This window comes from Leopardus geoffroyi, chromosome A1 (assembly GCF_018350155.1).
Source record: "Leopardus geoffroyi isolate Oge1 chromosome A1, O.geoffroyi_Oge1_pat1.0, whole genome shotgun sequence".
Taxonomy (NCBI): domain Eukaryota; kingdom Metazoa; phylum Chordata; class Mammalia; order Carnivora; family Felidae; genus Leopardus; species Leopardus geoffroyi.
In genome coordinates, this window is record NC_059326.1 from 158,079,022 (window position 1) to 158,223,200 (window position 144,179).

General features: G+C 37.4%; 1 protein-coding gene and 1 long non-coding RNA gene across 3 annotated transcripts; both read right to left on the reverse strand.

The window, feature by feature from the left end:
* Positions 1-20,110: 20,110 nt before the first annotated feature.
* On the reverse strand, positions 20,111-64,724 carry PCSK1 (proprotein convertase subtilisin/kexin type 1). Of its 2 annotated transcripts, none has more exons than XM_045498787.1 (14): positions 64,137-64,724; positions 61,153-61,257; positions 57,503-57,613; positions 55,154-55,300; positions 53,783-53,859; positions 48,247-48,335; positions 45,129-45,301; positions 43,858-44,070; positions 41,249-41,349; positions 31,377-31,610; positions 28,513-28,670; positions 27,034-27,167; positions 25,338-25,499; positions 20,111-23,123 (listed from the first exon to the last, which is right to left on the reverse strand). In XM_045498787.1, the coding sequence occupies exons 1-14, from the start codon at positions 64,314-64,316 to the stop codon at positions 22,746-22,748; spliced, it is 2,262 nt and encodes a 753-aa protein (XP_045354743.1). In that variant the 5' UTR covers positions 64,317-64,724; the 3' UTR covers positions 20,111-22,745. The 2 variants fall into 2 exon arrangements, with proteins under 2 accessions (XP_045354743.1, XP_045354753.1); XM_045498797.1 differs by lacking the exon at positions 64,137-64,724 and adding an exon at positions 63,537-63,717.
* Positions 64,725-122,679: 57,955 nt separating this feature from the next.
* On the reverse strand, positions 122,680-131,485 carry LOC123603548. Its single transcript, XR_006714935.1, has 2 exons — positions 131,337-131,485; positions 122,680-122,748 (listed from the first exon to the last, which is right to left on the reverse strand). It is a non-coding gene; the product is annotated as an uncharacterized LOC123603548 (long non-coding RNA).
* Between the last annotated feature and the right edge of the window lie 12,694 nt (positions 131,486-144,179).

Below are 144,179 nucleotides of genomic sequence, written 5' to 3' on the forward strand. Positions count from 1 at the left end.
TTGCACAATCACAATTGGAGTCAATTCTTCCAGCCTGAAATTGGCTCCTGGTTTCCCCTGGTGACGTTTTCAGACCTTCATTATAAGTGAAGAACCTTGGTAACCATGTCACACATTTTCCTGTGGTCTGAAACACATTTATTTAATGAGACGATGACCTTTATTTATCCACAAAGTGTGACCCCATTAGCTGTTAGCCAAACATACAGAGTGAAGTTGGGACAATGACTTGAAACTGAATCTCAGGATTGAGATGTTTTTCTAAACAGCATCTGGCCAAAATGTACAGGAATTACCTCCATCACTAGGGATTTTGAGAGAAGAGTAGATGTGTTACAACTCTTCAGTTGAGTGTGTATAATAGACTGTATAACTGTTTACTAATAGTGCCCCCTTGTAAAATATTGTACTTATCTGCTCCTTTGAAGTTAGGTTTGGTCATACACCTTGCTTTGGCCAAAGAAATGTAAGGCAGTGACACATGTATCCTTTCCAGGTAGAAGTTTAAGAACCTGTGCGTTTTGGCAGTGCTGCTTTCGCCCTCTCCTTTGGCAACTGGCAATGTAGCCAGTGGCTGCTTTCTCATGCTGGGTCCCTGGGTGAGGACAAAGTGATGTGAAGCAGAGCCTTCAGCTGGCATTTGAGGGAAATGTATTATGACTAAGATACAAACCTTCTTGTTTTAAGCCAATGAGGTTTGGAGCTGGTGCTACAACGTAGTCAACCTATCTTGACTGATAAAGGGTGTATATTTCTATCTGTATTATGTATCTGGAGTCATTTTTAAAAGAAAGAAACACTGTGGGGGGGCAGAGGTAGTGTGGGTGTAACAAGAAAAAAATGGTAGAAAATAGTCTTTAAATTGTCACTGGAAATAGGTGAAAATAGCACACTTGTTCTTTTATGTTTAACTACATATTGCTATAAAACTGATCAAATGTTTTAAGTGCTTAGGGGTAAAGAAGGAGGTGGAGGAATTGGAACTTCAAAATAATAAATGTATAAAGAAATGGAAAGTTCTCCAGATTTCGTAAAAGGATCAAAGCAGAGTGAACAGAAATGCCTCTAACCACAGACCAAAACAACTGTTGGCTGAGTGCTTCCCTAACCTGTCATCTGAGATTAGCCTTGGTCTGTGTTCCCTACATTGCCACTCAAATCTTAGAGGATCATTTCCACACTTGGAATCCTGGAGGGGTCTATCAGACCTGCTCATCACCCATGAGGTACACAAAGTGTGATACCTGAAGACTAGGTAGAAATGAAGAAAGAAGTCTCTTTTTCTCTAAGGGGCTTAAGACTTTATCAGGTTGATAGATGTTTTCTTAGTTAGAAAGGATTTCCTCTGTGTCGCTTTAAGTGTTCTTCAAAGAGAAATGTGGATTAAAAAATTTGATGAGGTACATGTATATATTGCAATATGATTACCACCGTAGCATTAACTAACCCCTCTTATGTCACATAACAATCCTTTCCTTTGTGTGTGTGTGTGTGTGTGTGTGTGTGTGTGTGTGTGTGTGTTAAGAACAATTAAGATCTAGTTCTCTTAACGATTTTGAAGTTTATAATGCAGTACTGGTCACTATAATCATATATAAATGTATCAAGTCAACACATCGTACACCTAAAACTTATACAGTGTTATATGACAATTATATCTCATTTTTTATCCGTTCATTTAATTTTTCTTTTCAATATGTAAAAATACCCATAACACAAAAGTCAAAATCATACAAGTAGATAGACTCAGAGAAGTCTCCTTCCGATCTATACACCTCTACCCACATCTTACCTGTCCCATATATAAAATATTGTATTGGCTTACAATTTTTCCCTTCTGTATTTGTTTCTGCTTAAAGCAAACATATATTCGTAAAATATACATATATATATTTAAATGATCCCTTCTTTCTTTTCTTTCAAGTTTTTTGTTTAAATTTCAGTTAACATACACTATAATATTAGTCAGGTGTAGAATTTAGTTACATCATTTATAAAAAAGTCTGATGAGAGGTTAAAATCAGGGCCTGATTTTAGTGTTATTTTGAAGAAAGTAGCATGAGTTGCTTCATGTGACTCAAATACATTTTTCTTAAATTCCTTTTGGGTGCATGTATGTGTATGTGTGGAGGAGGTCCAAGGAATTAAACCTAATGTCATTGACTAGTAATGTACAAGTCTACTGTTTCCAGGGGGTTGATGAGGCTTATTGAACTGTGTTACATGAGAAATGTGGCCTCCAAAGTTCATTGCAATAGTAGACCTGGTGTTAAACCTTTTCTCCAAGTAGGAAGTATGTGTTTTCACCAACAAGGTTAAAACATCCTTTTTAATGCAATACCTAGAATAGAATTAATTCTTCCTAAAAGAACCAAAATTTAGGTAAGGAGTACTTAGGTTTTTAGACAGGTGTGCAGCCTTACTGTGGCTGTGGCCAGCATTTACTGAAATACAGAAAGAAGCAAACTCTTGCAAATATTGATTAAAAACCTGAATACTCTTCTCTGAGTAAGTACATAAACAAAAACTAAGACTTAGTTTATTACTATCTACAAAAACAGGTAAAGTGACTATACTGTTAAAAGGGATAGAAAGGGAAGTGAAGAAACAAACCCAGATTGTATCTTCAGCCTCACTAGAGCAAAGCTCTGGATTTGTGTGTGTAATCTGCCTACTAACCACATCCACTCAGGTATCTTTTTGTTAATGTTTCTTGATTTCTTGAGAAAGAAAGAGAGCATGAATACGGGAGGGGCAGAGAGAGACCAAGGATCTGAAGCAGGCTCTGCACTGAAACAAAGAGCCTAATGCAAGGCTTTAATTCATGAACCCTGAGATCATGACCTGAAAGAAGTCAAGTCAAATGCTTAACTGACTGAGCCACCCAGGTGCCTCACTTCGATTCAGATATCTTAACAGGCATCCAAACTTATATGTCCCATCTGCATTCTTGATGTGCCCCCTTCTTTAACCTGCTTTCCTGTAGTCTGCCCCATCTCAGGAAACTGAAATTTCATTCTTCCAGCTGCTCAGGCAAAAACTTAGGTGTCAGGTTTGACTCTCCTCATTTTTCCCATATTCTGTATTCCATGCATTGGTACATTTGGTCAGCTTTATTTTAAATCTGTATTCAGAATCTGACAACTTATCATGGCCTCCATTGTTCTCAATCTGGTGGATGCCATCACCATTCCCCTTCTAGATAAAGCAAGAGCCCCTACTCCTCTCCTTCTTCCAAACTTGTTCTTTTAAAGACACGTCTCTGAAAAGCAACCATTAGGAATTTTTAATATTTGTGTTTTAAAATATTTCTAATATTTTTTAAAAAATATATACACAATTTAAAGGTCAAATAATTTCAGGTTGTTACTAAAACAACAGTCCCTTAACATCACCACCCTTCCTCCCATTTACAGCTTCCCAGAGGTGGCCAATTTGATCTCTTTTATCTGATTCATTTGGTAATGATCACATTTCATTAAATGACAATGCCCATGTTTAGATGAGGCAACAAATGTTGCCAGTTACACCAAGACCACCAATGATTGAGACATATCCTAATTATGGAGGTGTTGAAATAAAAGTGGAAAAATAAGGTGACTCAGAATTGAAGAAATGTGGCACTTTCATTCCTTTGAATAATATGCTTTTATATAAATTTACATATATATATATATATATATATATATATATATACACACACACACACATATATATATATATATAGTGTGTGTGTGTGTGTGTGTGTGTGTGTGTGTGTGTGTGTGTATAGTCTTAGGTTTAGGCATTAAACATTGACTTCCACTATGAGAGGTGAAGGTTTATAATGCTTTTATACCCTCTCCCACTGTTCCCCTCATCCACATATAATGCATTTTTTATTATACTAATATCCTATGCTTTCATAGTATGACTGTATAAACATTTTCAGAGCTGGACTATATGATATTCTTTAATTGTATATGTTGTCACTTCCTTTTCTTCCCTTTCTGTTTTTTTTCCTAGAGTTACTAATTATCTTTTTCTTAATTGCTTGAGTTTCTATATAACTATTCTCAAACTCACTCCCCTATGTACAAATCTTAGAAACATTCAGTTCTTCCTTTCAAAGCCTTATGATGCACTCTAGTCAGGAGTGACTGATCTCTAAGCATGCTTCAGAACTGTGAGCTTGGCATTTCTTTTCACCATCTTCCTGGATTCTTGTTCTCTCTCTCAACAACCCCTGTTCCTTGGATCTTACATATTCTTTCTTGATTTATTTCTTTGTATAGAATGTTCATTGTGTTATTTTTATGGGAAAGTTTCAAAGTAATGTTTTGAAAACTTGCTTGTCTAAAAATAATTTAATCTTCCCTACATTTAGTTGCCTGGGTATGAAATTTCAAGCTTGAGAATTTCTCTTAATGTTTAGAAAATATTGCTCCATTTTCCCCCCTAAAATCCAGTATAGCTGCTCTGTGAACCCTGTTTTCTCACTTTTTTGAAAATGCTCATTTCCTTGTGGCTAGAAACTCTGAAACTTTACAATGACTTGTCAGTAGTTCTTTGAATTATTTAATTGATTTCATCTCCCCCTATTCTCCTCCCATATTCTCTTCTCTCTTCTTAAATATTTATTATTTTGTATACTGATCTTGTGGATTGTTGTCTTTTTTGACATATATATTTTATATTTTTTTCTATTTCTTTTTTCATTAAAGTTTATTTATTTTGAGAAAGAGAAAGAGAGAAACAGTGAGGAAGGGGCAGAGAGAGAGAGGGAGACAGAGAACCCCAAGCAGGCTTCTTGCTGTCAGCTCAGAGCCTGACGTGGGACTCCATCTCACGAACAGTGAGATCATGACCTGAGCTGAAATCAAGAGTCCGATGCTTCACTGGCTGAGCCACCCAGGTGCCCCTATTTTTTCTATTTTTGATTTTTCATCTTTGTTTAGTTTTCTATATTTTCTCTTTGACTTATTTCCTAGAAGATTATCATGCAAACTTCTTACTGAATTTTTTTCCTTTTTTAAGGCATACATTTTATTTCTTAAAATTGTCTTATCCAGATGTGTTTTTTAAACATTTAAATATCTGTTTCTTCTCTCAGAACATTGAAACTTGTTGACATTTTTTTCTCCTTATGAAGACTTTGTTTCTTCTAATTACTCTTTCTGCTTTTCAGTTTTCTCTTTGAACCTTGAAATTAATGAATGTCCTCAAATATGTGTCAGTCCTGGATACCTGTTCATATTTAAACTGGACACCAGAAAGCTCTTTTGGAAGCTGTGGGACTGAGCTTCATTCTAATATAACTTGGCTGAGCTATTTTGTTAATGAATACACAACGTGCATCTCTTCAGATCTTTTTTCTTGTAGCAATCATTTTCTTCAGAGAAGGATCTCCTTTTAATCTCCTTTATGATGTCTAGTCACACCACTGTCAGAAATCTGGGAGTAAGGGAAGATAGCTGAGAGTCTCAACTAGTCAACGCACAGTAGGTAAATTTCACTCAATTCCCCTTTTTTCAGTTTGGTACTCCTTCTGTCAAGTGATTGTCTCTTTATCCTGCTTTATTTTCCTTCTTAGCACTGTTTACTGCACCGCCATCATATTTTCAGCTGCTAATTTGTTTATTCTTTGTCTTCTCCAGTTAGAATGTAAGGTCAATGAAAACATGGCTTTATCCCTTTTTGTTCACTCCTGTATCCCCAGTGTCTGATAATGCCTTGTAAATAGAAGGTGATCAATAAAAAAGTATGTGATAAGTTAGGTTAAATCATAGGAAACTTGTGCTATTCAACTGTTTTTTGACCTTCAAAATACAACTTCATATAGTTCAAACTAAATAAAAGAAAATCCAAACAGCTAGGGATTATCATCATTTTCCTAGTGAAATGGAAGTGATTTTAGGAGGTATTGAGTATCTCTTATAGTTTATTTTATAAAAGTAACCTAATAGTGAGGAAACTCAAGCCTAGAGAGCTTAAATGACTTCCCAAGAACAGACTGTGTTAGGCAGTCAGAGAACCAGGACCAGAATCTTGTGTAAACCTGATGATCTGAAGATAAACCTGTATCTATTTTAGTCTATGGTCTCTGTTGGGTGTTTCTGAAGCAAGAGCGAGAAGAAACAAGCAAACACAAATAACAGGGCATTGAATGAAATTGTTTTTATTATCTTGCAGTTTCAGCTAAAGGCTACAAACTTGGGTCAATAGGCAATATGAACCCTCATAAACTGAAAAGAACAACTTGGAAATGCCAAACCTCCCCTCCAGGACCAGCCTTGTTCTTCAACTCACACCCCTACAACTATATCCAGTCTATATATGCTGACTACTGAAATTCATAGGGAGAGGGGCACTGATTCACAGTAATGGGTAGGCCTAGGAACAGAGGGTAATGCTGCTTTGTCTGTGCCATCTCCATATTTGGGTTGAGGATATGGTAGAGTTTGGATTATAAGTGCCCACCCAGATTGCTTCTACTATATGGCAAAACTGTTACTCTAGAGAGGTTTGTTGTCGTGAAACTTTGAGTACATAAATAAAAACCTTCAAGCAAAGTGATAGAAGGAAGCACATATCCCTACTTCTCCCATCGAAGAATGAGAAAGCTTGAGGTACTAAGTTATAGATTTACCTGTTCATAATGTAAATCAAATTGGAGGGCTCTCCACCCATGTAGGACTAAAAGAAACAAAGTTGATGTCCATAATACAGTCACTTACACTTCCAATTCCTGGTATTTATCTTCATATTTAAAGGAAATGTAAAACATTTATTGAGCAGATGGCAATCTACATAAGGCCCATGAAATACACCTGTGTCTCCCAGGCTGCAGGTACAATGAAAACAGCTGTTGACCTGGACCAGCATGTGTTAGTTTTCCATTAGCTCATAGTGTTCACCAGGCCATCTGTAGCTCAGAGCTAAGTAAATGGAGTCATTTTTCCGTGGTTGGCTCATTTCCATAGGTCGTTATGTAGAAAAGCTGATAAAACATGATTGCTTCAAAAGGTAGAGGGGAGAAAACCCTCTGAGATTCTGGCAAAGTTTCCAGGAAGATCATCATTAACAAGGTTGTTCAATAAAATCCCCACTGCCTGTAGATACTTGAATAATCCTGTGGGAGAGGGTAGGTCCACTCAGATTGCTGTCAAATGTCAATGAGGTATGAGTCAGAGGCTTAGCATATTCACTTTTATTTTATTTTCTTATGGTACACTGCTCCTGTCTATCCCTTCTTTTTTCTTTCAGAAATAATTTTTCCAGTAACATCCTGATAGAGTATTCTATAAGGTGACCATATTCTCAGGGTGTGAAATAGCATGTCCCTTCAATTATCTTAAAGAGGCTGTGTCTCTTTCATCTATTGACCTATACTTTCCAGGAAGGAAGGAACCATTTTGAGTATTGGGTCTTTATTGCCTATGATAGCATTTAGCACACAGTAGGTACTCAATAAATACCCTTTGGCTGAGATTATGAATAAATTATATATATGCATTGGGAGTAATTTTGGTCATAAGCCTAAATGGCCAATCTGTATTAGTCTTTTAATAACACAGCAGATATATGGGCTGAAAATATAATAAAAATGAAGATAAGTAGAAAAAATCCTTAAACACAGCAGGATTATACTTGGCTGCCTTTGTTATCACTGCTGTAAATTCCTCTAACTCACTTTCTGATTTTTCCTTTCAAGAAATTGCCCTTGTTTAAGTTTCTTTTTCAATTTTAATTTCAGTGCACACTAAAGAAAGCACCTTCTGCATCATCCTTTTAGAAAATTAACTCCTGGATGTCTCACAAATTTATACTCAATCCCACAAAATAGAACTTCACTGATTTCCTGACAGTCTATGTCTTTACCCAGCTCTTGGGAAACAAGAATGGAGTCACTACATGAGGCTTCCTGTAAGCTTACAGTTATTCTCAGTTCCCCACATCTCTGAAACCCCACTTTGAGCCCATCCTTCTCTTTGTTCTTTATGATCAGTTCCTGAGTTGAACTGCAGTAGTTCTTTGCTCATTGGCTTTGGCATTTCATTTTGAATTTATTTAGTGCAATGTCCAGGCATAGCTAAAAAGGAAATTGTTTGATAATTGGAACATGAACCCTCTCTCTTTTGAGCTAATCCTCAATTTTTGTTTGCTTTCTTTCTAATGAAAAAAATTCTTAACATCTGCTTGAATTCAGGCATGCATATCTTTCCACTATAATACTTTCCATTTGGCAGGCAGGATTGTCTTACAAGGAAAAGCCGAGCACTGTCAGCTGATTACGTTACTTGCCTTTTAAAATTTTGCTTCTCAAAGAGTACTGGATTACAGTGATGATGACCTATGAAAACCAATTAAGGCTTCAGGATCATTTCTACTTGTGATATGGGAATGAGATGGCAGAGAACACTAAGGAACAGTTTATAATGGATAACAGGCTTTTAGGTAAAGCACAGGGTAGGACATGAAATATCTCAGATTCTGTAGCAAGGTGTGTTTTCCTCTGCCAAAATAGGTAGACAAAGGCAGTAGAACTCTCTAATGTCGGTAGATCAACTTAATCTTCTCAGTTTTTGCCAAAAATATTCCATAGAGAGTATAGCTATTTGTCTTTTTCAGGAACAGCAGGTTTTTCTTTCTTACTGAGGTATAGAAAGTTTTTTCTCTCTTACTAAGGATTTCAGAAAATTGTTTAATATACTGGAAGATTTCTGGCCCTGTGGACATTTCCATAGAGAATAGGAACAGCTAGTCCTTTTGAAGACAGACTCGTGAATAACTTCACATTTAAGAAAGGAATTGTAATATTTCAAAGCACAATAGCAGTTTAGTCATCTGTGAGGCTGGTTGTGCTGGACATGGAACATGTGATTTCATATTTATGGAATGAGTTGTTGGAGTCTTCTCATTCTTTGATTCACTGGAGGAAGTACCTTGAGAGATTATTTTCCTATTTTAGTAGTAGGAAGAAGCCTGAATGAGAATTTTCAATCTTTCACGATTCTAGAAAATTTCGACTCTGTGTGTTATCTTCTTGAACTGGTTATTTTTGCTAGAAAGAGTTGATATTTTGTCTAATCAGAGTGTGCTTAGTAGGATTTGCTATTCAATTTATATATTGAATATATCAATATATTCAAGTTGATATATGACTTCAGTAAAACTTTAGTGAAAACAGTAAGACCAGGCACCTCATGTAGAGAACCTATTATACTCCACTAAAAATTGGATAATTGCCAGCTATTCAAATGTACTTGGTGGAAAAAATATGAGTTTCCATGGTACCAAAGCAATGTCTGTCTGAGCCATATGTTTTCCAATCCAAATGCAGATTTTTTTGGATTCAGAATGTTCTCCCCCTATATTTATCTGATTTTTGCTGATATTACAAGTGAGAAAACAGTAGGAAATGTTTAGGACCACATAACACAAATCTATTTCCAGAAAACAAGCCAGTCCTTTTGAAAAGGATATCCTAGAAAAATCTTTTATATGCCTATGGATATTGAATCTACTCTGGAATTTTTGACATAGAGAAGGTATAATGGAAAGAACCATGCACTGAAATAATTTCTGATTTGCCCTTTTCAGGTGAGGAGAATACCAGACAATGAGAATACTGGCCCAAGCCTTCTTTGTGGCTCACCATATTATCTACTTTAATCTGAATAATCTTTGTGTCAGTGAATACAGTAGGCACCCATGGCTGCTCAACATCTTTTGAAAACACTCTTGGTCTTAATAGTTTCCACATTTTGAGTCCTGTCTTGTCAAGATATGATGTACCATGATCAAGTGGTATTCATCCTTGGGATGCAAGGATGATTAAACATATGCAAATCAATAAATATGGTACATCTCACCAATAGACTGAAAGATCAAAAGATCAAAATTAAATGATCTCAATAGATGCAGGAAAAGTTTTTAACAAAATTCAATATCCTTTCATGAAAATAAAAGCCCTCAAATTGAATATAGAAGGACTATACCTCAACATAAGAAAGACCAACTGTAACAAGTCCGCAGCTAACAGCATACTCAGTAGTGAAAGATTGAAAGTTTTTTTGTTTTCTTTTAGGATCAGGAACAAGACAAGGGTGCCCAATCTCACTACTTGTATCAGCATAGTACTGAAAATCCTGGAGTCCTCTCAAAGTATAGTCTATAGACACCTTATAGTCCCCAAACTCTTGACACCCTTTAAGGGTTTCTGCAAAGCCGAAACTATTTCATTGTAATCATGACACTAGTTGCCTTTTTCACTTTGTTTTCATTTGCATTGATGGTCAGCAGGATAGCAAGAATCAAGGCAGTGGCACCAAACTGTACTAGTAGTCATTGCCTGCCTCACTATCACACACTCATAGATTAAAAACAAAACAAAAAACAAACAAACAAAAAAAAACAATGGCACTCAAGAATACCCTGGTGAAGCACTAAAACACTGACCCTTGAATATGTACCTTTTTAATAATTTAGTTGACAAAATGGGAAATCTATATAAAGTACTTTGCTGTATACCAAATTTTCATGGTTGTCTTGAAGAAAAGCAATTGTTTGAACTAACTGGGTTTTAGTTTTAATTTGTTTTCATGGCATACTATTTTTACTTGAAAAACATGACTGACAGACAAACTATGGTTACTCTGGCCTGGATATTTGACAGAAGTTTTCAGGCAAATGAATAAAGCGAGCTTGACTGCTTCTTAATACTTAAAGACTTGTATGAGATTGTTGATGATATTAACTAATGTGTTTTTCAAAAAATATCATAGTGTGAGGAAATGTGTCAACACATGGAATATCTGGATTACTCATGGAATCAATGTTTTCCAAATAACAATGAACAGTGTTATAAAATTATGCGTGGGCAAAACTTCTATTCAAAGTTCAGGATAGACCATCAGATTTTAGTTGAAGAGAGTGCAAAAAGCTTGATAGGATTTTAGAGTCTTTATTATATCTACATTTTAAGAAGCTACTTGTTGAGTCTTGGTGTAGTATCAAACAAGAATATCTACAACTATACTCCTTCCTTTTCCAGTTATGTCTATGTGAGGTTACATTTTCTTAATAAACTTCAATGAAAACATAATTTTATAGTAGGTTGAATGCTGAAGTAGATAACACAAACTTTCTTTTATGAAGCCAGACATTAAAGAGATTTGCAAAAATATAAAACAATGCCATTGTTGTAACTTTTTGTTTTGAAAATATTTATTTTCATAAAAATGTTATGTAAATGTTATTTACATTAATATTCAATGGGCTTGTTATTATAATTTTGGAATTAATAAATAGATTTTTTCCATTTTAATTTTTTCAATAGGTATAACCCACATCAACAAAAATTCTGTGGGATCCTTAATAATATTGAATGTAAAGGGGACTTGATTTCAAAAAACCTTAAAAACTGCTACCCTAATAAATTATTGCTGGGGAATTTTGCATGTGAATACCATGAGGCTATACCAAGCAAGAAATAAATTCAGCAATAGATTAGGATGGCCTTCTGATTTGAATGTAAAATTGGGCGTAATGGCCAATGACAGTCAAATAAATAATTAAGAGAAGTCAAAAAGAAAACCAAAACTTTAAAAGCCTGTTTAATACTTGGTTCATGTGCACAGATGACTGCTGGATTTGGGTGCTGACATGTGACATTGACTGCAGCCCTTGGTCTCCTAGGGAGGCTGTTTGCTTTGCCATGTTACATGCTTGCTTTTCAAATCTCAGATACTCATCATCTGTCTGGCTTCCTTGTATTTAATACATCTGACATATGACTGGTTTCTTTGTCTACCTTATAGTATGTTTTTTCATCAGGGTACTTTGAAATCAGTTTGGGAAATGATCAGCTGACTATAATTTGGTTTTAAGTGCATTTCCTTATTAAAATACTTAGAATTGCAGCATTCTTATGTTATCAGTTGAAGCACTGAATCCTATTATGTAAAGTTGGTTAAAACAATATAGTCTAACATAGTTAAGTCTATTATTACTTAATGTAAAACTTAAAAACAGAAGAGGGAAAAGGTTATACAAGATCTTGATAACTAAGCAGCTGGATGAAAATAGCCAGAGAAAGAAAAGAAAGATATTTTCCTGCTGCTTTTCTGATGTCAGTGTTTCCCTTTGTGAGCTTTAAATTTCTATTCCCATTTCTTCTCTCCCTGGGACTTTGGATTCTCACCTAGAGTTTCATATAACTTAAGGATGCAATCAATATAGAGAAGTTACCTGTATGTACTTGGATGCATCTTCACCATTTACTTGACCTTGATCAAGTGACTTCAGCTCTTTGTACTCCACTTCCCTCTCTGTAAAATGAGGATAAGTGGATCTACATCACTGAATGAAGATTAAGTGAAACAACACATGAGCCATGCTTGGCATTCTGCCTGCCACCCATTGAGTCCTCCATGAATATCAGCTTGACTGTTCTCTACTTTTACTCCTTGGCAATTTCATTTCAAATATACATTAAATGGATGGGAAAATAAACTCAATTAGAGAATTCAACAAACTCATATTAAACTATTATATACCAGGCATTGTGCTAGGTCTTCAGATACAGAGACGGATAAAAACAATGTCCATGAGGGGGGAGGCTATGTCCATGTAGCAGATTATTCTATTTCTGGTCTCTGTCAGAGCACTTGACATACAGTAGATGTTTAATAAATATGTGCCAATGAGCAAACAACTAACCTTATGAAGTAAGTGTAATTGCTCTCACCATTTTATAGATGAATAAACTGAGACTTGGAAAGGAAGAGTCATTCAGTATCACCCAGGTAGTAAGTCACAGAATCAGAATTGAAATCACCTCGGCTTGGCTCACCTTGGAGCCAGTACCTATGCTGCATCTCTAGGAAGGGATCACTAACACTAGCTATCCATGCTGCTTGGGAAGCGTGAATCTGGCTCCCGAGTTTCTCATCTTCAAAGCATAACATTGCCCTGTAGATACACCAAATGCTCAATATAACATTGCCTAAGTATTGACGGAGTATCCACCTCTTCTTTAAGACATTATTTTAATATTTGAGGATATAACAGTTAACATGAGAGATGTCAGTGGAAATCACATTCCATCCACAGGGACAGACCCTAAACAATTAGATATGTAATCAGCCTTGTGATGAATGTTATATGGGAGCATTTGGCAGAGGTTCTGACTTAATCTGGCACACTGGTCAGGAAGGCTTCCCCAGTAAAGGGATTTGTAAATTGAGTTCTGAATGGGAAATAGAAAAGAATTAACTAGAAAAGGTATGGAGAAAGAGCATTTCTTGCAGAATAGTTTGTCCCCAAGACTCATTTGGGACATTGCAGTAAAAGAAAAAAGCCAAAGAGTGAATTAGGCAGCAAAATAGGCATGAAGCTACAGAGGAAGGTTAGAGCTAAAACTTCTAGGGATTTCAAGCCAGGCTAATTTTGGTCTTTTCCTGAGTACAGTGGTTTTTACTTATTTATTTATTTTTTTAAATTTTTTTTTTTCAACGTTTATTTATTTTTGGGACAGAGAGAGACAGAGCATGAACGGGGGAGGGGCAGAGAGAGAGGGAGACACAGAATCTGAAGCAGGCTCCAGGCTCTGAGCCATCAGCCCAGAGCCCGACGCGGGGCTCGAACTCACGGACCGCGAGATCGTGACCTGGCTGAAGTTGGACGCTTAACCGACTGCGCCACCCAGGCGCCCCAGTATAGTGGTTTTTAAAGAAGAGAGTGATGTGATAGGACACAGTGTAGAAACATCACAGTATGAAAGTGAGAACTTTGTTGAGAGAAGATGGTAGTGTGGACCAGGATAGTGACATTGGTGATGGAGACAAGTGGGTAGATTAAAACTAGAGTTTATATACTTGGTGACTTAGATTAGGAAGATGAAGAGGAGGCAGATCCAGGTGTTATGAGACCTGAAGCTTATGGAACTAGGGAGCTCCTCCAGAAATCGATTTACTACATAAGGGAAGGTGTCTGGATATCTGGTTAGATCCAGGACAATGAGGTCTGGATGAAGAAGAGAGACTTCCTTCTTTGCATCTCTTTTTAAAAAGGAGCAATACTTCTTCTAGAATCTTCCCCAGCACTCACTCTCAAATGTAGGAAATTAGGTACAAAAATAGATAACTACTTTCTAATTCAGAGACTCTCTGTGAAACATTTTAGGTAAATTCATTATCATCTGCAAGTCAAGAAGGAAAGTCATATGTATGAACTACTAACATGTTGTAACTATTGTCCAAAAAGATATTTTGAAATACTAATTTATGCTCAGACATAGAGATAAACTGAGCTTAATTGGGACAGTGGCCACTCTATCTAGTATGGACACGAGTGACTGGTAGATTCCCTCTTTTTCCCCACATCTCAGTAGTCTTCCCTCAAAAAGATGGGTTCCAGCTATCCTCCTGTATTGGTTGATAGACTCTGACTCATTTCTTTGCCAACAGTTGGCACCTGTTTTCTGTCAGCTGACTGGCACTGCAGCACTTTGCACTGAGGGAGGAGAAGGCATGAGCTGTAAGCTTTCAGTAAAGATCAGGCACGAGGTGATCATAAGCCTAACTTCTGATAAAACCCAGAATCGAGTTGGGAAATGATTAACTGGAGAGAGCTGGAAAATAATGCCTCCCCAGAAAAAAAGATTCTGTTTGGAGAAATTCATCCACATCTTGAACAGTCACAATTCATACTAGTATACTAAAAGGACATCTGGAAAATATAATGAAGAAATGTGAAAATAACAATTTTTAAGTCAGTGTTTTACAAATGTATGTGACTAGGGAATCCTTTTTCAATACACACACTCACACATACACACATGCATACCCCACTGATCAATATGTTAAAGAACATACTTTGGGGGGAAAAAGGGCAAATTGGAATCAGCACAGAAAGACCAAGGAATGGGAAGAGAAATAAAATGGTTCAACATAGTAGAAACTCAGACTTTGTGCCCAGAATGCAATGTCCCAATTCTCAATATGGTTTGGCAGCTCTGGGTCTGTATAAATTCATATGAGGTTGATTTTTTATTCAAAGGATGTCTGAGCTGTCGAGCTGCCCTATTGCTCCCCTAAGAAGAGTTTGGGTTTATTTCAAGATGGGTCACAGAGTGATGACTGACAAGGACAACTCCTTCTATCACTTTTAAATTTATTAGAGTTTCCAAAATTTGAAGGAAAGAAGCAATATAAAATCTATCCAGTTGTTTCTGGAAGCATGAGATTGCCTTTTAAGGCATCAACTTAAAAAAATATTTTTTTAAACAATTTAGATTTAAAGTTAAAAAGTGAAACAGTTTGGCATAGTGAAAATACAGGGTCAGACCGATCAGTTTTAAAATCCTGGCCTAGTTGTGTGACTTTGGGCAGGTGACATAACCTCTCTGAATCCCAGTTTCAAGAGATTCAAGTAAAAATATTTCAGTTGCAGAATAATGCAAACTTTAGAAATAATATATCCTATTCTCATGAATTAACTCATCCCTCTGAAAACATAGGATATATGTATTTAATATATTGTAGTAATGTAGTAATAATAAAAGCTATTTCTCATTTCAAATAGAGAAAAGTCAGTAGTATAAGATACACAGTACTCATTTGATTTTCATACTATAAATATCTTTTAAAATGTTAAGTCACCTTTTCATCTTGCTAATATTAGGTATATAACCTGGATTCTGGAATAACTGCTAGATTAAAATTTCAACTCCACCCCTTAGTATCTGTGTGATCTTGAACAAACTACATCACCTCTCACTGCCTCAACTTTCTCTCTACAAAATAAGGACAATTATTTATCTTCTATTTGTTTTATAATTCTAAGAGAGTGCAGTTAGAAAATGTACTCACTGTACTGTGAATATAGTTAAGGACTCATTGATTTTCATTTTTGTTAATATCAGTACTTCTCAATGATTTTTAAATTTTTATATTCGAAAACTAGTACTCCAACTGATACACAAAAGAAGATTGGGCATAAGACAAAATTAAACAAATGATTTCCTTTTCCTGATACCTCCTTTCTCTTGTCACTTCTGGCTTTCCGTGGCCCCTCATGACTACTCTTTTAGTCTCAACTGTCACTTTGAGAACTCCCTTGTTATTGCAGTCTGGTCTACATTGACTACAATTAAATGGTTTTCATTGTGACCTTAGGAGCAGAAAGTTCACATTGGAATGGCAGTTCCCCAGGCAACACCATCTTGACCAGTGACAATTTATGGTATTCCTCTCTTTTTCATGGATTCTAATGTTGTCTTCTTTATTGAATTTATAGATAAGAGCTACAAATTTGAATCTATTTGGCTCTAAAGTCCATTTTCTTTTCATGACACCACAATACTAATAAGAGCAGTAGTCTCACTAATAATAAAAATGAACATTTATTGAACATTTACTAGTACAGCAACTGCACTAAATTATCTGCCTTATTTTACTTAATCCTAATACCAAGCCTGTATGTGGTAGACTTCATTGTTATAGATGAAATAAGGCCTAAAGATGTGAAATAACCTGCTCAAAGGCACACACGTAGGAGATGGTAGAACCAGGATTCAGCTTGACTTGTGGCTGACTGCAGAGCCCACACCCCTAGCCACTTTGTGTTGTTACATTGTCAGACTTTTTTTTTTTTTTTTTTTTTTTTGCCCTTTAATGATTGGAACAACATCATTTACGGCAACTAATTGATAAGCTTAAGGCTTATGGCTTTTTGCTTTGTGTAAGTGCAAATCACATCATAACAAAGTGGCAGCATATTTGGGGCCATTCATGCATGTTTAGTAGATACAGAATGACTGGAGCCAGGGAGTGAATGTTCAGATAAACAAAATGATCTTGACCCACCTGTGAGAACTCTGTGGTAAAAGATAATGTCTTACATGTGGGTTTTCTTCATTCTGGTTCCCTCTGACATGAGAACTTGAAAAAGCCCATGAATTTCTTTCACTGCAAGTCCCTCTTAAAAATTTCAGCTCAAAAATTGTACTATCCAAGAAACATTCCAAAATAAACTTCCAAACAAACTGGCACACTACTGTGGAACATCCAATTGACACTCATTGCTGTAAACTGAAAATTGTGCATGAAATAGGGAGAACACTAGACCCTCTCTAAGTACAAGTTTTGGGCTGGGCCCTGGTGGTATCCGGACAAGGAGAAATGATGATACAAGAAGTAACTGTAAAGGATTTAAGGCAAAGCCTAGAGGTTATTTTGCTCACTTCTAAACATCATCTAGATGTTTAGAACTCTAGATGCTTAGTCACTGGGACTCCTAGGGACAGGGATAAAGGAACCAAAGGTAGAAGGGAACAATCACGACCACGCTGCAGGAACAAATCTGGGAATGTTTCCCCTGCCTTCTTCCATGAATAAGAACTCCTTCTGAACTTATGTCCCCCTCCCCAGGTAAATATTCACGAAGATACTTACAATATGGGCTTAGGTGGAAGTGGTGGGTATGTGGGTATAGAGGAGAGTAAAAGTGCTTTGTGGAGTTCCAGAAATAACACACATGTGGAAATAATGTGTGGAAATAACACACATTGTAGAAGTTGGGCATAGAAACCAGGAAAGTGATTTCTGCTTCTCTCTACATGCCTTAAGAATGGTAGACACAAAAATTATAGTCACTTCCTTGTCCTACATTGAGGATAGAGTGATGCTTTCATAATATCTATGTGTAGCAATGGACAGGCAATATAAACTGTTTGTATAAATACAGATTGCAAGCCAAAACTCAGGTGAGTAAAAATTACTTCTTTTTTTTTTTTGTAACAGAACTGTGTTCTATTAAGAGTTCCCTTTCTAATAAATAGTGTGAACTTGATGTAAGCCAATCAAGTTTTCTTCTCTTGTCCTAGGGTTGCATCTAACTTTGGAGAGAAGATAATATTAAGTATTGAGGCACTGGATTGGGTAGGGATGGGGGAGTAAGGGGAGCCTACGTGTCTGTTCTGAATTATCTTCTGCCAATGCCGTTATCAGCTGAAACATCAGTTCTAGTCTTTGGGAAGCCCTGAGCTGATCAGTATTATTCCATGCTACTCTCAAGTATGTGTGAGTCACTTCTGCTCTCCATTATTACCTGCAAAATAAATTACCTGTACAAAAGTCATTCATGATCTCAGCTCTGATTTCAGGAGGAACTAAGCTGAGACTTACCTTTAAAAATGAAACTTTCAAAGCTTGGGCAAGGCCTTTTTCAGCTATGGAATCAGCATTGAGAGGTGTATGATTTAATACTGCCTCTTTTTTTTTTTTTTTTTTTTTTTTTTTTTTTTTTTTTTGTGCTCTAGGCTCAAGAAGGCACAATTTGAAAGGGATGGCACTGATAGCGGAATGAATAAATGGAATTTTTATTGTATTAGTCAGTTTTGTTGCACGTAAGGCTGCATAACAAACTATCTCAGGACTCAATTGCTTACAAGTATTTATTCTCATTCTCCTAACTGCCATGGTAACAGTTCAGCTTCTTTAGGTAGTCCTCATCTGGTCAGCTCTGTTTCATGCTATGAGTTGGCTCGATTTGGATCCAGAATGTAGATCTGCTCCATATATATTTGTTCTGGAAACAGGTTGAAGAGGCAGTAGTTCCCTGGGGCACACTCTTCTCATTGCACTAGATGACCGAAAAGCAAAAGCCAGGCCAAATTGTATAAGCACGCTGAAGGTCTTTGCTTGTATCATGTCCACTGGCCAAAACAAATCACAGGGTTAAGCTTAACATAGATGACCCAGGAAACTACCCTTGGCCCACAGGGGCAAGAGGATGAAGCAACACACATGGCAGAAGTTTGGCATAGAAACCAAGAAAGTGATTTCTGCTTCCCTCCACATGCCTTGAGAATGCTGGACCAAAAACTGTCGTCATCATCATCATCATGTGTATTAGTACTGTAGCCTTACAAAATTATGAGGCAGTTAGGAAAACATTACTCTTCTTTCTTAGGGATTGAAATTGTATTTAAGAATTAATGTTTATCTCAGTGTGTATTTGGATTTGGATTTGGATTTGTAGCCTATACATGGCTAATCTAATAGTTACCAAATGAGCATTCAAAAGTAACCAGAGAGCTATCTTCAGCCCTCCTGGTGGGTAAACTTTAAAGATTGCTGGACTTTGAGGACAAAAGCCAGTTAGAACAGTTCTTCTGGAATTCTGGAAAAATTATTTTGAATCAATATTTGTAACTCAGAAGAAAGGAATGGAGTCTGGGGGAAAACCAACTCCTGGAAAGAAGACAGATTCTGAAGTGGCTGGGTGGCCATTCCAGGGATGGACGTTTGAAGCAAGAGAGGAATGTGGGCCTGAAGATGGGAGATTAAACTTGGAAGTTGGAAACTTCGGATAAGTGGCCTCTGGCGGAGGGGGGCGGTGGTTAATGTGGAGCTACTGTATCTGGCCTATAAAAAAGTCATTTTTGATGAAGTGTTGAAGTCCTTTCTCTCACACATAGTAAGTCCCTTTGGTTTCTGCTTTGCTTTTTTTCCTCAAAACTTCAGTGAAGACTCAGTCAAATAACTTGGGATGTTGTCAAAACAAGTAAGAGAGGTACCTGGGTGGCTCAGTCGGTTGGGTGTCCGACTTCGGCTCAGGTCATGATCTCACTGCTCATGGGTTTGAGCCGCGACGGGCTCTGTGCTGACAGCTCAGAAACTGGAGCCTGCTTCGGATTCTGTGACCCTCTCTGCCCCTCCAATGCTCGTGCTCTGTCTCTCTCTGTATCTCAAAAATGAGTAAGTGTTAAAAAAATTTTTTTAATGAAAAAATAGTAAGAAACTGAGCTATGAAGGAAAATGAAACATACCTGTTGAAGTAAATTCTTAAATTGACTTTGAGAAAGTCCATTTGTCTCAAAAGGAATTAGCTTTTTTTTTCTAAAAGGAATAATCTTCTTAATGTACATCTTCAATTTTTCTTTTTTATAGTTCATTTTAGAAACATAGAGAAGGAGATTTTGTTTTTGTTGGAAACATGAGCTTTTTTTCCTTTTTAACTTAGTGAGAAACCATTTATTCTTCAGATGTATAAGCATATTTTACATATTCTGGTTAATACAAGTGTATAATTTGGGAGTTCCCTTAAAAATGCTAAGACCACGCATGTTGAACACATTGTATTAGGCTATTAGACAAATGTCACTTTTAATATCATAACACATACATATTATACGTTTATTTTCACTGACAGAGGAACATGCCTTTCAAAAATATTTTATTGGATGAAACTTTCTTATTCTCAGGAAAGTTTTGGTTCTTTAATATAATTTATTATGCTTTTTAAAATTCTGATAAAAGCATTGGTACATTATAAATACTTGTAAAGAAAATATAGTTTAAAATTCTGAGGGAAATATTATATAAGTTTCCTCTTTTACGTTTTCACAAAAATCCACAGGTACTAAGAAAGACTGACAAAAATATTCTATGTCTGAACAATATATTCCAGGTTGGAAACATTCAAACATGACTTTATTTAAATATTAAAGCTTCTCTAGAGTGAACCTTTGGCTACAATCCAATGAGTGGGTTGGGGGTTTCAAACAGGAAAAGATATTATTAGAAGGATTAAAAAAAAAAAAGCTTAATACAATTAGCATGAGAGTAGGAAAGGGGAAAGGATGAGGTTTTGTTTATGACTATGTATTGGCCTCTCTGGGCCTTAGCTTTGTTTTTTAGTTGAAAACTTATCTAATAACTCGTTGGTCCTTTTTGGCTTTAATACTTTTTGATCTACTTCAATTTTCAAAGTCTGTCCAATACTCTATATTGAACAACATGTGAAACTTCCAAGGATAGTGTGATACTGGAGTTCTTTTAGGAGAACATCCTTGAAGCATCATGGTGATTGTTCTGCACATACTTTTATTCTGCACAAATGCAAACTGTAGACGAGGAGGTGAAACATCGTCTTATTCACTACACTTCAAACCATAGCAAGTGACAGACTCTAGTGTTCTCTTCCCAGTCTAGTTCAATGTAGTTAACCTCCTGGTCCAGTTCATGTGTGACATTGTGAAGTTCAAACTTTAAGAAAGAATTACAAACAGCAGACTCAGTGGGAGAATGCCTGCATCGTAGGTGACTGGAGCTTTTGTGAGCACATAGAGAATGGGAATCCAGAGGTTGTCCATTAATGAGTTAGTGTAAATGAGAATCCAGGGAAGGTGAGATTAAATGAATATGTCGAACTGGATTTCAGAGGTACTTTCAGGGGTCTAAAATATCATTTCCCCTCACCTATAAATTAACTAGATCATGGCAAGTTCTCATTATGATTGATTATCACACAGATCCTACCTGGAAGAAGTAGAGGATTTTTTTTTTCCTTAATGCATTTATACTTTATGTAAGTTAGTTTAGTGCAGCAGTGGGAAAAATCAAATGCTTTTTGGGTGTTGACCAGTAAGGTAGCCACTTTAAGCAACATGGAGCAGGGCACCTCAGGGACCTGGTACTCAAATCTATCTGGGCAGCTGCTGTTCAGCTCTAGCCAACTGTTGCCAGGAAGGGAAATGCGTCTGAGAATCAAGATTTATGTGAAATTTCATATTTTTAATAACCACTCATATGTTTAAATCATTTGATGTGCCAAAGGAAATCTACCTGAGGGACAAATGTGGCCCATGGACTGCCAGCTTGTGGCCTCTTGAGCTGAATATTGGAAGCAATTTGGTAAGATTTTGGATACTATCAGCTGTAAGACTGGGGAAGAGCCTTTAGTGGCAAGGAATGAACACTCAGTTTTAAGGATCCAGAAAAACCTGTTCTAATGAATACAATTTAAAAACAAACAAAACCTACCTTTGGCTCTCCCCATTATAAATATTTTCCTATTTACATTGGTTCCTGGTGTTATGAGTGGTTTCCTGTGATTATTGTGAAAAAATATGACAAGGGATTTGCCAAATCCCGAGTGTAAGTTTATTCTAAGTAGTATAATTACTTCTCTCAGTATTCAGATTGTGGCCGAGGAAGGAGATAGGTAATGAAAATATAAGGGGAAATAGGGAAAGGCCAGAGCACACACCTTTAAGTCCTAGTCACCTTTAGGTCCACAGAGGCCTCTGCGTAGCACACCAAACAAAGAAAAATGTTCTAAAACTGCTCAAACCAGATAACACAAATTTTGAGAATTGTTTCTGGATCTAAATTACTCAGTTTCTCTCCCAAATGACGAAATCGCCATTTCCTGAATGAGTCGTACTTTGGGGTACAAAAGCCAAGGGTATGGGTCTAATCGGGAACTCTTTCATTAGAAACTTTCCAAACCTATCTATGGCATCACAGTTCAAAGAACCGTGTGGCAAAGACAAGGGACAAGTTGTAGGAACAGTTTTCTTCCCTCTCATTCTTTGCAGATTTGCTTCTTCAAATTAATATGTTACCCAGGCGATGGCATTTCTTTTGAGAAATGAAATCGTGGCTCAAGGAGGCATTCTAATGTGGTATGAGGACCACAAATGAAATGAACTGTGGCTCCAGAAAGAACAAAGCATCTTACTTGTGCAAGCAGGGAATATGTGTTTTGAAAGAGTCATTATCAATTCAGAAAGTTGGATTTTCTACTTGAGCTCATCCCTTTCAAACGCCCAGTCGGGCGAGCAAAAGCAAAAGTACCACAAAGGATGTCTTAAGCATAAGAATCAATGGCAAAAACAACCACTTCAGACACAGGCAAAATCTAAGGGGAAGGAAGAAGCATGAATATTTCCAACTCAGGACTCCACACTTATTTTAATTTTCTTCCCTCAGAATGTCCACCAGAGCTTGCAACAGCCGGTCATCTCTGTGCTTATAAGGTTTCGTGTTATAGAAAACATCAACATAGTCGTTATATAGACTGTCCTCGGACTCTTTAAGCTGGGAAGGCTTGTTCAACTTTTCCAGGGCTTCATAGAAAGTTTCATAAGGGATGTTGAGCTTTGCACTTGGAGGCTTCTTTGGTGATTGCTTTGGGGGTGAGTTTTTGTTGAAAGCACTTTGAAGGAGTCTCAGCATCGCCTCGGATGGGGCTACCTTTGCCAGCTCATTCCTACTGTCCCCTGTACTGTCGCCACTAGGGCTTTTTGACACGAGGGGGTTCTTTTCCGGGTTCTCTTGTGTGGGCTGCTCCTAAAACATAGAACGCCACCGACAAAAGGAAGAAGATTCATTATTTAGAACCTGGCAAGCCAGCTGCAACACATGTCCACTGCACACTTTTTAAGAAACCCTTTGAGAAGCAGAGACAGCATGAGGCTTAGAGACATACTAACTTGGGCTTCAGTCCTCATTTTTGCATTTACTCATGTTCTCCTGGCACCTGTTTAATTTCCCTGAACTTCACTTGTAAAATGAGAACAAGAGTCTTTCATTTCTGGTGGTTCTGAAGACTGAATGGGATCATGTATATGTTTTCATACCTTATTGGCCTGCTGTACTTGTCAGCCTTCTATAGTAGAATTCATTTTAGGGAATTTAATAATTTTAGATTCCTTAATTTTAATTTTAATTCTAATGAAAGAAAATATTTTTTAAAATAATACAGTTTCATCCTATGGAAAGTAAACAGTTTACCATTCCCACTGCCTTTCCTCCCTGCCCATGTTTTGGGAAGAAATTGATATTAAAATATTTAATAACTCATACAGAAGACACCAGCAATGCTTCGTGTGAATGAAGTTTCCTGGAGGCCCCTTGTTCTGTCATCAGCTACCCTTTTAGCCACTGAGTTTGTTTTGTTTTGTTCTATTTCATTTCATTTTATTTAATTTTTTATTTTTTTTTTTATTTTGAGGGGGGTGGTTACAGAGAGAGAGGGAGTGAGAGAATCCCAAGCAGGTTCCAAGGTGTTAGCACAGAGTCCAACGCAGGGCTCTATCCTACGAACCTTGGATCATGACCTGAGTGGAAAGCAAGAGTGGAAAGCTCAGTTTGTTAACTGAGCCACCCATGTGCCCCTCAGCCCCTGAGTTTTATAAAGGGGTCTTGGGAGAGACCAGGGTGATAAGCCACATGGGGTGGAACTGGAGATATCAGAGAAGCAGCTCTTTGTCAACCAGTGTGGAAGTAACTCAACTTTTTAACAACTGTAGGGTCTGATTCATACCCCTTAAGGAATCTTGGAGGGAGAAATACCCATAAAGTCAACTTGCCTCTGGGACTGAAGAAAAGGCCTCTGGGGTGGGGGCCCCCAGGGGGCGGGGGTAAGCTGCTTTGCAGAATGTAAATGGAACCAGAATCTGAGCTGAGGACTTCATACAACCAGTTTATAAGTTTCTTAAATAATTACATCTTTATATCTCCCAAAATACCCATCACTGAGCCAGACTTCATGAAAGGTCATTCTGGAAATTCTGATTACCTACCTACTACATCTGAGGCACTGTGCTAGATGCTGGGGGATTAAGAGATAAACAAAATGTGGTGTCTGCCCACTGTCTGATAAGAGAGAAGCCAGCAGCTTCAGTAGGCTGAGTCTCAGTAGGAACAGGAATGACTGACTAGCTATCCTATGAAATTTTCTCAGAGAAATTGAGACTGTGATTCAGTGGCTTCCCTTAGAGCTGCCAAAAAAGTGTCAGTTAAGGAATTAGTAAAGAGAAGCCTACAGGATTTGGTCACTTGAGTCTTGGTTTTCTTTCTGGAAAATGGACATGCTAAATGTCTGTCTTCTCTAGGTTACAGGGATTATTGGTTAAATGAGACAATGTAAAAAATACTTGAAAAGTATGTGTGATACAGACATTAGGCATATGTGATCATGCATAAAGATAGCTCTTTTTTTAGGGGTGCCTAGGTGGCTCATTCAGTTAAGTGTCCAACATTGGCTCAAATCATGATCTTGCAGTTCGTGGGTTCCAGCCCTGCGTTGGGCTTTGTGCTGACAGCTCAGAGCCTGGATCCTGCTTTGGATTCTGTGTCTCCCTCTATCTCTGCCCCTGCCCTGTTCATACTCACTCACTCAATGACTCTCTCTGTATATATATCAAAAATAAATAAGCTTTAATTTTTTTAATTTTTAAAAAGATAGCTCTCTTTATAATTTGATATGTCATACATTTTGATACATGTAAGTTGATATGTTATAAATTCTCATGTTAGAGAATTTCATACCTTTGAATTCATCAACTTTAATCTCTAAATTCTGGACAAAAGAATAAACTTAAATAATATGAGGGTTTTATTTAATGGCAAACAGTTTGGCACTCTCACTCCCTTTTCTCCCCACTCACGTTTGACTTTCTCTCTGTCTGAAAATTAGATATAGCTCTACTCACTACATTGTCTACTACAGTTCAAAGAAGGATGTGCCAAGAATGCTCAAGAGAACAGAGCCACACAGACCTCCCCCGGATCCACCATCTTCTCCACCCCTCTTCTGTCATTCTGAACGGTGTTGTAGGATGTGTACACACGAGGCTGTTTCATGTGTTCTGGCTGAGAAGAGGTCCCATGAAAAATCAACTTCCAGTTGACAATTCTTCCTTCATTTTGCATTCTTCCAGACTACAGATAAGCATACACATAAGTTTAGGGTGTATTCTGAGAAATTTCAAACTCCTTAAAAGTATCTGTAAAATCTATTAAAAATTCTGTACATGCCATGTGTAGAGCACTATGTACAAAGAAGTAAATCATTGGATTCACTGTTGTCATGAAAATGGACAGTTTATAGGTTCGAGGATTTAAAGACTGATTATTTGCTTCATTTAATTAAAAAAGCAAAACTCTTTATATGAATGTTCTTTTCTATTCTGTTCTTGGAAAGTTGACTGTACTTTCCGTAAATAGAATTATATTTAGTAATTATCAGCTTGTAGAAACATTCCAATGGAGAAAAAGCCTCTTTGGAGTATTATAAATAGACTTCAGTATTAATCAGCACTTAAAAACTGTAGATTTATGGGAAGAGTAATAATTTTCAGAGGCTCAACAGTTATGCCAAAAATAATGTGCTGAAATCTAAAAATATCTAAAAAGAATATGAAAGTGTAGGCTCAGATTTTACAGACTTGATATAAAATAGTCTTATCTTAGTAAACAGATTTTTCTTAGTTTTTTAAAGATGAAATTGAGTTAAAGAACGGAGGGCAAGTTCAAGAATAGAACTACTTCCTAAGAACATTTTCTTGCTCTCCCTATGAGAGCAGGAATTTTTACAGATTCTGGTTCTAAATCATAATTTTTGCAGTCTGTAGGAGAAAGCTATTCTCAGAGAGAAGAATGTAACAATGACTATAGAATTTGTCTTAATTTAATGGAAATCCTTAGGAATTTAAAATAATTTCTTTTAAAAGAGTTATCTAGACTTTGAAATCCGATGCTGCTGAACAGTTCTATCTTGGGAGAACTCAGACCTGAAACACTGTTTGTATATGTGCTCAACCTGTAGAAAATGCTGGAGAAATGATGCAAAAGTAGATAATTCAGCTGTATTTAGCTTTTTGCTCAGACACTCCTTACTCTATTTTTGTTATCATGAGTTACAATTTTAGAAAGATATCAAAGAGTGTTAGTAAACAGAGTGAAAGAGAAGTGAGAAATGCTTTTCAGTTTGTTTCATAACTGAAGCAAAACAAAACAAAAAAGTCATATTAAATAAGATTTCTTGTGTAACAAGTCAATAGCCACTATAGTAAGAAGTGGTAAGAGTTTCTTCATGTGACCCCAGCAGAATGTCATAGCAAGGCTGGTATAGCATTTAACTGTGTTTGTAAATAGAGGTAATTCTGGTGTCTGAGTAGGTCATATGGCTGGCTGCATTCTGACATTGGAACACTTGGATTTGTCACGTAGTCTGTAACATTATTAATACATCTTTTTTTTCTTTATTATGGTATGGCTTATTTATTTAATTATTTAGTCAGTCAGTCTATAAAGCCAAGTGGGCAGGGATTGAAACATTACACCTTTTCCTTACTTTTACTAGAGAGTGACCTGAATGCCTTAGGACCTTGATTAATGATGATACCAATCTTAAAAGTACTTGAAAATGTTTAAAAGTGAGCCTGTGTTTCTATATCTTTTCATTCATACTTACCATATCCGTAATTCGCAAGGTCCAGGTGCCTATGGGATTCTCTCCCCATGTGTGAACAGACATGAAGTCCCAATTCTTGAAACCATTAGGAGATGTATCCCGTTCTCTTTCAGCCAACAGTACAGTGCTGGTGCCTATTTTCAAGGGACAAATACAAATTAATGAATGTTCTAAATGTACTGAGAGTAGGATACACTTTAGCAACTAATAAATGAAAATGAAAACTGGGAGAGAGTTGCCCTCCTAATTTTCCCTTTTTTGTATAAGATCAGGATAGAAACATTATAAAAAAAAAATGTTTTTACCCATAGAAATTAGCATATTGCCTGGCATATAATAAGTTCTCAGTAAATATTTTGGTAAAATAATAATGAGTATATTGATTAAGGTTTTTTTTTTTTTGTTTTGTTTTGTTTGAATAAGGAGAACTCATAGAACTACATTTACAAACTATGGATTCAGAGACCTAAAATACATTTTAGTGGAACTATCATTTTGAAATTTAAGAGGAAGTCTTGAAAATTTATTTGGTGCCTGTGCCTATAATCTAGTGTAGGCATAAAAAAATAAAGCTATATTAATTTCATAATGTCTTGTCATCTAAAAACTAGTAGTGGGATTTAACTCTAAAATTTCAAATCCAAGTTCTCTGTAGATCTAGATGAAAGGGTCAAGTGATCTGTAGGGCCATCAATGAGAAAGCATTCCACTCATATTCATGCCAACTCCAAGATAGCTAGAAAGCATGACTCCAAATCAACAGTGTCTATAGTCCAAACCTCTAAGAAGTTTATATCCTGGAAGGAGTTGACAGAGGGAGCTCATCTTTCCTCATAACTCACCTATAGAAATTGAATTTAGTCTAGTGAATCCTACTAAAAAATGAAAGAGTATTAGGATAGCATTTCCTGGTTGGATTAAAGTTTATGGTTTACAACCTCTTCCCTATCTATGATCTCATCTGAGTTAGTACTTTCTCAGGAAAGGGCAATTGCCTGTACATTCTATCATACGGACTTTGCAATGCCATCATGGAATATTTGTTAGTCTTCTCAATATTCTTTCATGGGTCACAAGTCCTAGTTTTTTGGTTGATTCCTTATATGTGTCTGATATATTTGTCAGCTTTATTAATTATTAGAGTAACTTTCACTAATATGTTGCCTAAGAGAAATGAATGATAGATCAGTGACCTGGGAAAATGAGCACAGTTTGAAAATGTGTAACTCCATAAAGTTTTATTAATTGGTATTATTTGAATAGACCTCATTCTCTGCTTATCTAAGAACCAGTAGGAATGAGTTGGCAGAGTTCTGATGCCAAAAAAATTAAAAAATAAGCATATTTTCTTAAGTCCTGAAAACATCTATTGGGAAACTCAGCCCTATAAAAAATCATTGATTTAAAATCATTCAATATACTCTTTAAAATTTAACTAAATTATTTAGAATAAATTTTTGAAGTTTTTAAAAAGTTTACCAGCAGCAGAAGTGAGTGTAACATGAAGGTCTCCTCTTCGGGAATATTCAATAGTTGCTTCAAATTGCACATGTTCCAGGGACTTGATGGCATTTTCTTGTTCTTCACAAGCTCTTGTTGGAATTTCAATGATAACTTCTCCATTACCTTTCAGGGCTCTAAATACATTTTGAACAAAATCACTGGATAAAGTACATCTCTTCTTCTTTGTATTTTATGCAAATACATACACATCAGTCTTGACTAGATACTCAGCTAAGCTTGTTGTCTCTCCCTGTTATGAGTAGAACAAAATTCAGGAGTAGCTAGAAATAATGTGTAGAAAATGGTAAGGTTTTTACAGAAATGTAAAAAAATTCTACAATTTTTATGCATCATAAGGCCACAAATAGCTAAAGTAACCCTGAGAAAGAACAAAGCTGAAGGCATTCCACTTCCTCATTTCAAAATATATTTCAAAACTATAGTAATGAAAATAGTATGGTACTGGCATAAAGACAGACATATAGACCAGTATAACAGAATAGAGAACTTAGAAATAAACCCAAGATTATATGGTCAACTGATCTTCAACAAGGATGCCAAGAATAGTCAATGGGGAAAGAGCAGTCTGTTCAGCAAAGTGTGCTGGGAGAACTGGATATCCATAGGCAAAGTAATAAAATTCGACCCATATCTAACATCATACACAAAAATCAACTCCAAATGGAGTAAACACCATAAGACGTAAGTCTGGAAGAAAACATAGGAAGAAACTTCATGACATTGGTCTTGGCAGTGATTTAATGGTTATGACACCTAAAGCACAGGCAACCAAAACAAAAGTAAGCAAGTGGGAATACATCAAGCTAAAAATCTTCCGCATAGCAAAGGGAACCATCAACGAAATGAAAATACAACCTAAAAAATGGGAGAAAATATTGCAAACCGTATATCTGATAAAGGGTTAACCTATAAAAATATAAGGAAACTCCTACAGCTCAATAACCAAAAAAATAATAATAATAATTAATAACCTGATTAAAAAGTGAGCCAAGTATTTATATAGATATTTTTCGAAAAAGACCTATAAATGACCAGCAGGCATATGAAAAAAATTTCACCTTTGCTAATCATCAGGAAAATGCAAATCCAGACACCTGTCAGGATGGCTGTTAACAAAAAAGCAAAAGACAACAAGTATTGAAGAAGGTGTGGAGAAATGTGAACCCTTGCATGATTGGTGGGAATACAAATGGTGCAGTCACTATGGAAAACAGCATAAAGTTTTCTCAAAACATTAAAAATAGAACTACCAAATGATCCAGCAATCCCACTTCTGGATATTTATCCACAATAACTGAAAACAGGATCTTGAAGAGATCTCATGTTCTTTTTAGCACAATTCCTAATAACCAAGATGTGGAAACAACCTAGATGTCTATCAATAGATGGAAGGTTAAATAAAATGTGGTAAAACACATATAATCTTTAAAAAGAAAAGATATTCTGCTATATGCAACAATATGGATAAGCACTGAAGATATTATGGTAAGCAAAATAAACAAGTCACAGAGAAATAAATACTGCATAAAATTCTACTTAAATGAAGTATCTAAAATAGTCAAATTCATAGATTCAAAAAGTGGAATTGTGGTTGCCTGGGGCTAGGGGAAAATGGAGTTGCTAATCAATGGGCATGTAAGTTACACAAGATGCATAAGTTCTAGAGATCAGTTGTGCAACAATTGTACTTAGAATCAACAATAATGTATTGTATACTTAAAAGTTAAAGAGGGTAGGTCTCATGGTAAGAGTTCTTACTATAATAAAACAAAATAGAAAAGAAAAGAAAAAATTTGGTGAGGAACAGAGATACAAGAATATAGTGCTATTTGCTGTGGAATAGAATTTAGGCAGGTTTGCCTTGGACCCATCAAAAAGTGGTCCATTACTGAAATGGGCCCTCTTAAGAAATGATATTATCTCCATAATGAATGTTCCCCAAGGCTCCCACTCTCAGATTTTTTTTCTGTGAGTGGGTCTTTTTTTTTTTTAGTTCTGAAATGTTTGATTTACTTATTTTTTAAAGTTTATTTTTGAGAGAGAGAGCACGAGTGAATGAAGGGCAGAGAGAGAGGGAAAGAGAGAGAATCCCACACAGGCTACACGGAGCCTGAAGCAGGGCTCAAGCTCACCCGGAAGTGGGGCTAGAACTCACCTGGTGTGGGACTCGAACTCACAGCCCGTGAGATCATGACCTGGCCTCAAGTCAGATGCTTAACTGACTGAGCTACCCAGCCACCCCAATGAGCTGATCTTTAATATAATCATGGTTTCCTTGAAAGAATCAACAAAATAGTTATACCAGATTCTGCTTCTCTGACCAGATCTGGTAGGCTGGATGTGTCCTTATGTAAAAGCAGCATGGTAAACGATCATTCATGGAAAAAAAAAAAATCATGAATCACATAGGACTATAGTGTGAAGAGAGGCTCTTCTGGAAATGGGTTTTGGATAATATTGGTTGGTAAGTATTACATATAATCAATTCTAAGAATCATTTTTAAAAAATACTTTAACATCTTTGACTTTGGGATTAATCTTAAAACTAATAGCTAGTAATAGTTTAATTGGCAATGAGTTTTCTTAGTGATGTATAAAACAATGAATATAGATAGGCTAGGAAAGGAAAATGGAAATATGCTAAGTTGACTTGATTTCCGATTTTCCGATGATTCCCATGGGCCCACAGGCAACTATGGCAAATGTTCTCTCCATCTACTTCAGAGGGTAGGTGAGAAAAAAATTAGGCAGAGTGACAAACATCATAATCAAATAGTGCCATGGGCACACATTTGTTTAAAATTCCTGCAGATACTTACCTGGGCTCAAATTCATTGTCCTTTACAACACACTCTTTCTTCTCAGGCACACTGGTCCAGGTCCTGGGATCAGCTAAATCCACCAGAGCTTTGGCATTTAGCAACCCAAATCCAAATCGACTATTCACCATCAAGCCTGCTCCATTCTTTTTCCATCCAGGGTTATTGGCCAGTGGGTCATACTCAGAGGTCCAGACAACCAAGTGCTGCATGTCTCGCCATGTAAGATTTGGACTGGAGGGGAAATGACCCAAAATATTTTTCAGGGACAAAAAATGATGTATCCTTGAAAAAGTAAAACAAGTATCTTCTTGTTTTACTTGTAAGTAAAACAAGTAAAAAAAGTAAAAACAAGCATCTTCTATTTATAGATAATGAAGTCCTTTTTGCAACTATACTTTTATTGTTGTATTTCTTTTGGTGTATCTTTTCATTTGGAATTTAAAATACAGTACTGAAAGTTTCTCTCCATACCATATAAATTAAGCTCCTATTATAAGTAAAATTTGGGTTTCAATATTGTAGAAATATGTAATTTTGTCCCCAATTTTTACTGGAACAAAAATTTTAAATGACAAAACTTCCTTTGTGTCTCTGTTTTCTGCTGTCTATTCACAGCCTTGGCACTTTCCACATTATGCACTCACAGATGAGGCTTTGACTTCCTTCTTAGGAAGACTCAGATTTTAAAGACATAGCTTGGCTCCATAGTCTTAAATATCTTGCCTCTTTTCTTTATATATCAATGTTAAGAATACACTTATCTTGATGAGCACTGAGTCAAATATGGGTTTGTTGATTCACTATATTTTACACCTGGAACTCATCTAACACTGTATGTTAACTACACTGGAATTAAAATTTAAAACAAATTGTCAAACTCTTAGCTACTTGACATCACTCTTGCAAGACACTATGCTGAATACTGTGGAGATATCAAAGGAGGTGATTCTTATCTTTAAGTACACAATCCAGCAAAAGAACTAAGCTTTTCTATAACTGTAATGTACCTGTTGAATACTTTATTCATGACATCATGTGTTATAGGAATTTAGAGAAGGAAGAGCTCTGGGGATGGAAAGATCTAGGAAAGCTTTGCTAGGAGGAAATATTTTATTTGAACTTTGAAGTTTGGGTAGAATGTCAAGAAGTGAAGAGATAGAAAAGGGATGAGGCAACAGAACAAAACCTACAAGGGTGAAAGTATAGGATGTGACCAGAATACAGTGAGGTGTTGGTTTTCTGGAGCAGGGAAGAGGTGATAGGGTACTGAGCTGGATGGTGAGGACCTTGGATGCCAGGAAAAGGAGCTTATGCTTTATCCCTTGGGCAACCGAGAATCAAGGATTTTTGAGCAAGGAAACGGCATAATTAGAAGTCTTGATAAGATTAATTTATCAGCAATATAAAGATACATCAGAGATACTTGGGATTTTTGGGTCTATTATAATAAACATGCAGCCTTCCCAGATCTTTCTATTTAAAATTTCAATTCTCCTCACATGCTCCTGAACTCCCTTATCCTTCTTCCCCACCCCCCTTTAATAGTACTCTTCTTTTTTTTTTTTTTTTCAACGTTTATTTATTTTTGGGACAGAGAGAGACAGAGCATGAACGGAGAAGGGACAGAGAGAGAGGGAGACACAGAATCGGAAACAGGCTCCAGGCTCTGAGCCATCAGCCCAGAGCCTGACGCGGGGCTCGAACTCACGGACCGCGAGATCGTGACCTGGCTGAAGTCGGACGCTTAACCGACTGCGCCACCCAGGCGCCCCAGTACTCTTCTAACATACTGTGTAATTCATTTGTTTTGTATATTATTAATGTCTGTCTCCCCTGCTATAGCTATGTAGGAAGGGTTGACATTTTTATCTATCTAGTTCTCTGATGTATGCCATTCAGAAGAATGCCAGGCACAGGCGATATTCTGAGTTAAATATTTGTTGGTTGGATGACTGAATGTGCCTAAGTATTAAGTAGCCCTAATAATTTTTAAACTTGTGGCATTTTGTCATTAGATTCTTTTAGGATCTGAAGCTTTTCCTTAGCTTTGATACCTGCATTGTTTCTATCAAGCCAATCAAGCATTATTTAATAAATAAATACCCGAGAGTTTTGTCCTCAAATTTTATATCTTAGCACTAGGTTGTGAAACAACCATCAGGGGAATCTGGCTTAATTTGCTCTTTTTCCTCAGAGCCCAAAATGTACTGGTTAAACAGTCCCCTGGTGACAAGAAAGAGGCAACACACATCCTTAAACACTGAAGAGTCTGGTTCTTGGTTAAAATTCCACATGTGATTTTCAGGTTTCTTTAGAGGCATGACAAAGGCTCTACCTGGCAGGCTCTATGGAGAAACTTCCCTCCCCACACCAGCCTAGATGTGGTCTCTAAAAGGAGTTGCCATCAAGGACTCAGGCCCCTACCTGGTTAGGTATATTTACTTTACCACCCCTTTTGCCTTCATTCATAGGTCTCCATCTGAGGCCAAGGGTAGAGGTCTTCTTCAGACCTCTGGACTCTACCCAAGGCCTCCTTATGGGGAGAAAGGAGGACACCTTAAGATACTTCTGCCCATTCTGACTCAGTACCCAGTACCATACTCTCAGACTTCATTCCTGCCCCACCTCCACCCCAGTCAATAAAACCAGCAGGGCCTTATGTTTGGGCTCCCTCAACAGTGACATGACTCCCCATGTCTGTGCTACTTTACCTGCCATTCAACTGGCACACTTTTCCATGGAGGAAAATGGAATAGGAGGAGTTAGCATTTTTTTTTCTGATTTTAGACTCTTGTTTAAAACATTGTAGTAAGCAGTTAAAGGCTTAACTCTTTCATTTTGTATTTATTGCTTTAATCTGCTATTCTGACACCTGGCAGCTTAGTTCTCTCTCTCATCTCAGCTCCTGACAAACATAACACCTAACTCTAGTGAATGACTGATGGAGTGCTTAGAAAGACTCCAGTTCATTGATTCTTATGGGCCCCAGACTGCTTGCATCATAGTTACCCGTTACACTTGTGAATAGTGAAAATTCCTGAATTCCACCTAAACCTATTGAATCAAAATATCTGAGGGTAGGACATGATTTTGATATTTATATTTCAAAAAACTGTCTAGTTAATTCTATGTCATAGCTAAAATAATAGGGACTGGAAGAAAGCATACAAGCATATAACCAATTAAGACAATTGAAAGTCTTTTCAAATCATGGGGTTGGAATAGGGAGTAATAGAAAGCACATCAAACCATATTTTATACCAAAAAGACCTGTGCTGTCTCAAGCAAGTCACCTCATTTCCCTGAGCCTGAGGTGACTCATCTGTAAGATGAGAGGGTTGAGTATGATAATCTCCAGAATTCTTTCCTATTCATACCTCCTATCTGCCCAGTATCATAAATACCTTATTTAGGTAGTGTTTCCAAGTTGGCCAACCCACACTAAGGAATATTAATTGACTAATTAACTAATAAAAATTAATTATCTTAGCAGAAATGGCTATTTTCTCAGTATAGGAACCAATTCCGTTCTATTAAGCATTTTATTGAAATTCTTTCTTCCTTCCAGTTTTTTTTTAAGCTTATATATTTATTTTGAGACAGAGAAACAGATAGACCAGGGGAGGGACAGAGAGAGAGAGAGAGGGAGAAAATCCCAAACAGGCTCTGCATTGTCAGTGCAGAGCCAGACTCAGGGCTTGATCTCACAAACCATGAGATCATGACCTGAGCTGATATCAGAGTTGGATGCCCAATGGACTGAGCCATCCAAGCACCCTCCTTCCAGTTTTTGAAAGGAAATTTTAGGTAAAAGCTTCTAATCTTTGTGGTCAGTGGGAAACACATCAATTTCTCATTTGGACCATCAGTGCGAGCAGGTGTGTATATGGAGGTTGGGGTGAGGAAGTGTACTAAGGAGATATAAGGCAGGGTTATGAAATCAAACATAAAGCATAGACTTTCTGTAGCAGGTAATTTATTTTCTATTTAGGTGCAGGCTTTATTTTTTAAAAAAATTTAACCTAATCTTTGCAAAAGATTCAGGGGAACTTCACTGTCATGCAGTTAGGAAAATTAAGCTTGTTTTCCTAAAGGCTTATTCTCCATTTATGTGATCGCATTTCATAAATGAAAAGAAACTGCTAACAATAGTGCATCTCATTCCTGACAGCCTTCCTTTGTTAATTAGTGCTCAACAGCATCCACAATAATTAAATTTTTAAAAACTGCATTAGGTTGCTAATCAAGGATATGTTTATAGAAAATAAGGAGTATGGAATTAAACATTGAAATTAAGCATTGCTTCTAATTAGTGTAGGTAAAGTAATCTAGAGACAAAATTCTAAAGTGAAAAATCTTACAGGCTACCTGGTTCAGCCTCTAATCACATGTAAGTAAACCTAGATATTAAAGATTTTCTAACCTGGACACTTTCTAACATTTCACAACCCACTGAGTCAAGGATTTTTTTGATGTGTTTTAACCAAAAGTTCCATTGCAGCATCGAAATCGAATCCTATTTCCCTTTCTCTAGCCTTTAATGAAAACAGATTAGTTCATCTGGATGTTTAATACCTCCACAGGTGTAAAGGGAGTCAGTGTTTTACTTCAGAATTTTTGTTCTTTATTAAAAATTATTGTGATTCCTCTGCTCTCTCCTCAGAATAACTGAGGCTATGCCAATTAAGTACCCTATTGAGCATCTTTACAACCATACCTAGATGAGATTGTAGGAAAATGCAATTGTAAAGTAACTCTTTACAGAAGTTGTTTCTTGAAATTTAAAGTACTCCCAGCACTAACACTAGCTGGGATCCTTGTTAAAAACGGGGATTCCCAGGCCAAATACCAGATATTTTTGAATCTGAGCACTGGCATTAGAACTTGGGAATCTGCCTATTAAATAAAGCCCAAAGGATTATGCTGCTGTTCAAGAAACACTCTTCTAGGAAAGAAAAATATTCCTCTACACATATTTGAGCCAATACCTATTCTTTCTCCTCCGTTCTCCTCTTCCCATTCCCTGGCATTCCAGCTATGTCATGTTTAATGTTTAATGTAGTATAATAGGTAATCCTCTTGTGACAAGGAGTCTTTTATGATAAACTCACGAGCACATGAGTTATGACAGTCCTTTATCAGCATCAGTCTTCTTAACACCTCTTTCTTTGAGGGTCTGATGGACTGCCATCCAGCATTTCCTCTCCCTTGCAGGCCTGTGGGAGGCAGTGTAGTATATAGTAGCAGATAGCACAGGATTTGTGGTCAGACAGATCTGAATTTGAATCTGCTTTTGGGATCTTGGTTACATTTCTCAACCTCTCTAAGCCTCAAGTTCTTCTTTTATAAAATGCAAGTAATAATTTCTTTTTCAGAAGGCTGTTGTAAGGGCTAGAATTAGTAGTGTATACAAAGAGGTTAGCACAGTGTCCAGCTCATAGTAAGAACCTGACAAATACTGAAGGTTATTCTTGATAAATTTAGCCCACAGTTGTTCTCCATAGTTGTTCCTTGAGGAGTGACCCTTGGTTAAATGATTTATCCCAATCTTGATTGTCTAGAGGCACTTTTAGAAATTCTGCCATTCAACAAAAACAGACACACAGACCAATGGAATAGAATAGAAACACCAGAACTAGACCGACAAAAGTATGGCCAACTAATCTTTGACAAAGCAGGAAAGAACATCCAATGGAAAAAAGACAGTCTCTTTAACAAATGGTGCTGGGAGAACTGGACAGCAACATGCAGAACAATGAAACTAGACCACTTTCTTACAGCATTCACAAAAACAAACTCAAAATGGATAAAGGACCTGAATGTGAGACAGGAAACCATCAAAACCCTAGAGGAGAAAGCAGGGAAAGACCTCTCTGACCTCAGCCGCAGCAATTTCTTACTTGACACATCCCCAAAGGCAAGGGAATTAAAAGCAAAAATGAACTATTGGGACCTCATGAAGATAAAAAGCTTCTGCACAGCAAAGGAAACAACCAACAAAACTAAAAGGCAACCAATGGAATGGGAAAAGATATTTGCAAATGACATATCAGTCAAAGGGCTAGTATCCAAAATCTATAAAGAGCTCAACAAACTCCCACCCGAGAAACAAATAATCCAGTGAAGAAATGGGCAGAAAACATTAATAGACACTTCTCTAAAGAAGACATCCAGATGGCCAACAGGCACATGAAAAGATGCTCAATGTCACTTCTCATCAGGGTAATACAAATCAAAACCACACTCAGATACTACATCACTCCAGTCAGAGTGGCCAAAATGAACAAATCAGGAGACTATAGATGCTGGAGAGGATGTGGAGAAACGGGAACCCTCTTGCACTGTTGATGGGAATGCAAATTGGTGCAGCCGCTCTGGAAAACAGTGTGGAGGTTCCTCAAAAAGCAAAAATAGACATACCCTATAACCCAGCAGTAGCACTGGTAGGAATTTACCCAAGGGATACAGGAGTACTGATGCATAGGGGCACTTGTACCCCAATGTTTATAGCAGCACTCTCAACAATAGCTAAATTATGGAAAGAGCCTAAATGTCCATTAACTGACAAATGGATAAAGAAATTGTGGTCTATATATACAATGGAATACTACGTGGCAATGAGAAAGAATGAAATATGGCCTTTTGTAACAACGTGGATGGAACTGGAGAGTGTTATGCTAAGTGAAATAAGCCATACAGAGGACAGATACCATGTTTTCACTCTTATGTGGATCCTGAGAAACTTAGCGGAAGGCCATGGGGGAGGGGAAGGAAAAAAAAAATGGTTAGAGAGGGAGGGAGCCAAAACATAAGAGACTCCTAAAAACTGAGAACAAACTGAGGGTTTATGGGGGGTGGGAGGGGTGGGTGGGTGATGGGTATTGAGGAGGGCACCTGTTGGGATGAGCACTGGGTGTTGTATGGAAACTATTTGACAATAAATTTCATATTAAAAAAAAAAGAAATTCTGCCATTCAGAGTTTCTGAAATAATCATCTTGGTGTAGACAATTGAATAGAGTTCAGAAACCTGTCTATTTGAGAACAGATGTCTCACTAATTTCCATGTACTTTGTCAGGACGTATATAAAATGTAAGCTAGAGTATGTCTATCTTATTGACGATTGAATCAAAATGAAAGGAATTAAATTCTTATTATATGCACCATGGATTCCTAGTATCTCTTATATTATGAACGGTGTGAGAAGCTCATGGAACCCACAAACCATTCCTTCAGAAAAGTGCCATACACATACTCATAAGCAATTCTGCATCTAGTTTCAATGAAGTTCATGAACTGCTGGTAACTCATTTATGTTATTTCATAGCAACCCATGAAGCTTCTGCTTTAAAAATATTCTATTAAAAATTAACTGAAGTTAATGAGGCTAGATCATTCTTAGATCATTTTCTTCTTGCACAGAAAAAAGTTTGAAATTTTAGAAATCAGAGGTTATAATTTTAATTTTCAGTTCTTACATGAAATTAATATTATATCTGTTCATTGAGATAGGTGTTTCTACTATACTGGTCACTAGACAAGGATGGGTTAGGCCTGGATGCTTCTATTTACATGCATCTGATAAGTGTTGGGTAGAAAAGACTTAAAATTTTAAGGATAATTTTTTTATAGCTTCCTGGAACTAACAGCTTATATTCTCAAATCACAACTATCATCAGCCTATTTCACCATCTGTGTGAAACAGCTTGCTTTCATTTGACCTTATTTTCTTCGACTCTGGATGTTCCACCACCAACTTCAGTAATTTGTGTTAGACGATACCTTCAATTTTCAAAAAGGAAGAAATTTGGAAAAAAAAAAAAAAAAAAGATCTAACCCTTCCCTTTTAGAGATAGTAAATTGAGCCCTCAACTGGAGATTAACTTGCCTAAGGTAGGGATATGCCTAGAACTTGAAGCCATGTGTTCCTTGAACTTTTGAGTGCTTAGATTATTTTTCCTTGAATTTGGGTTGGATCTGCTGATGCGAGTCTGACCTTGTGTTCATAGACTCTGCCTTCTGTCCATTCCTCTCCTGTTACAAGTGAACTCAGATTCTCAATGCAGCTCTTCTGCTGGGCCCCAGAGCTTCAAGTTTCCCTGTTTCTGACTGAGCCCCTGAATTTTCTCTTCCCTTACCAGACATCTTCCCAGTCCCTCCAACTAGGTAAATTCTTGTGCAAAACTTCCTAGGCCTGTCTTGCTCAGCCACTGTGGCCATCTCATTGCTGAGATACCACGACGAAACCACAACTTCACAGGTGGCCCCAGGGCTCCTGGATCTACGTTGGACTTTCCAGAACAAATACTTAGCAACTTCAGAGTTTTTCCAGCCATGGCACAGGCCAAGGTGTTCTATTTTTCTGCTATTATGAACCTCGTCTACTGAATATGATGTGAGGGGAATGCTTTGTTCTTTCTCTAGAGAATACAGATGTTCTTCTATGATAACCTTCTTATTAGGAAGGATAACAGTAACTTGCAAATTTAACCACCTCCTCTATCATGCAACCAGAGCACCTGACTTAATATTGAAAGTTTTCTTGCCAGTAGAAAGCAGAAACAAGGACAGATAAAAAGCTGTAGATACACAGTGTGCAACAGTTAGATTTTTTCCTCTGTATTAAGAGTTGTACTATTGGGTAACCAATATGAGGAAAAAAATAATGCCAAATCCTTTTTTAACATCATACACTAAAATTCCAGGGGAATTTAGAATTTAGATATGGCAAAGGAATCATAATAAAAGACATATAAATAAATGTTAATCTAACTTGAGGTCGTAAATATTTTTCTGAGCATGAAAGCAAAGGAAAAAGTCTTAAAGATACTGACAAATATAGGTGTATATATACTCATTTCATTGCAATAAAAATTACATATAAGTAAAATTAAAAGGTAAATGTCAAGCTAACCAAGCATTAATAGCTTTTCTAAACTAAGGTCATAAAACAAAATCAAGGTCATAAACAAGCAATCACAGGTGATAAATGGCCAAAGAATATAAGATATTGAGCTTCATCACTAGTGAAATAAAAGCATATAAAGTTGAGATACCATTTTGCCCTATTAAAATAGCAAACATTTTAAAAGATAATAAAAGTAACTTTGGTAAGGAAACTCGCACTTGGACACAGTATTGACAGTAATGTAAAATGATATGGTCTTTCTAGATAGTAAGTTGTCAGTATGTAGCCAAATCATTAAAACATGCATGCCCTTTGACCCAGAAATTCCAATCAGGGGTGTTTATCCTGAGGAAATTATCAGAGATAACAACCAATATTTATGGACAAGAGTGTGTATCTAAACATGATTAGATGACTTTAATATAATTCGCATTTATATAATGGGATACTACAAACAGATAATTCTGTTTTTAATTTTCATGTTTCCTGATATGTTAGATCAGCTCTAGGATTGGTTTATATAATCTAAAAAAAGAGGGATGTTTTATAAGCTTATTGTTCCTAATACTGCCCACAGGAAATTATCTGGACAAAGTCTTTCCTGGTGGGAACAAACAGAAGTGAGAAGGCCTTGCAGCTAAGTGGGAGAAAAATTGGGAGGAAAGCATGAATTTTTAAAGGTCAAAGAACATTGATTTAGCCATGAGAAAGTGCTCTTAATATATTATAGGGTAGATTTTAAAAATTACAAAATTACGTGTATACTAAGTTCCCAATTTTGTAAGATAAGTGTGTGTGTGTGTGTGTGTGTGTTAAATCTACATGGAGATGTTAACAGGAAGAGGACTTATATTTTAATAGTTTTCTAAGTTTCCTACTGTAAGCATAATTGAGAAAGCAATATATGTTATTAAAAAGAAGGAGAGGCAATAAAGGTGATTAGAAGTTTTCTGGGCCTTACTTGGCTTCCAGCGCCAGAGCGAAGATGCCAGCAGCCAGGGGTGCTGAGGCTGAGGTGCCCGTGTGGGTCTCTGTGCAGTCATTGTGCAGGTCGGCACTGGTCTGGGTGGCATCCGGAAGGGAAGAAATGCAGGAGAGCATGTGAGGAGTGTTCTCCATCCCTGGGGGTTAACCATACCTAAGGCTGCATCTGCTACGATCAGGAAACTCAGCTGATTCGATTCCCTACTTCCTCTGTTAAACCATAGGCGGATGTTTGCCATCTGCTGATATTTTAGTTCACTCTCCTCTATATACAACTTGTGTATAATTCTGGCATCAAGATGCCTTTTCTGGGGATGAAGTACTCCCACTATGAATATTTTCTGAGATTCCCAAACGAAATACTGTCTGTAAAGAGGGGACAGTTTCAAAATCACTGTGAATCATGCTGGCCCATTAATCATCAGGTCCATTGTGTTTAGTCTGGCATATTTAGAAATTCTGCTTCATGCAAAATTCCCATTTGCCTTCAAATTGACATCTGACTGTCTCTTCAGCACAAGGATGTAGAGCCATTCTGATTTTGGCCACTTGAACTACTTGCACAAATTTGCTTAGTATGTATGTAGTGTGCACTCCCTGTTGATATCATCTGATGGCCATGAGTTAGTGTCCATATTTGCACTATGATGAAAATGGTGTTTTTCAAATAAATGAAAGGTGTGTCAGATTCTGATCTGGTTACAAATTGTAAAACTGCTACTCAGTAGATGTGTCCCATGGGCACACGGTTTCCCCATGTGGTTTCCCCATCTGTAGAATGAGGTTGACATTTCCTGACTCATATTCTGAGGATGAAATGAGATCCTGTCTGTGAAAGCATTCTTACACAATATTACTGCACGTAAGGAATTACCCAGGCTAATTTTATCTTAATGAAGAGGTTGCCAAGACTGAAGGGAAGAAACCAAAAAGACTTCCAATCAGTCTGCCTTAAGGACCACAGCATTGCTGGTTGAGCAAGTAGTCGGGCCAAAGGATTACTAACAAGACACCCACCCAGGCTCCTGCGCTATCGTTTTTAGCTAGAGATTTCAATGTGTGGGAGGGAGGTGTAAAAAAATAATTTGTTCTATTATCACCTCCTTTGGCTTCCCACTTTGAGTCGCTGAATTTCTCAAGTTATGGTGGCTCTGCTCCTTAGAGGGCTGCGGAAGCAAGGTTGTCCTTTTTCCCTATTGACGCAAGTAAGCCCCCAGAGATGACTGTGCTGAGGAAAAGGTTTGCGTAAGACAAAGGCTATGTTATTGCAACCATCTCAAATAGAATCCACCAGCTGTCTCTCCTATGGCTGATTTACCTAAGGAGAGAACTTTACAAAGATGGAAACTCTTCCTCCTACTTCACAGCATAATAGCTCAAATGAGGGACAGTCTATGAAATGGTGACTGAAATGTGTAACAGGCCACTTTCTGAAAAGCAACTTTAGATACCCCTAGGGACAACAATAGTCAGGGACTCTGAATATAAGTGGGAGACATGTCTGCTATGCCTCTTTCAAAGGCTATAAAATATGCCTGTCATAAAGATTTTCTGGGTAGAATATCACCATCTATTATTTGAGTAATTGAATATAAGGGCATGAGAGGGAGGCCAATGTTTCAAGTTGAGGCTAGAGGTTTACTGTCTAAACTAGAGTAAGTTGGAGAAGCAGGCAGAGTTCCAGAATAGTGATCCTGTATGGAAAAGAGAACTAGCAATTTTTTTTGAGACGCGATTAATATGAATCTTACACACATTCCAGTGTCTAATTATCATGGGGTTCACCTACAATCTAATTGAATCATGACCTATTATTTCATAGAGATTAGAATTTAGATACTTTAGCTAGATGGTTCTTTCTGTATCAGGAGTTAAAATTTGGGACCATACAGTTTAAAATTAAAAGTACTTCCCTTTGTTTGCAAAGCCCCCGAATGGCCCTTCATCACTGTGCCCTTGAAGGGAAATCTAATAATTGCCCTTGGCAGTCTGACTCATGGAAGTGAAGGCACAGCCAAGTGTGGGCTGGAGATGCTCTCTGAGCATATAACCTTCCTGAGCTGTTTATTCAGATGCTGAGAAGTTCATCTCGGGGGAAATTTAGACCATTATTTTCCTGCAGGTTATCCATTCATAGGAAACATAGCTATTGTATGTTCTGTATTTTTATCATCTGCTAAAGGGCATGTTAGACCATATCCCTGCTATTAAAGGATCAATAAGTACAAGGGCGGTGAAGCCCCTACAACCCTGTAATCTCCTTTAAGGCTGTTCTTAGGGAGGCATCACACAAGCAGAATAGATATTTTGATTCTTGGCTGTATGTAATGACAACTTAGTGGCTTCCCAGGGCTGGGTTTAAAGATGACAGAGAGGCAACATCATCTTGGCAGAGGCATCATTATCCTTGAGAGGGAAAACTCCCCAATAGATGCCAGCCTTTCAGGTGAGCAAAGTGTGAATCTCCCCAGCTGAGTCATCAAGCTTAAGCCAAGCAATTTTACCAAAGGTACTGACCAAAGGATCTTGTTGAATGCAAGCCCTGCTCCCCTACCTAAGCAGAGGAGTTAGACAAAAGCAACATACGATTCGCTGGTCGGTGTAGTCGCCACTGCTGTACGAGGTGGCCAGGGTGGAGGAGCACTTCTCAGCATACCAGGGAGACAGGCCTTGCTGGGAGGCACTGCTGATGGAGATGGTGTAGATGCTGTCTGTGTAGCCGTCACAATCACAGTTATCTCCCTGACGTCCCCCGTTCCCAGAAGCCCAGACGAAGATGGAGCCCTTTCCTTGTCTTCCCTAAAAGAAAAGCCAGACTATATCACATCTATCATCTGTTGGGATCACTGTCACATCCCCATAAAATCCCCAACAAATACATGCATGAAGTTCCCAGAGACATTTATTTGGAGTCTGTTTCAATGACAGGTGCTCCAGCATCCGTGCTGGAATTCTCACAAGACTTCATATTACAAGCCATTGGGCCATGGCTCTGCTAGTCCTCCTTCATCTGGGCCCTCTCTGGGATGAGTCAGTGAGTGCTTTTTCTTTCTTTCTTTCTTTCTTTCTTTCTTTCTTTCTTTCTTTCTTTCTTTCTTTCTTTCTTTCTTTCTTTCTTTTCCTTATTGTAAGGATTCACAATCTGGCCTTTAGCACTCGCTTGTATTCTCTCACTCTTTCCTTGGCTTATGTTGCTGCGTTTGAATCTTTGAACTTCCTCTCTTTCTGCTTAAATCTTCTGGCTGACTGATAGAATGACAAAATCAGACATTATTCAGATCTGTTTTGCAGCTGCATTAAAAGGGACTCTTCAGTTGAATGAAACTCGTCAAGGCTACTCTTTCTATGACTTCTCAATTTGTGCTCTCCAAAGTTTCTACTTTTGTTTTATCCTGTGCAGAACAAGGCCTTAGAATCCTGGTAAGAATGCGGTAAATGGGGCAACACAATCAAGGCACAAGTATGTACCAGGCACATACAAAAGAGGAAGTAGCATGTAGCTATATTTAAGGATGTGTCTCTAGAGATTTGAAAGAAGTCTGGGTAGTAGTTTACCTAGTGTAAAAATCTTAAAGCAGCAGAAAAATGAGAAAGGACATATTCATAGTATTTTTTAAGTAAATACTCTAAGAGTAATGAATCTCTATTGAATGTCAGACCCAATTAGGGAAAACTCCCTTAACCCTTAAGTTCCATCCCTCTGAAGAATGATTTGGCTCTCTAAATGCATTTCAAATTGTAAGCAACAATAAGAAATTCAAAGCCATTTCTTTTGATATAAACTAAGTGTTCTTCCCTTTCCTTCATATACAAATGGCCAGGTTTCATTTCAGGTAGATCTATATTAAGTATCTCACCTGCTTAACACCAAATTCAAAAGCCTTCTGGGCTAGTCGGCCAGGCCCTTCCACAGTTTTCCCATCATCATTAGGGCCCCAGCTGGCACTGTAAATATCCACATGTCCAGGATTGAATCCAATTGAACTGGCTTCAATAGCATCAGTCACAATGCCATCCAGCATTCTTATGCCTAAACAGAAAGTCAAACAAAAAACACATAAGTGGATGTCAGCATGAACATGTAGAATGGCATAGTGGTCTTAATATTCATTTTATAAAAGACTCACAAAAGAGTTTAAAAGAAGGTAACCACTGCATGTCTCAGGTGCCCATGACCAGGCTACTATGAGCACAGAAGGAAGATACAAGTCACAGTGTCCATAAACTTTGTTATCTTCCCTTTGGAAATAACTATATGCACTAAGAAGTGGCCATGATTGTTATTGATTACAAAATACCTCCCCTCCATTCACTACCTCAATAACCTGAAAATGACAGGATAGTTTTCAGAAGGAGCCAACAAACAGCCCTACCTTGACATGTCTGTTCATGACTATACCACAAATAACTGTTGCCCATCCTGTGCTGTATGAAGGATTTTGTATGGAACACTGTGCAGCTTGAAAAGATCTACCCACAATAGGAAACTAACAAATAGGGAAAGAACTCTTGTTTCTAAGCACTGATTAAAAATAACCCAGAGGCCATTCTTTTATATGTTTGCTAAGAAATATTTTCAAGGAACATGCTTCCTTTTCTTCTAAATAATCTCAAGGATGAAATCATTGCCATGGATTTTGCTCCTAAGGGGGAATCATTTTTCATCAGGGGAAGGCAGACATGGTAGTTCTTTGTGCTTTCTAACAGGCTGTCACGCATTATCAGACTCATGTATTCAAGAGCCAGGAAGGCAAAAGCAATTGAGACAAATACGAGCAGCTACCTGGTTATTCCTGGCTTCGGGCTGATAATGTAGTTAACTGCACAGCCTTAGATTTGTACCCCATTATTCACTATGGAGCATAGGTAAAAGAATATGTAATTAACATAATTAGCTAAAGTCACATTGATTAAAACAAAGTTATTTGAAAATTTATTTTGGAAAAAGAAAAATCCCAGCTGTACTTACTAGCTTTGTGATCTTGTGCAAGCCACTCAACCTCTTGTGCCTCAGTTGTTTTTTTTTTTTTTTTTTTCAGTTTTAAAATGGGGATGATAACAGATAGCAGCTTACATGCATTGAGGATGTACTATACGCAGATAACATTCTACAGGCCTTGAACATATGGACTCTCTTCTATCCTTTTGACAACCATTTAAGGTAGATGCTATAATTTTCCCAATTTTATAGGTGGACTGTAAGAGGCACAATGGCTTGCTCAGGATCATACAACTTGATATTGGGGAGCTGAGACCTGAATCCCAGAAATTTGGCACCTAAAATCAACCTGTTAACTAACAGAATACACAACCTACAATGTATTATAGGATCAGTGATGGACATACAGTAAGTCCCTAATAAATGAAAAGTATTATTAAAAAATGCATTTGGGACTAGATCACCAAAGGGTGGAATAATGAAAAAAAATCTCAGTAGACTTGCAATCGGAAGTCTTGTGTTTTGGTTCTACACTGCCACAAATAGCTGTTACCTTGAGAAACTTGTTTCTGATTACTCCTCAATAAAATGAAGGGATCAGAAAATTCTCTCACAAACTATAGGTAGATAGTACATCATCTTAAAAAATGAATTCTTTCTCTAAGTGATTACCTAATTTGTGCCCCTGTCTTCATTTTCTTTAAATTAACATGGCACTTAAAAAGGAAAAAAAAAATCCCATGGCCTTTGACTATGCTAGTATCAAAGAAATCAGGAATGATGCAAAATTTAATAGTATGCTGTATTAGTGATTCATTATCCATGCCAGGATGTGTATTTATTTGATTTCTAAACAGGAAATCATAATCAAATTCAAGGCATCCTCAGGTCGAGTTTAAAGCAGTTTTACTATCATTGGCATGTTCTACAGTTTTGACCTTTTTTTTATAGCAGTTTTAGAAAACAAACTAAACTCAAAGTTTGTAACCTGCGAAAGACCAAGGTAAGGACAGTGAAAAGAGGAGAGAGAATGTGAGCCAGTGTAGGTCTACTGCCCACCCTTCTTCACAGGGATATGGACCTCACCAATGAGTTCTCTTGCCTTCTCACTGGGTTCAACCAACAGGCAGGAGAATGGGGGGTGGGAGGAGAATGGGCAACTCATTCCCTGGGACACTCCTTGCCTAGAAGAAGCTCTGTTGTAACTCAGGGCTACAGCTCCTGTACAGTAGTTCTCTCCTATGGCCACAGCTTTCTCTCTACAGTTGCCACTGACCTCTCCTTTCCCATGCTCCTTTAGGCCCAAAGGTCATCACATCTGCTCTCATTTATTAGCCCTTGTTGGCTTCCCTTATCTCTTTTTTTTCAAGTTTTTATTTTAATTCCTATTAGTTATATTGTATATTATAATATACACAATATAATATAATGTATATTGTAATATACAATATATTATTGTATATTAAGTGTATAATATAATAATGGCTTCCTTTAAGTCTTACAAATAATTCCTTTATTAAACTGCCCCGATGGAACTTACTGTATATTTCCCAATAGAGGCACTGACTGAAACAGCTAGGGACTCTAAATCCGTGCTGTCAAAGACAACCTTTGGCTTCTTCATATAACAAGCATGTATTCATTTATTTTTTTAAGACTGTTATTTGCTATGAAATGAAGAACTACAGAATTGAGAGGCAGGGAAAGTCTTTTCCTAAATTTACCTCCTCCTTCTGTTCCTTTAGCAAGTACTCAATAACAAACCCTTGTAAATTAGCACACAGAGAAAATTAGATTTGGTTCAAAAGCTTTTCAACATTTCCATTTTTCTCCCCACAAAGATGTACAGGCTGTATTCGGCTATCATTTTTTAGGAATCCAGATCCATTGATTTGTTTGCAAATCCTGCAGCACATTCTACATGGAATCCATTTCTTCTTCTGGTTGTTGAGAGCCCCCCTTCCCACCTCATTTACACCAAGTGACGCAAGAGTCAAATTGAAGTGCAGAACTGCAGGAGCAACCCTCTGCTTTACCTCCGACTTTGGAATTGTATGCAACTCCGACCCCACACTTGTGATTATTTGCTTGCATGGCAATTTCTCCTGCACATCTGGTCCCATGTCTGAAGATTAAAAAATAGATATTATAAAACATAAGTGAGGGCAAACTGTTGTTTGCACACGAATCCATGGTACATGGTCATATTAACTTTTTCGTCAACCTTTGTTGCTGGTCTCCTTCCCATCAGTATTTGTTGAAGTGCAGGTATCAGATGAAAGGGTACTGGAGTTGAAGTATGTGATTCAAATTCCAGCTTCTGCCACTGACTAGTGGTGTGACCTTAGGTAAGTCATTTGTCCTCAAGAGTATTGTTGCAAACATGTGAGATATTGCATGTATAGCACTTAGAATAGTGGCTGGTATAATATAAGAATTCAGGAAGTGTTAGCTATGGATACTATCGTGAGCAATTCTGACACTTTTAGAATCATGGTTTCTATTCCATACTTTTTGGTGAAGTAGCTCCTCACTCCATCCCTAGTGACCTCCTTGGATTAGGTTATTCTGACCAGTCCTAGTAGGGTAAGTAGAACAGAATTCTCCTCTTAAGCCCTCTTCCCTTCCTCTAACCATATACTACCAAACTAAAGCAACTGAGGGTTTTCTGGTACCAAGAGGAGTTTGAGATTTTAATAGGACACTCCAGGCTAATTGGGAAACCAGGGTTCTCCTGTAACTCTGATTGGGGCTGGAAGCCTGAAGAAGACTGGTTTTGTAATCAGGCAAAGAGGGTAATTTATGATTTCAGAGTACTTGGAGGGAAATGTCAATCTCTAAAACAGAGCAGATTCTAGCATTAAAACATCAATTCTGAAAATGTGGGGATAATAATCGTCCTTTCCCACCATGACCCTGACCTCAGGAGGGTCAATAAGTCAAGAGAACTTTAATGTGAATTTATTTCACGACGTTACTGCATTTTGGAAGCAGCGTAAAGGCTGTTGATACTTTGAAGGAGCTAACAGAAAAGAGGGGAAAAGTTAGCTCTGAGCAACTCTGTCAACCAGCTACTTTTAGACACTATTATAGTAGACATCTATTTTGCTCAGCATGGAATATAAAAATTTGAAATTGACTATCCAAAATAATTCTCTTTCATGTATCTTTTATTCTAAAGTACCAAAGATCATTTCTTGCTCTCCTTTTACTAAATGATATTTCTGCTTCTTCATGTTAATACTGGATAGGAATCCTAAGTCAGAACAATATAATTATCTTTTTTTTTTAACTTTTATTTATTTTTGAGACAGAGAGAGACAGAATGTGAGGTGGGAAGGTGCAGAGAGAGGGAGACGAGAGGGAGACACTGAATATAAAGCAAGCTCTAGGCTCTGAGCTGTCAGCACAGAGCCCAACTTGGGGCTCAAACTCACAAACTGTGAGATCATGACCTGAGCCAAAGTCCCACACTTAACCGACTGAGCCACCCCGGTGCCCCTGTAGTTATCTTTAATTCGAGGTCTTTCCTAATGTAGCAGATATCTGCCACTTTTTTTTTTTTTCCTAGCATTTTGTCCTTTTTGGGAAGGAGCTCTCCCTCACTCCTTTTGATTCTCTCATGAGGCTCCTCTTCCCAGACAGCTTTCAAAGATTGTTGTACATTCCAGGGAAGAGAATTCTAGTCTTTCTCTAAATTCTTCAGCTTTAAGTTCCATGTGAGCCATGTGGAGCTTGCCGCCAGGCAAGATTTCTTTTACTTTTTGAGAATGAAGCTAATTGGAGGCAAGAGACGAAGAGATGGAGACAGTGATTGAAGTCCTGACAGCATATTATTTGAGCTCCCAGATCTTGGAATGCCTGAAGCTAGACCATCCCTTGAGTAATTTTTTTTTTTTTTAATGCCCATTTTACTTAATCTTTGAGTTAAGATTCCCTCACTTGCAACTGAAAGTGTCCTGATCAACCACCCATGCTCTGAGAAATGTGTGCACACTGAACACATAAAAGGAAGCTTATGCTTTGATGGATTAACCTCTTTGCTTTTGTAGGAGGAGAAACTGAGTTGTCACCTTCTGACAAGTGTGTTCCTATAAGTCCACCACCTGTGTTTCCATTTACACAGAATGGGAACTAAGGCCAGGATAGCAAAGTCTCTCGCCTGAGCCAATAGAATCCAATTGTTGGCAAATATTCCCAGCACAGCACCTCTGTCCTAAAAATGATACACTGTGACACCACCTATTATTTCTCTCTCCTTGTGTACTGAACATTATTTTCTTGAAAGGTCCAGTAGGATCATGGTACAAAAAAGGGTAGATGTTTTTCCCTCCTCTTGCCCTCACTTCCCACCTCCACACTTTTAGAAAAAGGGAAGGCTTTATCAAAGTGGTACTATGTCATTCTTTGTAGACCTGCAGCTTTTTTTCTTTCCTTAAATTAGGCTCTGAGATAAAAGAACCTTTTATTATCTTAGAACAATGGTAGTAACTGGCGTTTAAACAAATTGATTTTTAAAAAATTATTCCACAAGATAGTTTAAAGACTAATATTATACTGGTTAAAACATCCTTGTCACACATGTTATTTAACTAGAAAAATAATCTGTAATTGGTATTGAAATTCTGAATATAGATTCATGGCAGCTTAATAGTAAGAGTTACCTGTACTTTTGGGATTTTATTATTTAGTGATTCCTCTTTTGATTTGCAGAGGAGAATTCAAATGCAGCTTCTATTAATCTCATTTACATAGTAATAAAGAAGAGCAGCAACACAGATAGTTTAGAGAGATAATGCCCTTGGAATTGGGAGATAATAGGTCTCTAAAGGCTATAAAGTCCAAGGCAAAATGGAGCCATTCATTTTCTAAAACTAAGGGATTTATTTCTGACAACATGCTAGAAGGGTAACTCTATTTTTTATTATACCTCTTGATAAATGATAGGGATGCTACCTTTTTGGTTGATAGTCAAGAGGACCCTGAGAGATAGTTACTTATTGTGTCATTTTCAAAGAGCAGATCCTGAATTGGCTCAGAAAATTGACTTGTCTCTGCTTCTGCTCCTCTTGGATATTATTCTTGTCATGTTGATTTCTTACTGGAAGGAGGTCTTAGTTGCTAAATGAGAAAACTTCATCGTCATCATCATCATCAAAACAAACACAACTTTTTCTATGTACCAGATATTATACAAGCCAATTACCTATATAAACCCATTTAAACACCATAATAACCCAACAAAGTAGATACTATTATTATCCCTTTTTAATAGATGATAAAACTGAGGCACAAAAGAAGTTAAGTAATTTGTTCAAGGCCATCCAACTACTAAGTGGCAGATCTAATATTTAATCTAAATCCAGCTGCAAAGCCTATGCTCTTAACTGTTTGGCTATGTCACACTAACTCTATGCTGTGTGGGAGGTCCATGGCAGGCTATGCTCTAGAAACTCATGGGTTTTTAGGCATAAAATAATTACCATCATATGGGCAACTTCTTTGAAGGCTTTGGACCTCCATGAATTAGGGGAAATGTGGCTATTATAAATGCTGGATATGAGACTCCTCCTTTGTAGGGGAGGGGAAAGGGCAATCTGAGTTCCCTCTTCTCATGAGTAGAGAAACTCTAGAGAATATCATTTCACCAAGTATTCAGCTATCATGCAGCCACTACACAACTTATCATCCATATTGGATCATGGGGCCAGACCTAGAGTATGCTGCCTAGGAAGAAGGCTGACACTTCCAGCTAACAGTCTCCTCAGCTGCACCCATATGGCTGAGAGAAGATTTCTCTTTTGGTCTTGACCAAGGGGGTGGAAGGAGAGTTGTCATTTTTACTTCATTCTAAGAAGGGTGCCCCTTTCTTCCAAGAAGCTATTGTTCATTTCCTCAGGAAGTTCCTTTCAGGAGAGTGGAGAGCAAGTGCATTATCACCCATTTGGGGAGATAAAAGTGCAAAATAGAGGCAGAGAGAGGTAAGTGATTTCCTAAAGGTCACTTTCTATACTGATAATTGGCAAAGCAATGACCACCAGCCAGGCCAATATTACAAGATCATGCTCCAAAAGAGCACATATTTCTCCTGGCCCTGTACTGTCCTGGCTCAGAAATATAGCTCCAAGTTTGTCTGGGGTCCCTGCCATAAGTTCCTGAGATATCTCACTTTCTTCCGAGGGCACCCATTGTGGTTCCTGTTGTATTGAGATGGGAATATTTTAACTTTTCAGCATTATTTGCAGTTAGCGCCTTTAAGAAATAAACCCTGGAAGTAAATGGTACTGAAAGAAGCAATATCTTGGAACCTTCCCCAAGTTTCCCCTTTTCTCCAAGGAGGAAATATACACCCAGAAGTTGAGGCCAAGTCCATGAGCCTCAGCTCTCTTCCTGGTGTTTGTTGAACTTCTGGAAAGGGGATCATCCAAAGAAAAACTTTAGATCAACATTACTGCACCAGCCACATAGGAATTTTGAGTGAGAATAAGAGCTAAAGAAAGAGGGAAAGAGGGAGAAAGAGAGCAAGTGAGAGAGAGCTCAATTGACCCAAGTTGGGTAATAGTCCGAAAGAAAGAAAGCCATACAGAGAGAAAAAAGAACCACTTTATGTAGCATCTTTCCATCCCATTTGTAGCAACAAGCCCTGATTTTGCCTTGGCTTTGATCTATTTTGGTGCAAGTCTCTTCTCCGTGGAGCAAATGAAGAAGAAAGTGTGAAAGTTTTCCTGAAGTTATGAAGATAACATGTGCAAAGATGAGTTCTCACATGGGCATGGACATTTGAGGCCATGTGGCTAGAGGGTGTAGTTTCTTTGCAGCTAGGAAAGAAGGTTAGAAAGTCTCCTGGCTCTGGGTTTTATCTGGCCTCTTGCTTTGGCAGGTCTGGCTCTTGGACTCCCTCATCACATTGTGACTGCTACAGAGAATTATTTTAGGAGTCAGAAGGTAACTGTCTTTCTCTTCCCTTTAGCTTTAGAATCTGCAGCATAAACTCTGGGAAAGGTTACTGACTAGTCCAATGCCCCAGAAAACGTGTTGGATTTGAGAGCCAGGCCTCAGAGTGTATTTCTGTGGTCTGATATCTGGCTTTTGTTGTCTGATATGCTTTTCTGAGGGAACTGACGAGCATGGCTGTGGCCACTAAAAGAAGTCATGGGGAATTGTTATCTTTGTCTTCTATTTTTATTTTCACAACTAACATCAAACATGTTGCAAATAGTAAAGCATTCATTGATGGGGTTAGGGAGGGTGGGCTGGAGGATTTTACTCTTTATGACCCAAACATTCTTTCTAAAGCCATAACTATTCAGTGCCATTTGAGGGGAGCATTTTGCAACATAAGAAGAAAGTTTAATTGAACTATGGTCCTGTAAGCCAAAAGAAATATAAAAATAGAAGCATTGGTTTCTGTTTTAAAAGGAACAAAATATTATGATATGGATTGGTACGCATGAAAACTTTTCTGAGAGCTGAAATACAGTTCATATTTATTGTATAATTTTCTCAAATGAGATAAAAGCATTTTAAAGTACTTCCTCCCCCCACCCCCACCCCCAATCCGCATTTACTCACTTGTTCTCATTTGTGGGATCATAACGGGGAAATGGATCATGGTCATTATCGTTAAAATCATAACTAGCCTCTGGATCCTAAAGAGAATCAAAAATAATCCTGTAGCATCATTAAAAAAAGTTAACACCGCCCAAGCCTTCTACCTCTACCCCTTCCATCCTGGCTGATAGCTCAAATTCTGCATTTCAGAATTTCTGACCCAGTTTCTGATCATTCATTATACCCATAAACTAGGCAGAGATGATATACACAGAAGAATGAGCAAGCATACAATTAGCACTGAATGTCACCAAACCTATAGCTCATTAAGCTCATAGTATATTACAACCAGAAGAAATCAGAGTTAACTTATTTCAACTGCCTCATTTTTTAAGTGAGAACACTGAGACCCAGAGAAGTTGAATGACAACTAAGCTATAGAGCTAGTTATCAACACTTGGATACTCATCTTTCTTATGATTACAGGTACAAATAGGTGACCATGGGGTGGAGCTCAGGTCCACAGTGACCTCTTCAGACTTCCCAATTACACTAAGCATCTAACTTAAATAAAGTGTGCTTGAAATTTAAGGCATGCTTCTAGGTCTCACCTCCTTTTCCAATGAGATTACTACACTTAAACATCTCCCATATAGGAATTCTACTACCACTATAGCCTCTTCTCTACACTTTCCATATCTTTTAATAATTCCTACTTTCTACTAATCTTTTTCTTCCTTTCTTTTCCTTTAATTTTCCTTTGCTCTTTAGCTCGAGAATTTTGAATGAATGGAAAGGGTGAGAGAAACACATGTGACAATTTTAAAGATGAAACACTGATCTAAAGACCTAAGATATCACTTAGAACTTAACAATTAAGTAAATAGTTTTCATTTACTTATTTTCCATTTAAGATAAACTTTTCTCTTCTCTGAGAGCCATGTTTGCATTATTTGAATTTGCATGGAAGGAATCACATTCACATAATTGTACAATGTTAGAGATATTCACCCTTAAAGGATGTGAGTGAGGAAGAAGACTGTGAAAAATGATCTAAGGCATTATTCTTTATTTGATTGCTTTAATGCCCTAGATACTGAGTGATATAGAGTCTGAATGGCTTTTAATAATTTAATTTGTATAGGTGCCTTCCCCTTCCCCAGCACACAAGCTTTTGTACAATCCTTGGCTCCACTGAATTCTTTAAGTGCCTACTCATACAAAAAAAAGTTCATATGTACTGGCAGGAGGGTGAGGGAAATAGCAAAACCTTGGCCCATAATTCCTAGGGCCAGTATCCGAGAAGTCTTCCACTTGAGGAAAGGAAAGCCTTAACTATGTGTCTGTGTAGACAGCTCCCTAAGTTGCAGTCATGGGAGGGCCCAGACTCACATAATTGGCATAGATGTCTGTGTGATTCCACTCCAAACCATCATCCAGTACTGTGATAACAACTCCTTTGCCTGTGATGCCTTTTTGCCAAACAGGTATCACATGGAGATCCAGCTTGGGCAGGGCTGCAGTCATCCTAGTATCTTGCTGGTAAAGAAAAACAAAGAATTGGTAAAATCATGATTTGCTTACTGCAAAATGAAAACTGAAGCTCTAGTCCGAAGACCCATCTTTCTTTTTCCTAGGGTCACTCTACTTTTAGAAAGAATGCAATTAGGAGAAATAAAAAAATAAAGTTGATGGTAGGGCAAAGTGAATCATCAGAGTTCTGTTCTTTTCCCAATTGTTCTAATGGAAAAATCATTCGAAAGGATGAATCACCCTGTGCCCCTTCTCACTGAGCTACATGGCTTCTAAGAAGTTGATCCCTAAGTTTCATTCATTTATAATGATATGCTCAGGTTTTTTATCTACCAAAGTTTTATGTGATGTCCCATATTTCCATCTCTCCCCAAATCCTGAGTTTCCCTTGCCACACTGAACCTACTTTACATTGTTTGGTTGACAGTTATTCACGGATGTTTTAATAACTTTTCGGAAAGAAAAAGCAGAACCTGGAATGCCCAGGAGGCTGCTGTCTCACCAGGACTTGCAATTTAATTGCCTCTTTCCAAGTATGAGTGATTTAGAGGGTAAGTATCTATGAGAGGAGATGTGGAGTTTTCTTTTTTCAGATAAATTTTCTGATAGTTACAGTGTATGGGACTATAAGGGAGAACAGCTGGACAGCAAGGGAAAAGAGATATGAGCTCGGGAAAGCATATAAGGGAGATGTTTTAGAAAAGTGCCAGGTTTCTGGTGAAGGGGACAGTAAAAAATTTATAAATAATAACAGTCAAAAAATGTCTGAATGAACTGTGCCCTGGCTGATGCTCCTCAGAAAGAAGTAGGGGAAAACTCTTACTAGGCCAATACAAAGCTGAATCACAGGAGGTTGGAACTACAGATAGATTTTTGGACAAAGCCAGAGAAGAAGACCTCTGTGTCAATTGCAAGAACAGTCATACGGTGTGGTCGTTAAGAGTATGGCCTCTGGAGCCATGAATTATGGCCCCACCACTGGTAACCATATGATTTTGGCAAATTACTCAACTTGCCCTTGTCTCTGTTTCTTCATCTGCTAAATGGGTATAAGCATCGTATCTACAATATAATGTGAGAATTAAAGGAGTGAATTCATGTCAAACACTTAGGATAGTATTTGGCATAGTCAATACACAAATGTTAATGAGTTTCTTTCACTGCAATCAGCAAGTACTACCTAGGTTAAGAGAATGTCAAGAAGAATTGATCCCTTCTCCCATCTTTTATGCAAAAAGGATGTGTAACCTTAGCTTATGGTTGTCACGAAAACTTATATTTTATAATACTCTCAACAAAAGAACACTTCTATCAATATGTATGACTGCCATAGAGTCTTAATATTAAAACAGAAGGGAGAATATTCTGCAGGTAAGAAAGAACACTTAAAATTTCTCTATGCAACACTCACATACCAATGAAGATTTGATATCTTTTTTTTTTTTTTTAATTTTTTTTTTCAACGTTTTTATTTATTTTTGGGACAGAGAGAGACAGAGCATGAACGGGGGAGGGGCAGAGAGAGAGGGAGACACAGAATCGGAAACAGGCTCCAGGCTCTGAGCCATCAGCCCAGAGCCTGACGCGGGACTCGAACTCCCGGACCGCGAGATCGTGACCTGGCTGAAGTCGGACGCTTAACCAACTGCGCCACCCAGGTGCCCCAAGATTTGGTATCTTAAAAGCAAAACAGTTTATAAGTCTATACATCTGCATGTAGATGTCTTTTGTCTCCTTGTATTCTTTCCTTTAGCTTAGCTCAGAAATTCTCACTTGTTAGCATGTAAGAATTGCCACTCAGGACCATGTATAATGAATCATGTTCACTCTACCTTTTGGATGATTTAAAGGTTCTCAAGAGTAACTTTGACCAAATGTGATTTTTGCCACGATTACTGTTTTTGAACCCTTAACTTGCAAGACACAATTCTGCATTTACTCCAGATAAGCTTAAGAGAAGAAAGTAGCAACCTTTCTTCTCTTTCATAGCAGCTTTCAAAGATCATAGCTTTCATAGCAGCTAAATATCTGTGTTTCAGACACTTTCACCTAGTAAAACGGGAGATCCAGATGATGGAAGTTCCCATCAGCCCTAATTTCCAGGTAACATAGCCTTCTGATGAATTCTCCATCATTAAAAAAATCTATTGTGCAGATTTAATAAAATAAGTATACCAGGTCCTATACAGTCTTTTTGGAAGTACTTACCAAGTACCACTGCTGATTCCACATTGGATCATTGAAGAGATTTAGTGCTGAGTCTCTTAGAACTGAACGCTTACTTCTCTCTTTTTCATATTGTTGTTCAGCCCATATCACCTACAAGGAGTTAAAATAAATATTCATAGCAAGAAAATCAGCACTCAGATACCCACCTTTGTGTAACCATCTTCCCTTTAACTAGTTACAGTACCCTCCCCGTCAGAGGTGAGGCAGCTCTAAAATGTTTTCATTTGACTACAGATAACACTGGCAGCTCAGTGAGAAGACGGTATTGCCCACTGGGCAGTAAACTGTACCTTTAGGGGGAGGAGAAGGAGTCAGTGAAGTGATGATTCCCTCAAATTATTTACGCTGTGATTCCAGTGGAAGTAAAAGTTCAGACTGCTTTCATCAGCAAATGGACCATAATACCCATTTTTTATTGAGGTCTCAGAGTTTTGTAGCTGAAAATTTGTCCATTTTCATGGAATGAGTCAACAGGCTAAGAGATTCCAGCGACTGCTGTTAAGGTGCTCTTACAGCTTAATTTCTCTTTCTTTACATGCAAAAGGTAGAAGTTGCAAATGTTATGCATGACAAGGAAGGTGCTTTGTCTTTGCAAATCTGAAACTCTGGCTCCCCTGTGCTTCTGCCTCCTGCTTAAGAGTATTTAATATGAGAAACAGATCCAGGGTGATGAATGAGTACTACTGACCATGCACACTTACCATTAATTTAGTCTCATGTATTATGCATAGAGATTTGACAATACAAAAATTACCTTTCCCACATTTATGGCATAATCCTGTTATACTTGAGACCCTGAGGGAGAGGGACTGCCTTATGGTTATATTCATTATGAAGTAATACCATGCTCCTATTTCTCTGGGCAACATGACTGTTTCCTACCCAAAACATTCTCTCTGTCATACACATGATGATAGTCCAGTGTCTGGTGGGATGTTTTTAATGTGAGAACAATCTGACACGAGTAAGAATCAAAAATAAAAACTAAACCATAATTTGCAGCTAAGGAATAAAACTATCCACTAAGACTGTCCTGAATTTGTAATTAGAAAAATCTACTGCAAACCTATAATAAATATTGGGAGGTACTTGAAAGCTAGAAATTAGTCACTGTGATTTATTTTTAAAGAGTCTGTATGTTCAAGCTTAATTGTTTTGGTTTAAAATACCTCAATGCTTGGAATATACTGCCTGTCATCTGAGTTGGTCTTTGGAAGCTGGCTGCTAGGGAACAAGTACTAGTCTTTGATGAAGAGAGTCACTTACAGTTGGAAATTTCATTAAAAGACTTGTAACGATAGCCTATTGCTGCATTACAGAGGGCTAATTTGAAAGAATATTATCCTCCATCAAAAAGAAGGCAATAAAATGAAAATCAAAAGCAATTTTTTAAAAAAATGGAATATAAGAAGAGGTACTCTGCCATCTGATCAGATAAACATCCAATTGTTGGAAACAGTGTTATGATTAATGTCATTAACTCCAAATCCCATATTAATCTCTGTAAGAACAGCACAAATGGAATAGAAGAAATTGGTGGTGTCTTTCTATTATGTACATAATAGGTAGCATGTACTTAATTATAAATAATCCTTTTGATATGGGAAGAGCATTAAGATCATCTAGTCCAACTTTCCACTACTGGCTTCTATGGGTTCTAGGATTTTTCCTAAAATAAAGTTATTCTGTGGATAATTTTTCATAATATTATATACACTCCCTTTTTTCTGAAGTTATATTGCAGACTAAATTCTTAGCTTTTCTTCATTATTCCTGAGATATTCCCCTTCAAATCAACTATTAAACAATATCTAAAGAATAGAACTGGGCTATCTGTTCACTTTAGTGAGACACTTGCAGTAATAATAACAGGTATGCTCCACTCTGTCCAATTTTCTTCTGTGAATATGAGAAGGGAATTAGTTTGACTTCTTGTGCATTAATGTCAGGCATGCATTTAGGCAGACAAGGAAATCTCTTTCTTGCTATGCCCAAGGACTAAGCTTAGCCAGAGTCTTGGAAGTTGTCCTACTTTACAGAGCCCATACAATGAGTCATCTGCTCTGGGATGGCAAAAGGAAGACTTCACTGGACAAGAACCTTTTCAAATAATGTTGAGCCTTTGAATTGGTCTCACACATCTAGCCATTAACCTTAGTAAAGGCTAGCCTTAGGTGCATAGGAGCTGTGGGTCGCTATACAATGTACTCATACAGCATTCTTTGCCCAGGTGTGGTTGCTGGTAACCCAGGCCCAGTCATTCCTTACCCTCATAATTTGTCTTTTTATTCTTCCTTTGAAAATTCTATCAGTTTCAGAACAAATAAAATAGCAAATTATTTCACAGGGTTTATAAATTCCATGTACTTTCAACAGTTCTATCACCTTTCTGTACTTATATTTTCTTTCTAGCAAGTTGAAAGGATGTATTCTCTCTCACAAAGCTTCCATAATTCTCTAGAGTGTCCTAGACAACAGATATCATAATAACAGAAAACAGGCCAGCCAGGTTACATTTCTACCAGTATGGCACATTCTTGAGAAAATGCAACACTGTATGCAAATTTCGATGCTCCTGATACAGTCAACATTTCTTTTTTTTTTTTTTTAATTTTTTTTTCAACGTTTATTTATTTTTGGGACAGAGAGAGACAGAGCATGAACGGGGGAGGGTCAGAGAGAGGGAGACACAGAATCGGAAACAGGCTCCAGGCCCTGAGCCATCAGCCCAGAGCCCGACGCGGGGCTCGAACTCACGGACCGCGAGATCGTGACCTGGCTGAAGTCGGACGCTTAACCGACTGCGCCACCCAGGCGCCCCTACAGTCAACATTTCTATTGATATGTTTGCTGACCTTGAAAACAGACTTCAAAAATCATTAGGTACATTAGGTATACATTCAAATCATCCTCACACTATTTACCTAGACTCATTCTAGACATTTCCTGCTCTTGCCTAATCATTGAATATATATACAAACCAGGATAAAAAGAAATCAAATGCTTTCAGTGAAACAATATAATACTTGTGGAAACATTTGGCTCATGAAGGCATGGATTTAAAGTGCCCTCATAAACACTAGTTCTCCATATAATGAAATCAAAGACATGGCAGAATGTGTTTTCAGTTATTCTGAAATGTTATTAAAATCAACGATCATGTATTACATTTCTTTGGCATCCCCACATTGGATATCAAAGTGCTTGGTACATAATAGGCATATAATAACAGGTTGTTAATTGATTGTATTGGCAAACATTTTTATTAGAGCTGCCATCTAATTTTCACCATTCATTTTCATACTCTTAGACTAGATTTGTGAGTTAGTGTTTTAAACATATTATATATATTAAATGTAATTAAATTGAATAAATTAAAATTAAATATGATTTAATATATTAATATATCAAATATATATAGTACATAAATTTTATTTAACTCAGTCTATCCAATCCAGTTTTAATAATGTGCAATCATAACCCTATGGAAACAACAAGAAGCACTACAGATAAATATTTGTGATCACAATAAAAAATATTCATATTTGCAAAGTGCTTTTTGCTCTTGTCGGAAATCATTAAACAGGTAAGTCAGGTTACCAGTTTGAAGACAAATGCACAACACTTACACGATCATCATCAGATAATCTCTTAGTAATATGAAAAGCACTCCTTCGAGACCTTCGGGGATGGTTTTTATGTTTGAATAAGTAGTGATTTTCAAGTGATCCAATCTATGAAAGAAAAATAAAATAAAAATTCACTTTCCAAAATAAGTACATATGGGTTAGCTTGTAACCCAAGTAACTTAGAGACAGGCAATTTTTATTAAGCTCATTCAGTGTGCTTGAAGTTAACTTTTTTTTTTTTTTCTTTATGAGGAAAACACTGATAGAAGCCTTCCCTCTCTTGTCATTGTGTTGAGTGAGAGGAGCTCACAATATTATCGCTTGAGCTCATAGTATATTTGGGCACTGGTGATACTTCTTTTTCACAGATTTCCGAGGAACTATACTTGTTTTGGTGTGAGACAATATTGTGTAGATAGACATTTCTTTTAAAAAAAATACCCATTTTATCAAATTTATCCTGTCAGAGAAGAATAATTTGTGGAAATCTGGTAAACCCTTTGAGTACTATATATGGTCAGTGTTACATCCAGCTAAAATGATTTGTTGTTGTTGTAAAATATAGCTATTGAATCTATAGCCATAATTGTTATAAGCTACTAGTGGAGACTATTTGACTTTACACTAGTTCAAGGCTTTCCATATATGGAGTTGGGAAGAGGGAAGAGTAGCCATAAAAAAAGACCACCAATGTTTAGCTCTTTTTCTGCTATCAACTGGTTTTGCTTCTGGTCACCTCTTTAATTCTAGCTTTATCCTGAGACCTTCAGGAGCTTAGGATAGTGATGCTAAATTACTGTAAACAAAGGGAGAAATAAACAGAATCAAGAAAGCACTGTCTTTCACAAAGAATTATTATTTTTTTAAATGTTTGTTAGTAATACCATTTTATCTGGAAGTGGCTAGAGAAAATATACCATATGCAAATCATATGTAAATGTAGATTTTTTCCCCCCTCTATTTCTTAAAGCTTCTTGTGACTATTCCATCCTTTCTTTGGAGATCCTACCAAGAATGCTGATTTGTTGTTGTTTGGTTTTGGGATTTATAATTTTGAAAGCAATTCCCATAATGAATGGTCCAGGTTAGGATGTATGTATGGAGCTAACAGTGAGTAAAGAAAAAAGGGATTTTTTTTTTTTTTTACTCTTACCCAATCTCTTTCCACATAGTTACCAGTGCTCTTTAACTGCCCAGAGGATATAGGATTAAGTCCCCAGCTACCCCCCATAGGATGCACAAGATTTCCATAATGTCCACAGTAACTACCAGTACAATTCCACCTACTGCTTGCACTCTGTGTTAAGACGCCAACAATTCCCTGCAGTTTCTTCTAAGCTGCTTGATTTGTATCTTCTTGGTTTGCCACAATCTGGTTTCTATGCCTTGAGTGCCTCTCCAATCTCAACATGTTCTCCTGGCAACTTTTGAGTCTTCCTAAACTCTGTTCAAAAATGTTTCCTCCACTGGGCAGTCATTTTTTTCACTCCTCCCCAATTCCCTTCCATCTTCAATCCCTCCATCAACAAATGTTAAGAATCCAGGTGCAACTTCTCCATCAGTTACATGCAGTTCCAAATATTTGTTCCTAAACAGTCTCCTCTAGATTCTTGATTCTTTGAAAGTTTCTTTTCCTATTATTCCTCAGCCCCTAACATGGAGCCTGGCACAGAACAGAGTCTGGGCAAAAGCAAAAAGTCTTGGTCTGCTACTAGGACATGGAGAAGTCAATCTGCGTATTGACTTTTCTGCTGGGCACTTTAAAGACAATATAGCTCATAAAATTGGAGAATGAAGCCTCTGGCAAGGACAGTCGTATTCCTCAGCAGATTTGATCTATGGATTCGCCAACGCCTACACCGATTACGATTACTCATCCGTGACTTCAGCGGCCTCTCTAAAACCACCTCCAGAAAAAAAAAAAAAAAAAAAAAACAAAAACGCGCCAAAATGTTTTACAACTCCCTCCTCCCCCGCTTTGAAAGCACACTTCCAAGGCAAGGGGAGAGGGCTTGATTCTAAACCAAAGAAAATGAAAGTTGAGATTAGAAATCACGCTCCCTGGGATTCCCCGGAAATCCCACACCTAAACTGTCACTCTCCTAATGCTTTACGCCCTACCCTTCCCCCCAGCTATCTATTAAACCAGCTTTCACTTGGACAGGCAAGTTTTTATCACAGGCTGAAATCCTCAGGGAAGCTATTAAGCATTTGGCCGAGGAACAAGAAAAAAAGATAACCTTTCCTCACAGTCATTTTGGCAGCTTGACCCTTCAGGGAGACTGACCCAGCAAAGTTGTGAAGCTCGGACTTTACAAGTTCCCCGTGAAGACTCGGACCTCCCAGTAGAGGCGCGGAGAGTTGGTCCCCTGTCTTTCACCTACCTCTTCTTCCACCGGCTCCCCAGGCTATTCCGCAGGCCCCCAGGCTCTAGGTCTCGAGTCTCTGCCTCAGGCGTTCTCCCAACTCCCTGAGCGTGCCTGAAAGGCTGCCGGCGGATATCACCACGCTTGCTTGACCCCATGCATCAGGACTTGGATCTGATGCTGCCATATTGAAAAAAAGGAAACAGCCGGATCCTGACGCAGAGACCAGCTGAGTCCCAGGGGGCTAGAGCAGTAAGCCTCTCCCGGGGGCGCTTGGTCGGTAAGAGCCCGCGTGCATCTCAAGTTCGGTGAACAAGTGTGGAGGGATTTGTCTCCCAAACCACGCGGGAATGGATTTAAATGCCAAAGCGGACGGCAGCAAGAATAGGCTCTACCCAGCTGCAGCGGCTTCGTTCTGCCTGGCTGCTTCCAGCCCAAACAATAAATAATGCAAGCCTTCTTTCTCCAAGCGCGCCAGGGGCGAGAGCTGCAGAAGCTCCGGCTCTTTGCCAATGGGTTCAGGAGAGTGCGACTTGGGGCTCCCACTTGGGAGATCGCGCTTCAGTCCCGCCAGTCCCCTTGGGCCCTAGAAAGTTTCTGGAAAGTGCAAACTCTTACCTGACCCAAAAGGTCATAGCCCAGCTCCTCGGCTATGGCTGAAGCTGCCTCCGGTCCCCCGGGGATCTCCGCTGCCCATTCATTCACAAACTGCCTCTTAGCTTTTACACTGTTCAATGCATACCAAGCGCAAAAGAGAGCGAAAGCAGTACACTGCAGAGTCCAGGCTCTTCGCTCCATGGCTCACACACTCGCTCTCACACAAGTCGAAGGAGACGAGGAAAAGAAGCAAGACAAGAAGCAAGAAAGAAGAAAAGCCAGAAAGACTCGCCCTTTTCACCCTCGGACTCTAGACCACTTCTCGCTCGGGGTTGCTCTGCTAGGAGATAGGAGGCGCGCGAGTAGAGGCTGGGCGGTGGCGAGCGCTCTTTGGTCTCCAGGCTGAGTGGAGCCCCAGCCCTTCCTAGCCGGAATGGAAATGAGTGTTTACACGTCAAATCGACGAAAGCCATCTCTTGACGTCAGATCTACCTGGACTAAGATCTGGATGGTATTCCCGGCGGGGTGGAGAAGCGGCTAAAATAAGCAGCGAAGGATTAAGAAAAGGAAGGAACCGTTTGCTGGGATCAGTTAAGTCGGCTCCCTGACTGACTGTAAATTCTGTAGCTATGAGAAACACCTTCACTTCTCAAAGAGAAGTGCCCCCATTTAAATGTAACTACTAAGAACCAAAGGCTGGGAGTTAAGCACACTTTCCCTCCCTTCTGTCCGTTTTCTTTATATTTACTTAATTATCTCATGGGTTGGGAGGAGGGCAAGGGGTGGATTCTTATAATAGCCCTCTGGACATCAGCACTTGGTAGGAAGAACAGCAGTCTTAAATCCGAAATTGGACAGAGGCTGGTAGAGCAGAAAGGAGAAAAGCTCCTATTGCCCAGATTCTGATTTAAATTGCCTAAGAAAATGAGCATGTCTGGGAGACATTGTTAAAGCTAATACTTTTAAAAAATATTTTTTTAACCATTGAAACCACCTTAAAAAGCAAGTTTACTTCCTCCTCGCCTCTGTTTCTCAACTCAGTAAAACAATATCTAGAACTCTAGAATTCTATCCCAGATATTGCAAAGCCTAGCATCACCCCTTTTTTACTGTGCTTATCTGAAAATGATTAGTGACGTGATTTTTTAACAGAAAATTATTTCATTTATCCATCAACAAGGGGGTCTAGGAACCCAAAACCTGTTGTGTTAACTCAGGAAGAGAAAAAGCAGGTTTATTAACTCTGAACTTTCCCTTTTTCTTCAATAGAGGTCTTCACTTTGGTGTTGAACTGAAGCTGTGCCATTATTTTTCCATAAAATGCACAGTGTCACTTTGTGGAAGAATGTTTTTTTTCCTGGAAAGAGAAAAAGCAAAAGTCTAAATGACCCCCTTGCACCCCACCCCACCTCCTATCCCCCGGAAATGAATTCAGTCTACCGTAGCTGAGCCTATTTTGATACTGAGGGCTTGAGCTGGCTGGAAATGACCCGGTGTGTAGTATTCAGCACCAAGGAATGGACAGCGCCACACGCGTCTGTGGTCAGTGCTACCCTTCCTTTAGAGCTTCAAAAACTGCTGTCGTTTTGTAACTAGCCAGGATCAAGCTATTTCTCATTTCATCTGTATCTTTCTCCTCTTTTAAATAGAACAATAGGAAATTGACTGCAGGGGGGAAGCGTGGTTAGGTTCATGATCGTGACTACTTGTGTCGAGCTCCGGGAAGCTTGTTGAACTCAACCCAAAAGTAAAATTGTGGAGGATTAAAAGTCTTGTCTGAGAAAGGTTTTTCTTCTCTTTTCTTCTATTTTTTTCTTTTCCGTTCTTTCTTTCGTGGGTTTTTTTTTTTTTTTTTTTTTTTTTTTTTTTTTTTTTTTTAGCTCCCAACCACCGGGGGGCGCAGCTTATTATGGAGAAAGAAGAAAAGGGATAAGATTGGAAAGAAGGCATAGGAGATTGAGGAAAAAGGAAGTGAGAGATACTCTATACAGAAAGCAAATGAGACTTGGTGGAGGATGAGACTGAGTAGTGCTAATTCTTCATTTACTCATGTTTGCAAAAATGTAGACTAGGTTGATAATTTCTTTAAACATAAAGCTTCTCAACAAAAATGCCAAATGCCAAGGTTAATAAGCCATGTGATCCAGTTAAGTGTACAATAATAATGTGTAACCCTCACACAAGATTTGTGGAATGGGCTCAGATTAATAGCTCTTCTACCTGTTCTGTAAATTCACATGTGTGAGTGTTGATGGCTGGGTAAGCTTTCTTTTTTTTCCCCCTTCATATCTCAGCCTGAGTGGCCTCAAGCTCTCTAGGGTGTTTCATTTTCACAGCAGACAGATGCTAACCGTGTGCTAGTAAGGCAAAAGAAACCCCTGGCACATATTCAATAAAGGTAGGTATGGTTAGAACAGGAACATATTTGCCCCTTTCTTATTATTGATCTAGTAAATCAGAGTGTTGGCAGTGAGTGTCTAATTAATGAGGCATTTGTCTTAAATGGAGCACTGTACAGATCTGAAGTAAACATTTGATGATATACTTAATACGGTAAATTAAATTCTCACAGCAAAAACAGAACATCCCCATCCAAACTGTGTGTGTGTGTGTGTGTGTGTGTGTGTGTATATATAATCAGTAATTTATTTTGAAATTGTGTCACTTTATCTCATGGACCTTATTTGCCACAATTTCTGGGATGCAGAAGAAATGAATGTTTGCCAAAGCTAAACATGCAAATAGATGCAGAATTCATCTTTGTCATATCAAGTGCTAACCCAATTCGGCTATGTGCATCATGGTAATAACCTCCAGGCCTATCAATGTTGTATTTTATACCATGAATTAAAAGACCAAATTATCTCCCTTAAGTTGGTTTTAATAGCATTTGATTCATCTTATTAATTTATGTAGAAAACAGGATAATTCAGAAACTAAAGAAAACTATGTGTCTATTATGAATTATCAAGTGAGTGTTATGCCTTTCATGACTGCTCCCAACTGCCTGCTGATATGGTTAATCATTTATTAACTTTTCTTGGACAGTAATAAAGCAAGGCTAGTATAAGCAGGAAGTAAAAATATACTCAGAACCATAGTCACCATATCTCTTCAGTCTTAGAGAACAAATTTTTAATGTGTTTTTTTTACTGTGAAATAAAATATGTACACTAAAGTGCACAAAACAATGTGCTCTATGACTTATCAAAAGTGAACACTGTGTAACCATTCAGGTCAAGAAAAAGAACATTGCTAGCTCTTCAAAACAATATCCCAGTATTTTTAAGGGGCATAGAAGGAGTAAGGAAATAACTTAGGTTTAACATTTTTCCGTTGTTATGCAAACTTACTTGTTTCCTTTGAGTAACAGTAACTGTATATTAAGATAAGTATGCAATTAATTTGTTTGCAATTAAAGTAGAAAATATTTGGTAACAGAACATATTGTGGAAGTAAATCTACCTATTGCAGTGTTTCCCGACATAGAAAATAGCAACATTTATACGGAGTACTGGAGTACACTAAAGAAATTTGGGGGCATATGTATGGGACACAGTAAAGAGATTCATTACATTGTCTTTATATGATACAATTTTGATGAGAAAATAAATTAGAATATTTGAGGAAGGACATTAAAATTGAATGTAGATAAGTTTAAATTTAGAAATATAAATATACTTCCATTGATATTACTTTTTGTTTCAGTTTTTGTGCTTGAAAACTTATATATCATTTCTAATCAAAACATTTTAACAGTGATCTTTTCAAGTTTATATATAGCTGCTGTCTATAAAAAATTTTACTTGCACAAGTAGAGAATAAAAATTTTGAAGCAACTTTTATAGCTATTAAAATTTTTTCAACATTTTATTTATTTTTTTCAACACTTTATTTTAAATATAGCAACTCTTCCATTTATTTCTTTTCCAAATTTACCCTTGGAATTTCATGAGGGTGCTATAGATTGAAATTTTACCTTAATTTATATGTCAAGTATTGAAAAATTAATATTGAAGTTCTAAATTAGAAAATATATGTCCTTTAGAGATGTTACTATGCACCTACATTACGACAAATTGATAAAAGTATTTAATGTATGGGAAAACGCCTAAAGATACACCTAACAAGAACTCTTAACTTTCTTTCTCATTATCTGTCCTCCTGTGGCCAAATTTTGGTAGGTATGCTATGCTAATTAATCACTCCTTCAGCAAATCCACAGATCCCTTTTTCATGATGAAAAGGGACATGCTTGCAGCAAGTTGCTAACATAGATATTAAGGTGATAGACTCATAGCTAGGTTGAGCTCACAGCCTTGAGACCAGACCAATGAGTGCTAATTATGATTGCCTAAATGCCAATCCAGTTGGGTCTTGTTCTCAGAAGCCCAGGACAGAGCTCTTTTCCCTGACCTTCCCAAAAGTTGAGAAGACCAAATATCCTGAGGGACATCTGTAATGCCACCATTTGGAAAGTTCTGATCTATAGAAATGGAGGCAAGAAAATAATGGAGCAAAGACTGTACACTGGAAGGCTATGAGATGGATGAATAATTATGAAGGACTTTTGTTGAAGAAAGTAGACAAACACTTAAAGTCTTGACTTTAATACAGAATTGAATTATTAACATTGAAGAAATAAGTGCTATTGATTCCAATTCTTAAAAATGATGGGTCATTTATAGTAAAAGTAGATAATTAAATACAGTCATATATAAGTGTTTATTAACAATTTTTCTTTCTTTAGAGTAGGTTCTTTTAAAATATGCATTTACTGGGTGAGTTTTGGAATATCCCTGGTTCCATTTCCAAACATGCTTTTGCTTCCTTTATACTCTCAACCACTGAAACTTTCATATGGAAAGCCCAAGATAGAACTGCTTTCTAGGTTCCAGAAGTGTATTTTCTATGAGAATGGTAGTAGTGAAAAGTGATCTTAAAAGTTATCTAGTTCCTTGGTTCTCAGAGTGTGGTCCATATATTAGCATGATAGGCATTGCTTTGGAGCTTGTGAGAAATTCAGTTTCTCAGCCTCCATCCCAGAACTATTGAATGAGAATCTGAATTTTTAATAAGTCCCTGGTGACTCACATGCAATTCAAGTTTGAAAAGCATTGATCTAGTTAACCACCTTCCCACTCCAAATACATGATATTCCTTGGGAATATTCCTGTCAAGAGTTAGGTAATTCATGGTCTCCCAAAACAGTCCTTTCTTTAGTTTGGATTGGCTCAAATGGTTACAGAGTCCTTCCTTATAATGACATAAATCTTCTCACATTACCTACTTCCAGTCAAGCATGCTAATTTTGCCCTATAGCACCACACTGATAAGTCTCAATCTCTTTCATATGTGACAGCTCTTCAGACTTTGAAGACAGATTATTATGTCTTGCCTAATATTTTTCTACTCTCAGTTAAACATCCTCAGTCTTTTTTTTTTTTTAATGATTTTGCACCCTGGTTGGTCTTATCTGAATCTTTTTACATATACTTTTTAAAAATATGGCATGTAAAATGAAATGTAGTATTTTTGGCTAAACCTGTGCTGATTAGGGCAAGAATTTCACCTCTTTTTGGAAGCTATTCTTCTGCCACAATAGCCTAAGATTGAGTTAGCTTTATTTTTTTCTTATTGAACTTATAGTCCACTAGAATCTTTATTTGTTGTCACATGTGCTACTAAGTCACATTTTCCCCCAGACTGGTACAGTTTTTATGTTTTTGTTATCTGTGTGTTTGGAGGCAGGGGTCTAAGTATAAGACTAATTTCAGCCTCTCAAGATATTGTGAATCTTGACTTTACCATCCAGTTATTCTCTCCTAGATTTATGCTATACATAAATGTAGTCAGTTTTCTACTGGTATCTTCATTCAGGCTATTAATAAAAAGATTTGCAAAGACAGGACAGAAGATAGAGCCACCAGAAACTTCCCTAAAAGTTGATTGACTTAATAATTATTATACATTAGAAACAGTTACTAATTGGGGCAGCTAGGTGGCTCAATTGGTTAAGTGTCCAACTTTGGCTCAGGTCATGATCTCAAGGTTTGTGGGTTCAAGCCCCTCATCGGGCTCTGTGCTGACAGCTCGGAGCCTGGAGCTTGTTTCAGATTATGTGTCTCCCTCTCTCTCTCTGCCCCTCCCCTGCTCACATTCTGTCTCTCAAAAATAAATAAACATTAAATTTTTTTAAAAGAAAAAGTTAATAGTTTATCTTACTGATGACTGTTCAAAAGGATAGCAGAAAGACCTTGCCACATGACATGCTGAAGTCCAGATATTTAGTGACTGTAGGACTAACTCTCATTGGCATTAGTATGACTTACTCTATGTAATGCTGGGTGCCAGTGATCAATATTTATATTGCAAGTAGTAGAAACCAAAATTTTAATAATTTATTATGAAATTAATGGTAATCCACTGATCTAGTTCATGTAATTTTCTTCTTTTTATTCTTGAAAGAGAATTTTTTTATCATATCCAGTCTTTGAGTACTGATCCTTGTTCTGCTTTCTAATATTCCTCAGTGATCTCTGGCACTGGGTTCAGGTGCCTCCTTTTTAGAATGAATTCATTCTTGAATTGAAATTTACCCATATTACCTGTCTCCTCCTCTTGAATCAGCCCCAAGTGGTAATGGTATAAACAGTATCATCTGATACATATAATATTTTCATCTATCAAAACAAAAGTCATCTTGTATAAATCAAAATTACTTTGGTTTCAAAAGACCAAGAGGTGTATCATACTTGAATCTAGCTTAAGCAAGAAAAAAGAAATGTATTGGCTTATGTAATTGAAGCATGAAAAAACAGCTGGCCAAGGACATTGAACCCAGAGACTTAAATAGCATTAGTGAGTGTCTCCTTATCTTTCACTTTTCCATTCTCTCTCTCTCTCTCTCTCTCTCTCTCTCTCTCTCTCTGTTTCTCCCTCTCTCTCTCTCTCATGCTTTCCCTCTCCCTCTCTCTCCCTCCTCACTTCTCAGTTGCTGTATCTTTGCAGCTTTCATTTCTAAGGCTCTTCTACTGGGTGAATATGTAACTATTGTCACTTCTGGGATCAGGAGCTCTCCAGTTCATAATTCAAAGAGAAGAAGAGGATCTCTTTTCCATGCTCAATATGTAAATCCCAGAGAAGAACTCTAGGTTCTAGGCGTGGTCAATATGTTCACTTTGGACCAATCACTTTAGCCAAGAAGTTTTAATATTGTGATTGGCCATATGTAGGTCATGTGGCCAAGCTCACTCTTGAAAGTTGGGAGGATGGCATTAGTTGCACTGAACTTGAAGACACATCATTATTTCACGGAATAATTCCCCAAAGAAGGGGCAGGGTGGAGGTCCCTATAATAATGGAATAAAAGTGTTTAGAAACATGAACGACAATCACTATGCAAGTAAAGAACAGACAATGTAAATCCTTATTTTTCCATCCTGAATATTATCCCTTCTATAGTTCATGCATTTAAGCATCATTCAAAAATTTTAAAGTAAATCTCAATTTGAATTAATTTAGATAAAATAATATAAATATAATAGACTTAAATTCTTTAAATTTATTTAAAGTAGACAGGGTTATGAAAAAATTTTTTTCTCACTTTTAATTTGACACAATTTTAGGTTTATAGAAAGTTGCAAAAATAGTACACATAGATCTTATATATCTTTTCTTAAGCTTCCTCAAAGGTTTCCATCTTACCTTTAGTACACTTAGCTAAACAAGGACATTAATATTGATAGAATACTATTAACTAATCTTTATCTTTCTTCAAGTTTTCTCATTATTAGATTGGAGTTATGCCTTTTTTTAGCAATAAGTGATGTTATGCTCATTCTCCCTGCCCTGTATCAGAAGGTATAGATATCCATATGGCTAATTACTAGTGATGCTACCTCTTTTTATTTTTTTAAAGCTCATTTATTTTGAGCGAGAGAGAAAGGGAGAGACAGTGTGAGTGAGGGGCAAAGAGAGGGAGAGAGAGAATCCCAAGCAGGCTCCCTGATGCCAGTGCAGAGCCCAACACAGGACTCAATCTCAGGAACCATGAGACCATGACCTGAGCCAAAATTAAGAGTTGGACACTTAACCAACTGAGCCACCCAGGTGCCCCATAGTGATGCTATCTCTGATTATTTGATCAAGATGGCATTGGCCAGGTTATTTTCCACTATCAAATTACTATTTGAGAAAGAATATTTCAGTGCAAAAATAGTTGGTGAAGTCATGATGAGAAGAACCACAGTATATGAATTTCCAAATTTATATTTTTTAGATAAAATGAATGTAATTTAACTTCCATAGATATTTGGGTTTATGACCCTAACTACTTATTATTCTACATGTCAGGAGATTGCTTTTCAGTCTTGCTGATTGTATTTCTTGCCTGTCATATTTGGGATCAAGATTGGCCCACTCCTTTAACCACAATTAGAAACAATTGTTTGAGGGCTGCTTTTTCTGCCTATTTACAACAGCATCAGTGCAATCCTTCAAGACTGAAATTTGTTTAAACAATAAGCAGATTAATTCCAACATTCACTGGAGGGAGAGGAGAAGTAAAGTCGGGTTCAGTCCATTGTTTTTATTCCTCAGTGGCCTTGCTAGAAAGAAAGCCTAAAGATGAGCAATCCCACAGCTGGTGGGGGGAGTTCAGTTGCTTCCCACCCCAGCACAGACAACTAAGTTCCCAGCTGATCATATCTGCTCTCCCCTTCTGGGCCTCTTTGTGTACCACCTACCAGAAAGAGAAAACTAATCCCTGAATGCAGAATTGGTTAAAGAATTCTAAGTTAGTTTCTGATAAACTCAGGAGATGTCTCATAAAAATATGGAAAATATGAGTTTGAATTCCTTTGGAAGAGGAATCCCCAACATTCTTAAAGTGTCAATTTCTGCAGATATGTTTACCTTCCACTTTTTCTTCTTATGGTTGAGTTCAGGTATCCTTAATTCTATCGAAAGTGGGAAAACAAAACACAGTGGAGGGAACCAAGTGTTTGAAGACAATATTCTCTTAAACCTGACTTACTCCATTCAGTTATTGTATCTTTCTATTTACTCTGAACATTTGTGTTTGCATCCCTTTTCCCAGAACCACCTGCAGACTCTTTCCTATACTGTTCGGTCTTGGCCCTGCTGTATACATAGCTCTTTAGACATAGCAAGAAAGAGGCAAAGACCAGTGGGTTCAATATCTTAAGCAAACATGAATTAGCCAGGTCTGGGTTGTTAGTTCTCAGGGAGAAACTAACAGGTGGCAAGAGTTGGTTCCTAGCCCATGAACTTAGGAAAGGTGTATCTTGTGTGTGTGTGTTGGGGTTGGGGGGCTATGGTGTGAGGGATGTTAGCAAGGCAAAGAGGTCAATTTAAAGCTATTTATGTTCTTCTGACTCTCCAGTTCAGACTTCTGAGAGATTTAGGGTGGGCTCCATACCTGTGCATGAGGAAATGTGGTGGTTAGGCATTGGGAAAGCTGGTGAAGGGGGGGGGCGGTGGATAGGCATGAGAAATGCTTTGTAGGGTACAGTAATGGTGATCCACTTTATCTTTTTCCTGTGCTCTGTTGTGGGGCATAGCAGAAGCAGTGGCTTTACTTTTATTTGCAAGATTAGTTGAAAGTTGACTGGAAAATTGGCATCATTTGACAAACTGGGCCCCAACTCTAGATGAACACTATTTCAAAAAAAAAAAAAAAGCACAGAATTAAGAACAGATTCTGGAGCCAGATTTACTGGGTTTGAATCCTAGTTCTGCCACTTATAGCTGTGGATGTTTGTACACGTTTTTGACCTTTCGTTGCTTTAGTTTCCTCATTTATAAAATAGGGCTGTAATAGTAACTTTCTTGATGCAGTTATTATATATAACATTCCTATAATATTTTCTCGTGCAAATAAATAACAGTTATTTTTACTGAGAAAAAGAGCACCCTGAAAACACCTATTTGTAATATAAGTGTTTTTCAAATGGGGAGGAGGATGTGGGGTTGTGGAAGCACATTGAATAGGGAGGTGATTTCAGCTTAAAACTGCCTAGCTCTGGCAGTCACTTCTAACATCTCTCTCCTCTTTACCTGCTCACTAGTTTCCAATATGCTCCCCTTCCTCTTTTAGTTTTTTCCATCATAGTCTTGCATATTCTCAGTTGATTTTTCTCATAAGCCTGCCGAGAGAAGCAGGACAGATTTGATTAGCTCCAGTTCACTGAAATGCAAAAGAGTGAAGTAATTTACCCACAGCTCACAGCGCCAACTTCGGGTAACAGATCCTTCCTCTTGGAACATTTGGCATTTGATTTCATGGTGGAAGATAAACAGTGACTGAGTTAAAGGTAATGGAAGGACCTAGAGAGTTGCTCCTTCTAAACACATTCTCTAAAAATGGCACATTACAAAAAATAAGATACTATGTTGACTCAATATTGTCAAGTACCTGGAAATGTATTGTGTGACAGCATGAGTCAGTGTGTCCAACAGCCAGCATCAAGAGCGGTCATCAGATTTTGAGGCACAAAAGGGGGAACCTTTTTAAAAACTGTACTTACCCCTTCACCTCATCCTCCTGATATTAGAGCCAGCCTGTGATTCTGTGTGATTGAATAGTAACACAGTTACCTCATTTTTATTTCCTAACATCATGTGGGAAGGTCTAGATCCTGCTCACATGAGCCATGATTACAGAAGTATAACAGTAACAGGCATTTATATGGTACATTATACTTTTCACAAAGATTTCACATCTACTGGATTCTCACTCCATAATTTTTCCCACTCTCATTTCGCAGACAAATACCGGAAGTCTCAGGCAGGGAGGCTACCAGCGTTTACATAATTAACCTGACAGCTAAAGCTAGAGAAGTCAGGTCCATAGTGCTTCTATGTCTATTTGCATGGAATAGTTTGAGGTTTAATAGTTTGAGCAGCTGAGGGTGTGAGTCCTCTCTGTCCCTTACTAGCAATGTTAATTAGCATAATTCAGTTACCCTGAAGCTTCAGCATGCTCCTCTCTGCAATTGGGGAAATACTACTAACTACCGTTTATGAGAACTGAAAGCGGCTAGATCATGTAAATCACTAAGAACAGGGTTTGGCACACAGTAAGTGCTCAGTAGAGGCTAACTGTTATGATTACTGGTCTGTCTTCTTCTGTCAGTTTATTGGCTTTGCATCAAAGAGAACTGCCCATTTTCTGAGATTAATCCCAGAAGCACTATGTCCCTGGATTTATATTATCTTAAAATATTATTGCCCTTTGTTGCTTTGGAAGATGAAGCTTAATAGCTTCCTTGGCATTAGTACCCAGTCTATTGTTGGCTAATAATTTTCAAACAGTTTATAATGCATTAAATTCACCTGGGCAGCATGTTTAAAATGCCAATTCCTAAGCATCCCTCCTTCCATTATGATTTTGAGATACTGTGGAGCCTAGGAATCTGCAGACTTTTAACAAACGTATCCTGAAAGGTCATGAGACACATGTGAAAGACCCTTACCTGGAGTTGGCCCATACATACCCTCGCAACCGACTCCTCCTTTTTTCTTTGTAATTGGCATGTCATCATAACCTCTTTTCTTTTTTCTTTTCTTCTCTTCTCTTTGCTTCTCCTTCCTTCCTTCCTTCCTTTCTTCCTTCCTTCCTTCCTTCCTTCCTTCCTTCCTTCCTTCCTTCCTTCCTTCCTTTCTTCCATTCTTAGCATTTCAAATAGACTGCCTGAGGTTATTTTCCACTATTAGGATAGCTCTATTATTATCTCTTTAGAGAAAATGCCACTGAACCTGGGGGAAAAATACAGAGTAATTACTCAAAGAAAAAAAAATATGTATAAATTCCCCGGAACCAATTAGAAAGACAATCATTAGGCTGAAGTGATCATTTGCTCACACATCACTATAGGGTTCTAACCCTACAATGAGGAAAATAGCCCATGTTTGTTTCCAGGGCTTATTAATGTTAGACCCAAATTTGGTCTGCCCTGACAGTGACTTTCAAAGTCTTCCCTGTAAAGATGCATAACTAGATGAAGATCATTATTCATACAACCCAACAGAAAACTTACATATATTAATCTTTTGCTTCAAGACAACCAGTGACTCCAAGAAAGACATTAGTTCCCACTTCCCACCCAAACCCCCAAACCTTATTGTAGCTAAGCACTGGGAAACTAGTGGAGAGACAACTGCCAAATGTGAAACCACTTAAACTAACAAAGTATGATCACCTATTTGGGTGTTATATCTATAGTTTCAAAAAAAAAATGTAGATACCTGGCAATAACTGGCTTTTGAAGAAATATAAATAGACAATCCAAAGCACAGGCTTCAAAGTGTTTTTTTAGCTTAAATTATAGATTTGATTATCAATGATGGTTGTCAATTCTTAATGCACATTAGTATCATTTGAGTAGCTTTTAAACAGCACTGATGCCACACCCTAAGATTAATATTCAATTGGTGTGGCACAGAGCATGCTAGGTGATTCTACTGAGCACCAAGGCATGACTGTGAATATATATAATCAGATTTACTTGAAAATTGCCTGCTCTCTGCACTCCTCTGCAAGGTTTAGACATTGATAAAAACTAGAAGTAAAATAAAGCAGAGAATTTTGAGAACATTTTAGTCTCAGTTCCTGCATATTTTAGGAAAAGTGAAATATTAGGTCTAGAATTTCTTCCTGGTTGTCTCAGTTCTCCATTTTATTTTGCTAGAATATACTCAATCTTGTCGAAATACTCTTAGCACCTAATAACACATAGAACCTCACAAATATTCCAAATTAATCTAAGCAATATAAGGAATGAAGGTAAAAAAATATGAAGTCTGTTGGTTAATAATTTCTCTTGGCTGAATCACAGTAGTCATAGGAGAAGTCACAGGAGTTGAGAGTTTATTCACCCCACCTCACCCTTTTTGGAGCTTGTAAAGATTAGCTAGGGAGATTTATATAAAGAAGGTATGTTTCGCCCTTGTCTGTATTTCTGGTTTTGTCCTTTTAAGTCCTCATCAAAAATAGGTGCATTGAGATCATGATTTGTCTGTAAGCCTTATATAACATGTTTTTCATTGTTGTTGCCAGGCATAAAGTTTATTTAATTTAGAAAGATCTCTTGGGGTGCCTGGATGGCTCAGTGGATTGAGTGTCCGACTTCGGCTCAGGTCATGATCTCATGGTTCATGGGTTTGAGCCCCACATCGGGCTCTGTACTGACAGCTCAGAGTCTGAAGCCTGCTTCAGATTCTGTGTCTCCCTCTCTCTCTGCCCCTCCCCTGCTCATGCTCTGTCTCTCTCTTGCTCTCTCTCTCAATAATAAACATGAAAAAAACAGAGAAAGATCTCTAATAGAGTTCTGGTACTTGCTTTTCCATATTTTTAAAGACCTTTTGTAAACTACATTCTTTCCTGATTTTATCTCATGATGCAAAATCTGCTGGTTTATATAATTAACATTTTTTTCTTTCTATATTTTCACCAAATCATTATCTCTTATTTATATTCCTTCTTCTTTTTGCTGTCACTTCCGGGAAACTTTTCTTAATTTATATTCCCTTCCTCCCACTGACTTTTATTTTCATTTTTGCCATCATATTGTTTATTTCCAAGAGATCTTTTTTGTTTTAGGAATATTTGTTTTTATTTGTCCCTGTCATTTTCTTATGGTTCCAGTTTTCTTCATGTCTTTGGGAATATTCACACCAGGTTTTTGGGTGTTTTTTGTTTGTTTTTAAGTTTTTCTCCCTTTCTGCAGCCCACCAAGTTATTTTTTTTTTTTCTTTTTGATTTCAGCTCCGTCTATCATTCCTCTGATCTCTGGTGATTCTTGGTTGCTCAACCTTGTTTAAGAATAAGGCAAGGAAAGGCTAATTAGAAGTGATTATTTCAATAAGGACTGACGTTGGCAAGATTTGATGTAGGATGGTCTAGCCTAATACTTAAGTAGAGAAAATTTGAATGTCAGAATCTTTAAGTTTTTCCTCTTGAGTCAGTCAGATCCTACAGAGAACCCTTGCTAACCTTCAGTGTGGAGGGAGAAGGTTTGCCTGTCAGAGGAAAAAGAACCCTGGAAAACTCAGCATTCATTATGCCTAACTTAGTTCTATATGAAACCTCCATCTTTAACTGTGCCTGTGTCCCTGATGAATCTGTTTTACTCTTCATGGGGAAGAAACCTTCTGTCTTTGGCTAGGGTTGCAAATAAGTGGTTTCCTGGCAGTGAACCAGGGGTCTGGTTGCTTATAAAACGGACTTTCAAGTAATCCTTTTCATTTTAGCATCTCTTTTTGTTCCAGCTTCCAACTAAAGTTAAACTGTTATAGATGTAAGTTTTTATGTATAACCTATGTCACCACAAAGCAAAAACCTATAGTAAACACACAAAATATAAGGAAAAAGGAACATAAATATACCATTAAAGAAAGTCATCAAAGCATAAAGGAAGAGAACAAGAGAAAAAGAAAGAAACAGAGAGGAACTAGGAACTTCAAAAACAGCCAGTAAACAATTAACAAAATGGCAATAAGTACCTATCTATCATAAATTGCTTTAAGTGTAAATGGGACTAAATTAGCCAATTTAAAGGTACACAGTGGCTGAATGGATTTTTTAAAAAGATCTATCTCTATGCTGCCTACAAAAGACTAACTTCAGATGTAAGGACACATACAGACTGAACGTAAAGGGAGTAAAAAAGATAATCCACGCAAGTGGAAACCAAAAGAAAGCTGAAGTAGCTATACTTACATCAGATAAAATAGACTTTAAAACAAAGGCAGTAATAAGAGACAAATATGGGTGTTACATAATGATAAAGGGGTCAGTCCAACAGGAGGCTATAACATGTGTAAATATTCATGCATCCAACATAGGAACACCTAAATATATAAAGAAATATTAACAGATTTAGAGGGAGAAATAAAAACAGAAATACAATAATAGAGGATTTTAATATCCCACTGACATCAATAGATAGATTATCCAAACAGATAATCAACAAGGAAACATCAGCCTTAAATGACACTCTAGACCAGATGGACTTAATAGATATATGCAGAACATTACACCCAAAAGCAACAGAACATTCTTCTGAAGTGCACATGGAGCATTTTTCAGGATAGATCACAAAACAGGAAAGGGCACAAAACAAATCTTAATAATTTTAAGAGGATTGAAATCCTATCAAGCATCTTTTCTGACCATAAATGTATGAAATTAGAAATTAATTATATGAACAAAACTGGAAAATTCACAAATATGTGGAGATTAAACAGCATGTTACTAAAAAAACAGTGGGTCAAAGAAGAAACCATAAGAGAAGTAAAAACTACCTTTATGGAAGTATAAAAATAGAAATAGAACATACGAAAATTTGTGCAATGCAGCAAAAGGTAGTTCTAAGGCGCAAGTTTGTAGCAATAAAAGCCCACCTTAAGAAACAGCAAACATCTGGGGCGCCTGGGTGGCGCAGTCGGTTAAGCGTCCGACTTCAGCCAGGTCACGATCTCCTGGTCAGTGAGTTCGAGCCCCGCGTCGGGCTCTGGGCTGATGGCTCGGAGCCTGGAGCCTGTTTCCAATTCTGTGTCTCCCTCTCTCTCTGCCCCTCCCCCGTTCATGCTCTGTCTCTCTCTGTCCCAGAAATAAATAAACGTTGAAAAAAAAAAATTAAAAAAAAAAAAAAAACAGCAAACATCTCAAAAAAAAAAAAAAAAAACAACTTTATACCTAAAGGAACAAGAAAAAGGAAAAAAAAAACAAAGTTCAAAATTAGTAGGGGGAAAGAAATAAATAAATCAGAGTAGAAACAAATGGAGACTAAAAAAATATAGAAGAAATCAATGAAACTAAGAGCTGGTTTGTTGAAAAGATAAATAAAATTGATAAATCTTTAATCAGATTCATCAAGAAAAATGGCTCCAATAGATAAATTCCTGAAAACATATACACTTCTAAGACTAAATCAATGAAATAGAAAATCTGAACAGACTGATTACTGATAAGGAGATTGAATCAGTAATCAAAGACCTCGTAAGAAAAAAAGTTCAGGACCAGATGACTTCACTGGTGAATTCTATAACACATTCAAAGAATAATTAATATCAATATTACTTGTATTCTTCCAAAAAAATAGAATTAGAATAGGAGGGAACTCTTTCAAACTCATTTTATGAGGACAGTATTATCTTGGTACCAAAACCAGACAAGGACATCATAAAAAAAGAAAATTACTGGTGAATATCCATGCTGAATAGATATAAAAATCCTCCACAAAATATTAGCAAACAAAATTTAATAATAAAATGATTATACATAATGATCAAGCGAGATTTATTCCAGTGATGCAACTTTTGAAAATCAGTCAATGTGTTATACCATATTAACAACATCAAGGATAAACATCATATGATCATCTCAACATGCAGAAAAGGCATTTGACAAAATTCAGCATCCATTTATGATACAATCTCTCAACAAAGTGTGTATATAGAGAAGTCACCTCAACGTAAAATTTTTAAAAAGCCATATATGACAAACCCACAGCTAACATCCTTCTTAATGATGAAAAGCTGAAAGCATTTCCTCTAAGATCAGGAACACAAGAATAGCCACTCTCATCACTTTTATTCAACATGGTATTTAAAGTCCTAGCCAGAGCAATTATGTGAGGAAAAAAAAAATTCTAGATGCAGAAAATAATAATAATAATAATAATTGCAATAGAAAATCCTAAAGACTCCATATAAAAACTCTTAGGACTAATAAATGAATTCAGTAAAGTTGATACCAAATCAATACACAAAAATCTGTTGCATTTCTGTAGACAGACCAATAATAAATTATTGGAAGGAGAAATAAAGAAAACAATTCCACTTAATCTGCATCAAAAAGAATAAAATACTTGAGAATAAATTTAAGCAAGAAGGTCAAAGAACTGTCTATTGAAAACTACAAGACATCAATGAAAGAAACTGAAGAAGACCTAATACATGGAAAGATATTCCATGCTCATGGATTGAAAGAATCAATATTGTTGAAATGTTCATACTATCCAAAGCAATCAACAGATTCAGTGCAATCCCTATCAAATTTCCAGTGCAATTTTTCAAAGAAATTGAATAATCCTAAAATTTTTATGCAACAATAAAAAAATCCAAATAGTCATAGGAATCTTAAGAAAGAAAAAGTTGAAAACATCACACATCCTGATTTCACACTATATTACAAAGCTATAGTGGTTAAAACAGTATGGTATTGAAATAAAGCAGATTCTTTATACTGGATACTAACCCTTTATCCAGAGGGTTATTCATAGATTAATGAAACAGAATAGAGAGTACAAGAATAAACCCATACATACAGGGTCAATTAATTTACAACTCCGGATATAATTTACAACTCAAGAATATACAATGGAAGGATAGTCTCTTTAATAAATGGTGTTGGAAAAACTGAACAGCCACAAGCAAAAGAATGACACTTGGCCACTGTCTTATACCATACACAAAAATTAGTTCAGAATGGATTATAGAATTCTCCCTTCTGCTTATAAAGTTTTTTCATTCTGTACAGTTCCTAAGAACTCTTTTCTCTCTGTTAGATGGAATGCTACTCAATTCATGAATCATTGGATAAAGCCAATACAATCTTAAAAAAAAAAGGATTAAAGACTTGAAACCTGAAACCCTAAAATTTCTAGACAAAAACATAGGCAATAAGCTCATTGACATAGGTCTTGGTGAAGATTTTTTGAATCTGACACCAAAAACAAAAGCAACATAAACAAAAATAAATAAGCGAGACTGTGTCTTACTAAAAATCTTGTGTATAACAAAGGAAACCATTAACAGAATGAAAAGGTAACCTACAGAATGGGAGAAGATATTTGCAAATCATATATCATGAGCTAATATCCAAAATATATAAAGAACTAATTCAATAGCAAAAACAAACAGCACAACAACGAAAAACAATCTGATTTAAAAAATGGGCAAAAGATCTAAAAAGACACTTTTCCAACCTGTGTGAGGAGGTATCTCATCATGGTTTTGATTTGTATTTTGGTGATGATGAGTGATGTTGAGCATCTTTTCATGTGTCTGTTATCCATCTAGATGTCTTCTTTGGAAAAGTCTATTCATGTCTTCCTCCCATTTCTTAATTGTGTTATTTTTTGGGTGTTGAGTTTGTGAATTCTTTATACATTTTGGATGCTAACCCTTTATCCAATATGTTGTTTACAAATATCTTTTCCTATTCTGTAGGCTACCTTTCAATTTTGTTGATTGTTTCCTTCACTGTGCAGAAGTTTTTTTATCTTGATGAAATCCCAATAGTTCATGTTTCCTTTTGTTTCCCTTGCCTTCAGCAACATGTCTAGAAAGAAGTTGCTCTAGCCAAGGTCAAAGAGGTTGTTGCCTCTGTTTTCTTCTAGGATTCTGATGGTTCCCTGTCTCACATTTAGACCTTTCATCCCTTTTGAATTTATTTTTGTGTATAGTGTAAGAAAGTGGTCCTGTTTCATTCTTCTGCATGTCACTGTCCAGTTTTCCCAACACCATTTGTTGAAGAGACTTTTTTCCATTGGATAATATATCCTTCTTTGTCAAAGATGACTTGAACATACAGAGGTCAGTGGCAGATGGGCTAGATGGGTGATGGGTGTTAAGGAGGGCACTTGTGATGAGCACTGGGTATTGAATGTGAGTGATGAATCACTGAATTCTACTCCTGAAACCAATATTGCACTATATATTAACTAAAATTTAAATTTAAAAAAAATTAAAAAAGATTTTTCCAAAGAAGACATACAGATGGCCAACAGGTATATGAAGGTTGCTCAGCATCATTAATCATTAGGGAAATATAAATTAAAACTTCAATGAGAGATCACCTTACACCTGTTAGGATGGCTATTATCAAACAGACAAGAAATAACAAGTGTTGGCAAGAATGTGGAAAAAAGGGAACCCTCATGCACTGTTCATTGGAATATAAATAGGTGCAGCCACTATGGAAATTTCATTAAAAAATTAAATATGGAACCATATGATCTAGCATTTCCACTTCTGGATATTTATGCAAGGAAAATTAAAATGCTAACTTGAAAAAAAAAATATATATATACACCCATGCTTGTTGTAGCATTATTTGCAGTAGCCGAGATATGGAAATAGTGTAAGTGCCCAACGGTGGATGAATGGATAAAGAAATTGTGGTATATATAAAGTAGAATATTATTTAGCCATAAAAAGGAATTAAATCTTGCCATTTGTGACCACATGGATGGATCTTGAGGGCATTGTACTAAGAGAAAAAAAAATCAGACAAAGACAAATACAGTATAACCTCTCTTATATGTGGAATCTAAAAACAAAGCAAACAGTAACAAAAAGTAAGTTCATAGATACAGAAAACAAATTGGTGGTTGGCAGAGGTAGGGGTGGAGGGTGAGAGAAATGGGTGAGAGGGGTCAAAAGGTAAAAAGGAAAAATAAATAAATAAATTTGCTGCACTGCTGAGCAATAAAACAAAACAAAACAAAGAGCATCTTACACTGAATGTTTGACATGTGTGAAAGCAATGGATTCTCAGTTGTGTAAGAACACATATACATCCATCTTGAATAAAAAGTGAGAAAAAGAGCCTGGCTTATCCACTATTGCGACTATATAAAACAAGTGTCGTCAAATAAACATGGAATAGTTACATTCACAACGATTGGATCAGAGATCTGAGGTGAATATGGAGGTGAAGCAAGTGGAACAATAAAGGTTCAGTCAATGTGTGGTTCCTTGAGTCTGAGGTAATTTCAGCACCCATGCTGGCTGCGTCTTCTCCCTGCAACCTGACGCGTCTGTTGGGCTCTTCATTTACTTTGCTTTTCCCTTATTGGCAGGAACTGGCTTTCTTTTAAAGTTGTTCTTTAAAAAAAAAGTTCCATTTTCTTAGGTCTGCTAAACTATTTGCTTTTCTGCTTCCACAATTTTCTTGTTACTGCTTCTAATACTGTTCTCCCCATTTCATGAGTTTATGCTGTAAAGAAATCCTTTCACTGTAGTTTTTGAGAAGTTTTGGGAGGAAGTAAGTGTAAGCACATATATTTAGTCAGCTAACTTTACTTGGGGGTATAATAGTCAAACAAGTAGGCACAGTCTAAATGACTCCCAATATTTGATTAAATAAACCTTAGGGCACTCATATAATAGAAAACTTTTCAATCATTAAAAACTATGCAATTGAGTACTTACTGACGTGAAAACATATTGGTTTCCATGTGGAAAGTGACAGGCTAATAACATTAATAATAGTAGCTAACAAAGCACTGTCTCTGTCCTCACCATTCTGCTAAAGTATTCTAATGAAGCTCTCCATGTAATCTCTCTCTTTCACACACAAAATTCTATAAGGAAGCTACTATTTTTATCCATTTATAGATGAGGAAACTGAGGCTCAGAGAGATTAAGAAATTTCCTCATGGTCACAATGTCTTCGGCACATATTTGAAGAGACTATAACTGAGTTCAAAAATGACAGAAACAGAGCTTACAGGCACCAATGAGTTCTATTCACAAGCTTATATCAAGAATCAAAACAATAGGAGAACAATATTGACAAGGATGCTTCTGATCAAACATAGCCTCTGGTGTTCTTCTCCTTCCCCCATGGACAAGGCAGTGGTCAGTGGCTTGAGAAGGTGAGAAATCTGACAAGTCCAAGAGGCTCAAGGCAAAGAGTAGTCAGGCTTGTTTTCTTTTCTACTTTTCAGGCTGTTTCATTGCCCAGAAACATATTATTCTATCATGTAGGGTGAAAATTCTACAATTTAGCAGTCCTAATGTCTGGTTTTGTCTAGGTTCTGGATCCAAAGATGTTTTTTGTGAAACACTTATGTGATTTACTTTACACCTAAATTATGGGAATCTTCTATTTATATGCATTTAATGGCTCTCCATAAGCAGGTCTGGCCATAGCCTATTGTACAGAATTAATAAGCAAGGTTTATGGTCATTCTGGTGCATGTTGACTGAGTAACAGACCTGGACAGAGACCTGGACAGACCTGGATATTACCTGGAATAATGCCTGATTCCCATTTGAGAATTCAGGGTGGTAGCAACCTTGCATATGTGTTTCACAGGACAGTGGCAAGGGAGGAATAAAATAAAATGAACCAAGGGGCGCCTGGGTGGCGCAGTCGGTTAAGCGTCCGACTTCAGCCAGGTCACGATCTCGCGGTCCGTGAGTTCGAGCCCCGCGTCGGGCTCTGGGCTGATGGCTCAGAGCCTGGAGCCTGTTTCCGATTCTGTGTCTCCCTCTCTCTCTGCCCCTCCCCCGTTCATGCTCTGTCTCTCTCTGTCCCAAAAATAAAATAAACGTTGAAAAAAAAAATTAAAAAAAAAAAAAATGAACCAAGGCATTAGAAAACATGAGATAACTGTTTGAGTTTCTCTCAGATTTCCATTAATATGGTGGTGACAGCTGAAAGTGTGCAGCCCAAGGGGGCTTGGAAGTGGCTGAAAACACCAGTGGACTCTAAGAAGCTGAGAGCCCCTATCCTTTGAGATTCTAATTAAATGTTGTCCATTGTGTGGTGAGATCCCATACCCTTTCCAAGCTCTCCAAAAAATATTCAGCAAGAAGTGGAGCCCTGCTCTACTAGAGCAACACATTCCTACATCAGTGGTTTTCAAACATTTTAAGTGGTAGAGATGTTATTTTAGATGGCACTCTTACATCAAAAAAAAAAAAAAAAAGATTAAAAAGGAACTGCGACCTTTCTGACTATGTAGAGATGAGGGACAAGGAATCAGCTCAGGGCATCTATCTCGAATATTTTCATGGAGTCAGAGTGCCTTTATAGAGAAAGCCATTTTGAAAACTACTGCTCTACTTATTGCCACATTGGATGTGTTACAGAAAATATATTAACTGGTGTATGGGCTATAAATCTTAAAGTCGTCAGTTTAACTTCCAATGGAACAGGAAATTTGTGCACAAAGTGTTTCTAATTATTTCCCTTGGGCTTTTGACTTTATCTAAGTCCTAGCTTTACTGGATTTAAAGGAGAAGTGAAAGCAAGTAACTAGATATTTTACTCTGGCCTATGCAGACCATCCTGCCACCTGTCCAAAAAGCAACTGGCTATATTTTACTCATTCATTCATTCATTCATTCATTCTTCAACGAATGTTTATTATGCTTTAATCAAGTGCCAAGAACTACTCTAGCTGGTATGGAAACTGTTTCCATGTCCTGTATTGACTGTTACATCTTTACATGAATTCTTGGAACCATAGATGCTTCTGCTTCTTGATGCCTTTTCAGATCAGAATAAGCTATGAATGTTTGGATGTGTTTCTGTCAGTGCTCAAACTCTTGAAGTTCTTGATGGATTTGGTCCCATCCAGCAGGATCAACCCAGAAAGTCTCAATATCTAGAGCTTGCTCCACTTATTACATTCACATGAAGGAGGACTCTGGTCTAAGACACAGGAACACAAAGATCATATCATTGATCAGAAACGGTAGGCCAAGAGAGACCTTCAAAAGCTTTCTATTTGTCGCTTATTTGGATCATATGCCACTTAAAAAAAATGCAACTATTCCCCAGACCCAGACTCTTTAGATAAATTGTGAAGAAAAACAGTACCTTTAAAAATATCTCATGTCTTATTTGTATCAAGTTATATACATAGTTAGATCAACTACTTCTGCTTTACTTATCATGAAAAGCAACAGTCCTTTTCCCTCCTCGGTCTGTCTACCATTTCCATGTCCTCCAGGACAACCCTTTCTACTTTCTTAGCTTTTAGTATTTTACCTTCATTTTGTTTCCGTATCTCTAAATAATATTTTCTTTTTTATTAATGTTTTTTCAGTTTGAAGCATTATGTGGCCTAAAAACATCTAGCTCTCTAAACACCATTACACTCTAGCCATACACAGTAACTTCCGTCTTTTCATATAATTATGTAACAGTCCTATCTAACATATACTCGTGATTAGTTTGCATGGTTAGACTACGTAAAGTTTATTTACCCCTGAGGCATATTATCCACTATGATCTTTTCCTCCTTATACACTTTGTCGTGTGTCTTCTTTGCCTAGTTTTCTGTATATTTATCAGCATTTCATCTCTAAGTTCTCCTCTTGCTATGTTCAAATACTCCATTGAATCCATCAATCTTATCTCCCTGGGGACATTCTCCCAGAGCCTTCTAGCCTCACCTGTCTGGACAGGATTTTGTCCTTCATACTTGGAGCACTTTTGGGTACCTTCATCATCATCACAGATTCTCTTCACCACCCTCTTGAGCTGGAACCACTTTTCTGGATCCTGTATCTTCTGCCCTCTTGGTATTTTCTCTTGTTTTTATAGAGCACTTTTTAAAGTAGAGTCTTTAAAAAGGGCACATATCTGAATATACCTTAAATCTACCCTCACATTTGGGAATTTAGTTCCATATAAAATTAACTTTAGGAAAAATAATTTTTCTTGGAATATTATAAACTGTTTCAATGTCTTTCAGCTGCCACAAGTCTTTCTGAGAAGTTCAAAGTTATCATGATTCCTATTTTCTTTATTTTCTTTCTGGAACCCTTATTATTATTATTTTAATTATCCCCAGTGTTCTAAAATTTCACTGTGATGTACCTCAGTGCCGGTCTATTTTCACTCATTGTGCCGGACATTTAGTATGTCTTTCAATCTGGAAACCCTTGTCCTTCAGGAAATCTGAAGGACAGACCAGAAACTCATTTCCTTGCCATTGGTATTATTCGTTCTCTTCTCTGGAACTTCTTTTATTTAGATATCTGGACCTCCTGGATTGGTCATTCTTATGGGCAGGGGTTATTTCATATTCATATTTTTTTTCTGCAAGAGATCAAATAGAAATAGCAACTTAGAACTGCTTTAAATTAAGTTCTTTTTAAAATGATTTAATCTTTATTTTTTATTAAAGTATTGTTAACGTACAGGGTTATGTTAGTTTCAGGGGCACAATATGATTTGACAATTCTATACATTACTCAGGCTCATCACAAGTGTATTCTTAATCCCCTTTATCTATTTTTTCCATCCCTCCACCCACCTCATATTTATATTTTTATCTCTCTGAGTCCCAGATATTTTATCTTTAGCAGTTGCTCGGTCAATAATGTTGAATCAGACTAAATTGAGTGAGTTTATATTAAGAAAATTCTGTCCTCCTGGGATTCCCTCCTTCTATACCATCTCTACTTACTGACATTCTGTCCATTCTCTAAAATCTGACCTGTCTCCTTTCCTCTGATTCTTCCACTCTATCCCTGCAGTGCTCTAATGCATCTACCACCTGCCTCTTTGGCATATATTTAATTGCTTATATGAATTCTATGTAATTTTAGATTGTAAACCCCTGGAAGGTAGGAAATTGGTCTTAAGCATCTTTGTGTACTACCTACCACCCACATATTACCTCCAATAATCTAAACCAGTGCCTACCACTACCCGGTTCTTAATAAATGTCTACTTGAATGAGTGAATGAATAAAAGAAAGTAAGGAAATTGACGTCTTCTTAAAAGTCGTGTCACAGAAACTCCAAGTAGCTAAGTTCATGTTCCAATGAGCAACATGAGCCTCAATGGTATAATGGAAAAAAACAAACAAACAGGTATAAGCTGTTTATTTCAGCTAAGGAAGGGTGAATACAGAAAAATAGGACCATAAGGTATGATGAAAAATAGATCCTCAAAGACTGTTTCTGAATCTCAAAACACAGCAGAAACAGCTCTTTTAAAAAGCCAGCTGAATACTTTTTTTTCTGTTAATTTTTGCTGCAATGTATATATATTAATCCAATTTTGAATCCGATTGGCATTGACTCAGTTATTAATTGTACTTAAGGAAAATTTATAGGCAATAAGATTAATAATTAGTCGACAAGATTATTTTCCAGGTTAACTTTATTTTGCCACTATTTGTATGTGGTGAAACTTACCAGAGTACTTCTAAAGAGGATTGTCAGTAAAGGAAACTGTGAATTTCATTTCTATGTCAGGGAATAAAATTTCTTTATAAAATGAAGAATAGAACAATGTAAAAACGAAAATGATCCTGGGTATATCATAATAATGTATCAGTGTAGCTACAGGAGATATTTTGAACATCACCACAAAGCACTGGGTGAGATCCAAGTGTGTGTTTTCTATTGACCATGACAGTCTGAGCAATGTTTAGCTGAGGTCTGCACGTGTAATTGTTTCCAAAGGGTGCATGGGGTATGATTCATTGATCTTTCAGGTAGCCTGACTCAATAAAAAGTTTTGGCATATTGACATAATCAGAAGAAATGTTTTGGCATCAAGTAAAAACCTTGAATCTAAAAATAATTCTTCAATATGCAGAAATATCCTTGAAATAAGGATGAGCAAGTGGTGTTTCTATTGCTCCACAATAGAGCTGTATCTATGCTACAAAAGAAAAGAGAATTTCAGAAATTATTCAGATGAATCAAGACAAAAACAAGCCAATACAAACTGGCCCTGGTTAGTTCTAATGAGTAGGTTTTTAAATCTGGAATGCCTGCATAATTTCCTCAACATTTTTCTCTAATCTGTATCCATACAAATAATTTTTTGACTTTGTCTAATTCTCCGTATGCAATTTTTTTTTTAATTTCTCAACTGTAATATGGCATAAGGCCTCAGGTAGCCTATTTATGTGTTGCCTTCAAAAATAGCTCCAAATTACTGAGACCCTGCTATGTGATGGCCTTATTGTATACATAACCTTATTAATCCTGAGAACATTCCCAGGAGAAAGGTATTTATTAGACCCACATTACAGACAAGGAAACAGAGTCAGAAAAATGAAATAACCTTGCCAAGGTCTGAATCTAGTGAGTTCCTAAGCTTAGATTTGAACCTAGATTTATTAAAGTTAGTTCCCCTTTAAAAATGCTGTATTGCGGGGCGCCTGGGTGGAGCAGTCGGTTAAGCGTCCGACTTCAGCCAGGTCACGATCTCGCGGTCCGTGAGTTTGAGCCCCGCGTCAGGCTCTGGGCTGATGGCTCAGAGCCTGGAGCCTGTTTCCGATTCTGTGTCTCCCTCTCTCTCTGCCCCTTCCCCGTTCATGCTCTGTCTCTCTCTGTCCCAAAAATAAATAAACGTTGAAAAAAAAATTAAAAAAAATGCTGTATTGCTACTTTTATGTACTTATGTATAGCACGAAAGAGATGTTGGTCATTCACTGTTAGTAGACCCAATGCCATGAGTTTATTGTCTAGGAGTTCTGCCATCCCACTGTGCCTGAATCTTTGTAATCAAAAGAAACAATTTTGCAGATGTCTGCCAAAGGCAGGGATACAGTTGTGGTTGTAGACATCAAGTTGCCAATTATGAAGCGTCTGTGTTGAACTCAGCTCTGTGCTGAGCTTAATGGACCCACAAAACACTGGAAGATCCAGTCTCCTTCTTTGATAAACTAAACAGACATTGTTTCTATGAAAATTTTTCCTGGGGCCCCTGGGTGGCTCAGTCGGCTGAGCATCCAACTTCAGCTCAGGTTATAATCTCACGGTTTGTGAGTTCGAGCCCCGCGTCGGGCTCTGTGCTGACAGCTCAGAGCCTGGATAGAGCCTGTTTTGGATTCTGTGTCTCCCTCTCTCTCTGCCCCTCCCCTGCTCACACTCTGTCTCTCCCTGTCTCTCAAAAATAAGTAAACATAAAAATTTTTTTAAATTAAAATAAAAAGAAAATTTTTCCTACTTCTCAAGCATTTCACCAGTGGCCATTGAAATGATTTTAGGTGGTTACCCTGCATTAGCTAATACTGAATTTCGAAGAGAGATGTATTCCTTTTTCTTTCCTTCAATAACCATCAAGAAGAATGGCTCAGTTTGGTGCTAGTATGCTTTTAAAATTCCTGCTAATCTCTTTTGTCAATGAAGTCAAAGTAGGTATTTGGCTCAGAGGCTTTGGCAAGCAAGAGACCATTTATTTTATTGGTATCCTCTATTTATGAAAACTGATGCTAACTTTCTGTTTATAAAGTGATATAAACTGCCCTTTCTAAATGAATTTAGGCTAAAAAGTGAGTCACTGAAATGAAGTTAATAAAAAAAATCTAATAATACAGACATAAGGCAACAATACATGTTAAGCAATAATACCAGGATATGGCAAGAAAGCTAACCCTGAAAAATCTAAAGAGAAGAGGCAGGGTCTTGGGCAGGTCATTATGTAGCATGCCATGGACTAGGCTCTGCCTCAGCTCAATTGCAGGGAAAAACTGTCTCCAACTCCTTCTGTAAAAAATTACAGAAAATTCTGTAAAAAATGTCTGTAAAAAACAGAAGTGGAAAATTCCTTCTTATAGAAGAGAAGTTGTACATTTAACAAGTACTCATGGGGCGCCTGGGTGGCTCAGTCAGTTAAACCTCTGACTTCAGCTCAGGTCATGATCTCACAGTTCGTGAGGTCGAGCCTCACATCAAGATCTGTGCTGCCAGCTCAGAGCCTGGAGCCTGCTTCAGATTCTGTGTCTCCCTCTCTCTCTCTCTCTGCCTCTCCCCTGCTCATGCTCTGTCTCTCTCTCTGTCTCTCAAAAATAAATATATGTTATAAAAATAAAAGTACTCATTTGAGCCTCATTCTCAGTAATTAGGCACTATCACAAATAGAGTGACCAGTAAGTCACTTTCATTGTAGGCAAACTATAAATAATCTCTGGAAATAAGATCAAGTTGTTTGTAAAAAGATACAGATAACAAACCTTGATATCATGGGTTCTAGCAATTAAAAGAGTTTCATTTGCAGAAATATAACCAGAATAAACACATAATATTACCTGCTACTTAGTTGCGGCAACTAAAGAGCATCTTGCCTTCTATACAAACCTTCTCCTTAGGATGCAAATACAGGCAACTTAATGATTGCCTTCCTGCCCAACATCAGCCAAGAATACGTGCTCCACATAAAGCAAACATCCCACATCCAAAGCTTAGTGATTTCATCCCATTATCTGGCTTTAAACATCCTCTATGTGCTAACACTCCTATGTCTGCTTTGTGAGGATGGGGTTTTTGTTTCTGTGCTGAAACATGTGGTAAGTAGTCCTGCACATTTGCAGATTGAATTAATGAAGACTGCCATTTAAGCTCTGCATTTTATGTAATCATTCCAGAAAGAAATCCTTCTGTAATGTTTTTCACTGTTCCCCGCTTTCTCTATAGCATGGCTCAACTTTAACCTCCATGTGTCAGAGGTGTCACTATGGAAAATAAATACAAAAAGAATAGTTATAAAGCACGCTGACCTCCTTGGATAATAGTGAGCCTCACAAAGCTGTTTCCCTGTACCGAATGGCCCCCGGTTGATAAACCTTCCAAACTCTTGCCACTACTTTTTCCATTTTCCTTTCTCTACCATTGTTGCAAGACTGTCAATTATCATTATTGTTCATTGTCAAAGTACCCGATTTTAGCAGCTTCCTTAAAAAATTCTGGGATGGCTGCTTCTGTATCATCAGGCTTATTAGAATTCAGAGATATGTATATATACATACAAGTATATGTAAATGTATATATATATATTTCCCCTGGTTGGAATTGAGTGCTCTGGAGAGGCAGAAGGAAGATTTCTTTTCTTTTTTTTTAAATTTATTTATTTATGCTGAGAGAGAGCAAGAGAGAGCAGAGGAGGGGCAGAGGGAGAAAGTGACAGAATCCCAAGCAGGCTATGCTCTCTCAGTGAGAAGCCCTATTCAGGGCTTGAACTCGAACTCATGAACCATGAGATCATGATGTGGGCCAAAATTCAAGAGTAGGATGCTCAACCAACTGAGCCACCTGGGTGCCCTGGAACCTTTCCTATATGATTAGTGGGGTACTACATGAGCTTAATACAGAGGCTTTGTGATATCCATTTTAGCTGCTGAGAGGCATTTTCTTTACCTTTGTATTCCAAGTGAGCAGTCTAGTAGAAGTTTCCAGATAAATAACCTCTAAATAAGTGGGGGTGCTGGTGTAAATAATAAATAAATACAGCCTAATAATATTTAAAATTCATTCATTTTTCACAATTTGAATTTAATCCTCAGTCAAGTTATTTTCTAAGGTAGAATCTCTTTTACCCAAATACATCATTTCAGGGATAATGGGGTCTTCATGTTCTAATCTCCATGAGTTCTGCTAATTCATTTCATTTTGTCATAGTTAATTCTTTCAATTAAAAGTTTTGATTCTTATTAAAATAAAAATCCATGTTCACCAAAAAAGGTAATGTGTTAAATCCTATCAGTGAGTTTAGCCTAATCCAAAACATTCCAAATCCTTTCCTGAAAGCAAGGTTTGATCATTTTTATGGACCTATTACATGTCAAGTGGCCCTTCACATGGTGCTGAAAATAAAACAAAAACTCTTCCCATAACCCATGACATCCTGCAAGATTCAACTGGCTGCTTCTCTTCTAATCTTCTCATGCTCTCTCCTCTGGTTCAGAATCGCCTCTTGGCCTCCTTTTATTACTGCCTCAAAAGAGCCAAATTCCTTTGCACCTCAGTCTTGATTTTCCCTTAGCTCACGGACATCTGCTCCCTGGCTTTTCACATTACTAGGTTGTCACCTCTTCAGAGGAGCCTCTTTTGAATATCTTATTTAAATTGGATCTTCTTGGGGGCACCTGGGTGACTCAGTCAGTTAAGTGCCCAACTCTTGATTTGGGCTCAGGTCATGATCTCACTGTCATGAGACTGAGCCCTGCATCAGGCTCTGTGTTTAGTGTGGAGCCTGCTTGGGATTCTCTCTCTGCCCTTCCCCCACTTGCGTGTATGTGTGGGTGCATACATGCACACTCACTCTCTTGTAAATAAATAAATTAAATACATAAATACATATCTTCCTTCCATATATCCTCTCTTGTTGAAAATTCATTTTCTTCATAGCTCTTACCATAGTTGTAATTATTTATTTGTTGAGTTATTTTTTTCTCTCTTTTCCCTTATACTTAAAGTTCTGTGATAGCAAATTATCTATTTAGAGACCATCATAACTCCATTATTTGGCAAAGTAGGCTGTAAACAAATGTTAATGGATGAAAGGATGGGCCACTGGGCTCCCGAAGGCTGAGGAAAGGGAGGTTTTGTGGGGAAAACACTGAATATAGAGAAAGAGCTCACTCTGAAGATCCAGTTGACAATAAAAATTCCCTCTGGGTCCAAAATAGAGAGCGCAAATGAGTGAATACAGCAGGAATATGATTACAGAAAGGAATTTCCCCTCATTCTAAGTGTTTGGAGGATACCATGAAGTAGTGAGAAAGCTGATGACTTGGAAAAAGATGACTTCATCTCACTAAAGATGATGGATGGGACTTAGCTAACCCAATATTTGCCATGAGAGTATAAGAGGCTAATAAAGCCAGAACTCGATTTTTTTCAAGAGAAGCTAGAAATATAACATTTCAAGTGAATTATATTAATTTTTTTTAGTTTATTTTGAAAGAGAGCGGGGCAGAGACAGAAGGAGAGAGAGAACCCCAAGCAGGCTCTGTGCTGCCAGCTTGGAGCTCAATGCTGGACTTGGTCCCATGACCATGAGATCATGACCTGAGCCAAAATCAAGAGTTGGATGGAAGCTTAGCCAACTGAGCCACCCAGGCTCCCCTGGATTCTACCGAAATCAATGCTGGCAACTGAATCAGAAACTTTAAAACTTTATAGGGGCCAGTTTCTAGTGAGCTAAACATACCTGTTTGAACTGCTATTCTCACAAAAATTGTCATTCTCTTTGTAGGTTTCCTACAGGCAAAATCTCTTAAAAGTATGCAGTGATCCCTAATAACTCCCTAAAACTCACTGCCATCACTTGGAAATCTAAGTGGTTTAAAATTCAACTTTTCCAAGACAATCAAGACCATTGTTCTGAGTTCTGTCTTCCAAATCCATGTCAGTTACAAAATATTTCTTTAATATACCTAACTCAGTCATTAGAAACTTGAGTGCCTAGATAGGCAGCTATAATTTTTCTCTCTGCTAGGTTATAACTTGTGCAGCTTACAGTTGTATTTTATTTATTTTTTTAAATGTTTATTTTTCAGAGAGACAGAGACAGAGAGAGCATGCACAGGGGTGGGGGCAGAGAGAGAGGGAGACACAGAATCCGAAGCAGGCTCCAGGCTCTGAGCTGTTGGCTGAGAGCCTGATGTGGGACTCGAACCACGAACCATGAGATCATGAGCTGAGCCAAAGTTGGCTGCTTAACCAACTGAGCCACCCAGGCGTCCCTTACAGTTGCATTTTAAAACTTATTACATTTTATCCTTTTTATATTACTGATTTTGCTCTGGAAAATTGATTTAAGATTTACATGAAAGGAAATTGTCAGGATAAGTCTTGTTCCTTATTTTCATGGGGTTTATGGCTTGTGCAGTCTATTGTCAGTATACTATGGTCCAAGGGCCAAATCTGCTCAGTCAGCTATTTTTATACAGCCTGAGAGCTAAGAATGGTCATTACATTTTTAAATAGTTGAAGCATTCAAAGAATAATAATATTTTGTGACACACAAAAATTTTATGAAATTCAAATTTTAGTGACCATAAATAAAATTTTATTGGAATGCAGCCACACTCATTTTTCGTTGTGTTGTCTATGGCTGCTTTTGTACAATAATAACAGAGTTGAACAGTTGCAAAATATACCGTATGGTATACAAAGCCTAAGATATTTACTGTTGGCCCTTTACAGAAATTTAGATCTAGAGAAGTAATTACTAGACTTCGGGATTTCATGGACCAGTAAAATTAAAGAGGTAGAGAGGAGAGTAAACAAACACAGAGCTGCCAACTTTTAGTGTACTGCCAATAAAGACCCTTAAACAAATGTTGTCATCACCAGAATTTAATAAGAGAAGGTATATTATAGCAGAAAGAAATAATAATGGACATATTCTCAGAATAAAGGGAATATTGTGTGCTTAAAAGCATGGGTCTTGACAGATACCATATGGTTTCACTCTTATGTGGATCCTGAGAAACTTAACAGAAACCCATGGGAGAGGGGAAGGAAAAAAAAAAGAAGTTAGAGTGGGAGAGAGCCAAAGCATAAGAGACTCTTAAAAACTGAGAACAAACTGAAGGTTGATGGGGGTGGGAGGGAGGGGAGGGAGGGTGATGGGTATTGAGGAGGGCATCTTTTGGGATGAGCACTGGGTGTTGTATGGAAACCAATTTGACAATAAACTTCATATGTTGAAAAAAAAAAAAGCATGGGGCTTTAGAGTTAAACCTAACTAGTTTGAATATAGGGTCCACTTTTCTCTACATGTCATGAAAATTTTCAGATTGATCCTTTTTTTTTTTTGTATTATTTTAAATAAACCAACAAGTCCTAGGTTATCCCATTTTCCCATTTTTTTCTTTACCCAGCTCACACTCCTGGATCTCACCCTACTAAGAATGACTGTTATATGGGAATGCATCTGTTTTTTGTCTTTTATTATTGATCACCTTTATTTATGCATCCCAAGTACCAAATTAGTTTTAATACCCTTGAAGATGGAGACTACAATTTGTACTTTTTTTTTTTTTTTTACCATTTTAGCATCTAATGTGATACTAATATAGTTAGGGTTCCTGTATTATATAGAATTAGTCCCCTGGATAGAGAGTTCTCCTGGCTCCCACATTGTATCTTCTGCCTTATCCACAGAAAATACTGAGTCTGAGAAACAAAATCATTAGTCTTTTCTACCTTTCAGAAATAAATGGTTGCTTTCCAGAGCTAATTAGGATGGTCCAGTGTTGGCAATACAAACATGACAGAATGTCTCTTTATAATCTCTTTTTGTATAATTCATTTCTCTTATAGTCATATATAATATGATATAGATCACAAGTTCAAGAGCATTTTGCCTTTTGTCCATGTGGCACAAAGTCAAGTAAGGTCCCTATTAGAATGGGTACCTGACTTTAAAAACCTGTGATCATCTAGAAATAATATTAAGAGGAAACTTAATATAGTAGCTGAAATATATAATTTGCTGGCTTAGAGAAAAAAATGGACCATAATGGCTCTTAAAAAAAATTAAGTAATTACAGGATTCAGCTGCTTGAGCTTTGATTCAGCATAGGACCAACAAGCCCCTAGGACTCCTGTGGAGTTTTCTCACTGCCTCTCAGCTGGAGCTAACCCTTCAAAGTAATTAAGAAATAATTTCATAGTAGCCACACATGTAGGCAATCAGATCCAATATAGGAAACACCTGTTTTTACTTCAATTCTGGCTTGCTTTCTAATAGGGCATATTTGCCTTGGGACATTGTGTTTGCTTGTGTAATTGTGCATAGAGCATTTTCAGATTTCACCACAGATGGATCCTGAAAGCAGTTCTGAGTGAGTGTGTCTCGGTAAGCAAGACCCAAAAAGCCCTCCTGCTCTTCTGTACAAGCAGACGTAAGCAGAATGAGGCCTTGCCCTACTCTCTGCCCACACCATGCAGGGCAAACAGGAAGCAGTTGGTGAACAGCTTGGGTCTTTCCAGGCTTAGCAACCAGGTTTTTATTTGGTTTACAACTCCCGACCCATCCAACCAAAAACAGTGGAAAATATGCAGGTCAACAGCCAGACAGTGATAAATGCTGACAAGTAGTCCCATTGTCATCGAAGTAGAAGAGGCTCTGATCCAGTGGCAGGATATGCCTCAAGTGTGTGGAGTTTCAGTATTATGCATATTAGCTGCACCCTGATAGGTGTGTTCATGAACCAGCCCAGAAGAAGGATGTTCTGATAGTCACAAAAGAACAGAAAGAGTTGAGGACATGGAGAACATAGAGACAGAGAAAAGAATTGCAAGGAGAATATGGATTGAGGAGATTCCAAAGTCCAAAAAACCAGGTCAGAATAAAAAGTGACATTCATTAGCTTTGTTTATACATATGAATGGAAATGACGTGGAGAACAGGGGCAATGGAATGGAAAAAGTCATGCTCGCAAGAAGTAGGTTGATATTTATGATAAGAGTATTTTAGGCTTGAATTATCTCTCATTTTCTTCAATTTTATGCTTTGTTTTGGGTGGACAGAAATATAGGAAAATATTAACAATATTCATGACTTGTGCATAAATTAAGTGCTTAGACATAATGTGTTAGATACTAGTTTTACTGAGGTATAATTTACATACTGTAAAATTTACCCTTTTTAAGCGTACAATATAGTGGGGCTCTTTTGTATATTACCAGAGTTGTGCACCTATCACTACTACCTAGTTTTAGAAGATTCCATCACTGCTCCCCTCAAAAAGTCTATGCCCATTAGCAGTTTCCCCTCCTCCAGACTCTTCAAGTCCTAATCAGCTCTCTGTCTTTCTGGCTTTGCCTGTGGTGGACATTGCATACACATGGAATCATAGAATATGTGGTTTTTTGTGTGTAGCTTCTTTTACTTAGTAGGATGTTTTCAAAATTTGTCTGTGTAGTAGCATATAACATTACTTCACTCCTTATGCCTAAATAATATCCCACTGTATGGGTATCTCACATTTTGTTTATTCATCAGTTGATAGACATTTGGATTGTTTCCATTTTTGGAAATTATGAATAATGCTACCATGAACACTTGTGTGAAAGTTTTTGTATGGATGTACATTTTCAATTATCTTGGGTATGTAGGAGTGGAATTGTTGGATCCTATGGTCACTGTATGTTTAACTTTTTGATAAACTACCAGGAATTGTTTTCCAAAACAACTGCCTGATTTTCCATTCCCTCCAGGGAATGAGGGTTTCAATTTCTTTGTATCCTCTCCAATGCTTGTTATTATCCACCTTTTTGGTTATAGCCTTCTTACTAAGTGGTCAGTTGTAATGATTCTGAGTAGGCCTCCAAACTACCACAGGTGAAATGGGGCTGGGTATTTCATCTGGTTTTAACATCTGATTCATATTATTTTAGAATTGTAGACCAAATTAATTAAATTAAGAATGTACATTTGATTCTAATTTAGGGCTGATTTTACCCTGTCAGTGGGTATCACTTAATGTGGGTCATGTTTTAATAATTATCATGGGCATAATATATGTGTGCTTTTTAATTGCTTTTAAATTTTATTTAAATCCAATTGAATTAACATATAGTGTAATAATGATTTCAGGAGTAGAATTAGTGATTCATCACATATATAACACCCAGTGCTCATCCCAACAAATGCCCTTCTAAATGCCTATTGTCCACTTAGCACATCTCTCCACCCAACACCCCTGCAGCAACCCTCAGTTTGTTCTCTGTAGTCAAGAGTCTCTTATGGTTTATTCACAAAGTCAAGTTTTGGGTTAAGTACTGATGTAAACCAAGTGATTAAGCTGATACCCACATTGAAGTAGATGAGCCCTCTGTTTGCAGGGACCTGATTGGCTGTAACTGCTTGTTAACCAAACAGAATAGCACAGGTGCACAACCCTAGTAATGGCTGCCAAGGCTTTTCCCTAATGGAGGTACATTGAGGCAGTACAGTATGAGGTATTGAAAAGAGGTCTGGCCTAGCAATCAAGGGATTTGGATTTCAGTCCTGTAATGAACTGTACCCAATCTTGTTCCCCAGCACTGACTCTTTCCTACCGGGTTGGATATGACGTCTCTTTGCTTACTATAGTCTCCCTGTACTTATACAGAGTGCACTTAAAAGTTTTAACATTATTGCTTCCTTAACTGACTGCTTTTGGTCTCTCATCTGTAAGCCCTGTGAGGTCGAGGAATCCCTTCTGGTTTGTCTTCCATTTCATTGTCACTGCTTTATCCCAGTGCCTGACATGAAGTAACTGGTTATTAAATATTATGAAGATCTCGTACACATCGACGAACTACAACTTCAACTTAACATTAATATCAAGTGTTATTTACCTAAATGGTACCTCCCTTTAGAGATTAAATGTTCTTATTTGTAAAATAGAAATTGGGGGTATTAGTAGTATGTACCTCGTTGTGTTTTTATGAGGATTAAATTAAATATAAGTTTAGACACTTCAGTTGGTGTCTAAACTTCAGTTGGCACACAATAATCAATTATTAAATATGCTTCACTATCATTATTTTGATTTTCAGTCTCCAATACCATTTTCTCAATGAAAATTAGAAAATTAGAAACTGCTCAGGTGGTTAAGTGTCCGACTCTTGATTTCAGCTCAGGTCATGATCTCATGGTTGGTGTGTTCAAGCCCCAGGTCAGGCTCTGTGCTGATAGTGTGTAGCCTACTTGACATTCTCCCTCTCTCTCTGTCCCACCCCTGTGTGCACCTTCTCTGCCTCTCTCAAAAATAAATAAATAAACTTTAAAAAAAAAAAGGCCTGAATAAGGGTCTCATTAAAATGCCTCCCATTTCTAATATTCTTATATGACATTTGCTAGTATGATAATCCATATGCATGGTGCTTATGAATATTCCATTTCTGGAGCAGGTGATATGGTGTTGACATGTGTATGTAGGAGCTTGATAACAATAAAAATTCCTGATTTCATTTATGGAGACAAAATTACATATGACAACTGTTGTTTTTCTCCACAGCATTTGTGGTTTGAAACTCAGCTTTATTTTTCTCTTGTACATTGATGATGTACAGTGAAATATTAAGGTGGGTTTAGGAAAGTTTCAGAAAATGTCAAGTGTCCTTTGTGGTGATATCAAATCCTGTGGGTTGTTGCTTTTTGATTTAGAAAAGGTCATAATCATGGACCATTTCAAATCTTCAAAGTAACTTTACGAGTATTCTGCTTCTCTGGGGGAACTACATTATAGAAAATACACTAGCCCTAACTGGTTTTCTAACTATGCTCTGCAACTCCAAACCTGAATTCCTAATATTATCCAGGAGGAAAGTGCAATATTAATTCCTACTTTTCCGAAAATATTTTCTTGAAAATAATAAACCTCTATTTAGGGAAAATGGCTATTACTCAGATTCAATCCATTTATACCACTATTAATTTATGTTAAAGGACTATCTAATTGGCTTTGTCAGTCATATTTGGATTAATGAAGTATAGATGATTCATACCCCAATCAAATCCCATGGGTAAATTTAACTCCCCTCAAGCTATCTTTGTGTTTCTACTTCTTATTCCATCTTCTCTACCTAAGACTAAACTCTCCATGTCTCTTCTCTTTTATCTTTCTTGGTTTGACCTTGTACAATCTTTTGACTTTTATTTCATCTCCATTACCTTTTCTTTTTCCAAACCACTTGCCTCTTTTTAAAAAATTTTATCATCCGTACATAAAAGAGAGATTTTAGTAAAAGTCCTAATTTTTACATAGTTTATTCTTACAAGATAATTTCACTACACTGAAGATTTCTGTAGCTAATTCCACAAAGGTCAAGGAGCATTTAGCCCAAATGCCACTGAGCAAATCACATATTACATGGCTTTGAGCCATTTGCAATCCAAATACTTAATACCCATGAATAAACCTTGGTTGGAATTACAGAATGACAGAATGTGGGAACCTTTTTTTAATCCCCTGTTCAAATATCCCTTTTAATGTGACATGTAACTCAGTAGAAATTATTCCAAAATAAAGTGAATAAACCTAAGTGAATAGGTTAATGTATATTGTAAGCCCTCATATAGTCATTACATAGGTTAAGAAACGAAACATTGCCAAGTATAGATTTATAGGAATTTTGACATTTGGTATGTCTGAACATTTGTGTCTTCCAACTCCCGTTCATGTCCTAATCCCCAAAGGTGATGGTATTACTAGGTGGACCTTTGGGAGGTGATTAGGTCGTGAGAGTGGAGCTCTCATGAATAGATTAGTGTTCTTATGAAAGATACCACAGAAGTCCCCAGCCCCCCCTTCCCTTCTATGAGGATACAAGTAGTCCACAACCCAGAAGAGGGCCCTCACCCAACCATGTTGGCACATTCATCTCTGACTTGAGTCCCCAGAATTGTAGGAAATAGATTTGTTGTTTATAAGCTCTTCGGTCTGTGGTATTCCATTACAGCACCCCAAATGAACTAAGACGACATTCATTAGAGTGAGTCTTCCCAGCTTGTTCTTCAGAAAGGGCTTAGTTATTCACCTATTTTTGCTGCATTTACATTTAGAAAGAGATTTACACATCCTAGAAAACTCCTGCTGGGATTTTCATGAGGATTGCATTGTACTTATAGATTAATATGGAGAACAAAATATATTTATCAACTATTTCTTTAGGTCTTAATTTTTTTCATAAAGTTTTATGATGGTCTCTGCAGAAGTCTGGCATATGCTTTGGCAGATTTATTTCTAGGTACTCGATCTTATAAAGATTATCTCATAAAATTTTATAAATATATGTGCTAAAGTTTTGGGCATACTTTAAGGGATGTTTTTGCCTAGGTATTTGATATTTTATAATATTATAAATGCTTTCTCTATTTAAATTTTACTCTTTTTATATCTTGTCATTTAGAAAGTAAATTGATTTGTATGTATTGATTTTCTATCCTGCAAACTTGTTCATCTGTCTTTTTAGTTCTAAGAATGTAACTATAGATTCCTTTAGTTGGTTTTTGTTTGTTTGTTTGTTTTCGTTGATTTCTAGTTTCATACCATTGTGGTGAGAAAAGATGCTTGGTATAATTTTAACCTTCTTAAATTTATCGAGACTTGTTTTGTGGCCTAACGTGATTTATCTTGGAGAGTGTTTCATGTGCACTTGAAAAGAATGTGTATTCTGTTGGTTTTGAATGGAATGTTCTGTATATATCTGTTAGGTCCATCTGGTCTAATGTGTCATTCAAAGCCACTGTTTCCTTGTTGGTTTTCTGTCTGGATGATTTATTCATTGATGTAAGTGGGGTGTTAAAATCTCCTGTTACTGTATTAACTGTCAGTTTCTCCCTTTATGTCTGTTGATTGCTTTAGACTTCTTTAATTTACAAAACCATATATTTATAAATAATAATCTTTGTTCTTCCTTTTTAATCCTTATAATACTTTTCTTAACATACAACACCATCTAGGACTTCCAGTGCAATGTGAAATAGAAGTCTTGATGCCAGACATCCTCTCTTGAAAGAGAAACTTCCAATATCTTTACCATTAAGCATAACATATGGTATAAGCATTTATAGATAATCTTTGTCCAATTAAGGACATTTTCTTTTTTCCTCAGTTTGCTAAGGGATTTTGTCTTTTAATCATGATGGATATTGAATTTTGTCAAGGTCTAGGTACTCAATGTTACCGGAATCTCATTACTTCTAGAATTTGTTAGTTAACAGTGCTAGAAAATAAGGGTACAAACATACATATACATGTATCTGTATCTCGATATCCACCTGTGTGTGTGTGTGTGTGTGTGTGTGCACGCCCGTGAGTTTATAACTGATACCTCCTCCAATTCCAATCCAACACCACAAGGTTTATCCTAGCCTTCCCATTTCCCTACTTTACAATTCCTTTCTCCAAGAAGAGAAACCCAGATCTCATTATACAGAATATATTTATGTATTTCTCGGTCCTAAAATACATATACTTTCAGTTCTAAACCATAATCCTGAGAAAAACAAATTTTTTAACTAAAGTACTATATTTGTATAGTCTTTAGCCTTAGAATTATTATGAAAATATTGTTTTACAGTTTCTTAGGTCCCTTTTCTCCCACCCCATTTCATTGTGACTATGTTGTTGATTTGTTTTGCAGTTGGATATATTTTTTATGTTTGTATATTCCACTTGGAGTTGTTTCACAGTGTAGATGAATTTTATTTTATTTTTAAATTAAATTAAAATAAATTAATAGTTGTGAAATATTACCATGGTTCAAAAGTCAGAACTTTATGAAAGGGTACACTCAGAGCAATGTCACTCTGATCATCCCTCTTTGCTGTTGCAATTCTCCCACCTTTCCATACCATTCCCATGCACCTTTTTTAGGTAACCTATCTCATTATTTTTTTTTCCCTTCCTATATTTTTTTGGATAGATGAACAGATAAGGATATTTTATCTTCTATCTCATTTCTCTTACAGATAGCATAGTATAGATACTCTTGCATTTTGCTTTTTTACATTCAGTGTCATATCCTAGAAATCATTCCTTATCAGTTCATAAATAACTTTCTCACTCTTTTTATTACTGCTGCATAGTACTCCATGATTTATTTAACCACTCTACATTTTATAGAGATTTATAATGTCTCTAATATTTTTCAATGCAAACATTGTGACAATGACTAGCCTTGTACATGTGTGCTTTTGTGTGGTTAGAGCTGAAAATTCCTAATGTAGGATCACTTGGTCAAAGGTAAATGCATATGTAATTTTGTTAGAAATTGCTAGCTTCTTCTAGAATGGTTGTACCAGTTTACATTTGCATCAGCAATGTATAAGACAGTTTCCCTATAGCCTCGCTGAACCAGTGTGTTGTCATACATTCTAATAGTTGCTGATCTGATAGGTAAGAGATATTACCTCAGTGTTTTAATTTGTATTTATCTAATTGTTAATAATTTTGAACATCTTTTGATATGCTTCAGGACTATTTTACATTCTTTTATTTTCTGTAAACTGTCTTTTATGTTTTCCCATTTTCCTATTGTTTTTTTAAATTTTTTATCCTTCACATTTTAAGAATTCTTGGTGTATTAGGGACTTTAGTCTTTGGTTTGTGATATATGTTGAAAATATTTTCTCTTAGGGATGTCTGGGTGGCTCAGTTGATTAGTTGGTTAAGTGTCTGACTCTTGATTTCAGATCAGGTCATGATGTCACATTTAGTGAGATCAAGCCCCATGTTGGGCTCTGCTCTGACTGTGTACATCCCACTTAAGATTCTCGATCTCTATCTCTCTCTCTCTCTCTCTCTCTCTTTGCCTCTCGCAGGCACATGAACTTGCATACTCTCTCTCAAAATAAATAAACATTAAAAAAAGAAAATATTTTCATTTCATGTATCGTTTCTCTTTTAACTTTGATTATGGTGTGTAGGTTTTTTTTTTTTTTTGCCTCACACAAGTATTTGTTGTTGTTTTCAAATTTATTAATCACTTCTTTTATTCCCTCTAAATATTAAGATATAGTTAGAAATACTTCTCTTACAATGAGATTAAAGGGAGATTCATTCATATTTTTCTTCTAGTATTTGTATAGATTCATTTTTTTACATTAGGTCTTTCATTTTCCTAGAGTACACTCCTGTGTGCCGATCAAATTTTACATTTTTCCAAATCATTGCTGATTTTCTCAGCACCATTTATTTATAAGTCCATCTTTCTAATGCATTAGTGTCTGAGGCTCTGTGTCCTCTTTGGTAAAATGTAGATAATCTCTCTTTCAAATCCTGGTATACAATTTAAATGATGTAACCTATACACTCTGGTGGGCACTTAATAAATGCTATTTCCCTTCCTATTAAACAATTACTATCTGTTGACTTAGAGTATCTAGATGAACCTGCATCTGTCTAGAGCAGCAGTTTTCAAATAGTAATATTCATAAAAATCACCTGGAATGCTGGCCAAAATGCACATTAGTTGGCCCTGTCCTTTAGATATTCTAATTCAGTGGGTCTGGTGTGGCTTAGGAACCTGCATTATATCCAGTCCGCATTATACCCAGATTTTGAGACCAAATTCTGAAAAGCATTAGCCTGAGGGGTGTGTCTATCCCATCCATTCCCATGGTGGTGATTACAAATATGCAAAATTATCCACCAGCTAGGTTAATAAATCCCTATATTCATAAAACTATTTTAAATCAGTTACAGAGCAATTTTTCTGTGATAAGAATACTGAAGATTTCAAAAGTAAAAGTGTGATTAGAATTGATTTTAGTTCACTTAATTTTTGAGACAGATCATGAAGAAAATTAGGAATGCAGATATAAAGCAGGCAATTGTGTTGTGTGTTTAGTGACTCTTGGTATGTTAGTATGCTGTCCATATCGAAACATCCTCCTTTAGAATCTGACAACATGGAGGAGAAAGATGTATTTTTGTATTGGCATTTCAAAGCTAATTAGAGAAAATAAAAGATAAAGAGGATCTCTTCTAGAGCAGATGCCTTTTTTTAGTTCCAGCTATGCTAAAAATAATATGCTTGACTTACACATGATAGTAATAATAATAATAATAATAATAATAATAATAATAACAATAATAATGTGCTTGACTTACACATGAACTTAAATTTTATTCCAGAAAATCTCTCCCCAGCTACTTAATTCAATAAAGAGATTGATGCTAAAAGCACATTTACTGTTTAGAACCCATTACAGAAGAATGCTGTCTCTATGTCTCTTACTCCAATACTGATATATGCAGCGGATGACAGAGAGACCATAGCTGTGATTCATTTACGAGTATCGTGTCTAAAAGTAATTTTTGTGGCAGCTCAACCACTGAGTGATTTCAGATTTCTAAATAGATGGTAAAGTACATCAGCGTGATTAAATGCACTCCCACAAGAACAAGTGTTTGTTCTCAATATCATCATGTAGCCTGTACAACTCTAATTTGAGAGTCTAGATGTTCAAAAACACCTGTCACAGTACATTGTACATGATTATGTTTTGTGTGGTGGGATGATGTGTGACAAGCTGAGTCTCTTGACTGAAAAGTAAAATATGAAGTGGCCTCCTTCTTCCAATAAGAATTCAACTGCCAAAGTGATTTTTTTCTATTATCAAATAATTTTTAAAGGTTAGGTACCAACTTTGCATATTTAGAAAACTTGGTCATTTTATTCCAGTTGGATAATTTCTGATATAGGTGACTTTGAGGATTCAAATGTAAATTGAGATGAGAACCTCCCTATCTCATTCTAATGGAGCAAATATAATGGTTTGAGAATACCATACAGGAAACCAATTTGACAATAAATTTCATATTAAAAAAAATAAAGTAGAAATCCTCTTAGGGTTCTTTCTACACAAAACAAAACAAAGCAAAACCAAAAAAGAAAAAAAACCATACAAATAATACACACGTATGTATATACATATGATTTACATCAGGTCCTATTTTCTACTTTGGCAATCATATTGTAGTCTCTTGAAAAATATCTCTGTGAAGGATCATATCTCACATGATAGAAAGGGAGATGAGGGTAAACAAATATATGTATTTTATGTTTGTAGAAATTTTTCAAGGAAGATAATGTTTAAGTAACTTTAACATTATTAAAAAGAAGGTGTGAATTAAAATGAAAAACACAAGTATCAGTCTTTTATGAATCTATCTTCTTGTTCTATTTCATTATACCAAGTCTGTATCATTATATCTCAGGCTTCTTTAGCATGGCCTTCTTTGGCAGGACCCCAAATTCCATACCATGTCCAGCGTTCCACCCATATCCCACTTCCCAAAGGAGAAAAAAACTAGGTGAAGAGAAGGAAGTGTTATCATGTAAGTAAATACACATATACATGCACACACACATGCACATCACAGACACACAGATAGAGAGAGGGGCACTCTGATTTTAGAAATGGTAAAATCATACTGAACCCACATAAATAGACATGTACAGTCTAGTCCTTACAGAAATTATGGGTCATAGGTCAAAAATAGTGTTCATGCCCATACACATTACCATGCACTATATATGGCTTTTACCATACTACCACAATAAATAGATAATAAGGTAGCTAAAATAATAATAAGATAGAATGGAAAGACCAAATGAGCAACATATAAAAATGAAGTCTATTTTAACACAATATTATATCAATATCTGAGTTCTGGCATTGAAATTATGTAAATAAATGAAATAGTCAAAATCTACCACATTTTGTAGCATAATGTGTCATCTGGTCTTCAGAGTAGGATACCAAATTTAAGTGCCCAGTATGCTCTCTTAACACTAATTTATTTTGCAAGTATCAAACTTAAATAACTCTAATAGCTCACCATTAATTTAATCATAAATAGCTTTAAGTCCTAAGTGAAAATAAGAGTCTTTGGATTTGCATTTCCCTTCATATAAGAACCAAGAAGGGTCTTGCATTTTGAGAGAGTTGTGAAGTATATTGGTAGCCTATGTCCTTGGAGCTTACTTTAAGAGCCATTAGTTACATGCCCAAAGGAAAACTGCATACTTTTTAAAATAGCCATAAATTAATGCATGCATATGTCACAAATTGTTTGTCTAGACAGTTTTACACTGTAAGATCTTAGATTCAGTGCCCAGTATCACTGGGTAGGCTGACCTCAGGGCCTTTTCATACAAAAAAACATTATGAAGTTGAGAAGGGCTTTTGGGTCATCTAGAGAGAATTTTCCTTCCAATAACCCTGCAGCTGGATTAAACACACTCGGAGGTCTTTGTAATTGTATTAGGACCCTACAGTTACAGTAACTCTAAGTGACTTGACTGATGTCACAGCCGAATTGAAGACAGGTCAAATTGGCACCATTCTGTCACTTCCAAATACCAAATCAGTAATTCCCAGAATCATATTCCTCAGATATCAGCTGACGGAGAATAGAATATTTGCCAAAATATTTAGCAGGAAATTCACACTGAAACCACACCTCACTTTAAACCTAAGGTGAGATTGCCATAATATCCCAGATTTCCTCAGTCTCCAGCCAAAATTGTGATCTATTTCCTGTTTTTGCAAATGAGTTACCATACAGAAAATAATCTTGCTTTAAGTGGCTGAAAAGAGACCTCATATATGGCCAGAGGAGCTGGTATAACAGGAACTGAGGTGTCTGACATGTTGATATAAAAATGCCTGCTCTACATAGACTGGAGAATTTAGGATTGTCACAGGCAGTGAAATTTTATTAATCTGGAAAACAGATTGGCTACACAGCATCTGTTTCCAGTAAATTCCTGACTCTCACCAAATTTTAGAGCTGGATTGATTGAGATCAAGGGAGCACTTTAAGTTAACCTTTCAAATTGACTGTGCGTGTGTAATTTGTATTTGCATATTAGAGTGGTTAAGTCTTTAAATTTAGCTTTTTTTCTACTGTTTCTCAGAAGTTTAGCTAAGGACACGTTCAACCCTATACCAGCTTTATTCTCAATAAACTATCCTCAGCTATTATTTTACTCGTCTGCAATATCTTCCAACCTCTAATGGAGAATAAAATTCTTTGCTTCATTGATGTGCACTCAGAATTTTTAGAGACTCTGATTAAGGCAGGAGAATGTCTTTAACTCTTCCCCTTGTTTTAGCAGTCTGTTAGGTCTACCAATGAAGCTTACACAGCACCCCTTATCAAAAGGGTCTGCCACTAGTATGTTCTTTCAACATGGAAAGAAGAAAGAGCTGCCAATAAGTGGAATGAGTTGTTTATATGAGTTCTAAAGAAGAGATACACATAACTGCAGAACTGCTAGAAAATTCAATATTATGACTAGATCCAATCTAGAAGGATAGCAGATATAAGGGAACCTGCCTCAATTCTTCCCTCCCCTGTGTACAGAAGACATCTTTAATCCATCACAGCTTTCTTTGCATTGCCAGCTCTATGGAGACAGGGATTGATTGATTGATTGATTGATTGATTGATTGATTTTGCTCTTTTGTGTGTGGTGGATTTCTAGGACCCAGAATATTACCTGATGTATTCACATAATATAAATTCTATAAATAAGTGTTGAATAAATGGAATGAATGACTCAGATGCAGCTTCAGAATTTTATGCAACACAACACTCTAGACCTTCAAGATGAAATCTATTTACTATCCTTGGATTCTGGATTCTTGCATACTGTGTCTGTATGCTAGGACCCAGAATATGGAATCAGCAAATTGCTAGCTCACAAAGCAGATATCTCTGGTATCTCTTCTGGTTCTAATCTACCCCACATGATGACTCTAGAGAAATACTAAGGTTGGTGATTCTAATATAAGAGGGCATGTTGCAAATATAAACAACTCAGATCTGGTCACTATGAGACTGCCATAATAAACTACCACCAACTGCATCTGGCCTGAAACAATAGAAGTGTATACTATCTCATATCTGGAGACTATATATCTGAAATCAAGATGTCTGCAGTACCATACTATCTCTGAAGGCTCTAATAGAGAATGCTTCCTTGCTTCTTTCAGCTTTTGGAGGCACCAGGTATCCCTTGGCTCGTAACAGCATAACTCCAATCTCTGCTTCCATCATCACAGGCCTCCTTCCCTGCCTGTGTCTTTGTGTCCAAGTCTCCCTCTCCATTCTCTTATACAGTCACTAGTCATTGGATTTAGGGCCTGCCCAAATCTTAACTTGATTATATCTACAAAAATCCTATTTCCAAATAAGGTCACATTCACAGGTACCAGGGGTCATGATTAGAACATGACTTTTTAGGAACACAATTCAACCCACTCTAGTCACTGTCTTCTTGGAGCTTACAACTAAGAGTAAAGATACAGATAAGTAGATAGAAAACTACAACTAGATGATGTGTTTTCATAAAGGAAGCAAAAGGCCAAATTGCCTAAGGCGCTCCAAATTGCACTCAATAGCACATAACAGAAATATGACAGCAGTGGCTTAACTAAATAGAGATTTATTCATAATATATAAGACATTGGAAGTAGGCAATTCACATCTGGTGCAACTGCTCATGAAGTCATTGAGAACCCAGATTCACTCTGGTTTCTTTCTCTTCCAGTGTGGCTCTTGTTCTCATGGCTACATAATGTCTGCTTCAATGCCAGATGTCAGGTCTTCATTACAGGTAAAAAGGGAAGGAGAAGGGAAAGAAGCATTTGTGAACTGAGACTGACCGTTTATATTCTGGAGGCCCCACCTGGGAGACTTCTACTTATAATTCTTTGGCCAGGACTGAATCACATAGCCATTCATAGTTTCAGAGAGTCTAAGGAGGTGACTAGTACTAACTGGGAACACACTGGTCTTTGCAAAATTGGAGTTTTGTTAGTGATGTACAAGTGAGTAGATTTTGAAAAAACAAAACAAAACAAAACAAAACCTGTCCCTATGATAGAGAAATGCCAAAATGGAGACTCAAAGTATAAATAAGGGTCTTCCAGGACTGAAAGCCGGGAGGGGTTCTCCAGACAGAGGGTAGAATATTTATACAGGTCTGGAAGTGAGATAGAGACAAGAAAGAAAAGATGAAAGACTTTAATTATGTCTCAACTGCAGGAAACAAGGTGGGAAGTCACACTAAGAGATGAATCTAGGGAGAAAAATCATGGTCAAATCCTAAAAGTTCCTGTAAGCCATATGTATCATGTAGGGCTCTTGGATACAATTCAAAACCAGCTTTGGCAGAAGCTTTAAGCAGAAAATGAAAGCATTAAAATGTTCTTGGGTAGCTCACAGAACTTTCCAGACCTGAAGGACCATGTAGTGCTGCACTGTCAGGAAGAAAGTCCAAATTGTGATGCAAAAGTGATCATTGATGCTGCCACTGCCACCACTGCTAAGCATCAACCCCAGTGGACACAGGATACTGTCACCAAAACCCCTGCTTCTGGGCCCTGAAAATTTCCCCCACCTGGAACTTCTTTACTATCCACAGCTGTGTCATCTCCCAACTCAAATTCTTTGAAGGAGGTCTTGAGGCTCAGGCTGTCATGTGTCTAAATTCTAGCTTGCAAGGAAGCTAAATATTTGGCATGTTTTATTTCTGACACAAGAAGTGCCTCTTTCTCTCCCCAAGATACTCCCCCAAATGTAGGAAGAAGCTTCATGTGCTGGGCAACCAAAATGGCCAAGGGATTCTATGAAATAACAGAAAGAAAGTGCAGGGAGTATGTGAGAGAAAGGAAGAAGACTGTGGTCATAAAGGGGGACATTTGAATTTAAGACGAGGAACTAGTTTTGAGATATAGCTAGGGTCTTGTTCTCAGGGAATGACTTTGAATAGGAGATGGTGTTAAAAAGGAGACCAGAAACTGGATGGTCTGGATCACGCCAGACTGCCTTGTGGAATGAGACAAATAGCTATGATATTTATTCTTTCTGTGCCTGATTAAAAAAACAAACAAACAAACAAACAGAAGAAAATCTGTGTTATTGGGTGAGAAGAGACCAGGAGGTAAGCCCTCACCTGCTCTCTGCCCTTTGGCTGGTGCTACTGGGCCAAAAGCAGCAGACATTTACTTCCCATGGCAGGACAAATGCTCAGTACTCCATCTCTGTCCTTGTCCCCAAAGTTGTCTTAAATACAACTGGTCTGTGGGGAAACGAAGCACCAGGACTGAGTAGCTGGGGACATAACCTGGATGACACCTCCCAGGCTTTATCTCTCATAGCAGCATCTGCATCTCACATGAGTTCATGGGGATTTATTACCATGGCACTTTGCTCCCTCTGCCCCTAAGGAACTGAAGTCTCTAAATCCCACTAAGATTAAGTCCCAGCTCTAGTTGCAGGAAGACATAAATAATGAAAATCTCTAGATATTCTCCTTTCCATCTCACACCAAATCTTAAGAAAGTAACCTGGATAATACCTTTTTTAGCAGCTTTCAGGTCCGGCAGTTTTTCTTGTTAAACAGTAAACCTGTTAACCTGTAAAGAAGGTTAAAAGGGCCAAGTGCTCCAGGGTTGCTAGGTGGAGGAGCACCTGCAGAAGAGGTCAGGAGGTCACCCTATTGACCATACAGAATACCTTGACATATTCACTTGGGTCCTGTATGACAAGCAGGGGTCCTCGAAGTTCCTGCACCTTCCAGGGAGGTGATATGGATTGGTAAAGATTTGGGAATAAAATAAGATGCTGCTGCAAAAAAGAGTGTAAAACAAGAGGCATGTGCCTAGGACTATAACTCCATGAGTAATTGGGAGCTCACCTTCTTGACTGGCCAAACTGAACTAGTTGCATGCAGCACAGGGGTCACCAGTGTAGGTAAAGAGCAGAACAGGAGCTATAGCAGAGGGAAGTGAGGATCCAGTGGACAGTCAGTGCATCTAAGACTCTGGCTACTCATGCATTAGGGACACAGGTAGTTTCCCTTCATATACAGAATTCCATTGCTTCATCTTGGGCAAGAAAAATGAGTCATCCAGAAGTGGCCATTTTTTAAACCCTTCTTCCTGCAGTTGCAGTTGAACATTAAGAAAAGAGTCCTTTTAAACTACAGGGAGCTAAAATACTAATGACTAGCAAGTACTTTCCCAGGTGGTGAGAACCTCATAAGGAAAATCAGGTCAGCCATAGGAAATAAAGAAACTGTGTTTTTGGTGCACATTTAAGGTTAGAGTGAGTAAATTTTAGATATAAACACATTTTGCATTAAAAATTATTTTTGTTGATTGATTTCATGCCTAGGGCTTTTTGCTTTTATTTATAGATGGCACCAAATTTATTTTCCCCCATGTTTATGCTTGTTTGTGTGACTTGATTATCTCTTAACAATGTTAACTTGAGAAAGTATCATAGTTACATGATGCCAAGTTGACCAGTTATCATCACTCCTAGCAACACTTCTGAAGTAATGTTAGCAATTATCCAGAAAGATATTTTAGTCAGAGCCATGGTCCAGAGTTCCTAAAGCCAGAGATAGAACAGTATCACTCTTTACTTCCCCATTTCTTATTCTTTACATTGTTCCCAAACACTTGAAACATTTTTAAATGAAAGCTCCAAGGAAAATTATAAACACATTTCAAAAATATCATTTCTTTGACTAGCCCCTTTTCTATACTTACTCTGAAAGACTGCCCATGTGGGTATCCCTTGAGACAATCTTATATCCATGGCAAATTAGTCCAACTTTCAATAGACAAGAAGATAATTATGCAGTTTTATACCTTTCTTTCCTTTCTTATTCTCTCAAGCATGCAAATGCATGCACACACTCTGATAACACATCTTCCTGCATATACACTTCATAGTTGCCTCAAAATAATTGGACAGCACTTGTCTTAGTGTAGAAAGAAACATTTTTTAATGTCAGTCGTGATGTGGACAGCTGAAAAGAAGTCTCTTCTCAGGGCCTTTTAATTATGTCGAGATCCCAGCTAGACTTTAATTCTCTATTTCCTTCACAGTTGTTAATCTAGTAACTGAAAGATCAATGTGTCCAAAACCCAAAAGTTTTCAGTCTTAGCAAATGCAAAAGACTACTTTTTGTGTTTCATAAGGCAAGCTTGTACAAAGTCTGCTGATAATTTGTAGGACTCATTTAATCTAAATGGGTTACTTATTTTATCAGTTTAATGAGATTTTTTTATCATCTATCAGTTGATAGAGATGTAGAGGTAGAAAGAGATAGAGATAGAGATAAAGACAGAGATATGCACACAGAGACACAATGTGAGGATCTCTAGACTCCACTCTGTGTGCGTAGCCCATTCATTTCTTCTTTTACTTTCTTAATTGATTCATCAACCCAGGTTAAGTAGTGTCTTTTTATAAAATAGTTACTTCTTGGGATAAGTCAGAACCATCTTCACAATTTGCTTTCACAGACATTATTACCAGCAATAACTCCCACAATAGCCACCATTATATTTTGATCAATAGTGTTTCAACATCCAATGATGGTGTTTAGTGTTCCTAGGCTGGTGGTACAGGATGTATATGCTCTCAGTGCAACTTCTGGGCTATTTTTAGAGATGTTAGCACAAAAATCTGCATGTCCTTTTACCCTAGTCATCATTATCCGATCATTTCTTTTGCAGGTGAGAATATTCATTTTCTCTCACCAATTTGATTCAATTATCCAGGTTGCAAGTACCAGATTGGAACATATAATCAAGGGTTCTAAAAAGGGTTCTATAAAGGGCATCAGAGAGGATGTGATAGTGGGAGGGTAGAAAGGCTTGTTGATTTTTCTCATCAAGCAAGGCTTGTAAGATGGCACTTTCAGACAAGAAGTTGGAGTTAATAACTAGGCTAGAAGACAGTGGGATCCAAAGAATTTGTACTCCCCAGAGTCACAAACCAAATGTTTAAATACCTATTTCCATGACCCTGATCCACAGTGCTAATTTAAGCATTTCTTTTTAAGCAATGATACAAGTGTATTTCCCAGATCATTGATTACTTTAGGCAAATATTTCACTTTTTTCTTAATAGAGTTAAATCATTAATATTGTCTAAAATCTCACATTTTTATGACTTTTACTGTAATTTGCCTTATCAAAATAAAGTCCTTAATTCCCCCCTCACCTCCTTATCTCTAAATAAATGAGTATGTTATCTATCCTAGAAACATAAGGATAGGAACTAATAATATAAATATCATATATATCTCTATATATGTATATATATATAGAGAGAGAGAGAGAGAGATATCCAGAGATCCCAGCTAGACTTCAATATATATTATCTCCAGTAACATAAAATAAAAAACTAATGTGAAAAACTAATAAAAAAATAAGTATATTTTGTGCCTCATTTTACTTTACTAAATTTATGTATCTTAAAATTACACATCAATTGAAATGAAGCATATTTGATATAAAATACACATTGGCCAAATTGTAGGATTGAGGTACAAAATGAAAATTACCCAGTTATTTGTTTCTAGTCTTCTTGTCACGCTCACTTGGTTTTCTGTGTTATCTCTTTTCTGGAAAGTGAGTGGTTCCTACTATTGGCCAAAGCAAACCTTCACATCCTTTTACTCTTTGCTGTTTTAGTTGGTTAATTATTTGAGTGTGTTGTATATTGTGCTTAATATACCTACACATAGTCATTAAGAAACTACAGTAAAACAGACTAACATCAAGTGGAAAGAATATTCTGTCTTATTTCCAACATCTTAATTTATTTAAAACATTTATCCAATAAGAATGCACTCACTGAATAATTAACACATGCCATTGAGCATGACATGTGACAATGATGTATTAAGAAGGGTTTCACACTCCAGAAATCATAAAATAAATACTGACATTGGAGTTAAAGCCCAAGTTGGCTACTGAATAGCTAGATGACCATAGATAGGCTTCAGTTTCTTCCCTATTAAACAGGGGGAGTAAAGATTACCTCATGGGATTGTTGATAGAACCAACTGAACACATGAAGTAGTACATAAAGCATGATTGGTGATAATAATAAAGGAGGTAAGAAGGGAAATAAAATGCTAATTGGGTGTAACTGTGATAACAGGAGAATAGTAGAAATCATAGTAAGAAGTGAGCACTGGAAAGGATCCACATGGTGTAGGATGTCCGTCTATGGAACCCAAGCCAAGTTCTCAAGCCACCTGGGGGAAAACTGCATTTAGAAGCCTACATACAGACATCTGCCTATAGTAATCTCCTCCTGGTGTCTTGGAGACCTCCTCTCTTTAGTGGACTGAAAGCTCAGGGGTCATTGTTGACAAAAGAACTCATATTGTTGGTGGCTGCTTCTGGATTTGATTGTCTATTTTATTAAATCACCAGCCAGTCAACTTATCTAAACTAGTTCAACAGAAGTCCTTGAAAGTAAGTATGCATAGTGAGGATATCTTTTTTTCTGATTTATTTCACCTAGCATTATTCTTTTTTATTTTGTTAAGTTTTTTATTTTAATTCCAGTATTGTTAACATTCTATTAGTTTCAGGTGTACAGTATGGTAATGCAACAATTCTATACATTGTTCAATGCTTACCATGATAAGTGTACTCTTTAATCCCCATCACCTATTTCACCCATCCCCCCCACCTACCTCCCCTCCGATAACCATCAGTTTGTCCTCTACAGTTAAGAGTCTATTTCTTGGTTTGTCTCTCTCTCTCTCTTTTCCCCCCTTTGTTTATTTGTTTTGTTTCTTTTTTTTAATGTATATTTATTTTGAGAGAGAGACAGTGCAAGAGGGGGAAGGGCAGAGAGAGAGGGAGACACAGAATCTGAAGCAGGCTTCAGGCTCTGAGATGTCAGCACAGAACCCGATACGGGGCTCGAGCCCACTAACAGTTCTCACTGTTCTCATGACCTGAGCCGAAGTCGGATGCTTAACCAACCGAGCCACCCAGGTGCCCCTATTAGTTTTGTTTCTTAAATTCCCCATATGAGTGAAGATATTTTTGGAGAAAGTAGCTGTGAAGTTAGCCTTTGAAATTTAATTATTGAAAGATTTGGGATGCCTGGGTGGCTCAGTCAGTTAAGTGTCCAACTCTTGGTTTTGGCTTAGGTCATAATTTCATGGGTTCAAGCCCTGCGTTGGGCTCTGTGCTAGAAGTATGGAGCCTGCTTGGCATTCTCTCTCTCTCCCTCTCTCTCTGCCCCTCCCCCACACATGCTGTCCCTGTCTCTCTCAAATTAAAGAAAGAAAAAAAAAAAAAGAGGGGTGTCCGGGTGGCTTAGTCTATTAAGTGTCCAACTTGAGCTCAGATCATGCTCTCATGGCTCATGTGTTCCAGCCCTATGTTGGGCTCTGTGCTTATAGCTCAAAGCCTGGAGCCTGCTTCAGATTCTGTCACCAGCTCTCTCTGCCCCTCCTCCACTGGCGCTCATTCTCTCTCTGTCACTTTCAAATATAAATAAATATTAAAAAAGAAAAAAGGAAAGATTTGGTGAGTAACTACCATTTGCCAGACACCCTTACATCCTGTGGAGGTAGAGGAAAATTATAATAAAATATAGGAGGAAAAATACAGCAGAGGCCTAAAGGAAGAATAATAGCTTACCAGGGAAAGAAGAAGGCAAGTGTACTCCAGGCAGCAGGAGAAGCATGTACAGTTCCTCCAAGGTGAGGGAGAGCTGGGGGAAAACTCTGGCAAGGGTGGTCAGTGGGTGTTGGTGTTATTAGAAGAGGCTGGAAAATTAAGAAGCCACTAAAACAAGCAGCCAATTGTAAGTTATATTATAGAGTTTGCATTTTGTCCTAAGGGCTTTTGAAAGACAATAATGGTTTTAAGTGTGCAAGATAACATGATCAGACTTGTAGGAAAGAAAGTTGACTCTGTCTGCAGGGCAGAGTGTGGGTTGTAGGGAATTAAGACAGGAGTTAGAACAACTAGGAAACTCATGGGGAGTCTATCCAGAGAAATTTGCTGGCCTGGACTGAGGTAGTACAATGGAAATGGGAAGAAGGGAATTGAATCTAGAAACCAGGTAAGGAGAAATCCAGGTTGAATCCTAGTAAACTGTTTTAAAACATTATGCATACAGAGCATGGGAAGAATCTGTTTGGAGTGGTTGAGGTTAGAAGAAAGAAGATGAATTCAATTCTGGACAAAGTTGTCTTTTTAGTGCCTGCAATACATCTAGGTTAATATGTGCTCTAGACCATTGTACCAATGGATCTGGCACTCCAGCAAGTAGGCTTAACTGGAGATAAAAATATGAAATTATTGACATTTAATGGGAATGAAAGTTATGTGGATGGATGAGATCACCCAGAGAAAGTGAGAGAATATCCTGGGAATGAACTTTGAGCAATAATTACATGTATGAAATGAGCAAAGGTGAAGAACTTCACAAAGAAGACAAAGAAGTAATTAAAGAGGTAGGAAGAAAAACAAATATTGTGGTGCCATGGAAACCAAGAGAAGAGGGTATTTTAGAAAGGACAGGGTGGTATAAACTTTCAAGTTTCACAGAGAAGTTATCATTGACCTTTTGAAAGCACTTTGGGTGAAATGGAACAGGCATAAGTCAAATTAAAAGAGAGCAGATTAGAGATGGTGTGGAGCAAATGGAAGTTGTGGGAATACCTCTCTTAAGAGCTTTGGCCATGAAGGGGAAAAATTAATTAGGGCAGTAGTTAGGGTGGGATCAGATTTTAGATCACAAATAGCTACCCAAAGAACAAGAATGCCACTGAAGTTGAATTCATTGGATCTAATGGATAATTTTCATAGTCTTCTCAGGAGAGATACTACAGCTAAATTGACAGGTGGAGAGAAAGCTATCAATCTTAAAAAAGGAATGTGTATGGAAGAAGCAGAGGAAGGATGTTGGGATCCTTCACATCATTTTTTTATAAGCAGAAAAAGTCAAATAGAGATACATTTTGATTAGTGCCCCATCTCTTTCCCTGTCTCTTTCTGTCCTCTCCCTCTCCCTTGAGCCTTTCTATCCCTATATATCGCATGTAAGAAGCTTCTCTAGTCTTCCAAAAAAGGAACTCATCATAAGAGATAATCAGTAATAGTCACGTACCATAGCACTATCGTGTTTTCATAGTCTTGATAACCAGTTCTCATTTGTTACATTCTGCACAATGGCTTTTCTCTTTGCTTAATAAGTCAAACTTATTGTGAATCTATAAAACCCACAGAGCCAAGGATAGGTAATTCTAATTGAGATAAGAGCTTTCTTTTATATCCTTTAAAAGTAGTTTTCAGGATATTTTCTAGAATTTTAAATAAATATGCTGATACCTGATTTGTAACCCAAGAAAGTCAATTTAAAATTCTTCATTGCCCACTCACTTAGACTAAAAGGGATGTTGAGCTGAATCGTCTGTGGAGCTGGTTATTGTTTTCTTGGAGTCCAGTAAGAAGCACATATATTATAAGTGAAACTGTCTGTATTCATTTTCAAAGCAGCAATATTTCAACCTCATTATAGAGCACTTCAGAAACAGCCCTTAACATTCTCTTTCCCTTAGAACAAAGAATCCTTTGAGGAGATATGTGTAAGATACTTGTTTTCGAAATGAACTCAATTTTCTCATTGGGAGAATACACAAGAAGGTAAATAAATGGGGGAAAACTTTTTGAAAACTTCCAGGGGAGGCATTTATCTTCTACAAGTGATGGAAAGGACTTAAGCTGGTGGTATCAAATAACTGATGGCTAAAAATTGCCCGCTTATGTCTGAAGGGGAAGTAATAAAATATCATACTAATAAAAAGTAATAATCAGAGTCACTGTGAATCTACAAAACCTTATTTAATATCCCTTGACAACAATTTGAAAAAAAAATCGAAGTAATTATCAAGACTCATTTTAAATTAAAACCTGGCCCTGGTGCCCCACGTCACTCTTACGCACACATGGTAACAAAAGAGACTTATGATGGCTTTGTGTATATTGCGGCAGAGTTAGCTGGCTGGCCACCCTTATGATATAATCTCCTTCCACTGCAATTTAATTAAAACAGTGAAAGATCTGACCTTTGCTGGAGATTTTCTTATCCACAACACTAAAAATATCCCATGGAAGCAATCTGTCAATGTGATCTTTCAAGTACAATCCTGATAGTACTGGAGAAGAAGAGAAAGGAAATGAGAAAAACCAGAACCTACAAAGCTTAGCGCATAGTTAGTTGTGATGAAACCAGAGTCACAAGGTTTCTCTAAGGAGGATAATCCACCTAACTACATGAAGCAGTGGATGCAAGCCACTGATCTGGTGCCCACATATAATAAAAGCATGATAAGGGAGAATTGTTTACCATTCCCCCACCCCTCTTCTGGGAATTACCCTTGTGTCTATTTTGTTTTGGATGACACTTAGAGTCTTGAGAGTCTTCATTTATGGAAATTCATGGTAAGCCTTCTTGTCCCATAACCCCTAGAATTCTGCGCATTCTGTAGCAGAAGATTTTGCAATGAAGAAAATGTCCCTTTTTATTAATGGTACCAGGAGTTCACTACCCACTCAGTTGTGATGATTGAGATATTCCTGCCTGGTCATAGGATAAATGTTATTTATCTTCATTGCTATGGTGAGAGAGGAAATTTTCCCCTTTTCACCATGGGAATGTGGGTTTCCTATTTGAAATATAATCTGATGGATAAGGAATAGAAATACTGGAGGGGCGCCTGGGTGGCGCAGTCGGTTAAGCGTCCGACTTCAGCCAGGTCACGATCTCGCGGTCCGGGAGTTCGAGCCCCGAGTCAGGCTCTGGGCTGATGGCTCAGAGCCTGGAGCCTGCTTCCGATTCTGTGTCTCCCTCTCTCTCTGCCCCTCCCCCATTCATGCTCTGTCTCTCTCTGTCCCAAAAATAAATAAGCGTTGAAAAAAAAAAAAAAGAAATACTGGAGAGAAGTAGGGTATGACTCAAGATAAAATGGGGCCCATGATGAGGATGAAGTCCTGCTAATCATTCAGTAGAGAATAGCCAAAAAAAAAAAAAAAAAAAAAAAAAAAACCCAAAAAACAAAAAAACAGCACTGCATGTGAGGTCAGACAGATCTGGAGTCAACTTCTTTACTACCTAGTCACCACTGCCTAGGAAATACACTAGATACATCTCAGATCCAAGCTCAACCTATCAAGTGACAACAGTATTGATTTTACAGACTTGTCAGGATAATAGAGATAACTTTAGTTTATCAGGAGAAGCTATTATCAACAGACAGGAAAATAAAAATATCACTAAAGAAATTGTGGGTCAAGATAGGAAGCCACAGATTCCCCAGCAAAATGTAAACTTAAGTTAGATTCTAATGGCCAAACTCCTAATGTCAACCAAATGAATCAATTAGTACACTTTAGTCAATAAAAATAACTGGTGCTTTAACTCTCCATGCTTTAATTAGTGTCCTATACCAACTGTGCATTTGGAAAACTGAGATGAAGCTCAGGCATGGGCAAAGGCTAGGAGAAACTGTGTTTTATTGATATATGTATCCAGAGGTGATCTTCAAATCTTTAATAGTCAGTGCAGAATAAGTATCAACCAATAAGAGAGGGTGTTGAGTATAGACAAGAAAGATAGCTGTGTCAGTTGCTAGGTGATTAGCAATTCTGTACTTGTCTCTAGAGTCTGACATTAACCTTTGCACATAGTAAACAATTAATATTTATTGAATTAAATTCACACTGTATTAAGCTGGTCACTTCATAAAAGTGAGGGTAAGTAGGGAAAAATTTGAATTAACAAAGATTAATTTGATGATTTGTAAAAGAATTATTCCAACTTTGTCCCTCATGAAGTTTTTTTCAGTCTTTGTGAATCAGTTTGGGTATATGTGTCTGACTTAAATTTTATATTTCATTATTTTACTCTGGATAAAAAACATACTTTGTATACTTTACGTAATAAACTTATTTTTACTGACTGATTATTAAAATCCATTTGCATCTTGATTTATTACAAAAGGGTGTAAAATAGCTCTATTTTGATTTATAGTTTACAAGGAGCTTTATCAGGATTCTTCTGGTGACACTTGAAAAATGAGCAGACAAGGCCAGAGAGATTAAGTGATTTGCACAAGTCAGACAACTAGCAGACTCAAGGCTCATACCCAAATCATACGATTTCAAGTTCAGTACTAAGTTCTGTCTGCACCATGCAGCCTCTCAGCTGCCTACTTGAAGTCAATGCCCGGCTTTATTTTAGGCAGACTCAACTTTTACTGACAATTAATTCTCTTAGTGTGGCATCCATCTTCTTAAGCTCCAAACTTCAGCAGCTGGAGTTACACCTGCATACATATATGTTTAATAAGTCAGTACATGTGATTGTGAGAACTCTCGTCAGTCTTTTTACATTTCTAGCACTCTCTGGTTCTTATAAGAGGCTGGAATTTCTCTGAATCTTTTCCTCTCGTAGGCCTTTGGTTACCATTACCCATAGCTGTGTTCGCCATCATAATTGTTAAGTTTGCTCGACACATACCGGTTGTTACTCTTAAGCAGACCTTCAGCCCAGCTAATGATTTAGTGTGAATAGATTGCAGTCATCAGAAAAGTGAAAGCCATTGCAATTTCATTTGGGATGAAACATACATACTTTGCTCTTCTACATGTTTTTAAATCAAGTAAAAACTTTAATAATTACGTTCAGCAGAGGCATCTGAAAGATGTGTTGATAGTTGTTGGCAGCAGACACCAGATGGGTTGTTCAATCTGGAACAGATGGTAAATTGATACGAAATAATGATAAGCCTGAACTTTTCCACCATTCCTAATTCTCGTTTTCTATTGATAAGTTTACAATTTTGGTTTAACTCAGTTTTCTAAATTCCTCTTACTAATCCATATGGTTTTAAGAGGATAAGAGGAGAATTTTTCCCTTTGATCAGAGAATATCTCAAGCCCTCAAGATACCCTCGTGTTGAATAATGAACTCCAATCAGCTCATGATATTATGGTAGAACTAAGAGGTTCATCATTGTTTTTATGGCCACAGATCTAGGATTTTTCTATCCCTGCTCTGTTAATTAATGCTACCCTCTTCCCTCCCCCTTGTGCCTCCTCCTCTTCTGTACTGTCAACTAAATTCCTTGGGGGAACTCATCGCAAAGGAAAGCAGCCAAATGGTAATAAGTACACTTTTGTTAAAAGCTTAATAAATGTCCAATATCCAAATATATCTCTCTACAAAGGCAGGGGTGAAGTAAACAAGTTAGAGGTAAGTCGTAAATGGGACTTCTACCACTTCTGAAATTGAAATCTTCAGCTACATGCATGGCATAAGGAAAACAAGGTAAGAAAGGAGAGTTTTCTAGTTCTGTGGATTTTCTGCCTCATCTTGAGAGAAATGGTCACAGGGGCACTGAAGATAGCCCATGGGTCCTCTTACCTAGTCTCATGGATGGAAGGGTGAGAGCTAAACTGGTGATATACATGGACAGAACAAACACTCTCATGTTAATGCTGCCCAAAATGACCAATCAAATCATCAACCCTCTTCCCTTGGAAATGGGAAAGAATCTAGGAAGGGGTAGAATTTGTGTAGAAAGAAAAGATGGTAACCCACTACAGGGATGTTATCACATGGAGTGATATCCAGAGTTCTAGAAAGTTAGTGCCACATCCATAATTCTTACTTAATTCCATAATGCCTAGAATTCTACTAATATAATCTGTTCAACATTTTATTTTAGATATTTTTATAGCTAATGAAATATAATTTTAAAATTATCAAAGCTCATTTGGTGGCCTGAAGAAGAGAATATGGGAAAAAAATGGGCACCAAAAGTGGGAGTACAGGGAGAGTAGGGGAGAAGAGATACCCAAATGTAAATATTTCAACACTAGAATCATTGAAGAGGAACATGTTTTGCCTTGGGCTGGCCTTAGAAGTCAGATAAGGTGTAACAAAATCTTCTTAATAATCATCTTACTAGCTGTGTAACAGTGAACTTGTTTCATGGAGGCAGGGAATGAGCCCAGAGAGACTCCATCTTCTCTCAGTTCCAACTCAAAGGTTTTCCTTTCTGTATTTGAAATAGAAGACAGAGGACTGACAGAAGCATCCTCATTTATGAACTACCCATCTTACTAATCACTGGGGATAAACAAAGAGCACACTACGACTAAAACTTAGGATTCCCTTTTGATCTCTTGAATTCTCTTGCATTTTTTTCCTTTAATTTTACTTGGAGACAGTTGCAGAAGTTATATAGGTGGTTTCTAGGACCACTGCAGAGCACCTGTAGACTCCTAGAGAAGTCTAACATAAATAGTATTTATAAAATTAACAAGAAAAATATATACTAGATCAAGGCAGAGCCTAAAAGGCCATCATAAAGATAGACAACATCTCCAAAGATAGGAGAGAGATAAGTAAAGATGCCATCATATCTTCTGCTAAAGTCAAGGAAAGATGGGAGCTGAGTGCCAGTGGGAATTCAGGGTCTTGTAGTGGTGATATATGGCCCAGAATTACCATCTCAGGAAGGCAGGATCACTAGTAATCCATGCTCCTGAGAAAAAGGCAGCCAGCACTCTGAATTCCCAGTTGAAGGAACAGCTGTCATCTGCTATTGTAGACTCCTGAGAGCACATTCTGGGGAGAAACATACTACATTATAAGATGGGATTTTGGTTCAAATCCGTGTGTGATTATCTACCTCAATGAGTATAACCAAACCATGCAAAGGCCTAGACAAACAGAATTCTTGAAGTTACATTCCTTACATCCCTCGAGTTTCATACAGTTATCTCATGGGCTGCCTCAGGGAGCATTAGAAAGTTGAACAGGTGGATTTTCCCCTTGTACCTCATCAAATTCCCACTAGAGTATTCACTTCCATTTGTATATCACACTGGGTTCTATGTAGGATCTCTTGGGGACAGATTTGGTCACTAAAAAGTGTAAATGCTTCATTGGCATTGATAAAGTTGACCCTTAAAGTCTGCTCCTTGGATTCTTCCCTATGGATTCTACCCTGGTCCCCAGGTGGTGTCCAGTGAATATCTCTTGGTATCTTCTAGCTATGACATGGACCTCTAAAAGATTACCTTGGGAAAGAAAAGCATAAGACCATAAAATATCAGAAATTAGCCAATCAAAAAGTAGGCATACTGTACAGAAGGTAGTTTTTTACTTCTTGACCCTTTCCATTGAAGGCCAACCTGTAGATCTCAACCAGGAGAGGACCCCTTCCTCCACTGGGGCATTGGAAAGTATATGAGGCTGTTTGGGGGCTGTAACAATAATTTTAGAGTATCATTGTAATCCTTACTAGGGGCCAGAAATGTTAAACTTTTGTAAAATGTGGGACAGTTCTATATAATGAGGTTGTACCTCCTCACCAGAATGCCAGTAAAATAGTTATTCAAAAACATTGCAGAACCATGGCCTACTCTCCAACATAGCAAAATCACAGGAATGCTCCTATTATTCTTCCTAGAGATTAGAGAAGATGGATATTTGTCTTTCATATAAATGGATACATCATACTGTCAAAGCATAAGAACATTAAACTTAAAATTAAATCACCATTTCCTAATTTCATATTTTCTCAGTATCATTTGGAAGCCCATGTGGATTGCTCCATTTCCAACATCAGTTATTGTCTTACCACAAATTAATGCATTAGCTATCTGGTTCTTAGATTTTGATATATCATGAACTTGAGTTAATGTGAATTGGTCCTTGAGACAGATCTCTTCTCAGACACTAATATTATCAGGTCTTAGAGACTGTAGAACAAAGGACTCTATATCATGGGTAAGCCACAAAGTTTAAGCCATTTTAGGGTACTCTGGGTAGCCTGATAACATCTCTGCCTTAATATGAAACTCCTTTTAAACTATAGTATACATAATTCTCTTGAAGGAAATACTTACCCAAGGAGCAAATTCAAAATTTAATTCTGGAGTTTGAATTTTAAAAGCATATGAATGAAACTCAATGTATATTCTGTCATTGCTATGAATCAGGATGGCATCAGAATATGGCACTGACCACAAAATGTTAAACAGAAGATTGAGGTGTATGACATTATACATTAGGAACAAAAATGCAAACACTTTTGTGTGAGATTTTTCTCTAGCATTCTACTAACCATTAATAATCTCCTTTTTGCTTTTATGTAACTAATGAGAATTTTATACAATATGACTAACTCATAAAATTTTAATAAAATTGGACACATGGCTAAAAATATCACCTGTTACTGTAATTATAAAGGCAACTTTATGCTTCAGAACTGAACCAAGTGGGATTAGAAAAAGCAATCTCTTTGAGAAAAGTTATTTGTTTGCTAATTCAGTGTGTTATGGGAAGGATTGTCCTTAACTCAATAGTCTTACCCAGGGTTGAAGTGAATGTAAAAGATTTGGGGAATTTTAGTCCCTTTTCCTGGGAATTCAGTGTTCTCTGATAAATAAACTTAGGTGTTTCTTCCTGAATGGTAAGAAGTCATTACCAGCATTTAATGATATCCAGAATTAAAAAGCAACAGTCAAAAAACTGAGTATTTGCAAAATACACACTGAAGAACCATACTTCTCCCATTTTCTTATTTTTGTTACACATCTTACAATATTTTTCCAATGTGAAAAAATGCAAGACCCCAAAATAACAGCTTAATAATAACTGCCATTTTTTGAGTGGTGTATATGAACATGGCACTTTGGCCAAATGCTTTACATATTACAGAGTGCCTGGTGAGATGTAATAGTTATTTTAATCCAGAGAAGCCTGCATACAGGTGTTTCCAGATAGAGGTAGCAGGCCCCTTAGAGCAGATTTTTGTTGGAATAGGCTCTGTTTCCTAGATTTTTGAAGTTATGCAAATTTACAGCAGTGAATGGTAACCATTTTCTTGGAAGAAGGATGCAGCAGAACCTTCTGTGACCTGACAAAGGCTTTATCTCTATCCTTGTCACTAGAAAAACTTTAGTATATTTACTTAGAGAATAATGTGCCTTTGGGGAGAAATAAGAACAAGACCCTAAATTCTCCTTTTGAAGTTTAACTTTCTTTGAACTTCTACAATGAATGGAAATGGCAAAACGGATTTTTCAGGTAGGAAAAGACACTAAGGACCCGAAAGAGCAGTGTGGCTTGAAAGAAGGGGCAAGATAGGTGACCTGGAATCAATATCAGACATGACCACCTTTGTACAAACTTGACCTCAGAAGAACTTAATTGGGCCCAATGATTGGATTCACAAAACTCCTGGAGAACCCATTTAGTTTATATGGCAAATGCTCAGCTATCCAAAGCCCTTTGTTTCGATCAAGTAAGGGAATGACAAATTTTGAGAGGATAATTACAAACAGTTGTCTTGCATTTGCAAACACTGATCTAGGTTTCAACAGAGACTCATAGGTGCAACAATTTCTCTTCTGTTTTTAAGCCAGATTGAAGTAGATCTAAGGGTGAATAAGGAGTAACTTGGGTCCAGTTTTACTAAGGTCAAGCCCCTCTTCTTCCATGAATAAAGAAACTCATAATGGCACCAGGGTTGCCATTTACATATGTGCAGATTGGGTAGTACAGAATCACAGAGAATAATGTCTTCGTTGATTACAAAGGAAACTGTTCTGTTGATGGTGCAGATTGCATATAATTCACTACATTTCCATTATTATATAATATTTTACATGCACATATGCACACACATCACAGAAATCTACAGTAAGAAAAGGAGTAATAATTACTTCTGGCTGTCCTAGATGCCCCATGTGTTAGGTCTACATAGTCACATATGAGTTATGGCTGATAGTGGGAAATCAGACATAAGATTTTATTTGCATACTTCCCTTCTCCTTTCCTTCCCTTCCAGCCTGATCCCCTTCCCCAAGACTATCAATAACAACAGTGTCTAGGGAATGTGGCCCCTCTTGTTTACTGACAGGCCCCAACAGCCCATAGGTGATGCCCCCCTCTTTTCACACAGCTGGGATTTGAGGTGACATTTCTATCACATAGAGACAGAGGCAATTAAACTGACTGTGGCTTATTAGTGCCACTTAGTTCAGGAACAATGGTTTTGATGCTCTCAATAAGAAAGAATCTACTTCTTTGAGATGGACTTGATGACTTCCAGAGGTCCTTCTATGTCACTTCAGACAGTAATGAAGAAGAAAATGCAGCTGTAGATCAGGCTTCATAAGATATGACATCTGAACACATGTGCTCTCTGGTGCTTTAGACATCCACAAAACAGAGCTGAGTCCTCACAGAACCTACCACTGGTGAGGGTCTGGTAAGTGTCACCAAAGGATTATTAGCTTCCCTGCAATGACTTTCCATTGCTCTTGGAACAAAGCTCAAAATATCTAACATGATCTATTATGCTCTGGGCTCTTACCTAGGCCCATTTATTTCTCTGGCCTGCTATCTTCCCATCCTCCCACCTGCTATACATAGAGATTGTAACAGGCCACTACCCAAATAATTCTCAACCAAAATTTTAGCAAAAGGGCTCATGTGTGTATGTGTGTGTGCACGTGTGCACTTGTACATGTATAAACTGACAAATTGACATGCTGATCCAAATTTCATGTAAATTGTAAAAGACCAGAAATAGCAAGTCGGAGTCAGTCTTGAAAAAGAACAATAAAGCTGGAGGAGGTGTTCTACCCATTATCAGAACATATTAAAAAATGATAGCAACAGTGTGGTACTGGCATAATCATAAACAAATTGGCTAATGGAACAGAAATAGGGAGTCTAGAAACACACACACACACACACACACACACACACACACACACACCAAAAATCATGCTGCATGGCAGTGGTGAAAAGATAGTCATTGCACAAGTGTTGCTAAATTAGTTGCTTGCGCATACAGAAAAAAAAATGTACCTGAATCCCTACCTCAAACTGTATGCAAAAATCAATTCCAGAGGAATTGTAGATCTGAATACAAAGTGAGAAACAATAAAAATTTTTAGAGGAAAACTATGGGAGATTATTTTGGGGTAAACAAAAATTTCTTAAATAGGACACAAAAAGTGCCTGATATTAAAAACAAAACCGAAACACTTCTGTTTATCAAAGAACACCAATAAGGTACTGAAAAGGCAAGCCACTCAGTGGGAAATATTTGCAGTACAAATGCCTAACAAAAGACGCATATGTATCAACAATATATGACTCCCATAATTCAATGAGTAAAAGATAAACAAAACAATTGAAAAATGAGTAAGAGATTCAGAGACACGTTTTTGTTTGTTTGTTTCTTTAGGGAGAGTGCACAAATCAGGGAGAGGGACAGAGGGAGTGAGAGAGAATCTTAAGCAGGCTCCACGCTCATGGGGGAGCCCAACGTGGGCTCAATCCCATGAGCCTGGGATAGTGACTTGAGCAGAAATCAAGAGTCAGATGGTCACTCCACTGACTGAGCCACCCAGGTGCCCCCAGAGACACTTTAAAAAGAGAATATGGAAACATGGAAAAGTACTCAAGCTTAATAGTCATCAGACACATGTGAATTAAAATTACAGTGTGATGTCTATACACACTTACCAGAATGCCTAAAATTAAAAAGACTGACAATACCAAATCCTGGTGATAATGTGGCACAACTTGAACTTTTATGTATTGGAGGTGAGAATGTAGATAGAAATAACCAGGTTGAGAACTGTTTGGCAATATTTAAGTATTTCAATTTAAAATGATTATATGTAAGACCTATGACATTGTAATTCCATTCTTAGATCTATACTCAACAGGAATAAACATATTGGAAATATGTGTAGGAATATTCACAGCTACGCCATTTTGTAATAATTACAAATTAAAAACAACCCAAATATCTACCAATAATACAGTGGATAAATAAATAGTGTTCTAATCATACAGTGGAACGATACACAACAAAGATGAATAAACTGAAACTACATAAAACGAAGTGAATGAACTTCACAAAATTGAGAGAAAGAAGCCAGACACAGAATAGTACATATTATACAATGCGATCTCTTACATAAAGTTCCAAAACAGGCAAAACTAAGGTATTAGGACTGAATGCAGGTAATACCGCCTCAGGGGTTAGTAACTCAAAGTGGACACAGAGGTGTCTGAGAGGCTGGTAATATTCTGTGCCTTGACTGGCTGTTGGCTACACAGGTGTATCCAGTTTATAAAAAGTCACTGAGCTATACATTTGATTTGTGTACTTTTCTTTATGTATATAATGTTTGGATAAAATAATTCACTTTTTAAAAATTTGACTTGGGAAGGAATCTTCAAAGTTGTTACCTACTCTTGTTTGAGGGAGGCCCCTACTCTCTTAAAGCTCAGCCCAAGGAAGCTGTAGGGAAACCCTATTTAAAAGAAAAAAACTAAAGAGATCCCTGGAGTGATAATTGTTTAAGTTGGGTCATAGATACATGTGACTTCATTATATTATTCTAATCTTGTATGTGTTTTAAATTTTCCATAATAAATGCGGTTTTTTTCTAAAAATCAATGGAATATAAATCCTGACTTGCATCCAAATCAAATCAGCAACGACTGCAAATCTCTTCCTACTCTAATATGTTAATCCCCTATGGAAACATTGTCACCAGAGCTTTTTGCTCATGCAGGAAAGTTCTCCTCCTGGTTACTTGAATCTTTGAAGAGTTCTCTCTTGGGTATTCTGTTTTTCTGTCCTTGAAAATAAAGATGTTACTATTTTCTCTTGTCAAGATGCCCACCAGTCAATTACATTCTTTTCCATTCTAGTGTCACCACCTAATGAATGGTTAAAAGACAAATATAAACTTCAATGCAGAGCACATAGGGAAGTTGATAAAACTAAAGGCTATTGAGCCGAGAAGAGGAGACTAGATGTCAGGCTAATGAGAGGCCCTCAGCCAAACCAGCCAAAAAGGAAATGATTAATTATGGGAGTGTAGCAGTCGAGATGCCCCCAAGCAGTTCAGTGAAGTGGAATGACATAGGTTTAGAGAACAAGATAACAGGCCAGTTGATTCAGGAGTGGGAAAGATATATTTTTAAATGTGTATGTCACATACACATGGCCCTATTTTTACCAAAAAACAAACAAACAAACAAACAATTAAGAAATGCTTTCAAAGGTCAATAAAGTTACAGATAACAGCTACAGATGATTTTATTTTCTGTATACCAAAATATTATGCGTAAATTAGGGGGTAGAAACAAGAGCTTTACAAAAACTGATTTATTTTTAAAACCCATAGAGAAAATAGTCACCATTCAAGAAGTTACACACCCCTATATGTAAAAATACCTAACTGATTTAGTTCTAGTTTGAAATTAACATTTTTATATACCATACCGTTTTTATACCATTTTAGTTATCTTCAGGGTTGAACTTCTGTTCAGTTTTTCTCCTCTTCATCCCGGAGGAAGTACTGTGCCTTCCCAGGTATGAAATACAGTGAAGTTTTCCTTTGTCTTGCAATATAATTGTACTCCCTCTCTTGCCTTTCTGCCAGAGAAAGAATAAGGGAAAGTAGGGTTAATTTCCTCACTAACTAAATCAAAACTCCCCTGTTGGGAGTTGGGCAAACAGCAAAAAATAAACGTTCAAATGTAGCTCAGTACCTTGGAAATTCTAAACTAATGTGTATCCCCACAAACTCCAAGCCTCATGCTACCCTTACTATGCGCCACAGGGTTTGAAATATGGCAGGGCAAAAGTTTATTGATGTTGTAGCGGAAGTAGGAAGTAGGAAATAGCAAAGAATCCGTGTTACTCTGCAATGAGAAAATTCATTGAAGTTAACCAAGGAAAAAGTCAAAATATAAAACATGTCTTCCCTTCCTCTTTCAGCAGTGTCTGGACTTCTGCTAACCACTCATGGCATAGAGTTACAGGACAGAGCAGGATTGGGCAGTCCAAGAACAGCAAGGTCAAGCAAAGAGGCTGAACCATTGCCAAGAGAATGAGAAAGGAGCCTCAGATTTCTTCGAGGATACTGAGCTCCCTTGTAGCAATACAATCCAAGGGTAATGGTGACTTGTGCTGGGTAGTTTTCAGCATATATTGACTGATCCTTATCCACACTTGGATAATATCCAGAAATTAAAATAAAATACAAGTAATCATTCACATGAGTTGGGGTTGAGATTTATCTTTTTTCTGAAAGTAGTAAGACTCCTAATGTAAGAACACAATGACCAGGAAAGCATGGAACAGCAAGAACAGAATGAAGCCAGAAACAGTCTTCTAACCACACCTGCTAAACCTTTTTAACCAATCCCTTAGTGTGGAAGAATTGAATGAAATCAGTGTCAAAATGAACATCAACTCTTTTATAGATATTATTCTTTTCTTTATATTAGTACTTTAACTGTATAATAACATATTCACAAATAATCTACAGTGAGTGCTCACACATTCTGAGCTCCTTGGTTTTAGCCTGCAGGTGGAAGAATTCTTGTCTATAATTGGCAGCAAGAACAGGATCTAGGTGTTGCTGGTTCCAGGACTGATGTCATCAATAACCTAGTTTCTCTCCACCTTTGTGCTCCCCTCCCAGCATATCAATTTTCTTCTTCAAGTTTGTCCCCTTAGGGTCACAGGATGGTGATGTCAGTTTTAGGCATCACTTCTGTATCCAATTATATCCCAAAATAGGATGGCCAGTTTGTCCTCAGGTGTCTCTTTTATTTAGAAATTTTTCTAAGAATCACTCAAAGACCTTGCCATATCTCATTGGTCAGAACAAAGGCATATGTCTAAGTGTTGGTAAGGAGAATGGGATTACAATTGTGGTGTAAACTAATCACAATTTTTCCCTTGGTGCTGAGCCGCTTTCCTTATGTGCCATGCCTCTTAATATCTAGATAAACCTAGGGTTTTATTAACATAAATAAAAGGAAGATCAGATTTTGGAATGACAACAAATACCTCCTGCTCAATTCATAAATTTCTGTATTAGGAAACCTACCAGGGGGGCGCTGGAATGGCTGAGTGGATTAGGCATCTGATTTCAGCTCAGGTCATGATCTTGCAGTTTGTGAGTTCGAGCCTTGTGTAGGGCTATGTTCTGACAGCTCAGAGCCTGGAGCCTGTTTTGAATTCTTCGTCTCCCTCTCTGTTCCTCCCCTGCTTATCCTTGCTCTCTTTCTTTCTCTCTGTCTCTCTCTGAAAAATAAATAAACATTAACTTAAAAAAATCACCAGGTATTATTATAGATATTGAAACTAGGTATACATAAACATTGTCTATGATAATGACAGTCCTGTTTCCCATAGTGCAGCAACCAATATATAGTAGTATGTAATTAAATCTTTTCTGAGTAGCCATTATGTTCTTGTCATAATAAAGTACAATGATAAGGTCAGTCAACCCTCAATGAATTCACCATCTAATAGAGTGTTGGGGTATAATTAAGATGTTGAAGATCACCAAGAAATCAAGGTGATAAGAAGCAACAAATAAAAAATGCACATGACAGAATTCACTATGATGAGAACGCTTATAGTCGAGGTGGAGGGTACGATCAATGCTAGCAAATTAATTAGAGAATAATTAGGTAAAGTTGAAGTAGTAGATTAGGTTGCTTTGGAATGCTGCTCTGAAGTTACCTTTAACTTATTTGGAGAGCCTATGGGAATTTTTGAGTATAGTCATGTCATGACTGTATCCTCTGTTTAAAGAAAAACATGATGGCAGGGACATGAGAAAAAAAAGTACTGTGTCTAGAAGAGCCACCATAATAGCTATTCAATGTGTAACTGTGAAGCACTATAACCTAAACTTAGGATGTGATGGTGGTTATGGTATTGCTTCTTGGCCTTTGGCCAAGATCAATTGTGGTAGTGGTTTTGGAAATAGAAGAGGGAAGAGAATTAGATTTTATTTATTTATTTAATAAAATTATAATGTTTATTTATTTTTGAGAGCCAGAGCGTGAGCTGGAGAGGGGCAGAAAGAGAGGGAGACACAGAACCCAAGCAGGCTTCAGGCTCTGAGCTGTCAGCACAGAGCCTGATGCGAGGCTCAAACCCACAAACTGCCATATCATGACCTGAGCTGAAGTTGGACGCTTAGCTGACTGAGCCACCCAGTCGCCCTGAGAAATAGATTTTAAAGGAAAAATGGTCATAGTTTGTTGTCTGCAAAAGGCAGAAATTAAGATGAATCCAATAACTAGAGCCCAGAGGACAACAAGTACCTAAAGGTCCTCCCAGAGAAACAGTGGTCTCAGGTCTCTGACCTGAGCCCAGTGAGGTAGCAGGCAACGTGGAAAGGAATGGAATGAGCCTTTGGGTGTACCAAGTGTAAACAAAAACTAAACAAAGTCATAACTAAGATAAAGTCAGGTAAAATACCTAACTGAACTGTCAACCTGAAAACTTAGGCAGAGATCCTAGATCCATATAAAAGCCATAACTCAGATACCAGAGGTATCAGGCAGAGAAAGAGACTACTGAATGTAAAGTCCTGGGGAAAATATACAGCACAAAATAATACAGTAAAAAACAAACTTAAGTAACTCAGTAAGCACAGTAAATTTACAGGGAAAAATTCTTCATTTAAAAGACAAATATTAGACTCTTAAATACAAAGAACACACTGAGGGTTGATGGGGGGCAGGGGAGAAGGGAAAATGGGTGATGGGCATTACAGAGGGCACTTGTGGGGATGAGCACTAGGCGTTGTATGTAAGCGATGAATCACGTGAATCTATCCCCAAAACCAAGACTACACTGTATATACTGTACGTTAGCCAACTTGACAATAAATTATGTTAAAAAAAATTAAAAGTAGTGGACTCCCTCCTCCAAAAAAAAAAAAAAAAACAAATATTAGAATTGTAAATTAAAAAAAAATCTTACCTATGAACAATTAACCAGAGACATGCCTAAATGGTAGGTATGAAGGCATAAACTTGTCACACCACTTTAATACCAATCAAAAGAACGCCAGTGCAAAAAATTAAAAATAGAACTACTGTATGATCCAGGAATTTTACTTTAGGATATATATCTTAAGGATATATATACTATATAAGAGATATCTATATAAGATATATATATAGAGATATATATAGAAATAGATATAGATGATATAGATATAGACAGATATAGATAGATATAGATAGATATATATCTATATAAGAGATATATATAAATATATATAGATATATATCTATATAAGAGATATATATATAGATATATATAGATATATATCTACATAAGAGATATATATAGATATATATATAGATAGATATATATCTATGTGAGAGATATATATAGATATATTACATATAGATATCTATATATAGATATCTATATATATATATAGATATCTATATATAAAGATATCTATATATATAGATATATATCCATATAAGAGATATCTATACCCCCTTGTTCACTGCAGCATTATTCACAATAGCCAAGACATGGACCTAAGTGTCCATTGACAGATGAATGGATAAAGAAAATGTATTATTTATACACGAAGGAATATTATTCAGGCGTTAGAAAAAGAGAAAACCCTGCCATTTGTGACAACACAGATGGACCTTGATGACATTGCACGAAGTGAAGTAAGTCAGACAGAGGAACACAAATATTGTATGAGCTCACATAGGAAAGCTAAAAAGACAGAACTCATAAAAACAGAATAGATTGGTGGTTGCCAGGTGCTGAGGGGTGGGGGGAAGTGAAATGTTCGTCCCAGAGTATAAGCTTCCAGGTGTAAGATGAATAAATTCTGGGGGTATAATGTGCAACATGGTGACTATAGTTAACTGTACTGTGTTGTATACTTGAAAGTTACTAAGCGAGTAGATCTTAAATATTCTCGCCACACATACACACACACAACACACACATAGTTACAAATAGGGTAACTATTTGAGGTGACGCATATGCTAGCTAACCTTATTGTAATCATTTGGCGATATATGTGTATCACATCATCACATTGCATACCTTTAGACTTACACAATGCTATATGTCAATTATAGCTCAACAAAGCTGGAGAAAGAAAGAGAAAAAAACACAAAAGAACACTTGTGTAACAACATCAATATCTGACAATTTATTTTAAGGCATAAAAGCATTACCATGAATAAAAACAGTAATCACATAATCATAATAGGTTTAATTCACCAGAAAGATATAAAAATACTTAACAATAGCCATAAAACTGCAAAAATATTCCAGAAGAAAATTTGTTTTCTCTACAGGTTAAATAAACAAATGAACAAAATGAACAAATGAACAAAAAAAAAAAGAAATGAATAAATCCACCATCAGAATGGAAGTGTTAATACAATCTTACAGTAATTTTTTAAGGCAAAACCATCAGTAAGGACTTAGAAGATTTAGAAAAACACAATTAGCGAGATTGATCCAATAATCCCATCATGTAATTTAACCTTTTCTTTACCACAGTACCCATAACCCAAATCCTGTTCTTCAAATCCCTTACTCTATCCCTGTCCCAACCCAGAAAAACAACACATAATTCTACATTCTTGCCTTGACTGACATTGCTGTCCAGCCTCCAAAGGGATGGAGTATCTTGACATGCATTTTCATTTATTTTTCTCTGGTTGTGTTCCTCTTCATTCGTATTATTTGGACTAGGTTGTAAATTGATTGATGGAAGAAATATGGTTCTAAATTTAGCAAGATCTCAGCTGAGGACTGATTTCATTTTTTTTTTTTTAACTAAAGACATTTAATTTGAAGAATTTCTTTCATTTTAATTAAATCCATTTATTTAAATTAAGATTAAATTTCTTTGTTTTAATTAAAAAGTGATGATAGTCATTGTTACAGGTGAATAATCCAAAGAAAATTTAATCCTTTCCTACTCTCTCCCTTCCTTAAGGTAGTCAAGATTACCTAGTTATGTCTCTCTGTCTATCCAAACTTATTTACTCATATATTTTTGGTGAGAAGGGATGGGAGTTTATATTTATTACTAAATATTTGATCTACTATACATTACTTAGAAACTTTTACACACTTAACAGACCATGGAAATTTTTGTCCAGATTAATAAATATGGCTGCAACTAATTCCTTTTAATATCTGCATGATACTTTATAACATAGATGTAGCATAGTTCTTCATTCCTCCTTTATTGATGGTTTTGGGTTGTTTCCAGTTTTTCCGCCACCCAAGATGCTGGTGCTTTTCATTTCTGTAGGGTAGTGGGAATTCAGGGGTCTTTTTGTTTTTCTTTAAAAGAGTTTTTCAGGGCACCTGGGTGGTTTAGTCGGTTAAAGTGTCTAACTTCGGCTCAGGTCATGATCTCCCAGTTTCTAAGTGTGAGCCCCAAATCAGGCTCTCTGCTCTCAGCACAGGGCCTGCTTCAGACCCTCTGTCCCCCTCTCTCTCTGCTCCTCCCCTGCTCATTCTTATTCTCTCTCTCTCTCTCCTTCAAAATAAATAAATAAACTTACCAAATAAATAAAATAAAATAAAATAAGAGCTTTTCATTGCCTTACTAAAGGGCTGTTGTCATTTACATTCCCACTAGTAATACATTGAAGGGCTTGCTCTCTGCCTTTGGAGTACTATCAGACATTTTAACTTCTGACAATCTGAAATGTGAAAACTGGTATGTCATTGTTCACATTTCCATAGTTAACAGGGGTGTGCAGCCTTTTTATATATTAACTGTAATTTATATGTCCTTGTCTGTGAGTTGTCTGTTTATATGCTTTGCCCATTTTTCTATTTTTGTCTTAAAAAATACTTATCGGCAATATTTTCTTCTATGTGAAATGGAAGCGGAGGGGTGGCCCGCACAGCTCCCCTTTGGTCTGTATTAATAGAGTTTTGCCTCAAGCCTCCCTTTCACTTTGGCTATGAAGACACGGGTCCATCTCTTTGAGAAGTTGAATGCTTCCATTAAAAAAGAAAGAAAGAAAGAAAAGAGAAAGGAGGAGGAAGGCACTTTCCCACATCACATAATCCTCTTTGCTATCCGTGAAGCCTGCTGCGGCTGCACAATTCATGTGGGATTTCTATTCCAGCAACCAAAGAGCAGGGCATAAAACCCACCTGCAGAGACCCAGCAGTCTGGAGTGCCAATGTTCAGGAACCATCCGTTCAATGTCATGCTGCTCTGTTGAAAACCGTGGACTCCTTCTGATAGTCTCACTTGAGGGAATAGAAGCCCCAAGGGTAGCAGCCAAACGACCTGGCTCTCGGCCTCCCGTAACCATGCTTTTATCTCACCCTTTCGAACACTTCCGCAATACTTAGCTTTTCTTCCCCAGCCCTGCAACCCACTTTCATATTTCATAACAGTGCCTCACGCACATTCCTAACAGCTTCAAGCTGGTTTTTCAAAAGTAGGAAACAAATGGAAAAGAAATCTCATCTTGCCAGCTGATATGGCTGTAGCAGGCTTTCCGAGAGAGAGAGAGAGAGAGAGAGAGAGAGAGAGAGAGAGAGAGAGTCTTAAGGCTGCAGGGGGGCTGACACTCAGGGCAGGAGGCAGCTGTCCGCCTTTATGAAAATGCCACCTTGACCAGCGCCTGCTTTTTTTGAGGGCTGGTTGACTATCGTTCAAACACAGGACCCATGACCCCTGCTCCGCTGCTTTTTGTCCCCAAGCACCCTCAGCACACCAGTTGTGGGGAGAAGATTAAAGGCGCGCCACCAGCCCCCAGCCCACCTCTCCCTCCTCTCCCCCACTTCGTCTGGCCCTCTGGCTTCTCTTTAAAAGGCTTCGGAGGCACATCCAGTGCAGCACAGTGATTGTTTGTCTCCTCTCATTTCCCATGCGTGGTGGCAGTTCATCCTCCGATCCTGTCACAAAGTCCTCCCGAGACTCCCCCGAGAGGATGACACGGATGTGCGTGCATATTTCCACCCACACACAGACCAGCTGGAAATGTCGGATGGTAACTGTGTTTGAGCAAATATTAATTTCTCCAGAAGCAGATTTTAAATTTAAATCATATCCTAAGAATATAGTTTGTCTTTAGGAAACTTTTTCTTGAATCAAATACGTGTTGTTGTTGTTGTTTTTTTAATCTTAAGGGAAGATCACTCCCTAAACAGTTTCTTTCTTTCCCTCCTGTAAGACCTTTATTGAGGGATAAGTTATCCATACAATGCACCCATTTTAAGTGTACAATTTGCAGAGTTTGGGCAAACGTATGCAGTTGGGCAGCTGTCCCCACAACCTGGTGTTAGAGCAGTGGAGTCACCTCAGAACTCCTGTCCTGCTTCTGGTAGTCAGCTCCTGCTCTTACTTCCAGCCTAGGCAACAACTGACCTGCTTTCTGTCTCTATAGTCTGTCTTTTCTAGAAATTTCGTGTAAATGGAATCACATAATATATAGTCCTTCGTGTCTAGCTTCTCTGACTTAGCATAATGTTTTTGAGATTCATCCACAGTGTTGTGTGTCTCAGTACTTTGTTCTTTTTCTATGGTTGGATAGTGCACCACTGTGTGGATATAGCACATTTTCTTTACCCATCTACCAGCTGATGGACATTTGGGTTGTGTCAGGTTTTTGACTATGGTGTCTCCACTGTGAACATTTGTATATGAGTCATTTTGTGGACGTATGTTTTCATTTCTCTTGGGTAAACTGCAAGTTGTAGAACTTTTGGATCATATGATATGGCAAGTATATGTTTAACTCCCTAAAACACTCACTGCCCGGGCACCTGGGCAGCTCAGTCAGTTAAGCATCTGACTTCAGCTCAGGTCAGGATGTCACAGTTCATGGGTTCGAGCCCTTTGTCGGGCTCTGTGCGGACAACTCAGAGCCTGGAGCCTGCTGCAGATTCTGTGTCTCCCTCTCTCTCTGACCTTCTCCTGTTCGTGTTCTGTCTCTCTCTCTCTCTCAAAAATAAATAATAAACATTGAAAAAATAAAAATGAGAAACAAAATACTGCCAACCTTCAAACAAATTCTTAAGAAAAATATTTACTTGTCATTTTCAAGGTTGTATTTGCCATGAAATTACCCAACCTAAAAAATAAATAAATAAAAACTCCGAGAATTATTTGCCAAAGTTATTAAAAATGGGATCCTGGGCAATAAAAGTAAGAACTAGGGGTGCCTGGGTGGCTTAGCGGGTTAAGCATCCAACTCTTGATTTCGGCTCAGGTCATGATCTCATGGTTCGTGAGTTCAAGCCCCACATCAGACTCTGTGGTCACAGGTGGAACCTCCTTGGGATTCTCTCTCTCTCTCTCTCTCTCTCTCTCTCCCCCTCCACCTCCCCCTCTCTCTCTCTCTCCCTCTCCCCCTCTCCCTCTCTCTCTCTCCCTCCCTCCCACACTGTTTCTCTCTCTCTCTCTCAAAATAAATAAGTAAACTTAAAAAAAAAAAAAGTAACAGAACTAAGGAAAGGGAATTTTCTTAAATCCTGTTCCATTCCTACTCTGTCTTTAGCCAAGAGGCCTTCTTTAGAACTCTGCCAACAACAACAAAAAAAGGACAGTATCACCACTGACTATTAGTCCTTTTATCTCTCCTTCCCTTGCCCCACCTCCAAGGGCTACAGCTGAAGGTGCCATTTTCAGACTTCTTTAGCTAGAGAACTCAGATGAGTATTCTGAAGGGACAGAAACAGAGGATCCTGGATGCACAGATCTTGCCAATCCTATAGCCACTAGAATGATGGAAGCTGCTAGAAAGTGCTTCATCAACAGAGCACCTAGGGGCTTTCTGGGGCTCTTGAATGCATGCAAAGTGATAGGCCAGGATGTCCCTGATCTTGTGGTAACTGTGGATTCTGGATCCCTGGGAGCAGAGGTGAGGCTAGACTCTACCCTGGCAGTTCGGGATGATAAGGCCACAGCCTCAGACAAGGAAGACAATTTTCAGTTCCAATTCTGCCACTTACAAGTTTTTTGACCTTAAGCAAATTATTAACTTTTATAATTTTCAGTTTTTATCTCAAAGGGTTGCTGTAAGAATTAACTAAGATAATTATAGAATGTGATTCATATAAACTCTTTGATGGCAAGGAATCTTTATATGGATCCCTGGAGCCTAGAGCAGTGGCAGATGCATAGTAGGTGTTCAGTAAACATTTACAGAATGACTAAAGTACTTAGCATAATACCTGGAGAGATTATTCATTTATTCACTCATTCAATCTTCTGTTTAATATTTATTGAGCACCTACTACATGTTTGTCAAAAGCTAAGCTGAGCCACCAAATATCAGAGTAGCTGATTAAGACAAGTCGAAATGAAACAGTGAAACGTTAATCACTTACTGTGATAAAACACACAAGAAGTTACACTGGAGAAAACATCAATTTCCTCACTGTTCCGTTTTCCCCCAAAGAATGACATCATTGAGGGTTAGGTGGGTCGGCACAGACATGAAGTATCATCTCACTATCAGGAGAGTCCTGGTCAAAAGACTCCTGCCATCTTATGGACCTGATAGCCATGGGGGTGGGAGGGCGGGAAGGCAGAGGGGAAAGAGCTAGAAGTGAAAAAGTACTGAGTACTGAGTAGAGTAGAGAAAAGTAGTCTTCAAGTTTTGTCTCCCCTCCTCTCCTTGGGAGGTCCCTGCAGAGGCCTTTGAGAAGGCCTCTACCTGAGGGCTTCACTGATAAAGAGGCCTGCAAATGTAGTCTGGCTAGGAATAGAGATGTGTGAAAGAGCGTGACCAGCCAGGGCGCCTGTGTCCTAGACTGCACTCCCTTCAGAGACTGCAGTATGTGGCTATGCACCAAGACTAATGTGGGGAGGACAGCTTTTCTCTATCAGGCCTGCCAGGTAAAGCCTTTGTAAATGTCTATGGTTGGGCATGAAAATGCACACACAGGTTTTGGGCCAGGAGCCAATCTCCCCAAAGTTGCTATTAGAGTGGATATGGCCTCTGTCCTCACAAAAGCATGCAGACTGTTGAGTAGGCACACCGTAAACAGGTAAACAGATAATATACAATTGACGGATTATGACGAGGGCCCTGCTGTGTGTATGTGTTAGGGGTGGAGAACCCAGAGTCCAGAGAGGGAGAAGAGCAAGATGTCCCTACCTTAGCCTGAGTGCTCAATCTAGCCCCCTCAGAGGCGCTCTCTGAGCTGAGAACTGAGGATGAGAAGGAGCCAGCCAAACTGAGGGCAGGGAGAGGAATTGGGAGAGGTCAAGCACACAAGCTAAATAAATATCCATTCATTCCTCCTTTTGTTGCATCAGCGTTAACTAATTATTGCGGCTATGCTTGAGGGGGCACATGAGACTTCTGCTGGGCCTCGTTCAAAACTGTACAGCCCACCAGTTTATAACAATTTTTTCTTTGATATACAAAATTGGTGCATCCAATAAAATCTATCTGTGGTAATACAGATCTCAAACACACATGAGTCAGATGTTCCTAGTATCTACAAAGTCTTTGATAAATTTGGATGATCCTCCATTGTGTAGCTTTATGGAAAGAACCAAAAGAATAGGTTTAGCTAAAATTCCTTGGTGATCTTGCTCCTTCTTTGAATACTAGAGACTGGAGGTGCTACAGAAAACAATGGTTACTTTTGACTTTAGGGAGGAGAGATGGGTCTGTGGTTATTTTCCAGAGGACTCTGGAGGGTTCCCTGTACTCACGAGTCTGTACTTTGTAAGTCTCTGACACAAAGTTCATTGTCAAAAATGAGCTGGGCCTTTTGGTAATTGTGAAAGGCCATCTACATATAGTGAAAAGCCACTACCAGTTATTATAAATCTTGTTTTTGTCCAAGATTAGTTATCTTTCTAAAAAAAATCCACTCCCTTTCATGATTATTGTTTACGGTCAGTTCAAAGGAGCCAATCCATTTCACAAAACCCTAACTTTACGTACCTATTTTTTTTTTTATTTTGTTTTTAGGATGTATTTGAATAAGATTGGATTGAAGCACTGAGCTATTTATATCCCTGATTTGTTATTTGTTAAAATAAGGATATTATGCTGTGAAAGGAGAATAGACTTAGTAGTGAGGCAGACTTGAGTTTTAATTCTGACTCTACCTCCTCTCAGTTGCATGACTTCAGGTGGGCAACTTCCTTGCGACCTTGGCCCTTAGTTTCTTCACAATTGCATTCACAACCTTTCAGTGGGATGTTGTAAAGATAAAAGATAATTTGTTTGGAGTCCCTGGCATGTAGTATGTGCTTAATAAATGGTAGCTATTATTATCAGTAAAGTCGGTTGCTGTTGCCATGGCTGGGACTCAAAGTATATGGAATTCAGCACCCTTTCAAATTTGCAACATCAAGTTGAATTTTAGTGAAACCAGGAGATGAGTTTCTGGAAATTTATCAACGTTTTTTCTTTCTCCAGGTGTGTGATTAGGAAAATGCAGTTTGGAAAAGAGAAATTCACTCGAAGGTCTATGGATGGCTTTGTTGGCCCATGCAGGGGGTGGGGGGTGGGGTAACAGCACCAAGGGTGTTTGGGGAGTTGGTGGGTCCAAGGAAAGGAAGTAGCACCGCTCTTGTTATGTCCCTCCTGGGAAGAATGTTGCCTTACAGACTTCCTTCTCTCAGGTAGATGCCTGCACTTATAAAAAGGAATCCTGGCAGAGGTGTTATGAGTTCAGACTTACTTATTAAACTGGATCAAACTCTGCCTTTATTTGTCCTGTGACCTGGGGTATGTGTGTCTCACCCTCCTTGTTGCTAAAAAAAGGATTTGCGATGACAATATTTTCTACATTAAACTATTGTTTTGAGAATTAAGTTAGTTAATAGATGTGCTTAAAATACTATCAGGCCACAGGTAAATGCTATCATTATCATTAGTCTAAAATTTCCCTTCAAAGTCGATCTCAAAATACTCTTCCCCATTGTCATTTTGGAGGTTTGTAAGTAGGAAATTTAAAGAAAAAAATGTTTTAAAGAAACTCTGTCACACCTCACACAAAGTAGAAATAGCAATTCTGGTTGATGAAGCACAGATTCAGTAAGGGGATGAGAGGGCTGCCATCTGTGGAGGAGGTCTGTGCTGGTTGCCAGCCCAGGAGCAGTGATTGAGCCTCACTTCCTCAAAGCACCACCATGGAGGCACCAGGGTTAATTATTGTAAACCACCTGGTGGTTTAAATTCCATTTTAAATTGTATGGGTTTTTATAAAATCTTAGTTTTTAATTTGTCTTTAAAAAAGTGCTGTCTCAATTTTTAAAATCCCCCTGAGCTTCATGACTCATATCATAAGAAATCTGACCTTTCAACGGAA

What these genes read in the sequence shown, in the direction of transcription:
- PCSK1 (XM_045498787.1), bottom strand. Translation starts at nt 64,316, where the DNA reads ATGGAGCGAAGAGCCTGGACTCTGCAGTGTACTGCTTTCGCTCTCTTT. An exon ending in GGAATCAGCAGTGGTACTTG is followed by an intron (nt 55,301 to 57,502) that starts GTAAGTACTTCC and finishes TTTCTTTACCAG; the next exon opens with CAAGATACTAGGATGACTGC. An exon ending in CAGACATCTATGCCAATTAT is followed by an intron (nt 53,860 to 55,153) that starts GTGAGTCTGGGC and finishes GATTCTCTTTAG; the next exon opens with GATCCAGAGGCTAGTTATGA.